This window comes from Microcaecilia unicolor, chromosome 13 (genome assembly GCF_901765095.1).
Source record: "Microcaecilia unicolor chromosome 13, aMicUni1.1, whole genome shotgun sequence".
Taxonomy (NCBI): Eukaryota; Metazoa; Chordata; class Amphibia; order Gymnophiona; family Siphonopidae; genus Microcaecilia; species Microcaecilia unicolor.
In genome coordinates this window covers 62411250-62526344 of record NC_044043.1, presented here as the reverse complement: position 1 = coordinate 62526344, position 115095 = coordinate 62411250, and the positions used below count along the sequence as shown (strand labels likewise).

The 115095-nt window shown below is 45.4% G+C and overlaps 1 protein-coding gene and 1 long non-coding RNA gene across 3 annotated transcripts; one reads left to right on the top strand and one right to left on the bottom strand.

Annotated features, from left to right (window-relative positions):
* Positions 1-25993: 25993 nt before the first annotated feature.
* SLC43A2 (solute carrier family 43 member 2) lies at positions 25994-99857 on the bottom strand. Of its 2 annotated transcripts, none has more exons than XM_030222088.1 (14): positions 99640-99857; positions 95933-96130; positions 92160-92364; positions 91988-92043; positions 91602-91678; positions 84184-84276; positions 83725-83858; positions 76085-76287; positions 75634-75780; positions 44691-44829; positions 43447-43576; positions 43288-43361; positions 36321-36444; positions 25994-29178 (listed from the first exon to the last, which is right to left on the bottom strand). In XM_030222088.1, the coding sequence occupies exons 2-14, from the start codon at positions 96105-96107 to the stop codon at positions 29017-29019; spliced, it is 1719 nt and encodes a 572-aa protein (XP_030077948.1). In that variant the 5' UTR covers positions 96108-96130; positions 99640-99857; the 3' UTR covers positions 25994-29016. The 2 variants fall into 2 exon arrangements, with proteins under 2 accessions (XP_030077948.1, XP_030077949.1); XM_030222089.1 differs by having other exon boundaries at positions 99654-99857.
* LOC115482359 lies at positions 38388-51933 on the top strand. The gene is made up of 3 exons (XR_003944084.1): positions 38388-38399; positions 38715-38728; positions 51857-51933. It is a non-coding gene; the product is annotated as an uncharacterized LOC115482359 (long non-coding RNA).
* Positions 99858-115095: the final 15238 nt, after the last annotated feature.

Genomic DNA, 115095 nt, shown 5'->3' with positions numbered 1-115095 from the left:
GGAATACGGGGTCCCTGACGAGCATTATTCTGGGCACAGAGAGTACATCGGGCAGAGGCAGTGGCAACCAGACTATCCAATCCTTCCAGCACCACTACTCGATTGAGTAGGCGGGCTAGTGCTGTTTTCCCTAAGTGTGATAGGTCATGAGCTTGAGACACTACAGGCCAAGCTAGGTGGCGTGGCACCAGAACTCTGGTATCAGGGAGATGTAACCAGCCATCAGGTCTCCTTACTGCACCTTCTTCTTGAGCCCATTTCTCTTCCACTTGGGTATATATAGGTGTCCATTCTTGCAGTCGGATTTGGAACAGGGGGGTCACAGTACTTGCTGGGGGTCCTCGAGCAGCTTCCTTGGCCACCCGATCAGCATGGCGGTTCCCTCGGGCCACTGGAGTATCTATTCTTTGGTGTCCCCTGCAGTGAATAACAGCTACCTTCTTAGGGGCCCACACAGCCTCTAGCAGCTGAAGTATTTCAGGTCCATACTTAACAGGTTGGCCTGCAGCATTTATGAGTCCCTTTTCCTTATACAAAGCTCCATGAGCATGTAGAGTTGTGAAGGCATATTTGGAATCAGTATAAATGTTGGTTACCAGTCCTGCTGCTAACTCCAGAGCTCGTATGAGGGCCACAAGTTCTGCTTTCTGGGCTGAAGTTCCTTGGGGCAGGGCTCTCGCTTCTATCACCTTGTCCTCTGTCACCACAGCATAGCCTGCCAGTCGCTTGGAGTTCTCCACATAACTGCTTCCATCTGTGAAATAAATTACATCTGGGTCCCTCCACGGACCATCTTTAAGATCTGGTCGACTGGAGTACACTTCATCCATAGTTTGGATACAGTCATGATCTGGTGGTCCCTCAGATGCTGGCAAAAGAGTAGCAGGATTGAATGTAGCCACTGTTTCCAGGTGTATCCGTGGATTCTCACACAAGCTGGCTTGGTACTTAACCATGCGGTTATTTGTAAACCAGTGGTTGCCCTTATACTCCATGAGGGTGAGAACTGCATGGGGGACTTTAACAACCAGTTCTTGCCCCAAGGTCAACTTATCAGCTTCCTGGACCAGTAAGGCTGTTGCTGCAATGGCCCTCATACAGGCTGGCCATCCTTTAGCCACTCCATCCAGCTGTTTAGACAGGTATGCAACAGGCCTCTGCCAGGATCCCATCATCTGGGTCAGCACACCCAGAGCAACCCCCTGTCGCTCGTGGACATACAATGAGAAAGGTTTCTCCACATCAGGAAGGCCTAACGCAGGGGCTTGGAGTAGGGCTTTCTTTATGGCAATGAAGGATTGTTGAGCAGTAGGTCCCCATTCAAATGGTTCCTTTTCACCCCCCTTTGTGGCTTGGTAAAGGGGTTTCGCCATCAATGCAAAATTTGGAATCCAAATTCTGCAGAATCCAGCTGCTCCCAGGAATTCCCTAACTTCTCTTCTGGACTTGGGTTGGGGAATTGCAGCTACCGCTTGCTTCCTACTAGCATCCAGTCTCCGACTTCCCTGGGAAATGCAAAAGCCCAGATACTTCACTTCTGACTGACAAAGTTGGGCCTTTGAGCGTGAGACCTTATAGCCTGCATCCAAGAGTAGCTCCAGCAATTCTCTAGTAGCCTCAAAACACTCTTCCTGGGTCACTGCTGCAATCAGGAGGTCATCTACATACTGGAGTAAAACTCGCCTGGAAGGCTCAGATTTAAAAGTCTTAAGGTCTTGCCCTAGGGCTGTCCCAAAAATGGTGGGGGAATTCTTGAACCCCTGTGGCAGGCGGGTCCATGTATACTGAAGCTTCCTTCCTGTTACTGGGTTTTCCCATTGAAAGGCAAAAAGCAACTGACTGGCTGGGGCCACCCGAATACAAAAGAAGGCATCTTTTAGGTCTAGTGTTGTGAAATGGGTAGCTCCAGAAGGTATCAATCCTAACAGGACATATGGATTAGGCACTACAGGGTGTAATGAAATAGTGGATTTGTTAACCACTCGTAAGTCTTGGACTGGCCGGTAGTCCTCAGTCCCTGGCTTCTGAACTGGCAATAGTGGCGTATTCCATGGAGACTGGCAAGGACGAATAATTCCATGGGATAACAGACGATTCAAATGTGCTTGAATCCCTTCCAGAGCCTTTCTGGGAATTGGGTATTGACGAAGATGGATTGGCCGGGCACTTGGAAGTAAATCTACATGTACAGGAGGAATATTTCGGGCCAACCCTGGGGGATTATCTTCTGCCCATACCCCACTGACCTGAAAGCTGTCTGCCAGGGGTAGGTCAACTTGGCTATGTGACTGATGCAGCCGCCATTCTTCTTCAAGAGGGCAGCAGAAACTCAATATACCCTTAGGGCTGGATATCGGGGGCCGAAAGGAGACTGAAGTCTGGCCATCAGAGTCAAAGGAAATTTGGGCCCTAAGCTTGGACAGCAGGTCTCGGCCTAACAAAGGGATTGGACAGTCTGGCATATACAGGAATTCATGAGTGACTATGTGTGAGCCTAATTGGCATCTACGGGTTGTCAGGAAAGGCCTCCGGTTCTGCACCCCCGTGGCTCCCACCACTCGGACAGTTTTTCCAGACACAGGCGCTAATCGCTCCGTCACAACAGAATGTTCAGCTCCTGTATCAATCATAAATGGAATTGAGCGGCTCCCTATAGTTAGCTTGACCATAGGTTCCTGGGAGCCCAGTTTGTAGGAACCCGGTCTGTCCTATTCGTCCCATTCTGCCATCTCGGCTATCCCGATGATGTCAGATTCAGGAGGCTCATATCTTCCCTCTCGAACTCGGCCTCGGCTTCCTCGATCTCCTGGTCCCCTTCTCAGTCCCTGGCGCCTCTGGGGGCATTCATCTTTCCAGTGCCCTCTTTCCTTACAATAGGCACACTGGTCCCTCTCCAATCTTGGTCTGGGATTCTCCCCCCTTGGCCGGGATTGATTGAAGGAATCTCGGGGCCTGACTGGTGGTCCGGGGTCCCACTTTGGCTTCCCATTAGCTAGAGGTCGACCTCGGTTAAGGGTGGAATTAGTAATGGCTGCCGCTAAAAGGTCGGCCTTCTTCTGCATCTTCCGGTCAGCCTCTCGGCGCACCTCCTGATCTCTATTAATGAAAACCTTGGTTGCGATCTCAATTAGCTGGGTGGTATTCATCCCTGCGAATCCCTCCTGACGCTGCAACTTCTTCCGGATATCTGGCATACTCTGGGCCACCAATGCACTATTCACCATTCTCTGATTTTCTTGGGCTTCAGGGTCAAATGGGGTGTATGTTATGTAGGCTTCAATTAGTCGCTCTAAAAAGGCCCCAGGGGATTCAGTTGCCCCTTGGAGAATTTCAGAGACCTTTGCCAGATTAATGGGCCTCTTTATGCCTTTCCTCATACCTTCCAGCAAGTCCCGGCAATAGCCAGACAACAGTTCATAGTGCTGCCCATCATTTGGATCCCAATCTGGAGCTGCGCGAGGAAACCGAGCTCTAACCCATCCCTCTGGGTCTTGTGTCCCCCCGGGGACACGCTCTCGCGTGATGGCCTCAGCATTTTGCAAAATCTTCCGCCTCTCCTCAGTTGTGAAGAGGGTCAGGAGAAGTTGTTGACAATCAGTCCAGGTTGGGTTATGGGTGGCCATAATGCTAGCCACTAGGTCCACCACTGCCTGAGGCTTTTCAGTATAAGAGGGGTAATGCGTCTTCCAATTCAGGAGATCGGTGGTTGTGAAGGGTACATACTGATAGGCCTGTGCCTGTATAACCTGACCCTGATTATTAGGATCTGGTCGAGTGGTAGTTACCTGACGAAGTGGCAGAACTCTCGAGGAGGTGGGAATGGAACCTGAGGTAGAGCTAGGAGCTACCCTCCTATCATGCTCAAAGGTGATTGCAGCAGGTCTAACCCATTCAGTGGAGGTATGTTGAACCCCTGAGGGATGGGGAGGGGTACTCATAGACTGAGAGGTGGTCACAGGTGAGTCAGTCCATTGAAAGGGATGCCGGGCCCCTGATGAGTGGGTAGGGGTATTAGAGGGAGAGGCTGGGCTGTCAGGAGTTGAGGAGTCAGGGAGTGGAACCCAAAACGGGTCTTCAGAGGTTAACAGGAGAGGATTTGGCACAGAAGGGTAGAGGCCAGGTGAAAAGTCCAACCTAGGATGTGGTGGGGTTCGCACAGAAGAGGAACTATCCGGAGAAGCCTGTACTGGAGAGGCTTGAGCTGGGCGGCGTGGATCTCTGGGGGTAGCACGGAACCCCAACAATGGGCCATAAGGTGGTGGCTCAAGATCTGAGGGGTCATCAGAGAGTATGGGTTTCTCAGACAGGGTAGGGGCGGAAGCCACCGATTGGGTGGTAAGCTTCCTAGGGCTCTTTCCCTCTTCTAGTTTAGATTTTCTAATCTTTCTTTGAACACGGCCTAACATGAATTTTACTGGGGATCCCATATAAGTTTTCAACCAGGAGGGAGGGTCAGTCACAAGGCTGTCCCAGGAATCTATATAAGGGAGTTGTTCAGAATATTCTGGTTCTCCTACAACTATGCTGTAGACCTTCCGGATTACTTCAATATCTAAGCTGCCACTAGGGGGCCACCCCACTCCCATAGATGGCCACTCAACTTCACACAAGGTTCTTAAAGTACTTGAGCTTAAAGTCTGTCCATAGTCATTAATTAAAAAGCCTTTTTTAAAGTTTTTAAGCATACAATCTAGGGGGGTAGCAATTTGTCTAGATGATGTCCCACCCATAATGCTTACAGTTACAACACACAAAGAGGGGGGGAATTTTTGAGAATGCAGTAAGGGGTCTGCACTCTCGAGACACTAGGTAGACAGACAACAATCGCTTCCTTCCGTTGCTGACCAATTGAACTCGCGTTAATTGGAAATGCAGCTATAAGAAGTCCGCACTCATTAACATTCAGGCATCACACATTCATTCAGTACAGAAAATCCCACCCAACAATTTCAGATTTCTCAGATACAGATAAGCTCAAGCGTTTTCGCTTCTAATCTCCTCTAGATTAGAAGGTACTAGGGCCTTCGCTGAGAGTTGATCAGGCTCTCCTTCCTCAATTTGTTTGAGGGGCTGATTTACAATTTTCTAGCTAGAATTACAATACAAAATACAGAATACATACCCGGCGAATGTTCTCCAGTCAGTTGGGTGCTGGGATTAATGCAGGATTCATCCCACCGCTGCCACCAAGAATTGTTGCAGGAATGGATGCATGAATTTGTGATGCTTCAGGAGTCAGACAGCACACACCAGTATGAGAGAAAAATCTTCTTTATTTGCCAGCAAACAAAGCAAGACATCAGTTCTAGCTCTCTTCTCCTCTGTCTCAGCTCTCTGTGTCTTTGTCTCAGCTCTCTTCTTATGCTGTCTTCTCCTTCTTCTGTCTGTTCCTTCTGTCCTTCTCTTTCTTCTGAGCTCCTTCTGACGTAAACTGCTTCTGCTCCTACTTAAATAGGGTCCTAAGCCCTCCTCCTAGCCTAGCCCCCTTTACTCCCAATTGGTTAAGAAATTGATTGGCTACCTTGCCTCAACCAATCATTACTTTTGAAATATCAGTTACATAGGTTCCAGACATCCTAAACTGACCTCTGACCTGGGGCCCCTTAAGCCAGACATTTGGTCTCCAGTCTCTTACATGTTATTATGATTGATTTCTCATATTCCTAGTACTAACTGCTAACTAAACTCTGGCATTCATTAAAGGGGTCAAAAGCCAATCTTACTTAATAGCATACATATCAGGTTATTACTTCCAGGAGGCCAGTCCTACACTTAGCTATAATTAATCAAGGAGAAGAGAGCTGACTAGTTCTGACCTTTTTCACCTATCAGCTTATACATTGAACCAGCCAGAACTATGGCTAAGTCAAACCACATGTTGATCTCCTCAACTGCAGTCTTAAACAGCAGACAAAGAGTAATACAGAATTTAACAGATATTCTACACAGACACAAACCTTATTAATTTACACAGAATCAGTATTTCTTATAAGACATATTCTAAATATCAAAAACTTGTAAATACTAATCTATTGCCTCTCTCTTTAAATAGTATTTTCTATCTAAGCATTTTAAACTACAATTAATCATATGTCTGGCTCATTCCTTTATTCATTCATAATAGTTTACAGCTGTGCCAGCTAGCATTGGCAATTCACAAGGGACAGAGTTTCATTTCTCACTGACCTTTCCTAACCTTAGCTCGGCCAAGCTAGACATTGAAATAATATGAACCATCTGGCATACCTTCACTTTAGTTGCAAAGTAAAAAGTTAGAATTCTAACTTCAAGCTTTTAATATCATTTCTCAGAGTTAACACTTTCTTTGCCCGCTGCCTCAAAAGTACAAGTTTTTATTGTGCCATGTTGGATGTTTACTATTTTTTCTTGTTCTGAATGAAGCTTCAACCAACATGTTTTGGTTTTAATAAAGATGATTAAAACATAAAAAATAAGTTTTGGATGTTACTGAATTCTATTATTCTGTCTCACTGTATTTCCAGTTTTGACACAGTATAAGCAATCACAAGAACAAAATATAAGAAAACCAATGGACTGTATTAGAGGCTTATAGCCCATTTAGTTATGTTTCAACAAATGAGAGATCTGTTTGACAGAAAATAGTTTATTATTTTGACTTATAAACCACTTGTCCCTGAAACATGCTCAAACAACAGAACAATCCAGTTGTGTGCTAAAGGTTAAACTTCTACTAAACGAAGATGTGATTTCATGTGCCCAGTGAAAGGAGAGTTTAATTCTACTTCCATTTAAATTCAATATATTCCATCATTTGTTTATTTATTTTATTGCATTGCATTTGTATCCCACATTTTCCCACCTATTTGCAGGCTCAAATAGTTAATCCTGGATGTCAGGTACAGTTATTATTGTGCAGAGATTAATTAGGGAAGAGGGAAGGAATTTATTAGGTATAGTAGAAGGTGGACTTTCAGAAGTGGATTAGTGAGGTTCTGGGTTTTCATTGTAGGCTTTATTGAAGAAATATGTCTTGAGGGATTTGCGAAAGATAGTTGTTTCGTTGATTGATTTCAGGTCTCTAGGTAGTGCATTCCATAACTTCGTGCTCGTGTAAGAGAAGGTGGTAGCATGCATCAGCTTGTATTTTAGTCCTTTGCAGCTGTGGAAGTGCAGGTTGAGAAATTTGCGAGATGATTTTGTAGCGTTTCTGGGAGGTAGGTCCACGAGGTTTAGCATGTAGATTGGGGCGTCTGCGTGAATGATTTTCTGTACCATCGTGCAGATCTTGAATGCAATACGTTCCTTATAACACCAGGCTTCCCAAGGCAGATTACAACAACTTGGACCGTTCAGGTCTCTATCTGTCGTCATTTACTATGTTACTATCAGGTTCATTTTCAAAAGAGAAGGACGTCCATCTTTTGACATAAATCGGAACATGGAGTCCATCTCCCAGGGACATCCAATCTTGTATAAGCGAAACCCAATTTTGGATGTCTCCAACTCAGTGGTGTTCCTAGGGGGGCTGGCACCTGGGGCAGATCGCCGATGCGCCCCGCCCCCTGGATGCAGCACTCCCCCCCCCAATGCAGTGCAGACCCCCCCCCCCGGCAAAAGGACACCCCCGCCGGGTGCACGCCCAGATTTTGCCATTTTGCAAAAACGTCTAAATTGCAACTTGGACGTTTCTTTTGAAAATGCCCTTCTAAACCTTTTAAATATTACTGGTATATTGATGACAATTCCTTGATACATTATCCTCTCTTGGATTCCGGGGCCCTGTTCTTTCCTGGTTCTCTTCCTATCTCTCCCAACGTACTCTTAGCGTATACTCTGGTGGTTCCTCCTCCACATCTATCCCGCTAACAGTCGGTGTACCCCAAGGATCTGTCCTAGGACCTCTCCTCTTCTCCATCTATACCTCTTCCCTTGGTGCTCTGATCTCATCCCATGGCTTTCAATACCACCTTTACGCTGATGATACCCAGATCTACCTCTCCGCACCGGATATCTCAGCTGAAATCCAGACCAAAGTATCGGCCTGCCTGTCTGACATTGCTGCCTGGATGTCTCGCCGCCACCTGAAACTAAACATGACCAAAACCGAGCTTCTCCTCTTTCCCCCTAAACCTGCCTCTCCTCTCCCCCCGTTCTCTATTTCGGTAGATAACACTCTCATCCTCCCTGTCCCGTCTGTGCGCAACCTTGGAGTCATCTTTGACTCCGCTCTCTCCTTCTCTGCTCATATTCAGCAGATTGCCAAAACCTGTCGTTTCTTTCTCTATAATATTAACAAAATTCGCCTTTTCCTCTCTGAGGACGCTACCAAAACCCTTACCCACACCCTTATCACCTCTCGCCTAGACTACTGCAATTTGCTTCTTGCTGGTCTCCCGCTCAGCCATCTATCTCCTCTTCAATCTGTCCAAAACTCTGCTGCGCGTCTTATATTCCGCCAGAGTCACTATACTCACATTAGCCCTCTCCTCAAGTCGCTTCACTGGCTCCCTATCCGCTTCCGCACATGGTTCAAACTTCTCCTTTTGACCTACAAGTGCATCCACTCCGCAGCTCCTCAGTACCTTTCCGCTCTCATCTCTCCCTACACTCCTCCCCGTGAACTCTGTTCGCTGGGTAAATGTCTCCTGTCATCCCCCTTCTCCCCCACTGCTAACTCCCGGCTCTGTTCCTTCTATCTTGCTGCTCCCTATGCCTGGAATAGACTCCCTGAGCCAGTACGTCAGGCTCAGTCTCTGGCTGTCTTCAAGTCTAGGCTTAAAGCCCACTTCTTTGCTACTGCTTTTGACTCCTAACCATGACTCTCTTACTCAACACCCTCACTTATCACCCCTACCACTGCAATTTCCCCACCCCTAGCTATCTGTTCGTCTGTCCAATTTAGATTGTAAGCTCTGTTGAGCAGGGATTGTCTTTTCATGTTCATTTGTACAGCGCTGCGTAAATCTAGTAGCGCTATAGAAATGTTTAATAGTAGTAATTTAATGATTTGACCTGAGGGAGAAGAGACTTAATGCAGCCCATATTTCAATCAGATTCAAAACTGACTATGATACAGAAAATTTAACTTTCTAAACACCACTGTTTCCATCAACCATGACTATATGCAAACATTAAACCAACTAACAGAAGCAACTACCTCCACAATTTCCAGTTTCCATCCTTCACTTAAGAAAAAATAGTCCAATATTTGTAGTCAAGCTGCACAATATGCTCTGATGCAAGAGAAAGAGATAAACACTTCAAAATCCTCACTGAATTCTTCAATCAGAAGGGCTACAACCCCAAAGTGATTTCCAGGAAGACTCCCTCTTAAAATACTTTAGGAAAACCTACTGTGGTACAAAGAAAATAAAATTTCAGAGAGTCCCCTTTAGCATTTCTGCCTACATTCTACAGATCCTAGACCAAGACAAAAATGTCTTTCTCCTCTCTAGATCTTTCTGCAGCCTTTGACTTACTCACTCACAATCTCCTTCTCTCCAGGCTACTGTCACGAAACGCCTAGCCACCCGCCTGAGTTTTGCACCACGGCCACTTAGAGGGTCTAAAAAGCCATTAAAAAATAAGTTCTGATGCAGTTTGACTGAATGTACAAATGTGAGTGTCTGCGATAGTTGGGTATGAATGTGTGTTTGTTGGTTAAACAAAAGAAAAAAGGCAGGCATCGCAGATGACAAAACAGTGCATTGCTACTGGCTGGTAGAATGCCATAATTGTGCTGCAAGACATTTGTTGCATAAATATGTGTTTCCTGGTTGTTTATATCGCATGCCTACTTGACGATCATGTGTTTGTTTTGTACAGTTTATGTTTGGCTTCTGATACATACAAGTTTGTATTTTATTGGTCTGTGTTACACCTCTGTTTCAATAAAGGTAGTTAAAAAAAAAAAGTTCCTCAGACCCTTTTTGAATTTCTCATAGGTTATCTCTAACTGCAAATATACAAAGAGAGTGTTGGACAGTGAGGGCATGGCAACAAAAAGAGCCAAATTATGAGAAACCTTCAGTCAAGCTCATAAAGGAGAAGGCAAATAGCAGACTAATATTCTGCAATCATTTTGGACAAGCAGAGGATAAAGGAGTACAACGAGCTGCTAGAAACAATGGGATCTCCTGATAGAAAGTCCTGTAGGTCAGGAGCAGTAGTTTAAAATGGATCCAGTAAGCCACAGACAGCCAATCCTCCAAGGTAAGCAGAGAAGAAATGTGATCATATATGTTGGATGTATAGACTAATTTGAACATTTTGAAGATGATACCATAATAGAGGACATTACTAAAGTTGACCAAGAGCATAGAAGCCAACTTTTCAAAATGATTGGGGATGCTCAATTCAGCACACATTCCCATGTCTATAAAAAGAAAAACAAAGTAAGATGGATGATCAACATTTCTGGCCAAGAAGTATTGTTAAATGTAGAGCATAACACATAGTGCATGTACTGGGAGGGCTCAGGGCCAAAATAAAAGCTAGAGAAGCATAAAGTCCTACCAGTCCCTCTTGCTCTCCAACCCCAACTCATCCTACCAGTTTATCCCCCTCTCACACATTCTCCTCCCTCCACCCTCTCTCCAACACTTCCAGTCTTGCCCATACACATACCATCCATATTTACCCCTCCAAGACAATCTATTCCCTATCCAGCCCATCTTCCCAACTTTCTATTCTCCCAGACTTTATTTCCTTCGCATCCCCCTTCTCTTAATCTGTTCTTTCTTTTCCCCATTATGGTGAAATTAGGCCTTACCTGCTAATTTTCTTTCCTCTAGACCCTCCAGACCGGTCAAGACGCTTGGGTTATGCTCGCCTACCAGCAGAGGGAGACTGAGAACACAAACTTGAAACTATGTACTTATAACCTGTGCCTAGCCATCTATAGCCAGTATACACATAGCAAAGCAGAGAATAAAAACACAACTCTGAAACTAGAAACCCCTGTACCTGGAAAACCCAAGGACAAGTACCAACAGTGTGCTGAAAACAGACGAGACGTCACAGCGTCCCGCTCTGTAATGTCTTAGAGTCAAAGAATTCTCTCTGACCACACAAACCTTAAGGAATAGTCCTAGCAGAACACGGCTCAAAATACTGCTATCCATATATACGGCTCAAAATACTGCTATGCAAAGACCCGGCTGAGGAATACTTCTGCGAAAAGAACGGACGGCTGAATACTTCTGCGAAAAGAACGGGCGGGCTCTTGACCGGTCTGGAGGGTCTAGAGGAAAGAAAATTAGCAGGTAAGGCCTAATTTCACCTTCCTCATCAACCCTCCAGACCGGTCAAGACGCTTGGGACGTACCAAAGCAGTATCCCAACTAAGGGCGGGACCCTCGTAAAGCAGAAGACAACACCGCCGCTCCAAACCGAGCATCTTCTTTCGCCTGAACATCAAGTCTGTAATGCTTCACGAAGGAATGGATAGAGGACCACGCCGCAGCCCTGCAAATCTCTTGCGGCGGAATAAAACTACTCTCCGCCCATGAAGCAGCTACTCCCCGCGTAGAATGTGCCTTAAGTAAAGAGGGCACCGGCCGACGCTTCAACAAATAAGCCGAAGCAATAGTCTCCTTCAACCATCTAGCCAGAGTGGCCTTGGAAGCAGCTTCTCCTCTCTTGGGACCTCCAAACAAAACAAACAACCTGTCCGAGGATCGAAAATCTTGTGTTCTGCTCAAATAGGACCGCAACACGCGCCGCACATCCAACTTAGCTAAACGACGCTGCGTGGAATCCCCGGCACGATCACCCAACACTGGCAACGAAATCACCTGATTGACATGAAAGGAAGACACCACCTTAGGAACAAAAGAAGGAACCGTGCGTAAAGTCACTTTCTCTTTGGCAAAGGACAGAAAAGGCTCTCTGCAAGATAAAGCCTGAAGTTCCGAAATCCTACGTGCCGAAGAAACAGCCACCAAAAAGACTGTCTTTAAAGTAAGATCCTTACACGTAATGGAAGGCAAAGGTTCAAACGGAGGCGCCACCAGAGCCTCCAAGACCAGATTTAAATCCCAAGGCGGAACCACCGGACGGCAAGGCGGCCGAAGCAACTTCACTGCCTTCAAGAACCGCCCCACGTCCGGAGAAGCCGCCAAGGATACTCCCCGAACCTTACCTCTAAAACAAGACAAGGCTGCAACCTGCACCTTCAGAGAGGAAAGCGAAAGCCCTCTGTCCAAACCATCCTGAAGAAAATCCAACACCTCAACCGCTGACACGCGCAATGGGGCATAGCCCCGCTCTTGACACCAATTCTCGAAAATGCGCCACACCCGCACATATGCCAAGGAAGTAGACCTCTTACGGGACTGCAACATCGTAGCAATCACCCTGGCCGAGAAACCCTTATGTCTTAAACGGTGCCTTTCAAGAGCCAGGCCGTAAGCAAGAATGGAGAGGGGTCGGCCATCTCGATCGGCCCCTGCACCAATCTCACCCGAGGCCCCAGGGGAATCGGATCCTGCACCAGCAACCGCATCAGATCTCCGTACCACGGACGCCGGGGCCAATTGGGCGCTATCAGGACTACTAATCCCGCGTGACGACCGATCCGCTGAACCACTCGGCCTACCAGCGGCCACGGCGGGAACACGTAGAGCAACTGCTGAGTCGGCCACGGAAGGACCAACGCGTCGATGCCCTCGGCTCGAGAATCTCTTCGACGACTGAAAAACCGAGGGACCTGCGCATTGGCGGACGACGCCATGAGATCCAACACCGGCCGACCCCACTGCACCACTATCCGCTCGAACACGGAGGGGTGGAGAGCCCACTCTCCGGGATCCAACGTGTGCCTGCTTAGATAATCCGCGCTCACGTTGTCCACCCCTGCCACGTGTCCCGCCGAGAGACTCTGCAGATGTGCCTCTGCCCACACCAGCAACTCTGCCGCCTCTAGTGCTAACCCGGGACTCTTCGTTCCTCCCTGTCGATTCACATATGCCACGGCTGTGGCATTGTCGGACAGAACCCTGACAGCCTTGCCGACTAACAGACAGTGAAAGGACCGAAGAGCCAACCGAATTGCACGTGTCTCCAGACGATTGATGGACCAACACGCCTCCTCCACTGTCCAACGTCCCTGGGCCACCTGTCCCAGACAATGCGCTCCCCAGCCTGACAGACTCGCATCCGTGGTCATCACCACCCACTGAGGAGCGGCCAACGGCATGCCCTTCACTAGGTTCGGAGAATGGAGCCACCAGCTGAGACTGCGACGCACAACCTCCGACAGAGCGAGCCTCTCCTCCAGATCCTGAAGCTGAGGGGACCAACGAGACAACAAAGCACCCTGCAGCTGCCTCATATGCGCTCTGGCCCAAGGAACTACCTCTATCGATGCGGCCATCAGACCCAAAACTTGAAGATACTCCCGCGCCGACGGCGCCCTCTGGACTCGGAAAAGACGGATCTGAGCCTGCAGCTTGGACATGCGAGAGGGAGTCAAGAACACCCGACCTCTCTTCGTGTCGAACCGGACTCCCAGATACTCGAGAGACTGCGACGGCACTAGGTGACTCTTGGCCAGATTGACAACCCAGCCCAGAGATTGCAAAAAGGACACCACCCGACCGGTGACCTCCTCGCTCTCCGCCTTTGATTTGGCCCGAATCAACCAGTCGTCTAGGTACGGGTGCACCAAAATGCCCTGCAAGCGAAGAGCTGCTGCCACCACGACCATCACCTTGGAGAAGGTGCGAGGAGCGGTGGCCAGTCCAAAGGGAAGCGCGCAAAACTGAAAATGTCTCCCTAGCACCACAAAGCGAAGAAAACGCTGATGCGCCTCCAGGATGGGAATGTGCAAGTAAGCTTCCGTCAGATCTAGAGAAGTCAGAAATTCCCCTTCCTGAACCGCTACTATGACTGAGCGTAACGTCTCCATCCGAAAGGAAGGAACCTTTAGGGCTGCATTGACCTTCTTGAGATCCAAAATGGGACGAAAAGCGTCCTCTTTTTTGGGTACCACGAAGTATATGGAATAACATCCCTTTCCTCTCTCTGCTGGAGGAACAGGGACTACAGCCCCTAAAGCTATCAGACGTGACAGAGTATCGCGGACCGCTCTCGCCTTGCGCCTTGAATGACAGGGAGACACTAGGAAGAAGTCGGACAGAGGCCTGTCGAATTCCAGCGCGTACCCGTCTCGGATTATCTGCAGCACCCACTGGTCTGACGTGATCTGGACCCACCTCTGGTAAAACAAGCGTAAGCGAGCCCCCACGCGAACCAGAGACTGGGCCCCCAAACCATCATTGAGAAGGACGGGACGCACCGGACGCTCCCAAAGAGGAACCTCGCCCTCCACGACGGCCACCGCGAAAGGACTGAGTTCTCTGAAAGAAACGACCCCTAGTCCCACCAGAATACCTACCCGGCCGATACCGCTTTGCTTCCTGAAAACGACCGCGACCCGCGGAACCTCTAGAAGCCTTAGGGCGAAGTTCTGGAAGCCGAGGGACCTTGGCATCAGTAAGACCTCTTACCAACTTATCCAACTCTTCACCAAACAGCAAAGAGCCTTTAAACGGGAGCGAACACAGCTTGGCCTTGGACGCAGCATCCGCCATCCAGCCTCGCAACCACAGGGCCCGACGGGCTGCCACCGCTAGAGACATGTTCTTCGCCGAGGCCCGCAACAAATCATACAGTGCATCCGCCAAAAAGGAGGAACCCAACTCCAACTTAGCCAGATCTTGAGTCAAAGAGCCTCTGTCCCCTGGCGGGCTATCTAAGAGCCGTTCCGCCCAGCGGAAACAAGCCCGCGCCACTAGCCCTCCACAGACCGACGCCTGTAACGCCAGGGCCGACAAATCAAAACTGCGCTTCAGGAAAGTTTCCAATTTCCTGTCCTGAGGGTCTCGCAACGCAGCCCCTCCGTCCACCGGAATCGCCGTGGCCTTAGTCACTGCCGTAACCACGGCATCCACGGTCGGGGGCTTGAGCAAATCTCTATCTTCCTGCAGCAGGGGATAAAGCTTAGCCATGGCCCGAGCCACTTTACACGGCGCCTCCGGCGCCTGCCACTCCTGAGTAATCATTTCCCTCAGATCCGCATTCATAGGGAAAGAACAAGACACCCGTCTGATCCCCTTAACCAACGGATCCTGCTTTCCGGCCTCTAACGGAGCTGCCGCCGGATCAAATTTGAGGGTCGCAGCTACCTGATCAATAAGATCCGACAATTCATCTCGCTGAAAAATGCGCACCACCGAGGGATCCTCCCCAGGCAGCGCCAGCTCCTTATCATATCCAGCCAACGACCCCTCCTCCTCTTCTAGGAGGCTAAAGTCGCCCTCCGAATCCGGGGGGGAAAAACCTTCAAAATCCTCAGACCACTCTACACGTGGTCTCTTCGCGCCAGCCCCCCCCGTTCCAAGGCTAAGGGGCTCCGCTCGGGACGGCCCTGCCTGCCAAGCCTGATATAAACTCCAAATGAAATCCGGGGGAAAACCACTCCTACCTGAGGCATCACCCCCCGAAGGCGCTGGAAATTGGCTGCCCGGCAGTCCTCCGACTCTCCCAGGCCCGAGTATCGCCGAATCCAAAATGGCGGCGGTTCCCGCCAAAATCGGAACCGCCGCAGGGCCGCTAATCAAAGGCGCCGTAACCTCCGAGACGCTAGCCGCGGGAACCTCCGCCGCCAACACCGGCGGAACGGAGGATTGAGGCTTAGGTTCCCCACAAAACCGGCAAACGCTCCCCACCGCGTCGACGCCCCGACGCGCACATGACCGGCACCTCAGCGGTTTCCCTGACATTAGCGCAAGCCCAGCTGACCGCCAAACAAGAGCCCCGATTGTAAAAGTCAAGAAACTCACCCGAGCAGGAAAGCAGCGCCTTACTCACTGCTGAACAGCTCCGAGGCTCCGGAGTGCAGCTCCAATCGCTCTCACCCGTTTGGGTCTGACTTTTTTTTTTTTTTTTTTTTTTTTTTTAAACTTTACTGCAGCCTTTCATTTGAGCCTTGCTGCTGCTAACACAATTCGGCACTCAAGGCTGCAGTATACAAACTGCAGCCGAGGCACAAAGCTGCCCAAACGGAGAGCCAGACCGGGGGAGGGACCCGGCCACCCGGGTGTGACACCCCAAAGGGGACAATGACGGGCCCCAGCGGACCCGCAACCCCTAGCACACCAAAGTCTTCCAGGCACAGGGGATCCACCAGAAATAGCACAGAAACAAAGGAAAACTCTGAAAATTAACTCAAAAACCTATCCAGATCGGGCAAGCTGCACAGGCTGCCTGTCTACCCTCTGCTGAGACTGAGAAAATACTGGCTATAGATGGCTAGGCACAGGTTATAAGTACATAGTTTCAAGTTTGTGTTCTCAGTCTCCCTCTGCTGGTAGGCGAGCATAACCCAAGCGTCTTGACCGGTCTGGAGGGTTGATGAGGAATATCCTATTTTCCTGTCACTTTTTACTCCCCGTGCATAGTTTTACTTTTGTTTAGAGGGTGTTTAATACCGTCCCATATCTGCTCCACTCCCCCAGCTTAAATGTTTCTGTGTCCTATTTCTGCCTGACTTGCTCTGCCCCCTACTAATTCCTCTCCTCATTAGGTTTCCCCTCATCCCTCCTAAGTTGATGCCCCTCTTCTGCAGGCTAGGCTCACCCATCTGTCATCCCTCCTCATCAGATTCATCTCACTTCTTAATTTACTCCTCCTTCCTGACAGTCACAGAGAATCTCTGTTCCAAGACACCATTCTTGTCTTCCCATCCCCTGCAGCTCTTCTCCTGGAATTCAAAGAGTGCGAGACAGCAGCAGTTCCATGTCTAGAAAGTCTTTGCTAGATGCCCAAGCCTTGTAAACTCAGCAGCAGTAGCTCCACAGCTATACAAAGTGCTTCCTTCCCTGTGCCTGAAAACTCCAGATCATATTCTGAGTGGGCGATCCCTGGACACAAATGTGTGCATTCATATCAACCCATTATGTGCCAGTCCCCCTGCTAAAACTCCAGTGATCACAGATAAGTGGCTGACCTAGGAAGCTGAGATAGGGTTTGCTCTAAGCTAATCAGTGCCCTCTGCAAAAATGGAAATTGAAACCCATTTTGGTGGTGGCAGCTTTGGCACAATGCCCCCCTCCTTTAGTAATAGTAATGACGCCCCCCCTGAAGCAGCTGGTTGTGAATACTGGCAGTCCTGAGAAAAAGGGGATTGTGAAAAAGATTTTGTGTTTTCAAGCTGATGCGCTAACATCAATTTCAAGATCAAATTTAAGAAAATGTGAAAGTAGAAGCAAAAACTTTTGAGGTAATAGCTAGGGTTACCATATGGCTCCAGAAAAAGGAGGACGGATTGAGCCAGCCGGGTTTTACTTCCATTGCTTTCAATGGAAAGCAATTGCGCCGGCCGGGTTTTACTTCCATTGCTTTCAATGGAAAGCAATGGAAGTAAAACCCGGCTGGCTCAATCCGTCCTCCTTTTTCTGGAGCCATATGGTAACCCTAGTAATAGCAGCAGTCAGCATTTTGTAAGAATGCTGACCACCACCCCACAACTACTAAAATTATGCCCAGATATTCAGTGCTGTGCTGGGAACCGACATTAACTATTCAGGTATCTGCACACAGCTAGTACTTTTAACCAGAAAAGTGCCAATATTCAGCCCTTAACCTGTCAAGTTAAACCAGCCAAAAGCAGGACTCCTATTTATACACTCCTATTTGGCCAGTTAACTTAACCACTTAAGGGCTGAATATCAGTATTTATCTGGTTAAGTGCTGACTCCATCCTGACTCCACCCCAGACCACCCACACAATAGCCAGTGTTTAGAAAGGATAGGGCATCAGTTAACTGGGCAAGAGGTTCTCTTACCTGGTTAACCGACTTTGCATATAGACCCTTTTGTGGACTATTTATGATCCTTTGAGCTGATGCTTTTTTTTTAATAATAATTAAAAAAAGGATCTCAATATATAAATCTGGACATTTGAAGTTAGCAATTGGATGGAGTTTCTTGGCCAATGATTTTGACCAATAATTACTACTACTTAACATTTCTAAAGCGCTACTAGGGTTACGCAGCGCTGTACAATTTAACATAGAGGGACGGTCCCTGCTCAAAGAGCTTACAGTCTAAGAGATAAGTGAACGGTCAGTCTGATAGGAGCAGTCTGGATTTACTGAACGGTAAGAGTTAGGTGCCGAATGCAGCATTGAAGAGGTGGGTTTTAAGCAAAGACTTGAAGATGGGCAGGGAGGGGGCTTGGCGTAAGGGCTCAGGAAGGTTGTTCCAAGCATAGGGTGAGGCGAGGCAGAATGAGCGGATCCTGGAGTTAGCGGAGAAGGGTACAGAGAGGAGGGATTTGTCCTGTGAACGGAGGTTATGGGCAGGAACGTAAGGGGAGATGAGGGTAGAAAGGTAGTGAGGGGCAGCAGACTGAGTGCATTTGTAGGTAAGAAGGAGAAGCTTGAATTGAATGCGGTATCTGATTGGAAGCCAATGAAGTGACCTGAGGAGAGGGGTGATATGAATATATCGGTTCTGGCGGAATATGAGACGTGCAGCAGAGTTCTGAACAGATTGAAGGGGAGATAGATGGCTAAGTGGGAGGCCGGTGAGGAGTAAGTTGCAGTAGTCAAGGCGAGAGGTAATGAGAGCGTGGACGAGAGTTCGGGTGGTGTGTTCAGAGAGGAAAGGGCGAATTTTGCTGATGTTAAAGAGGAAGAAGCGGCAGGTCTTGGCTATCTGCTGGATATGCGCAGAGGAGAGGGAGGAGTCAAAGATGACTCCGAGGTTGCGGGCAGATGAGACGGGGAGGATGAGGGTGTTATCAACTGAGATAGAAAGTGGAGGAAGAGGAGACGTGGGTTTTGGTGGAAAGACAATGAGCTCGGTCTTGGACATGTTCAGCTTCAGGTGGCGGTTGGACATCCAGGCAGCAATGTCGGATAAGCAGGCTGATACTTTTGCCTGGGTCTCTGTGGTGATGTCTGGTGTGGAGAGATACAGCTGGGTGTCATCAGCATAGAGATGATACTGTAAACCATGAGATGAGATCAGGGAGCCCAGGGAAGAGGTTTAGATTGAGAAGGGGTCCAAGGACAGATCCCTGGGAAACACCAACAGATAGGGGGATGGGGGTGGAGGAAGATCCATGAGAGTGAACTCTGAAGGTGCGGTGGGAGAGATAGGAGGAGAACCAGGAGAGGACAGAGCCCTGGAACCCAAATGAGGATAGTGTGGCAAGAAGTAAGTCATGATTGACAGTGTCAAAAGCGGCGGATAGATCAAGGAGGATGAGGATGGAGTAGTGGCCTCTGGATTTGGCAAGGAACAGGTCATTACAGACTTTAGAGAGTGCTGTTTCTGTCGAGTGAAGAGGGCGAAAACCGGATTGAAGTGGATTAAGGATGGCATGAGAGGAGAGAAAATCAAGGCAACGGCTGTGAACGGCACGGTCAAGTATTTTGGAGAGGAAGGGTAGGAGGGAGATGGGGCGTTAGTTGGAGGGACAGGTAGGGTCAAGTGATGGTTTTTTGAGGAGAGGTGTGACTACGGCGTGCTTGAAGGTGTCAGGGACAGTTGCAGTGGAGAGAGAGAGGTTGAGGATATGACAGATGGAGGGGGTGACAGTATGAGAGATGATGTTAAGTAAGTTGGTGGGGATGGGATCAGAAGAGCAGGTGGTGCATTTTGAGGAGGAAAGAAGGCGAGCGGTTTCCTCCTCGGTGACGACAGGAAAGGAGAAAAAGGCCTGGGTTGGTTGGTTGAGGGAGAGGGTTGAAGGGTGAAGAAGAGATAGCTTGGTAGTGAACTCAAGGTTGATCTTTTGCACCTTGTCGCGGAAGTAATCAGCCAGTGATTGAGAGAGCGAGGGGGGAAGGTGGGAGCGGAGGGCACTTTGAGGAGGGAGTTAAAGGTGGAGAAGAGACGACGGGGGTTGCAGCTGAGAGAATTGGTCAATTGGGTGTAATAGTCCTGTTTGGTAAGGAATAGGGAGGAGTGGAAGGAGGATAGCATGAATTTGTAGTGAAGGAAGTCTGAATGGGTGCGAGATTTCCTCCAGAGGCGTTCAGCAGATCGGGCGCAGGAGCGAAGGTAATGGATGCAAGGCGTCAGCCAGGGCTGGGGATTAGTACGCTTTGTGGGACGGGAGGTGGATGGTGCGAGGGTGTCCAGAGCAGAGGCCTGTAGCAGATTAAAGGGGGAAGTTATCAACCTGGGTCACTGTTGGCTATTTTAGCACAAGGTCCCTTTGCATAAAAAGGGACCCTGTAATAAAATAACCCATCTTAATGGTAGCTTGTTTTGATAACTTCCCGACTAAGGTGTAGATGATCAGAAGTCCCATGTTGTTCCCAACAGCGCTCTAAAATTAGCACCAGAACTGTGCAGGACATTAATGCTCCTATGATCAGAGCTAATAGCATACAAATTTAGGTGCACTGTTGGCTCTGATCTTAGGTGTACTTCGCAGTGGCGTTCCATGCTTGGCTGACAACCGGAGCGGATCACCGCTGTGCGCACCCCTCCCCCGGTACAGTGCAACACGGCGCCCCCCCCCGGTGTAGACCCCCCCAGCGCAGCGCCTCTCACTCCTCCCCCGACAGTCCACACCTGCCTATCAGCTGAGCTCCGTGCACGGCCCCTCGAATCTGCAGCGCTGCTGACTGTAAAAGAAAACCGTCTCGTCGTTGGCCCTTCACTCACTGTGTCCCGCCCTCAAGGAAATAGGAAGTTACATCAGAGGGCGGGACTCAGTGAGTGAAGGGTCAACGACGAGACGGTTTTCTTCTTTTACAGTCAGCAGCGCTGCAGATTCGAGGTGCCGGGTGCACAGAGCTCAGCTGGTAGGCAGGTGGGGGGGACTGTCGGGGGGGGGGGGGGAGTGAGAGGTGCCAGGGAGGTGCCGTGCCATGCCGGGGGGGGGGGGGGGGTGGATGGAGCACCCCCCCCCCCCCACCCATTGACACCCGAGGCGGACCGCTCCCACTTGGTACGCCACTGTCTATCTGCTGGCTGAGGGGCATAACCTTTGCATTCTGGACTGGTCTGGTTGGACTGAAGGAAAGAACATTGGCAGGTAAGAACAAAATTTTCCTTACTTATCCCTGGGAATGAAAAACAAAAGGATGGATCTACTCTTTACAATCCTGCTTGGTATTTCCTATGACCTGGATAAGCTACAAACCCAGGGTTGGTTCAACCCACCTCTTAAGACTAGACTGTTGCTTAGGGCAGCAACTTCTAGGGCAGGAGGAGGGCAGTAAAGAGCAGCTGCAGTGAAAGCAAAATAATAACCCTGACAGCCACACAAATGCAGAAGAACCATCAACCTGTCCTTTTATGCACAGGGAGAGTGGGAATTTCCAAATGGCCCATTTACTGAGGAAAGTGGATTTTGGAAATTGTCCTCATTAGGTATATACTAAATAAAGTTTAAAATTTAAATGTATGATGTCCAATTATGCATTTTTATTGGATTGTTCTAGGAGACATGGTGGTGAGGTGATTATGACTAGCAAAATCTTAGAGGGGGTGCCTAGGGACCTTGAAGTTAATTGATGGGGGGGGGGGGGGGCACAAGATTTGTTTGGGGCAGCTAATACCCTGCTATTGAAGCAGACATGGGAAGCAACTGCTTGCCCTGGGATTTGTAGTATGGAATGTTGCCATGATTTGGGTTTCTGCCAGGTTCTTGTGACCTGGCTTGGCCACTGTTTGGAAAACAGGATACTGGGCTAGATGGACCATTGGTCTGACCCAGTATGACTACTCTTACGTTCTCAAACCAGAGTTGCACAGCCCAGCAGCAGACGTCAAATCTCTGTTATCGCCACATATATATATATATATATATATACTTTTTTTTTCTTTTTGAGCAATAGAATACTGGTTAACAACTGGAATTTTTATATTTTGTTTCTGAACACCTGAGCTTCACTGAAATTATGTGGATCCCTAATAGAAGGCAAAGGGATGGAGGTCCTTTGGTCCCCTCACTTACTTAGTAGCTAGATAGGCACATGGGTTTTTCTGAAACTTTGTACTGCCTTGTAAGCTCAGGAGAAGTAGGCACAATCTCCATTTGTTATCATCTCTTCAGACCATTGCTAACAAGTTGGTATATGCCCCTCTACCAGCAGAAGGGAAAACTGAGAACTACTAAGTGACTTCAACTTGTAGGCAGGGTTGCCAGGTGGAAAATTTTTTTCCAGCCTAAAGGAGCCCAAAATCCAGCCCAAAACCCGCCCAAACTCAAACCCCGCCCCTGACACCCCCGCCCCCGCCGTCATCACCCCCGCCCCCGCCGTCATCGGCCCCGCCTCCCCCGTCATCGGCCCCGCCTCCCCGTCACTAACCCCGCCTCCCACGTCACTAACCCCGCCTCCCACGTCACTAACCCCGCCCAGAAACGTCATTAACCCCGCCCACCGCGGCCGAAAAAAGCCGGCGAAAAAACCGCAAAAGCCGGCGAAAAAACCGCCCTGAAGCCAAAAAGGAGCCCAAAAAACCGCAACCCGCCGCGGGCAAAAATTTCCCACGGCGGGTCGCGGAAAACCGCCCAATTGGGCGGTAAAACCGCCCACCTGGCAACACTGCTTGTAGGGTACTATACAACCCTGGATCAATCAGTATTTCTGTTGAGAAAGAAGATAATGAATCAGAACCAGACTCCCCTTAGTTCTTGGTCTCCCCCTCTGCTGGTAGGAGGACATATACTCACTCATTGGAAAGGGTGTGGACTGGAGAGACTGAAAGAATGAAAATTAGCAGGTACGAACTAATTTCTCCTTAATGGCGCGGGTATGCACATACACACACAAGCAGCAGCAGCAGGACATTGCTAACATTTAATCATCTCTTTGACCTCATGTGCAACTTTCTTTAAATTAGTCACTTATTTTCTAACTCCTCTTATTCTCTTACCTATCTGTATCTTCTATGTTTCTACATTGTCTATTAAAATGTTCTATTACATATTATGTTTACATTGTAAGTAGTACACTATGCAATACTTTGCATTATTTGAATATTTTGACTGCTGTAATTTTCTATTGCTTATGTGTTTGATTTAATCTTACTATTCACCGCCTTGAGTGAATTCTTTCAAAAAGGCGGTAAATAAATCCTAACAAATAACAAACAAAACTATAACAGGATGCTGGCTTCAATGGAACTTTGTTCTGACTCGGCCTGGCACATTTGATGTTCTTATGTTTGAGCCCCCATCAATGTAATACATTTACATTCATGTTTATAAACATGCTTGGTATTTTTACTTTTTAATCCAAGAACCCTCCACCTAAGTCTTTCTCAAACATCATCATTTTTGCTGCAACCACAGAAAACAAATGAGGTCAAATTCCATTTACTATCAATATATTTTATTTATTTAGCTGAGGACATTTTTTTTTGACCTGACAGATTCCTTTTCTACTTCCAACTTAATCGGAACCAGAGATGGGATCTAGAGTCAAGAGCCTTCATTCACAACTTCCTTTATTTTTTTATTTCTTCCCCAACATACCTTCCAGTGTAACTGATAGGTCATGTGACCTGTATTCAAATCCCAGGCTGGGATTTCTGCTAGGTAGTCAGCCTCTGGCAAACTCAGCCATCCATCCACTTTCAGTCATAGGAAATAAGTACCCTGTCTTAGTTGGGAAGGGGGTGGGGGTGGGGAGGAGGATAACTAGGAAGGCAACGACAAACTAATAGTCTGCCAAGAAACCGTCATGCAAGTAGCACTCCCGTAGGTCATTCATGATTTGGTACTTGCCTACAGGAGACTACTTTACTATGCTTTGTCAGGTAAAATGCAGAAAGAGTCTTGGCCCAGAAACCAAGGCTCCCTCCAAAACTCTGTACTTATGGGTCATGAATCATCAAAGTGTCCCCCATAAGCAGTCATCATACTTCTTCTCTCCCTATCCTCCCCAGCTCTAGCTGACCAGGGAAACAGAAGATCTGATGCTGGGATCAAATTTGGGACCTTCTGCATGGCAGTGCACAGCAGTGCCACCGATACAGCATGGAATATGTCTTGTAACCATTCAGACTAAATCTTATAGAAAAACTTCTTAAAAACAAAATGATCTAAACAATGTAAAAAAACAAAAACAAAAACCAGAAACCATAAATTGGCACATTCTTGAACACTGAATGCCATATACCATATCTAGGCTAGTCATATTAGAACAAACCATGGACCCTGCCACAATGTTCTGTGGTTCAACCCTTTTGGCTAAGTAATTCTTGCAGCTGCTGAGTGAAAGGGAAGGGGATTCTGCTTTGAAGGAGGCCTCTCCTCTGTTAGCCTTCAGTCAGCAAAACAGTGGTGAGGAGGGAAACTGAATATTTCTTACAAAGACCTTGTTCATAAACCAGGCAAATTGCTTTCATTCTATCACACAGAAAGTTATGATGTATTTTTGTTTTTCAAGGAAATGGAATTAATTTAGTAAAGCTCACCTTTTTGTGTAGTATGTCACTTCTAGAGAGGCACAGGGAGGGGTTATAAACAGTTATGCTTTCATGGTTAAGCTGTGCCTCTGGCGTACTGTCCCACTTTCTTAGATAAAATCATGGCAGGGTAGTTAAAACCCAAGAGGAGAAGCAGAGATTGTGCCTGGAGAGTTCTTCTAGAACAGGAGTTCTCAGGACACACCCAGTCAGTCTGGGTTTTCCAGATAGCCAAAATGAATATGCAAGCACTGCCTCTACTGTATGCAAATCTATCTCATGCATATTCATTGTGGGTACCCTGCTAACCTGACTGGGTGGATGTGTCCACAGTATCGGGTTGAAAACCCCTGCTCTAGAACAAGGGCTATTCTGCAGGTGTACCCTCAGGGAGAGAGCCATCTTCACAAGTTACTGTGCCACAGTGGCTAGCTTTGTCTTCCCAGTCTGCATTTAGATGAGAAGAATCAGGGAACTACACTAAACGCCAACATTTGTATAGCGCTACCAGACGCACACAGCGCTGAACGCCTGACACAGAGAGACAGTCCCTGCTCAATAGAGCTTACAATCTAAAAGGGAGCAGGGAAAAAACTGCATATCAATAGTGAAATATAAGACCAAAACTCGTGCTAGGCAAGGAAAGGCAGACTATCAAACTGTATTCCACTTAATTCATCTGCAGAATGCCCCCCCCCCCCCCAAATACTGGTATTATAGTCCTTTACACACATATATTATATGAACATATACACAAATAAATGAGACGTTTCTAGCTAAGCGGTATTCTGTAGCTGTGATACAACATATTTTGTAGGTGGGTGGAGCATAGCAGGGACACAATTACAGCAACACATTATAAAATCTTACAAACTACACCAGGGGCATAGCCAGACAACAGATTTTGGATGGGCCTAGGCAAGAAGTGGGGTAGGCACCAAGTGTTCTCCCCTTCACCCACCACCAAAAAAAAAAATCTCAGCTGGCAGGAAAACACTTCTTTCCACCTTAGCAGTCTGCAGCAGGCACGCACAGGTGCTGGTATCCTGGAGAATAGCATTTTCATTACCATCAGGGGGAAGTCTTCTGCTGGCAGAGCTTGGGATCCCCACCTGCTAGCGCTAAAACGTGTGCTGCTGTTGAGTAGGCCTGAGCCCTAACCAGGCCCACCTGTGGCTACGTCACTGAACTACGCATGGTCTTTTGAAATCTAGACATGTACAGAAAAAGGAGATACAAGCCTCACAAATGCAGCAGCAAAGAAAAAACAGGGAAGTAGCAAAAGCCATTAATTCTTTATTGATGATTCGCAGGGCAGTGTGGTGAGAGGATTCAACACGGCCGTGTTGCAACAGCTCGTACCTGCCTTAGGAGCCTTCTTTGAGTAAAGCTAAAACCTTTATCTTTATTCAAAGAAGGCGTCTGAAGCAGGCACTTGCTGTTGGGAGAACTCGACACAGCCGAGTTTCCACACACTGCCCTGAGAATCTTCAATAAAAAAAAAAAAAAAACTAATGGACTTTAGGAACCCTTGCTCTTTATGCTTCACTGTTTTTTGTTTTTTTTGTAATCTAGACATGAGCATAAGGGTTTGCCTCATAAAAATAGTAAGCATGCATTTGTTACAGAATCCTTGAATAAATGGCCAAAAAAAGCACATGCCTACTTTTCTTCAGGCTTGAAATAGGCACTTTCCTACTGTTTAAAGCATTATCTTCCCTAGGATCTTGAGAATAAAGAGCTTGAACAACTAAGGCCTTCCTGTGTGGCAATGCCGATGAAGCCCACTCAAAGTGAACAGGCTTCGTCAGCATTGCCACCCCAGGGACAGTTAGTGTAAAAGCCACTCGAAGCAGTACAGTGAATCAATGCTCCAAGTTATAATCATCAGTTCCATAACTTGCAGTTCACTCTTTATTATTTTACTTACGATATTAAAAAAAAAAAAAAAACATACCAAGAAATTAATTTGGTTCAAGTTTTGAACATTGCTTCAGCATCAGGAATCTGTGACGCTAAAAAAATTTAAACTTGGTCCAAAGTTGGGCTTCATTTCTTGGCATTGTTTGGTTAAGTATTATTTTTACTTGCAACATTTAAAAAAGAAATATTAAAGGAAATGAACTGCAAACAATGGGCCCAACTATAAATTTGGAGCACAGATTCCCAGCATTACTTACAATGACAGACATTTAGCTGCTATTAAAGCTGTTACAGCTCTATATAGTAGCGCTCTAGAAATGTTAAGTAGTAGTAGTAGTATACTGATCATCTCTTAATATTCATATGTTGCATGTGAATTAAGTAGAATACAGTTTGATAGTCTGTCTGTCTGGCCTACCAAAAGTTTGGATTATATTTCAGTCTAGAATACACGGGCACACAGGGGATGTGTGTATTACTTCAGCACCAAAACAGAACAGTTAGGGCTAAACCATACATCTGCCATTTAACAGAGAAATATGAAAAACAAATTCTAATGAAGGTAATGGTACATACATAAGATGAATACGAGTCATCTGGTGAAACTGGCAGTTGGCTTTTCCAAGTGTTTTGCTATCACTTAGTCCTCTTCTCCTCCCACCACCCTCCAAAATATCGTTAGTACCAGATAGTTGTTGGATCACCCTAATAACAGTGTCACACCCCGGGGGGAAAAGCATAGAGGAAGAAGAAAAGGGAACTTAAAGCACCAACATTTGTATTAAGGGGGTAATTTTATAAAACATTTTCCACATGGGGATTGGGTCTTCTAAAACTGCACGGCCAAATGTGTGTGTGCAGTGCACACATTAAACACATTAACAAGATCTCATGTAGGCATTCCCAGGGACACAGTTCAGGTAGTTGCAGTATACACAGAGAGAGAACATACAAATGTACCCCTTCTTCAAAATGGATTTAAAATTTGTGCACAAATGGAGCTGGTTTTAGAAGCCTCCGTTATAAAAGCACACAGACACCCATGTTGCCTTTATAAAACAGGCTTCAAATAGATGCCTTTCCCCCCCACCCCACCCCCAATATGGACACAGGTGTCCTTTTAGAAAACTACCCCCTAAAAGTCCAGTACTGACTAACTCAACCCAAAAGTAGTCATAAACATTGGTAATGAAAACTGAAAAGTTCCTACTTCTCTCATCCTTCAAGCAATTCAGAATGGAAGAAACAATAAAAGAACATTCAAAGAGCAACAACATACTGTTATCAGAGACCAGGTTCATCCTGGTGATGGAAAACCTCCTCAGTGGAACCATGCAAAGAACAAAAATAAAATATGGATGTTATCACTCTATACCATACTCAGATAAATACTTATTGCTTTAAAATACTACGTTGGATATACTGATTGTACGTTTTGTCATTTCTGAACTTAAAAACAAAACTGGCATGTATGCATTATGACACCAGGGGGCATTATTGCTCCATAATAGATGTAGTCAGTCACTGCCAAAGTCTTACAATGCGAAGCACTTGTCACTACACCAGTGGAAGGCCAACACCATCAGGCCAGACAGTGACGGTTTCTTCTTGCAGGTGACTGTCTCTAGTAGATCTCCGCTTTATACTGTTTAAAGCTGCCAAAACAGTACACTTTAATAACTGTTCAGAACTGAAGCTTAGGAATGACCCAGGGCCGTACCGTAATCTAAACTGCATCAGTGAGTGCAAATAAATTCCCTTTGCCAATGACAGGCTCTTGCAGGATATGAAGCAATCTACAGTATTCTGTAGTCTTTGGCTACAAAAGTTTTATTACAGTCTATAAGCAGATTTGTTTCTTTTTTTTGGATGAAGGCTGGGCTCTCCTCTCATTACTGGAACCATTGGTCTGGCACTGTTCACAAAGATAGCAGCATCAAGGGTGCAGTTAGGATGGAGGGAGGTTCATATCCCGAATCTGTTCCTGCAGATGATGGCATCTGACTCAAGATCATCTGTGCCAGAATTTCTGCTACAAGATTGCTAAAGACAAAGTAAACCGTATCACTGTGCTGACTGTGTCCAATCATGATCTGGACACCAAAGCCCCTGCAGCTGTAGGCACCTACCTCTCAGAGAACAAGTCAAGCAGTAGTAGTAGTGCTGGACCAGACTCTTTCCAGTATAGTTAATTCATTAAAAAAAAAAAAAAAATCAGTTCCTCCTGGGTGCTGGGCGAAGCGTGCATGATGTCGAGCTACTGAAGCAGGAGTCATGATGGCACAGGGTGAGCTCTGCATGGACCGAGTATTTATTTAGACTGCAAGATGAGCCTAGAGAATCAAATTGCTTTTAGCCAACATCCTTTGTGAATTTAACAATTGCTGTTTAATACTACCACATTCTCCGTTGCCCTCCAGATATCCTTGTAGTGTTCTCCAGGCTAAGTGGAAGTGGAGCGACAGATAAAAATACCCCTACTGTCCCAAGGTTCTCCTCCCAATGAACAGAGATGAGAAATACTTAAGAATCCTTCTTAGACAAGAAGGAAAACGACCAATTCTGCACTCTCGATCAAAGAGTGACAGAATAGGGGGTTCTATGGATGAAGTCCAGGATTAGCACCCTTATTGAAAGGAGGTGGAATATGTTAAGAAGCTGAATACTCTACACAAAGGCCTCTTGATTGGGGGAGCCATTGATCTTGAGGAAGAGTTTGGCATCTTCATTCTTCTGCTGTCTCTCGCGTTCCAATCTCTTCTTGTAGAAGATAAGATAGAGTGGAAGGCAGAAACCAAACATGCTAACGCCCAGCAGACCAATGTTCACCTGAAACAGAATCAGACAGATGTAAGTATGATCCTAGAAATATGCAGCAGAAGCACACGTGGCTTTGCACCATACACCTCACACCATAATGGTTCATCCTAGCCCCTTGTCTGAGATTCTGGTTGCTTAGACCAGGTGACATGTACTGTATTTCAACAGATTCCACCCCCCCCCCCCCCACAAATTGATCTATATTTAATTTATTGGATTTTGCTCATACTTTTTTTCAGTAGTAGCTCAAGGTGAGCTACATTCAGTTACAATGAATATTTCCCTGTCCCTGGAGGGCTCACAATAGTGTAGAGACATACCTGTAGCAGACATTCTCCGAGGACAGCAGGCTTATTGTTCTCATGATTGGGTCGTCATCCGCGACAGCCCAGGAAACCGGCAAATCTCTAAAGCAAACAAAAACTTTCTAGAATGCACCGGCACGCGGGCAGAGCGAACCACGCATGTGTGAACGTCTTTCTGCCCGCGGCACGAGCGTGACATCGTCAGTTTAATAAAAAAGCAACTAGAGAATTAGAACAACTCCAAAGGGGAGGTGGGTGGGTTTGTGAGAACAATGAGCCTGCTGTCCTTGGAGAATACCTGCTACAGGTATGTATCTACACTTTCTCCGAGGACAAGCAGGCTGCTTGTTCTCATGATTGGGGTATCCCTAGCACCCAGGCTCACTTAAAACAATGAACATTGGTCAATTGGGCCTCGCAACGCCGAGGACATAGCATAGATTGACCTGAAACCAAAATCAACTAACAGAGTGCAGCCTGGAACAGAACAAAAATGGGTCTAGGGGGGGTGGAATTGGATTCTAAACCCCAAACAGATTCTGCAGCACCGCCTGCCCACACCGACTGTCGCGTCTGGTATCCTGCTGGAGGCAGTAGTGAGATGTGAATGTGTGTACTGATGACCACGTTGGAGCCTTGCAAATCTCTTCAATAGAGGCTGCCTTCAAGTGAGCCACTGGCGCAGCCATGGATCTAACATTATGAGCTGTGACATGGCCCTTTAAAGTCAACCCAGCTTGGGCATAAGTGAAGGAAATGCAATCTGCTAGCCAATTAGAAATTGTGCGTTTTCCGATGGCGACTCCCCTCCTTTTAGGATCGAAAGAAACAAATAATTGGGTGGACTGTCGGTAGGGCTTTGTCCGCTCCATGTAAAAGGCTCTCTTACAGTCCCAAGGTGTGCAACTTGTCTTCACCAGGGCAGGTATGAGGATGGGGAAAAAAAGTAGGCAAGACAATTGACTGGTTCAGATGGAACTCCGACACCACCTTCGGCAAGAACTTAGGGTGAGCGCGGAGGACTACTCTGTTATGATGAAACTTGATATAATATGCATACACTACCAGGGCTTGGAGCTCACTGACTCTACGAGCTGAAGTAACAGCCACCAAGAAAATGACCTTCCAGGTCAAGTACTTCAGATGGCAGGAATTCAGTGGCTCAAAAGGAGCTTTCATCAGCTGGGTGAGAACAACGTTGAGATCCCATAACACTGGTGGAGCTTTGACTGGGGGCTTTGACAAAAGCAAACCTCTCATGAAGCAAACAACTAAAGACTGTCCAGAGATAGGCTTACCCTCTACACGTTGATAAGCACTAATTGCACTAAAATGAACCCTTACGGAATTGGTCTTGAGACCAGACTCTGAGAAGTGTAGAAGGGTCCGTGTACAACAATTAAAAGGATCTAGGGCCTTGCTGTCACACCAGATGGCAAACCTCCTCCATTTGAAAGAGTAACACCTTTTTGTGGAATCTTTCCTGGAAGCAAGCAAGACTCGGGAGACACCCTCTGAAAGACCCAAGGAGGCAACTTCTAAGCTCTCAACATCCAGGCCATGAAAGCCAGAGACTGGAGGTTGGGATGTAAAAGCGACCCCTCGTTCTGGGTGATGAGGGTCGGAAAACACTCCAATCTACAGGGTTCTTCGGAGGACAACTCCAGAAAAAGAGGAAACCAGATCTGACAAGGCCAGAAGGGAGCAACCAGGATCATTTTTCCGCGGTCTTGCTTGAGTTTCAGCAAAGTCTTCCCTACTAGAGGTATGGGAGGATACGCATACAGAAGGCCTGTCCCCCAATGCAGGAGAAAAGCATCTGACGCTAGTCTGTCGTGGGCCTGAAGTCTGGAACAGAATTGAGGGACTTTGTGATTGATCTGAGTGGTAAAAAGATCCACCGAGGGGGTGCCCCACACTCGGAAGATCTTGTAGACAACGCCCATGTTGAGCGACCACTCGTGAGGTTGCATGACCCTGCTCAACCTGTCGGCCAGACTGTTGTTTACACCTGCCAGATATGTGGCTTGGACAAACATGCCGCGACGGCATGCCCAAAGCCACATCTGAATGGCTTCCTGACACAGAGGGCGAGATCCAGTGCTCCCCCTGCTTGAAGGTGTAATACATAGCAACCCGACTGCCTGTCTGAATCAAAATGATGTGGTTGGACAGCCAGTCTCTGAAAGCCTTTAGAGCGTTCCAGATCGCTCACAATTCCAGGAGGTTGATCTGAAGACTTTTCCTGAAAGGATCAAGCTCCTTGACTGTGAAGTCCATCTACATGAGCTCCCCACCCCAGGAGGGATGCATCCGTCATCAGCACTTTTTGTGGCTGAGGAATTTGGAATGGACGTCCCAAGGTCAAATTGGAGCGAATGGTCCACCACTGAAGGGAACTGGAAAAGTTGGTGGAGAGATGGATCACATCCTCTAAATTCCCTGTGGCCGGGCACCACTGGGAAGCCAGAGTCCATTGAGCTGATCTCATATGTAGGCGTGCCATGGGAGTTACATGAACTGTGGAAGCCATGTGTCTTAAGAGCCTCAACAGCTGTCGAGCTGTGATCTATTGAGACGCTCGAGCCATGAACACTAGGGCCAAGAGATGGTCTGCCCTTGCCTGGGGAAGATAAGCTCGAGACGTCCGTGTGTCCAACAGAGCTCCAATGAACTCCAATTTTTGAACCGGGACAAGATGGGACTTAGGATAATTGATCAGAAGCCCAGAAGTTCTAGCACCCGAATAGTCATCCGGGTGCTCTTCAGCAGCCAATCGTCAAAATAATGCTGCGACAACTGCCAGGCACTTTGTGAAAACCCTGGGCGCAGACGCGAGACCAAAGGGCAGTACACAGTACTGAAAGTGCCGAGTTCCCAACCAAAATAGAAGATACTTCCTGTGAGCATCGAGATGTGGATATAGACATCCTTTAAGTCCAGAGAGCATAGCCAATCATTTTCCTGAATCATGGGAAGAAGGGTGCTGAGGGAAACCATCCTGAACTTTTCTCGGACTAGGAATTTGTTCAGGGCTCTTAGGCCTAGGATGGGACGCATCCCCCATTTTCTTTTGCACAAGGAAGTACCTGGAATAGAATCCCAGCCCTTCTTCCCCTGGTGGAACGGGTTCGACCGCATTGGCCTTTAGAAGGGCGGATAGTTCGTCTGCAAGTACCTGCCTGTGCTGGGAGCTGTAAGAATGAGCTCCCGGTGGGCAATTTGGAGGTTTGGATATCACATTGAGGGTGTATCCTAACCGGACTATTTGAAGAACCCATCGGTCGGAGGTTATGAGAGGCCATCTTTGGTGAAAAAATATCAACCTCCCTCCGACCGGCAAGCCGTCTGGCACGGACACTTTTTCTGAGGCTATGCTGCACTGGAACCAGTCAAAAGCCCGTCCCTTGCTTTTGCTGGGAAGCCGCAGGGGCCTTAGGTGAACGCCGTTGTCGGGAACGAGCGCGCTGGGACTGAGCCTGGACAGGCTGCCAAGAAGCAGGAGTGTACCCACGCCTATTATAGGAATAGGGAGCACTCCTCTTCCCTCCAAAAAAACCTCCTAGATGAGGAGGTGGTAGCAGAAGATGCCTGGCGGGAGAGAGAATCCATAGCATCATGGTGCTTCTTGATCTGATCGACCATATCCTCTACGTCTTCACCAAAAAGGTTATCCCCCTGGCAAGGAACATCCGCCAGTCACTGCTGGGTCTTATGATCCAGGTCAGAGACGCGCAGCCATGAGAGTCTGCGCATCACTATACCTTGAGCAGCTACTCTGGATGCCACATCAAAAGTGTCGTAAGTACCCCTGGCCAGGAATTTGACTCACCTTCTGCTGCCTGACCACCTGGTGAAAAGGTTCGGCGAGCTCCGGAGGAAGTGCTTCGACCAAACTGGACAACTGCCTCACCGAGTTCCAAGTGGATGCTCGTGTAGAGCTGGTATGTTTGAATCTTGGCTGCGAGCATAGCGGCCTGATACGTCTTTCTCCCAAAAGAATCTAAGGTCCTAGACTAGACTGGGGGCGCCGAGGCGTAGTCCCTAGTACTCTTGGCTTTTCTGAGAGCAGAATCCACCACCATGGAATTGTGAGGTAGTTCAGACTTCACCATTACCGGCTCTCCATGGACTCTGTACTGGGACTCAGCTTTTCTGGGGACCACTGGATTAGAGAGAGGGAACGACCAGTTTCACATAAGAACATCCCTGAGTGTGTTATGCAAGGGAGCCATTGCAACCTCTGTAGGTGGAGAAGGATAATCCAAGACCTCGAGCATCTTGGCCTTGGGCTCATCCACAACCTCCATAGGCAAGGGAATAGCCTTAGACATTTCCCGAACAAAGGAAGAAAAAGAAAAAAACTCTCAGGCGGAGACATCCTCCTTTCAATTGGCGGAGTAGGATCAGAGGGGACCCCATATGACTTCTTCAGAAAAGAATCTGCGATCTTCCTCCCACGAGTGCTCATCATCGGTAATCGGACAAAAGCTCTTTAAGAGCCGACCAAACCCGAGCCTGTCTTGACGTCGAGGAACGACGACCTCGAGAGAGATGTTGAGAAGTCGACCTCTGCCTGGACTGTGGCGAAGCTTCCTCCGCTGATGTCAAAGGAGAGTTGACCCGGGTGGCAGCCAACGCTGATGCCGCAAGCGGCACCGAGGACGGAGACCTCACCACAGGCGAAGGACCAGATGCCGTTTCAACAGTCGGTGCAGAAGGCGCAAGCACCACTGGCACCAAAGTAGACTGGCGCAGCAATCCCTCCAGAAGCTCTGGAAGAAGGGCCCTGATGCGCTCGTCGAGAGCTTCCACTGGAAAAGGCCGAGGGGCTGGCGCAGGAGTCGGTGGCAGAATCAGACGGGGCTCGAGAGCCAGTACCAGGCTGCCAGAAGACTGACGCATCGGCACCTCCTGTATAGAGGGTGAGCAGTCCTCTCGTCACCAACGCTTCTCAGGTGCCAAATCCCTCGGTTCCCCAGAGCTCTCGGTACCGTGCATGGAAGGAGAACGATGACGGTGCTTCTTAGCTTTCGCTTGACGCCCGTCATCGAGACTCCCCGGTACCGAAGAGGATGTGGAATCCTCATGCCTCCTCGGGGCCGGGTGCGACGAAGGTCGACCCCGGGGGGCCTGCATAGTAGTAGGCCTCGAGACAGGTGGAGACCCACTCGATGCCTCGCTGCTCCCAGCACGATATGGTCATTGGGCAGCCATTACCTGCGCTCTTGAAGTCGATGCTTCCCTCGATGTCGACGCCGCCGACCTTGGTATCGATGTCGAAGGACTGGACTGATCCGCAAAAAGTTTTTCACGTTGAGCCTCCCGAGACACTTGGGTCAATTTTTTCATTAAAGAACACAGCTTACAAGCAGCTGGCAAATGATCGGGCCCAAGGCACTGGAGACACCATGTGTGGGGGTCGGTACCCAAGATGGTTCGGTTGCACCGAGTACAATGCTTGAAGCCGCTGGGTGTCTTCAATGACACAGATGGAAAAATGGCGGCTGCGAAATTAAAGGACGCGATTGTGCCAATTAAAAAGGCACAAAAAAGGAAAATAAAACCCGGCCGAGACGAAGAAAGAAGGAAACTAACTTTAGTGGAAAAAACTAAAGAAATAAAGGGAAAATTTTTTTTTTTTAAATTCTGTGAAAACAGAAAAAACGAAGAAGAAAAATAAGAAAAGAGAAGCGGTAACGCTACGAGAAGTCTCCTGGGCCAAAATGATCACAGCAGAACACTGTGTCACTCCAGACGCGGATGAAAAATAACTGATGATGTCACGCTCGTGCCATGGGCGGGAAGCCATTCGCGCATGCGTGGTTCGCTATGCCCGCACGCCGGTGCATTCTAGAAAGAATTTGTTTGCTTTAGAGATTTGCTGGTCTCCTGGGCCGTTGTGGACGACGACCCAATCGTGAGAACAAGCAGCCTTGCTTGTCCTTGGAGAACTAAGTTTGTACCTGAGGCAATGGAGGGTGAAGTGACTTGCCCAAGATTACAAGGAGCAGGTGTGGGATTTGAACCTGGAATCTCTGGGTGTCAAGCCCGGTGCTGTAACCACTAGGCCACTCCTCCATTCAGAATTCTGGCTTGGTGCTCATCCACATTGATCTGAAAAAATGTTTGCCGGCTTGCCTACACGCCTGTCACTACTCTTAAAAGCCTCCAAGCCAGAGCATTCTCAGAACCCTTTGAGAACTGTAGTTCTTTTCCTTATGCTTCTATTTTGGTATATAAACCGCTTTGACCTATCTGCCAGATAAGGTGGTACCACCTAAGAAATATCCCAAGGGAGAGACTAATTTCACCTATTTTGGGGTTTAAGCACAAAATTTAATCACAGTTTAAACTGAGAGTTCTGGCAGGAGAGTATCCTATGATGTATGGAGCTTTCAAGTGAGCCACTGTTTGGCGGTCTGACTCACTGAAGTTTTGCTGAACCCTCCTTTGAACTCTTACAAAAATTATAAATTATCCAATTAATTGATACTCAATTGTGTTTTGTAGAGATCTCTGCTTACATCTGTTATTTTTGCTTCACCAGACTTTCACGTTTTCTTTTGGGATTTACTTTTTTGGCGATAGATAAGGTGGTATAGCAAGAAACCTTCCTCAAGACCAATAAAGTATTATCATGCTTCAAGCACTCCCCAGCAGAAGCCACAGTAATACTAAAAGCTCTCTTTCCACAGGGCAAGGAATCCTTTTTCAGATAAGAAGTGAACAATTTCAATTTGATACAGGAATCCCTGCCACTAACTGCAGTACACACTGTGCACCCTTCATTAACTGGGGTTTGCTGGGCCAACATGTCCCCCTTTCTGCTCCCTTCTTCCTTACCCAGAAGGCATTTCCCTTGAGAGGTCCCATCATCGCCAAGAACAAGGGTTGCTGCAGCAGAGCGAAGAGGGCACTGACAAGAGACTGTAATCCAGTCAGACTACCAAACTGCGTAGAAGGATATCTGTTTAAGAAAAACAAACAGCTTCAGACAGGGGCACCTGTACCTCCAGCTCTTCCACAAGCACAGTACCAAAATCTGCTTTTCATTCAACAAGTTCTCAACATGAGAAGCTGGGATCAGAACCTTACAGCATGAAAACGTCAATTTCACATGACAACAGTAGGCTGCTAAATCACTTTCCAACCATCCCCTCCTGTTTCAGTGTGTTCCCATGTCCACTGGAAATATGGCAAGAGAAGACTAATTCCCCATCAGGTCAGTATATTTAAACTCCACAGGGAGTGTTTAAAAGGCTGTTGCTGCACTTAGAAAAATACACATTACAGAAACAATACAGGCCAGTTGTGCACATCTTTCAGCAGCATGTAGGTAGGAGGAGGTGAGTACAGAAGGGGCTAAAATGATTTTGATATACACTGTCCTCACTCTTATTTTTATTGTGAGGAGTTGCTCCTGAATCTTGTTGTCAATAAAGATTTAACACAAAAAAAGATGTATATTCAGTGTTGCTATATGTACAGTAGTAGCTATACATATATTGAGAATGGGACTTGATATACCGCCTTTCTGTGGTTTTTGCAACTACATTCACAGTGGTTTACATAGTATATACAGGTACTTGTTTGTATTTGGGGCAATGGAGGGTTAAGTGATTTGCCCAGAGTTACAAGGAGCTGCACTGGGAATCGAATCCAGTTTCTCAGGATCAAAGTGTACTGCACTAACCACTAGGCAATATTCACCCGCTATACATATATAGCTATGCTGTTCAATTTAGGCCAGCTTTATTTCTGACCTAAATTAAACCACATAACTACACAGAGAGCGGCTGAATATCGTCAGTTAGGTGGAACATCTTCACCACCCTAATTCTGCCCCACCACTACCCTTATAGTGCCAGAGTGGTTAGATTTTCACTAACATTATATGTATAGTGCCACTGACAATTCACAAAAAGGGACTTATATGATTAGTGGTAACTACTACTCAGATAAATCTCTTTGAATATTCGGCCCCATATTCTCAAAGACTACAAAAGAAGCCCATTGTGAAGCAAATCTAATGGTCACCAAAACGGCTCAGGTCAGGAAACAGAAACCCAGGTCCCATACTGCTACAGCCATAGGCCCAGCTCCAGTTACTCTTTTACGCTAGAAACAGATGTGAAATGTCTATAGAAAATATGCTACAGGGACCTGACAAAATCAGTGAAACTTCCCAGAGTTCTGGTAAGGCCAGATTAGGCTTGTGATGCATGAAAACGTTTCTGCAGCCTATGAACAGTTAAAAAAAAAACAAAAAAACTGGATGCTCTGCTTTGGCAGTAACTTCAGGTTCTACTTTGAGCTCTACCTAGCCTTAATCTGTGGAGAACCAACAGTCCTAGGCCAAGGGCTAGAATCAGCCATCTAACACTCCAGCAACCCTGGCCTCCTGCTTGGGAGAAGGCAGTCCAAGTGGTGGCAGGCAAGATTTGCTGATGGGACCAATGCTGAAAGAACTGCATCAGATTAGCTCCAAGATGGAGTTCTCCTGCAGGCCTTGGCAGCAACACACATGCCTGACATTATTATTGATCAGTGTAAGGTCTGGAAGAAGTGGCTTTAAGTGTCAAGTGGGGCAACTCCATGAAAGGAGTGGGCCTCATATCGGCTCATATCAAGCAAGTTCATCAGACAAAGAAAGAACTGCATGAGCCAGGGGGCTGGATATCCAATCTCCTGTGCATGATCCTGCTGGGATCCTGAATGCGTCCTAATCCATTTTCTGAAGAGGCCAGTCAGGAGCAGTATTTCACCTATTCACCTTTTTCCCCCATCAGATTATTCTTTCCTGGAAGATCTCTTCCATTCTTGACTGTTGTGAGAATAGGACAATATAGCAAGGATACTTAGAGGGGCATAATCGAAAGGAACGCCCAAGTTTTTCTGAGGACGTCCTCGCAGGACATCCCCGTGAAGGGGTGGGGAAACCCGTATTATCGAAACAAGATGGACGTCCCATCTTTCATTTCAATAATACGGTCGGGGATGCCTAAATCTGGAAATTTAGGTCGACCTTAGAGATGGTCATCCTTAAACTTGGTCGTTTCTGATTTTCGGCGATAATGGAAACTGAGGACGCCCATCTCAGAAACGACCAAATCCAAGCCCTTTGGTAGTGGGAGGAGTCAGCATTCGTAGTGCACTGGTCCCCGACATGCCAGGACACCAACCAGGTACCCTAGGGGGCACTGTAGTGGATTTCACAAATTGCTTCCAGGAGCATAGCTCCCTTACCTTGTGTGCTGAGCCCCCCCCCCCAAAACCCACTTCCCACAACGGTGAAAGGGGGGCACCTAGATGTGGGTACAGTGAGTTTTGGAGGGCTCACATTTACCACCAGAAGTGTAACGGGGTGGGGGGGGGGGGGGTGTGATGGGCCTGGGTCCGCCTGCCTAAAGTGCACTGCACCCACTAAAACTGCTCCAGGGACCTGCATACTGCTGCGATGGACCTGAATATGACATTTGAGGCTGGCAAAAAATATTTTTAAAGAACTTTTTTGAGGGTGGGAGGGGGTTAGTCACCACTGGGGGAGTAAGGGGAGGTCATCCCCGATTCCCTCCGGTGGTCATCTGGTCAGTTCGGGCACCTTTTCGTTGCTTGGTCGCAACAACAACAAAAAAAAAGGACCAAGTAAAGTCATCCAAGTGCTTGTCAAGGACACCCATGTGTTAGGCACGCCCAAGTCCCGCCTTTGCTATGCCTCCAACACCCCCCCAAGAACTCTGGTCGTCCCTGCAATGGAAAGCAGTTGGGGACACCCAAAATCAGCTTTTGATTATGCCGATTTGGGCGACCCAGGGAGAAGGACGCCCATCTTCCGATTTGTGTTGAAAGATGGGTGTCCTTCTCTTTTGAAAATAAGCCTGTTAGTGTCAGGTAATACAAGTGAAGCAAAAAAGAACTGTGTAACAGACTTATGTTAGAGCTTGAAGGAGGTCACTTCTCCTTGATGGATCTAGTTCTTCAGCATTCTTCTTCTACAAGAGATGAAGGTAAAGATACACTCAGCTCTCACAGAGGGCCGAGACTAGCTCTATGACACAGGCACAGAAGCTTCCTTGCTACTTTTCATCTTAAGTAGAGGAGTGTGGTAGCCGTGTTAGTCCACTCTTAAGGTTATCAATAGAAATCAAACAAAATAAAACATGGAAAAGAAAAGAAGAAGATACCTTTTTTATTGGACATAACTTAATACATTTCTTGATTAGCTTTCGAAGGTTGCCCTTCTTCCTCAGAAGAAGGAAGAAGGGCAACCTTCGAAAGCTAATTAAGAAATGTATTAAGTTATGTCCAATAAAAAAAGGTATCATCTTATTTTCTTTTCCATGTTTTAATTTTGTTTGATTTCTATTGCTACTTTTCCAAATTGGATACCCTCCTCTGGGAAGTCTAGTGTGCAAGAGCACTATTTGGAACCTGGGTTCAGTCTTCCCTTTTTCCCATGCCTTGCAGGGTTGCATCTCTTAGATCTTGAGGCAGAAGACCACATAGGCAGCACAATGGAGTGGGCCACAGGGTCTTGGCAATACCAAACTTTTGCCCCACACTGCATTGGCAACCAGGGAAACGTAGGGACAGGGTCAATGTTTGAGTTGTCTGGCCCTCCAAAGCAAAAAAAGGTTCAGTTGCCCTTGGACTTGCTGGGATTCACTAGGAATCCCATGTGTTGCATGCACAACATGGTGACACGTGATCTGCCAATATTTCTGCTTATTATTTATTTGTTACACTTATACCCCCGCGCTTTCCCAATCATAGCAGGTTCAGTGCGGCTTACATAGTGGTAGGTTACAAAGTGTAGTAGAGAAAACGTATATTGTAGTGCATGTGGGATTAACAGGGGATGGGGTATGAGGTAGATGTGGGATATGTAGGGTGAGGATAAGGGCATTAATAGAGGACGAGGTCTAAGATAATATGGGTTGTTGTGTGGGAGGGCCCCTAGGCTAAGTCGGGTCATTTGGGTAAGCTTGTTTGAAAAGGTGAGTTTTCAGTAGTTTCTGGAAGGGTAGATCATAGTTATTATTCAGATAGGGAAACAGGAAGATTCTGTACTAACACTGCCTGTTATGGCACTGAGTCCATGTCCTCCAATGCCCCTGCAATGTTGACATGGGATAAACTAGGTTCATTTTAGGTTTGGTTGAATACTGTGCTATGGATTCACGTTTTGCTATTGGTGCTGTCAACCGGCCTTTGATGGCACTGCCGAGTCTTTTGCCAGAACGTATGCACTGTGTCTAGTAGAGGATCCACTGGTGCAGGTGAAGAACGTGGAGGGCAAGTGGATAAAGGCTGGAGTTCTCCTAGAGACTCCTGAAGCAGGACACCTAACAGTGCCATTTTGAGGTGTATTTAGGAGACAAAGAACTAGGACCCTGATTAGAAGCGAGGAAGACTTTAAGAGTGTGGATGCAACTCTGGCAGATGCTCAGGAACATCTTAGAACACAGGGCACAATCTTTCATCTCATGGGCCTCCCTAGGTATCAGACACACGGGTTGTAGGCACTGGAGTGGGATATGGTGCATCTGCAGCAGGGTCACTTCTTGAACCCAGGGATAGAGTATATATCATTTTTTGTATTTTGGAGGTGCAGAAATACTGGGAAGAAAACAAAAGAAAATGAGATGCAAGAAACGCTGCTGAATGGCAAAAACCAGACCTGTGGCAGAATAGAAGAGAAGCAAACAAACACTCTGTCCAACCAGCATGATTGTAAAAAAGACAAACAGACTGAAGGAAATGAAGGAACAGAGGATTGCACAGGAAGACCGACGTATACTCGGAACACTTTTGTGTTTTTTGGGCTCTGCCATTATTACTGTTGTCCTGAATGACAGTCAGCTGTGTAGATAAGAACACAAGTACATAAGTATTGCCACACTGGGACAGACCAAAGGTCCATCAAGCCCAGAATCCTGTTTCCAACAGCTGCCAATCCAGGTCACAAATACCTGGAAAGATCCTGAAAAAGTTCAATACATTTTACGCTGCTTATTCCAGAAATAAGCAGTGGATTTTCCCCAAGTCAATTTAATAATGGTCTATGGACTTTTCCTTTAGGAAACAGTCCAGACCTTTTTTTAAACCCCACTAAGTTAGCCACCTTTACCACATTATCTGGCAACGAATTCCAGACTTTAATTACACGCTGAGTGAAGAAAAGGTTTCTCTGATTCGTATTAAATTTACTACCTTGTAGCTTCATCACATGCCCCCTAGTCCTAGTATTTTTGCAAAGAGTAAACAAAGCAGTGGTCCCATCCTACTTATTAATGGAGAACATGCAGTGGTGTGCTGGAGCCGGCTCGCACCGGCTCGCAAGAGCCGGTTGTTAAATTTTCTTCCGGCTTGCGAGCCGGTTGTTGAAAATAGCGAGCCGGCTCTGGCTCTCCTCCCTCCCTCCTCCCTTCGGATCCGCCTCACCTCCCGCTTGTTTTTTAAATTCTTGGCTTCCAGCGCCGAGTCGCCGACTGTCCTGAGTCCTCCCTTGCCGATTTGCGCTTTAAAAATGGCCGCCGAGACTTCAGCTGAAGTCTCGGCGGCCATTTTGAAGCGCGAATCGGCAAGGGAGGACTCAGTCGGCGACTCGGCGCTGGAAGCCAAGAATTTAAAAAACAAGCGGGCGCGCGGTGAGGGACCGGATCGGGAGGGCGGGAGGGGAGGGAGGAGAAGAAGAATTTCATAAAACAGCTCGGGAGGGGGTGGCAGGGGGGGAAAAGAGAGTCGCTGCTGGGCATGGGTGGATGGAGGGGGTCGCTGGACATGGGTGCATGCAGGGCAGGGGAGAGGAGGGTCACTGCTGGACATCTGGGTGCATGCAGGGCAGGGCAGAAGAGGGTACACTGCTGGACATGGGTGCATGCAGGGGAGAGAAGGGTCACTGCTGGACATCTGGGTGCATGCAGGGCATGGGAGAGGAGGGTCACTGCTGGACATGGGTGCATGCATGGGAGAGGAGGGTCACTGCTGGACATGGGTGCATGCATGGGAGAGGAGGGGAGAGAGAAGAAATGCTGGACATGGATGGAGGGGAGAGAAAAGTGAGGAAGGAGATGAGATGAGGGAAAAGGAAGAGAGGAGAAAAATTGCACATGGATGGAGGGGAGAGAAAAGTGAGGAAAGAGATGAGATGAGGGAAAAGGAAGAGAGGAGAAAAATTGCACATGGATGAAGAAAATAGGCAGAAGCTGAGGACCAGAAATGAAGAAAGAAATAAATGGAAAGGAAGCCCTGGAAACGGAGTTAAGAGGACAGATAGCAGCAGAATCGGATACTGGGCCAGCATGATCAGAAAAACAGTCACCAGACAACAAAGGTAGAAAAAAATCATTTTATTTTCATTATAGTGTTTGGAATATGTTCACTTTGAGAATCAGGTGCTCAACATTAAAAGTTTATATTTATTTACTTATTTATGGCATTTTATCCCACATTAAACATGAATTAGATTGGAACCTGGGATCATTTAATTTTTTTCCTGGAGAGAGTAATGCATTGCCCCCCTCCCCCGCTATAGCCAGCTCTGCAATTTTGGGGGGGGCGCTGAGGTGGACCGGGGAGAGAGCCTGTTAAAAATTTACCAGCACACCACTGAGAACATGTGCGTATGGCAAGTCCCCTACCCACCTCCCTTCGGGGTCGACAACCTTAATTTTGCTGTAATAAAACAAAACCAAAAATCCTCATTCAGCAAGTCACTGTAATTATAAACAAGACCAGCAAGCGCAGAACCAACAAAAGTCAATCTTCACTCCACCACTCTTAAGCTCTAGATATTTTAAAGACTTACACTGCTGCATATAAACCTCCAACTGCAGAATGGATGAATCCTCGGACAATAGTGTGCAAAATAAACGAAAGGATCTAAAAGGAAAATAAGTCTTGTTAGAAACATTTTGGATTCATTCATGCAAGAACTTTCTATTACATCTGTACCTAATGCCCCTACCTGTAAAGGCAAATTGGGAACCAGACAAGTAACTCCAAACCCAACCAGAAGCACATTTGTAAATGCAAAAGCTCTCGTGGCATTTGTGACCTTCTGAATTTGACGGTCTCGCTTCTTTTTCTTGTTGCCCCTAAATAAATAAAATACAAATAACTGAAACATACTATAAACACTGTATTAAAACAAACAAAAAAAGGGAAATAAGACCAGATCCTCCAGAATAAATTCAGGTCTTTATATAAGACCATAAGTTCCTTGAACACAGCATTGTGTCTCAAACAGTGGTGAGTCTGTGTCACCTGGAAGAATCTAGAAGGTGCTGATGGGGAAATCCATTCCATGTTGCTTGCACCCAGCATTAAGAGGGGGGGGGGGGGGGGGGGCAACTCCCAAGTCTGCCTGGGTAATAATTGTTACTAGACCTGTCCTCCAGAAACTTCTTCTAATTTTTTTCCCTTTAAATTCAGCTGTACTGTTAACCTTTGCCACATCCTCCAATAACAATTCCACAACATGTAGGCACTCCTAGGGGTGTAGTTTGTACATGCGTCATGGTAACCCTGTCCCAGCTCTGTCCATGCACCTTTAGAACACACGTGAATTTCTGTGCCACTGGGGCGGTCATTGTAAAAGCTCACTTTATGAAGGCATACAGGTGATTGTGGTGTCTTTATCGTAGAAATTTCACATAGGTACCCCATTAGGAAATTACCCCTCTCTGACGCTAAAAATTACTCTGCTCAGTCTGGGTAACCTTATGCATACAAGGTTGTACACACAGTGGACATACATTTTTCAGGTAATTTCCCCAATGAGGTAAATGGCTATTTGAAAAACTACCCTCATATTTAGGATTACTTTTCTTTGTTCTTCCATTGTCCACGTTTTAATCTACCATTTAGATGCCCAGTTCGCCAGTTTCACAAGGTCCTTCTGCAAATCCTTGCAATTAATTGTCATCTTCAAATTGAATCTCTTTGCTCATTATGTCATCTTCTAGATCATGAATGAATATATTTAAACACTGGTCCCAGTACAGATCCCTGGGACACATTCACATCTTTCCATAGAGGAAACTAGCCATTTAGTAATAATTTAAAATACAGGACATGAACTTCCAGCTGTTCCAGGACCAGTGGCTCCCAGCCCCGTGCAGCATATTGCAATATACTAGGGTCCCATACTGTCATTAGTAATAGTTTACACTCCATAGCAAGCTCACAGGTTAGTTAAAAGATACATACTTGGCAACTTCTTTCTCCTCCTCTTCATCACTGTTGTCTTCACAATCCTTCAGCTTCCAGTCCATGATATACCCGATCACAGGTGCCGTGAGGAGGCAAAGCAGTTGCAGAACACCAAAAATGGAAGTATAGAGACTGACTGAGGAAACATAAGTCGGATTTCAACTAATTAATGTACAGCTCTCCTAGGACACCAAAGACCTGAAAGAGCAATGATGTGATCTGCTCTGGTTTGATTTCATCAAGTCCTAAACACATGACAGCCTCTCTAACAGGGCCAGCCCAATCACCAGGCAGACTAGGTATCTGCCTAAAGCAGTAGAATTCAGGAGGTGGTGGCAAAATAGCAGCAGAGCAGCTTGAAAATCACTGTTAGCACAAAGGCAGGCCTTTGAGCACATGCATACTCAAGGCCTGCTGTGTCCCGTTCCCCCCCCCTCACCCCCGACATGAAGTTGGAGGGGGAAGGAGGGCGCAAGTCTTGAGTGTGTACAAGTGTTTCCTGTGCTGGCTCAGAGGGAGGTAGCAGGTAGGGTGGCAGTGGCAGGAGAGGAAAAGGGAAAATGGGGAAAGACACTGGACACATTAGGAAGTGGAAAGGAGCAGGGAAGGAGAGATGTGGAATATTTGGGGAAGGGAGGTGCTGGACTATTGGGGGGGAAGGGCTGATGGCTGAATGTTTGCCTAGGATGTCAAATATTCTTACACTGGCCCTGCTTTCTAGTAACCTTCCAACTCACACCCCTTAATTAACCATGCATCCAGCTTTTTTTATATTATTAGGTACAAAACTATGGAATGCGTTACCTAAAACCGTCAGATCAATTCATAACCATCTCAACTATAGGAAGTCACTGAAAACTACACTGTTTAAGAAGGCTTCCTCCTCAGACCCAACTTAATTTACTACTTCTTATGATATAGCAAAATTCATGGACCATTATTGTACTTTTTTTTTTTTTTACTACATCTGTTGCTTTATATTCAAGTTACTTACAGGATTACTATTATATTGTCTATTTGTATTTTTCAACATTGTGTAAGCCACATTTGAGCCTGCAACTAAGTGGGAAAATGTGGGGTATAAATGTGTTAAATAAATAAATGATTATCTCAACCTATAGTACATCACCCTATAGTCCTGCAATCTTCTGGCAAAAAAGAAAAAAAACCCACAAAGTTTGGAAGATGATGCTTTGCCACAATTCCTAACACTGCTGTGTCTCAAAAAAACAAAGTATCTACTGCATGTTGAATTGACACTAATCAAGAATATACTTAAATGAATTTCTTTTAAAAGCTCAACTGAGACAGTGGCTGGAATAAGAACAATTTTTTTTTTTTTTTTAGTTTTTGTGAGTTATGATTTTCTCCATCATGAGCAGAATAATGTGATGACTTAGCTGTAAGTTTAGCTCTCCACAGAAAAGCTTTTGCCAGAAATTGTGCATGGCATACAGCAGTCACTGACCAATCCCATTTTACATCTCAAGGGGCCAGCACAAATACAGTTTATTAAAATTCTGCTATAACACCATAGTAAAACAACTTGGTCATAGCGGTTTACAATTGAAAATAAAAAAATGTTAGTAAGAAAGGAATGTCAAATTTATTTTATTTTCATTTGTACCCCGCACTTTCCCACTCATGGCAGGCTCAATGCGGCCTACATGGGGCAATGGAGGGTTAAGTGACTTGCCCAGAGTCACAAGGAGCTGCCTGTGCCTGAAGTGGGAATCGAACTCAGTTCCTCAGTTCCCCAGGACCAAAGTCCACCACCCTAACCACTAGGCCACTCCTCCACTGTTGCTACTATTTGAGATTCTACATGGAATGTTGCTATTCCACTAGCAACATTCCATGTAGAAGTCGGCCCTTGCAGATCACCAATGTGGCCGCGCAGGCTTCTGCTTCTGTGAGTCTGACGTCCCAGAAACAGAAGCCTGCGCAGCCTTCTACATGGAATGTTGCTAGTGGAATAGCAACATTCCATGTAGAATCTCCAATAGTAGCAACATTCCATGTAGAATCTCCAATAGTATCTATTTTATTTTTGTTACATTTGTACCCTGCGCTTTCCCACTCATGGCAGGCTCAATGCGACTTACATGGGGCAATGGAGGGTTTAAGTGACTTGCCCAGAGTCACAAGGAGCTGCCTGTGCCTGAAGTGGGAATCGAACTCAGTTCCTCAGGACCAAAGTCCACCACCCTAACCACTAGGCCATTGGAAAGTAATCTTATTCACAGAGAAAGGGAAGGGGCTATACTGCATGGATCTGAGGTTTCATTGATCATAGGGTCCAAGGGCAGGGACCACTAAGACAGGTTCAAGTATTCAAACGCCAATACAAAAAAAATGGGGCTTCAACAAGGACTTAAACCAAGGAAAGTAAGTTTCTAATCCAAAATTTAGGAACTATAAAAAAAAAAAAAAAAAAAGGTGGCTGTAGAATGGGTCAACTCATAAGGGGGCCCTCTTAGTGGCCCCTATTTGTATAAAAGCTGATCATACAAGTTGTCTTGTTGGGCAGACTGGATGGACCATACAGGTCTTTTTCTGCCGTCATCTACTATGTTACCTCATGTGTGTGTGAATGTGCTCAGATTCTGTGCTTGTATCTGCATTGCCTGCGTCTGCGCCTGTTTTCTGAATTTGATTGGTGCTGTGTGTATGTTTTGATTTTGTGGGGGCATGGAGCAGATGTGGGGAGGGGGAAGCTTTTGGGGGTGCGATATTTTGTGGTGTGTTGGGGCAGTTACAAAGGCTAGTTTGCGGGGTGGTAGGACAGCTGCAGGGGATAGTTTTTTGGGTGGGGTAGTTGCAGAGGGATAGTTAAGTTTGCAAGGGCAGTTTGGCGGATAGTATAAGAGTTGTGGAAGGGTAGTTTTGGATGTGGGGCACTTTGTGAGATGGGGAGAGCAGAGAACAGAGAGGCAATGTGAACAGAGCAGTTTCCTCAATGCTATGTTTAACTGTATGTAAGTTTCTATGCTACAAAAGCTTGGAATGCCTTCTCCCACAGAAATGCATAGGGCCCTTTTTTTTTTTTTTGTAGTCTTTTCTCTAGATTACTAGGCTAAATTTGGCCCACTTTCAAACCTGTGTCTTTTACTGCTTTTCCCCCACATGCCCTATTTTCATTTCATTCCGTTACATTTTTTGAGAGTTATTTTGCCCTCAGACAGTCATGATATTCTCAACCCCTTTTGTATAATTATTCTTTCTAACTTCTGTTGGGTTGGAAAGAATAAATCGTAAAAAGAAATGACTGGTGTCAGCATAAATACATGTAAGAGGTAGCTTTGGGCCCTAAGTGGGTAATGACAGGCACTGAAAACATCCCTAGCTGCCATGTGCCTGAAGTGATTTTAAGAAGGCAGAACTGGCTTCTGTTCCCTTATCTATCAGGGGGAAACCTTGTACAGGCTTTGTCCTATGTCACTGGGTTCCCATCTTGTGCCTATCACATGAGCTGCTGCTGACTCTGCATTTACAGAATGAATCCCAGACAAAAGGGAAGTGAAAAATATCTGACATTTGCCAGCAGAGTTGTCACAAATTATGTAACTGCAGTACAGTGCGTCAGTACCAGCAGGAAGACCTGGCAATTACTCCCCCAACAGGAGAAAAACAAGCAAGGAGCAGAGGCAACTAGGAAACATGGTATCTGTAGATGCTCTCAGGTTTCCTTGGGTGTCCTGACCTCAAAAGGATAATCTTTGCTCGGCACCGGCTTCCAACAATCTGAAACCACCGTTAGCTGCTGACTCATTTGCAGATGTTTTTGCACTTGCTTTTGGAATACAGCACAGTACGCTAGCTCTAGAGCTATGCAATGGAAACAGGACAAATGCGTCCAATTCTCCAAATCACAATTAGGTCAGTCTTCAATAGGGCACCTACCTTTGAAACGTACATGTGTACTTTTCAGCCCGCATGACCTCAGCTACCTGTGTACACTGTGTTCAAATATCAGCTTGTTAGCTAAAAAAAATTTGCTTATGCAGACAGTCATTTTCGCAAGTTCACAGAGGGATTAGGGGACATGTTAGGCTGAGGCAGGAAACTAAAAGACTATACTTTCAAATTTGTACATTCTGTTTTCCAGGAAAAAAAAAATAATCTCTGCCTAAAAAGTACGTCCAAATGTCCATATAGTTCAAACAAGAGCGATGTTTCACAGCCAAAGTACATGCATACTTTCACTTTGCCACGATTTTCAAGGTCTGTGGGTAAAAAGGAGCCATAAACTATCCTGGGGCAGAGTTTGAAAATTGCTTACTTGAGCTGTATTGAACAATGGTGTAACATTTGTATGTTATTGTGTGAAATATATGATTTCCAACCAAGCCCCTCAAATGCTTCTTTAATGAGGAGTGTGTACTATCAGGGGACTGAAAATTCATTAATGTAAAAGAAGCAAATCTACCTACCTAACTTACTATCCCTCCTGTTCACTAAGCCATGCTAGCGGCTGCCAGTGCGGTAATGCCGAAACAGGGGGGTATATTACACGCACACATGTAAATAAACATGTGGATAAAGGTGAGTTGGTTGATGTACTGTATCTGGATTTTCAGAAAGCTTTTGACAACGTTCCTCACAAAAGACTCCTGAGAAAATTAAAAAGTCCTTCTGTGGATTAGGAATTGGTTATTGGACGGAAAACAGAGGGTAGGGTTAAATGGCCATTTTTCTCAATGGAGGGTGAATAGTGGAGTGCCACAGGGATCTGTACTGTGACCAGTGCTGAGTGGTGTAGAAAGGGTAGAAGTGAATCGATTTTTCACTCTTTCAAGAAGTACAAAGTCCAGGGGGCACTCAATGAAATTACATAGAAATAATTTTAAAACAAATGGGAGGAAATATTTTTTCACTCAAAAGAGTAGTTAAGCTCTGGAACTTGCTGCCTGAGGATGTGGTAACAGCAGTTCGTGTACCTGGATTTTTATAAAAGGTTTGGACAAGTTCCTGGAGGAAAGGTCCATAGCCTGTTATTGAGATGGACATAAGGGAAGCCACTGTTTACCCTGGCATTGGTAGCATGGAATGTTCCTACTAATTGGGTTTCTGCCAGGTACTTGTGACCTGGATTGGCCACTGTTGGAAGCAGGATACTGGGCTATATGGACCATTGGTCTGACTCAGTATGGCTATTCTTATGATCTTATTTAAACACACCCTGACCAAGTCTTTGAAAATTTAATGTGATCAGATCCTGAGTCCACTACAGGAAAGCCAAGAAATATCAGCTGCGTTCTTGAGTTGTTAGTTTCTGGGATTGTTATTATTTATGGTATTTCTTTTATTCTTTGGTTTTATTATTATATATGCACTACTGTTCTCTGCTCTGCATAAGAGCGAACTATAAATAACAAAATCTTATCTAAAATCTTCACTACCCACATCTCAGTTTCAAAGCTACAGAAGCCCAGAAAAACCTCAAAGCTACAGAAATTCTGCAAGGTCAAAGTTCCCTGTTTCATCTTTCTCCAATCTCACCCCTCACTCTTCTTCCCAATCCCAACTCCCCTCTGCCCCAAGCTTTAATTCACCAGGTTCAGATACAATAAGCTTCTGCCCATGTCTGCTGCGCCCTTGTCAAAATAACCTGCTCCTGTAATATTACCCCCATTTGTCTTGCCTTCACAACCTCTAGTCTGTTCTTCCTGCCTATTCATGTTCAAATCACTGTCCCTTCTTAGCTGCTGTCTACTCAATCATTTTCAGTAATCTCACATTCTTCTGCCCTCACATGCACACATCCATGCTCTTTGCTTCCTTCATTGCCCAGGTAACTCTGCTGATACAGCCTGAGATTCAACTTCAGATTTGTGGGTTTTAGTACCAGGTTTGGCAACTGATCACCCATTTATTCAATTGTTAAACTGAATGATTTTTCCCAGTATACTAAAGGAGATGTTCACACCATCCCCCACAACTTTTCAACTTAAACTGGAGAGGTAGTACTGCTTCACAAGGGTCAGAGCAAGGAGGAAGTGGGAAACTATAGATCTTTTTTTACTTTAATATGGAGATATACTGTAAGTACAGCAATGGTAGCTCTAACTGAGAGGCAAAATTGCAAACTTTGGCTTAAAGGATTACAGAACCAGAGATGGGGATTCTAAAAATTTCCCATGGCTTAACCAGGAAAAATGCATGTGCCATGTACTAAATTCTGTACTTTCTTGCAGCCCTCTCTTTTCCCCTCCCCCACCTTTTTCAAACAGCTCTCTCCCCCTCCTTCCTTCTGTTCCCATCCCCAACCAGCTCCCACTTCCTCCTCTGCTCACCAACCCCCCCCCCCCCCCCCCCAAACCAGCCTTTTAATTTTCATCACTTCCCATTAACTGAAGCCCTCTGGCTTTCCTCACCCTCACAGCCCTGGTGTTGTACACTATGCCCTCTTTCTTTTCCCACAGACAGACTCTGCCTTGTTTCAGCCCTGTTCAACCCTATCCACTAACAATGAAAATCCATTCACCTTAGAGTGAAAGAACATCTGACTCCTGATCATAGGCAGCATGGTTATATAAGGGGAAAATTGTGCCAAACCAAATTTTTTCTTTGATCCAGAAGATATGAGGAGTGCAACAGGTCCGGCCTATTTATATTCACAAAAATAAAGGTCAATACACAACCCAACCCATCCTATATAATAATTTTGCACCTCCGTCTGGATGCCTGGGTTCGTAACACACTTCCCATTGGCCCACCCTGGTGATGACATCAGAGGGCGGACCAATGGGAAGTGAGAGGGAAGGGAAGCCAGCACCAGCCAGCCACAGAACATTGGAGGTGAGTACACAATTGCCCCCTCCCTCCCCCCGAGTTCTAGGCCTCCCTCTCCTCCGAGTTCCATGCCCCCCCTACCTCCCTCCCTCCCTCTCCGAGTTACAGGCCCCCCTCCTCCTCCCTCCGAGTTCCATGCCCCCCCTCTGCTCCGAGATCCACGCCCCAGTGCCTCCCTCCCTCTGTCTCCCCTCCGACTGCAAGCACGACCTGTCCTGCGGCAGCCACCCTCCTGCGTGCTGGCTGTAATTTAAAAATTCTTACCTCGGGGTCCAGCGTCCGCAGTGAAGGCACGCGGCGCTTCAGACTGTCTTCCCATCTGTCTCAGCTCTGCCTCTGGTCCCGCCCTTCCGGAAACAGGAAATGAGGGCGGGACCAGAGGCAGAGCTGAGACAGATGGGAAGGCAGTCTGAAGCGCCGCGCGCCTTCACTGCGGACGCTGGACCCCGAGGTAAAAAATTTTAAATTACAACTGGTACACAGGAAGGCGAGGGGCTGCTGGAGGACAGATTGTGCTTGCACTTGGAGGGGAGACAGAGAGAGGGAGGGAGGCATGGAACTCTAAGGGGAGGGGGGCTGGAACTCGGAGGAGAGGGACAGAGGGAGGTAAGGAGGGGGGGGCGTGGAACCTTGGTCAGTTTCATTTCTCTAGGAAACGGGCCTCTTTTACTAGTAAGGTAATATCTTGCCACAGGGGACCCCTCCCACACCTGCCTCTATCTGAAGGTGACACAGCCTAAAGGCAGGCTTTGGGGCCCCCTCCCCAGTTTCTGCCCTAGAACCCTGCATCTAAAAATGGTCCTCTTTCTAGTTAAAAGGTACATGCCAGCTTCCTTAACACACATACTTTCAGTCACATTAAAGAAAACATTTCCATGGGGGAAGAAAACAGTGTATATTCAAACTGCACACATGCTGTTTTGTCTCTGCTGAGACAACCACACAAATAGCAGAAGCAACGTGACTACTTTTTAAAGGTTTGTACTTTGCAGTTGCAAGTTTTCAAAACTGACTGCAAGGTGCGTGGGTTAAAAGTGGCCATGTACATTGCAAACATGAACTATTCAAAATTGCCCCAAAACAGTGAGATAGAAGGGTAGGGGGAGAAGTTAAATGACAGCACAATTGGCAGATACAAATAACCAGACCAGGTGGAACATGTGGTCCTCTCTCTTTGTACACACTCCCCTTACAATTAGATATTTCTCTCATTCTTCCTATGCTCTTAAGTAGAGGAGTGTGGTAGCCGTGTTAGTCCACTCTTAAGGTTATCAATAGAAATCAAACAAAATAAAACATGGAAAAGAAAATAAGATGATACCTTTTTTATTGGACATAATACATTTCTTGATTAGCTTTCAAAGGTTGCCCTTCTTCGTCAGATCGGAAATAAGCAAATGAGGTAGCAGATAGTATATATGAGAGAAACATCAAAGCATTACTTTGACAGTCTGACAGAGTGGGAGGGTGGGGGTATGCATGGGGACATCAAAGCATTTCATTGATATTCTAACAGAATGGGTGTTGGTAGGTGAGAGGAGGGTAATAAACAGAGAAATAAACAGAGATAATAAGAAATAAGCTGTATTTCTCTGTTTATTACCCTCCTCTCTCCTACCAACACCCATTCTGTTAGAATATCAATGAAATGCTTTGATGTCCCCATGCATACCCCCACCCTCCCACTCTGTCAGACAGTCAAAGTAATGCTTTGATGTTTCTCTCATATATACTATCTGCTACCTCATTTGCTTATTTCCGATCTGACGAAGAAGGGCAACCTTTGAAAGCTAATCAAGAAATGTATTAAGTTATGTCCAATAAAAAAGGTATCATCTTATTTTCTTTTCCATGTTTTATTTTGTTTGATTCCCATGCTCTAAATTTTCCTCCCCCCTCCTCGCTCTAGGATTTTCAGAAGGCTGCTCTTGACTCATCAGTTTGATCAAACTCCAGACAGAACAAGCTTAAACTGGATCAGACTACAGATGCATCTCTGCTTCAGTGTGTTTTGCAACTCAGGATATTTTCAAGATGTAAACAGGAGGCCAACTTAATCTGTCTTGTTGACTGGAAACGATGAAATCAGTCCCTATAAATACCAAGTTCTGTTGCAGTCAGACAACACCAGAAAGTAAATTTCTACTCAAGTTCTTCTGTGTCTGTATACGTGATTTACTGTGGCCATTGCAATGTATATAAGATCTGTGTTAATGAATGTGAGAAAAGGAATATGGGTGAGCTGGCCATATTCAAAGTGATTTAACTGGCCAGAAACAGCTCCTGCTTGTTCAGGGCTAACTGGTAATTTTCAACAGCACTTAACCGGTTAGAACCGGGAGCTGTTTATGGCCAGTTAAATCAATGAAAATGGTCTAGTCTGTAAATGTCGTTAGCACCTAAAACAAAACTGGCTATTTTGGGGGCGGAGTCAGCACTTGGCCAGCCATGGTCACTGCATACAAGTCAGTCCTATCTTTATGCAGTGCCCCATGGCCGGTTAAGTGCTGAATATCACACAACCAGCTATGGAAACAATGAAATTCAATGCCGGAGCCTGGACATGGCCCGGCAATGATTTTCCAGGCATAATGCCAGTGACAGTCTGCAAAATGCTGAGCTGAATATCGATTCCTAGGTAAATAATTTCACTTTCCTTGAGACATGTAGCCTCTATGAAGTCACACATATGGGACAGGTATCTACAAAGAATAGGGTTACCATACGTCCGGATTTACCCGGACATGTCCTCTTTTTGAGGACATGTCCGGGCGTCCGGACGGATTTGGCCAGCCTGCCCATTTGTCCGGATTTCTGGACAAACGGGCTGGCTGGCGGGCGCGGGACTCCTCTCCCCCACTCTACTATCCCTGGTGGTCTAGAGGTACCTCTTCGTCTTCGGGGCAGGAAAGAGCCCTCTCTTTCCTGCTCGGAGCGCTGCTGCTAGCTGCCCTGCATACTGTGAGTCCAGCTCTCGGCGTTTCAAAATGGCCACCGAGAGTTGAAGTAGCCTCGCGAGACTTCAACTCTCGGCGGCCATTTTGAAACGCCGAGAGCCGGACTCACAGGATGCAGGGCAGCAGCGCTCCGGGCAGGAAAGAGGGGGCTCTTTCCTGCCCTGAAGAGGTACCTGTAGACCACCAGGGATAGTAGAGTAAGGGGAGGGGACGTAAAAGGGGTGGGGCAAGTGTCCTCTTTTTATGAGGACAAAAAATGGTAACCCTAACAAAGAAGTTGTAAACAAGGCCACTAACAAGCAATAAAAATTCCTAACATTTCAGGAAGATAATGAGGAAAATAAGATTTTGTAACATATCCTCTTCCTGGCCTGTAATTTAAGGTTTTCTGTTTTGTTTTTTGTTACATTTGTACCCTGCGCTTTCCCACTCATGGCAGGCTCAATGCGGCGGGCAATGGAGGGTTAAGTGACTTGCCCAGAGTCACAAGGAGCTGCCTGTGCCGGGAATCGAACTCAGTTCCTCAGGACCAAAGTCCACCACCCTAACCACTAGGCCACTCCTTATCATCCATGCCAGACCAGTTTGGACGAGTGCATTATGTCCCCCTGCCAGCAGATGGAGCCAGAGAAAACCCCCCTTACAGGACGATGGTGCTGCCATCAGTTCCCCAGTATTTCTGTAGTTCCAGCAGATGCTGCAGAGAATTATTTATCACATTTGATATTCTGCCCTTCAGGGAAAAAACCATCAAAGCGGCCTGGTTACACAAGTGAAACTTCCCAGACTGCCTTCAAGGTCAGTGTAGGCTTGTGATGCATAGAAAATTGCTGCTGCCTGAGAATAATTTGAAAACATAATAAAAACATTACAATTCTACTTCAGCAGCAAACCCTTTCGTGTGTGTGTTTCTGCTCCTTAAAATGTATGCATGTGTTTAAGCTATTCTCAATTAGTATATTCAAAACTTGAATCAGTTTTAGAAGTTGGTGAGTGAAGCTTGACGAAGGAAATGTGGGGGTGCCAAGCAGCACCACTGAGGTTCCTTGTATTATTAAATTAAATGTCTCAAATTAATTTTTTGTATATTACCATTGTGGTCTTTAAGTAAAGATTAGTTGTATTTTTGACAACAATTTATATTCCCAGCATTTAATAAGTCATTGTATTTTCTAAACTGTGTATTTTTTTTCCTAGGAAAAAAGGTGCTGGTACCCATACAGAGCCAACCTTAGGGGATGGGGTGACTATCCGTGCCTCTGCCTCTACAGTAGCCACACCCCCACGTGCTCTTGTCACAAGTTATGCAACATATAAAGATGCAACACTGCAAATATTATATCAGTCTCTAGAATACCAAAGCATCTCTTACGGGAAAAACAGGATTTCTGTATTGAAGCGACATATCAGCAGGATACATCACATATCCATGTTCTGTGTATATTACATGGCCTTAAAACACCAATGTTCACCAGAAGTAAAAATCACAAGTTGTTAAATCACAAGAGGATTGTGAAAAATTACAAGAGGACCTTACGAGACTAGGCATACAAATGGCAGATGTTTAATGTGAGCAAGTGTAAAGTGATGCATGTGGGAAAGAGGAACCCAAAATTATAGCGATGTAATGCAAGGTTCCACATTAGGAGTCACCGACCAAGAAAGGGATCTAGGCGTCGTCGTTGATGATACGTTGAAACCCTCTACTTAGTGTGCTGCTGCAGCAGCTAAGAAAGCAAATAGAATGTTAGGTATTATTAGGAAAGGAAAACAAAAATGAGAACGTTATAATGCATTTGTATCGGTCCGTGGTGCGACTGCACCTCGAATAGTGTTCAATTCTGGTTGCTGCATCTCAAAACAAAATATAGTGGAATTAGAAAAGGTACAGAAAAGGGCAACGGAAAATGATAAAGGGGATGGGACGACTTCCCTATGAGAAAAGGCTGAAGCAGCTAGGGCTCTTCAGCTTGGAGAAAAGATGGCAGAGAGGAGACATGATAGAGGTCTATAAAATAATGAGTGGAGTGGAGCAGGATAGATGTAAATCGTTTGTTTACTCTTTCCAAAAATACTAGGGGCATGTGATGAAGCTACAAAGTAGTAAATTTAAAACAAATCAGAGGAAATTTTTCTTCACTCAACATGTAATTAAACTCTGGAAATCATTGCCAGAGAATGTGGTAAAGGCAGATAGCTTAGCGGGGCTTTAAAAAGGTTTGGATGGCTTCCTAAAGGAAAAGTCCATATACCATTATAAAAATGACTTGGGGGAAATCCATTGCTTATATCTGGGATACGCAGCATAAAATGTATTGAACTTTTTGGGGATCTTGCCAGGTATTTATGGCCTGGATTGGCCACTGTTGGAAGCAGGATGCCAAGTTGATGGACCTTTGGTCTGTCCCAGTGTAGCAATACTTATGTGCTTATGGCAATGAGCACTGCTGGGACTGAACTGTTAGAACAAAGCTAATCTATGTTGCAGATCCAAATCATTTAGGGACGGTCCTGTTTTACACTCATTGCATGCAGTGGGAGTAAAACCAGGATTGGTTCAGATTTTTCCTGATGATCTGCAGCTCATAAGCTTTTCATATTCAAACTATAGGAGCTACAGCTAAAAGGGTCACCTAGTCCAAACACATCTAACTAAACCTTCCAAAGGTACAACCTGCATTTGTAGCCTATCAAGCAGACTGGAAAATACCACCTTAAAAACAATGCCCTATACCATTTTAAAAAGTGTGAATCAGAATACCTCTACCTTGAAGGTGACCGCCTTTCAACCTGAAAAGTCACAGGTTCAAAACTGGCTTTTGCATGAATGGAAAAAAAAAACATGCTGGGAGACTAAAGTGAAGTAACTAATTTGATAGGACATTTTTTTTGAAGGCAGGGAAAAAGAAAAAAAAAAAAAAAGGTGTTGGTACTATTATTTAATCAGAGGTCAGATTTTCCTAGCATGGAGGCCCCTGAATGCTGTGCTTCCCTGCAATTGTTCTAACCATTAGGCTACTCCTCTGTAAGATAATGGTTGGGCAGTGCCCTTTTCTCCGTTGTACCCTTTTCTCTTGGTGCCTCAGTGTGGGTATGCAGGTCTGGAGTTTTGACACCTTAGGCACAGTATTACCGAGACCTATTGTGGTGGCTTCTTGCCCAGTCTGGGTAGAGCTTGGGTACATCTCATTTGTCTCAAATGATCTGACATGAACAATATAAAGGGGAAATTTGGACTTGCTTGTTAATTTCCTTTCCTTGAGTCCTGCTAGACAAGTCCAGAATCCACTCATTGAAGCCAAGGCAGTCAAGGATTCTTGGTCTGACAAATTCAGCAAGTTAACAGTGAATACACTGAAGCCCACTGTGAAGGTAGCTGGTACAGGATTCTCATTCCTGGATCAGTGACCATTAAATGAGTTTGACCGCACCTGGTTTAGCTTTAGTGGTGAATTGGAAATCCAAAATATAACAATTCTTTCAGCTGTTTTAACTTTTATATAGGATACTGAAGAGCTGAAGGCAGCACCAGAATAAGGGTAGTGGTCAGCTCTGAATTATTTTTCTCTAGCCCCATCTCCAGGCAGAGGGAACATAACCCATTTTTCTGTAATGGTCTGGCAAACCTCAAGGAAATTAACAGCAAGTTCAAATTTCCCCATGGCAGAGTTTGATACTGGCAGCAACTGTCCTGTAAGACCCACAATTGTACAGTTTAGGTTTACCTCAGGAACATAAAAACTTTTTGAAATACCAGGACAGACTGAAGGTCCATCATGCCCAGTATCCTGTTTCCAACAGTAGCTAATTCAGGTCATAAGTACCTGGCAAGATCCCAGAACAGTAAAACGGATTTTATGCTGCTTATCTTAGAAATAATCAGTGGATTTTCTCAAGTCCATCTTAATAATAGCTTATGGACTTTTTTTTTTATTTTTTTAGGAAAGTAGCACAAACCTTTTTTAAACCCTGCTAAGCTAACTGCTTTTACCACATTCTCTAGCAAGTAATTCCAGAGTAATTACACACTGAGTGAAGAAATATTTTCGTGTTCCCTAGTTCTAGCATTTTTGGAAACAGTAAACAAGCAATTCACGTCTACCCTTTCCACTCAAGTATTTTATAGACCTCTATTATATCCCTTCAGCCATCTCCAAACTGAAGAGCCCTAGCTGCTTTAGCCTTTTCTGATAGGGAAGTTGTCTCATCCCCTTTGTCATTTTTGTTGTTTCTGTACCTTTTCTAAATCCACTATATCTTTTTTTTGAGATGCACCTAATCACTACACCTTTTCTCAGGAAATCTAAACTACCCCAACTTGACATTTCGTCCTTTAGATTGTAAGCTCTTCTGAGCAGGGACTGTCCTTATTTGTTAATTTGTACAGCGCTGCGTAACCCTAGTAGCGCTCTAGAAATGTTAAGCAGTAGTAGTAGTAGTAGGTGCGGTCACAACATGGAGCGATACAAAGGAATTATTACATTTTCATTTTCCTAATAATTCCTAACATTCTATTTGCTTTCTTAGTGCCACTGCATACTGACAGAGGGTTTCAATGTATCATTGATGACCCCTAGATCCTTTTCCTGGTCAGTGACTCCTAATGTGGAACGTTGTATCATGTAGCTATAGTTTGAGTTCCTCTTTCCCACGTGCATCACTTTGCACTTGCTCACATTTAAGTACCTTCTGCCATTTTGATGCCCAGTCTTGTAAGGTCCTCTTGCAATTTAACAACTTTGAATTACTTTGTCATTAGCAAATTTAATTACCTCACTAGTTTCTCCCATCTCTAGAACATTTATAAGCAGCTAGGCCCCAACGCTAACCCTTAATACTAATTCAAAAACTATTAATGGCAATGACTCAGCTTCCTCTTTCACATAAATGAAAAGTGAAAAACTATTCATTATTATACAAGAACTGCACTAAAGTACAGCTCATTATAACATAAATGTGTTATTCTTTTGTTCCAATACTGGTATGTTAAATTTACTTATAATTTACTTTTACAAAGCCATTTTAGACAACCAAGGTGGTGCAAAACCATAAACACACACTAATGTAAGTCATTCAGCATACAAACTGATCAACACAATTTCACTCCAAATCACCCAGAATAAGTCTAAACAGAATTAAACAATTCCAAAGCATTCCTTTCAAATTTCTTTCTTAGAAAAAAAATCAAAGCCAGCTAGGGGATGAGGTAAGTTACAGAAAACTTCTGAAAAGCCAGATAATTGGTCTCCTACCAGATCTCACTTGAAGGTTGTTCCAGTAAGTAGGGACCTTCACTAAGATAGTTCATGCTCTGATATGTGTACCCTCACCAATAGTTTCCAGTGATGGGTTTAAGACCCTTTTTGATAAATGACTTGGCCAAGTAACCTGACCCATTAACATTCTGTATATAAAGGGATAAGAGTTATATACTTTATTCTTGCCGAATATGTAAACCAGTATAAAACCTGAAAGAGGTGTGTAACCTCCTCCCTTCGATTTTTGCAACACAATTGCTGCTGTCAAATTCTGAATCAACTGCAATTTCAGAGTCACTTTACCCAAATAAAAGGTGTTACAGCACCAGCTGTGAAAGGCTTCCTCATCTACAAACAGTACCTTGCTGACAGAGAGCAGAAGGGTGGGGGGTGTCTCCCTTTAAACACTGCTCTTTTGGCAACAGGGGTTGATCTCAGAGTGGTAGCTGTCCTCTCGCCCCTTAAGTAGAATCTCTATTGTTCCCAAACCCTTTCAGTCTAACCCAGCTATGCAATGGGATAAAAGTAGGATTGGATCAGTCAGATTGTTGGTAATCCTATCCCATATGAATCCACTCCACACCCTTCTTGCTTATTCATACAACACTCCTCATCTACTTCCATCTCTGCCAACCTCCTCTATTTCTTCACCATTACTTGTTTATTCCATATTCCTACGGATTATTTTAACTTGTTTTTAGCCAATCTGTAAACTGCTTAGATCAGCGTTTTTCAACTGGTGTGCTGGCATAGGCATCTCTATAGGGTGGCATGTGCCAACCCTTTGCCACCCCAAAATCTCACCAGCAGTCTAGCACCACTTCCTTACCTCCCTTTCCTCCTATGGGTCTAGTTTTCCTACCTCCCTCTGCTCCCGCAGGTCTCCACTCCATACTTGAAGAATTAGCTGGCACAGCCAAAAGTGATTATAGCAGGCGCTCTCTCTGGCCAGACCAGGATACATCCCTCTGTCAACTTCCTGTCGCCATGTGGGAAGGGCGTGGCAAGATGGATGAATGGGAAGTGTGCGTGTGTTGAGGGGGGGGGGGATATACATGGATGGAAGGGGAGGGGGAAAATGTTGCAAATAGCAGGGAAGGGAAATGGGGGGTGCACATGGGATGGAAAGGAGAGGAAAAATGTTGCATGTGGATGGGATGGAGGAGAAGTGAGGGGTGCACATGGATGGAAAGGGAGAGGAGAAAATGCTGCCTGCAGCTCCTTGCGACTCTGGGCAAGTCACTTAACCCTCCATTGCCCCTGGTACAAATAAGTACCTGAATATACTACGTAAATCCCTTTGAATGTAGTTGCAAAAAACCCCCCCCCCCCAAAACACAAAGGCGGTATATCGTCCCATTTCTCTTTCCCATGGAAAGAGGAAAGTGGGGGGAAACACATGTATAGAAGGGAAGGGAGAAGGGAAGTGCACATGGAGTTTACCGATAGGCCGCTCTGTAATTTCATCTTTATCTTTCATAAGGAACTCACACTCCAATATCGCAAACTGTTAAAAATATTAGGTGTCACTACTATTATTAAAACTTGTTTTTTCAAACTTGGGTTTGGATTTTGCTCACACCTTTTTCAGTAGCAGCTCAAGGTGAGTTACATTCAGGCACACTGGATATTTCTCTGTCCCAGGAGAGCTCACAATCTAAGTTTGTACCAGAGGCAATGGAGGGTTAAGTTATATCCAATGCAACATCTTGTTTACAACCTCTGCGGTTAGAATTCTTATTAGTTTGTTAGTTATCTCATTTAGATTATTCTGCGCCTACTCATTAACTCCAGTAAAACTGATCATGTTATAAGGTAGGAGTGGAAATCGAAGCAACAGTGTATTACTTATAAAGTGCTACTACTAACACTTATCACTCTGGACAACCCCTCTAGTATTCTCATTATTTAACGCTATGTGCACCATCCAAATCTCTCTGTTCACTGCAACATAATAGTCTCATTGTACCAACTCACTGGCAATTTTGCCTCGCGACTATTCACTGTAAAATTTTCAGTGTTAATGTACCCTCTCTCTGGAATATGCTTTTTGTATCTACGTTTAGAGTGTTCTCTCTCAATTTGAAGTAGCATTAAAAATATTTCTATTTTCAGATGCATATAACATTTTATATCATGATATGGAATGGTACACAGTAGCTTGGAACCTGCTATTTTTCCCCTTCCTTTTAGTTTATTATTTTTTAATTCCTATCCGCATAATGTTTCTTGCCTTTTTTAACTTTGTTCCACGATTCCTCTGTCCTATTGGTTTTGTAGTTCTTTTCAAACGTCTTTATAAAATTTTAATTTAATTGTAGATGGTTACCTATGTGCGGTATATCAAATTTTAATAAAACCCGGAAACTAAATGCTGCAAATGGATTGCAGGGAAGGGAAGTGGAGAATGCACATAGATGAAGGGAAGGGAAAGGGCAAAATGCAGCACATGGATAGAAGGGGTGGGGGGAACGCACAGCACACTGACAGAGGGAGAAAGCACTGCAGATATATAGAAAGGGAGAGAATAAGGGGAAAATGCTGCACATGGATAGAAGGGGGGGAACACACATGTATAGAAAGGGAGAGAATGAGGGGGAATGCTGCACATGGATGGAAGAAAAGGGAAGAGAGAAATTCGATTTGAGAAATAGCAAAAAGCTGAATGTGAAAGATCAGTGCTAAAGATGATGTAGGGCAGGAAATGAAGAAGAAAGGAGGAGGAGAGGAAAAAAAATAGTAAATAGAGCTAAGCCCACAGACAAAGGGAAGCAGAACCACACACTGGGAACAAGATGATTAGAAAAATAAAATCCCCAAATCTCCAGACAAAAAGGTATGAAAAATTATTTCATTTTGGTTAGTGACTAAATGTAAATTTTGAGAATTCACACCCATCAGCATTATTTTGCACTGTACAGGAGGACATGCATTTCTATCTATTTCTCTGGTGCTGTACGACGTGCAGAATCTGGTATCTCTGCTTTCAGTTTTTGTCTGCACGTTTTTTGCGGTTCTCTATTTTGTATTAGAGTAATGTTCTGCATCTGCAATGGAGGTGAAAAATTCTGCTGACATGTGGTGTCTGTGTAGGAATTGCTAACGGTCCATCTTGTTCCAGTTTCCCAGTAGCAGGTATATTGCTGCTCTAATGTATTTCAGTAGCATAATTAAGTGAAATAGTAAAGATACAGGTATGGGTGGGGATGGAGATTACGTGTGGAGATAGGTGGGGGATGGAATGGATCTTAGCGGGGGACAGGCGGGTATGGGTTAGATTCCAGTGGTGTGCCTTGACAATTTTTGCACCTCGTAAGTGTCCCGTGAGATGAACAAGGTTGAATATCTCTGTACCATTTATTTGATAAATGGTACATCAAATAAAGATGAACCTCAAGTTGAACCTTGAATTATTCCTATTTTTTCCTTTGCAACACTCTACATAGTGGAGAGAATAAATGAATTGCTTTGGTCTTCACAGAGGAAGGTGTGAGAGAGATACTGGTGCCAGAAATGGTATTCAATGCTGACGAGTGAGAAACTGAATCAAATCTCTGTAAACCTGGAAGATGCAATGGGGCAATTTGACAAAAATTGAAGAGTAGCGAATCGCCAGGACTGGAAAGTATACATCCCAGAGTATTGGCAGAATTGAAAAATGAATTTGCAGAACTATTGTTGTTAGTAATATGTAATATATCTTTAAAATCAAACATGGTACCGGAAGATTGGAGAGTGACCAATGCATCTCCGATTTTTAAAAAGGGTTCCAGAAGTGATCTGGGAAATTACAGACCAGTGAGCCTGAAGTCAGTGCCAGGCAAAATGGTAGAGACTATTATAAAGAACAAAATTACAGAGCATAGTCAAAAGCATGGATTAATGAGAAAGTCAACACTGATTTAGTGCAGGAAAATCTTGCCGCACCAATCTACATTTCTTTGAAGGGGTGAACAAACATGTGGATAAAGATGAGCCGGTCAATATTGTTAAATGCCTTTTGAAAATCCAGAAACACAACGTACCTCATGAAAGACTCCAGAGGAAATTGGAAAGTCAAGGGATAGGAGATAGTGTTCTATTGTGGATTAAAAACTGGTTAAAGTAAAACAGAGTAGGGTTAAATGGTCAGTATTCTCAAAGGAGAAGGGTAGATACTGGGGTTCCCCACAGGTCTGTGTTGGGAATGCTGCTTTTTCACATATTTATAAACGATCTAGATATAGGAATAACTAGTGAGGTAATTAAATTTACTGACGACACTAAGTTATTCAAAGTTGTTAAATCGAAAGAGGATTGTGAAACATTGCAAGACAACCTTACGAGACTGGGAGACTGAGCATTCAAATGGCAGATGTTTAACGTGAGCAAGTGCAAAGTGATGCATGTGGGAAAGAGGAACCCGAACTATAGCTACGTGATGCAAGGTTCAGCGTTAGGAGTCACTGTTGACAATACTTTGAAACCCTCTGCTCGATATGCTGGGCCGCAAAGAAAGCAAATCGAATGTTAGGTATTAGGAAAGGAATGGAAAATAAAAACGAGGATGTTATGCCTTTTTATCACTCCATGTTGCGACCGCACCTTGAATACTGTGTGCAATTCTGGTCACCGCATCTCAAAAAAAGATAGAGAGGAATTAGAAAAGGTACAGAGAAGGGCGACAAAAATGATAATGGGGATGGGACAACTTCCTTATAAGAAAGGGCTGAAACGGCTAGGGCTCTTCAGCTTGGAGAAAAAATGGCTGAGAGGAGATATGATAGAGGTATATAAAATAATGAGTGGAGTGGAACGGGGTAGATGTGAATCGCTTGTTTACTCTTTCCAAAAATACTAGGACTAGGGGGCACGCAATAAAGCTACAAAGCAGTAAATTTAAAACTAATCAGAGAAAATATTTCTTCACTCAACATGTAATTAAACTCTGGAATTAGTTGCCAGAGAACGTGGTAAAGCTTAGTGGGGTTTAAAAAAAGGTTTAGATAGCTTCCTAATAGAAAAAGTCCATAAACCAATATTAAAATGGACTTGAGAAAATCCACTGCTTATTTCTAGGATAAGCAGCATAAAATATATTGTACTGCTTGGGATCTTGCCAGGTACTTGTGACCTGGATTGGCCACTGTTGGAAAAAGGATACTGGGCTTGATGGACCTTCGGTCTGCCCCAGTTTGGCAACATTTATGTACATTAGAAAACTTTGCTTAGAGGTCAAAATTAAATGGGTTATTCAACCTTGGTTGCTCTGACATTCAAGCATAGTTACCATTATTCTGGCCCCCAACTCCAGTTTAAACCTGCTAGAAGCAAACATTATCTGGTGCATTTTACTTCTTTAACCTGCCTTCCTATAAACTCACTCTATTGTCTTACAACTGTTTTTGGAGTGAATACTGCACAACCTCACACACCAGATATTTCAAATCTTTTTCATGTTATGTTATTATTAACATCAGGGTGTCTTGATTTTCAAGATACAAAATTTTTAACCCCTCCATAACCAATCTCCATATTGAGAGAAATGAAGGACTCACTTTACAGAACATGCTTATTTTAGGGGGTCAATACTGAACTGGTGGCGGTCAGTGGTTTTTAAGCTGCTCACCGCCACATACACAAATAAGCAGGATGTTCAGTGCAGGGCCATATTTGGTTTTCAGCATGGAATACCCCAGTATCTGCCATCACCAGCCAATATTGAGACCAATGCCCAGTTAGGAGGCATTTCCTGGGGCATGTTTAAATTGGGAGAAAGTACATATTAACAGGATTTTAACTCTACATATATATATACATACACTTCTCCGCCAAAGTCTACTTACAGAAAGCAAAGTTACTCACTTGTAGCAGATGTTTAGAGGACAGCAGGATGGTGTCATCCAATGGAGCCCTGCATGAGAACCACTCTCCAGCAACTTCTCAAAGCCTCTGAAGGTTGCACAATGTACATTCAAACACTTCCCACCTGCTGTCATGACACAGGACCAAGCCAGTCTAAGGGGAGATAGGTGGGGCAGTGTGAATATTCAGCCTAATAATGTCTTTGGAGAACGGCTAAAGATGAGCAACTTCGCTTTCTCCGAGGACTAAACTGATAGGAATCCCTAGCTAGCAGGCTGTCTGAAATAAAAAAGGAAAAGAAAAGGCCTGCAAGAAATAAGGCCTAATGAGGAACAGAAATTTTTTTTTTAAACTTTGTTTCTTTTTTTGTACAGCCTAGAACAAACAAAATGGGGGGGGGGGGGGGGAATTGGATTCTAGACCCTGAATAAAAGGATTGTTTGACCAAACCAGATGTCGCGTCAGGAATCTTGTTCTACACAGAACCGAGTTGTGAATGTTTGGACTGATGACCACATTGCAGCTCTGCAAATCTCCTCTATGGATGCTGATCTGAAGTGGGCTACTAACGCAGCAGTGGCACTAACATTATGAGCCATTACATGACCCTCCCGGAATCAGCCCGGCCTGGGCACAAGTGAAGGAGATACAGTCCGCTAGCCAATTGGATAATGTGTGTTTACGGATGGTAGCCCTCATCCTGCAGGAGTCAAAAAACAAAACAAAAAAAACCCTGGGGTTTAGTCTTTAGTCCACTCCAGATAGAAGCCCACGGTTCTCTTGCAGTCTAGTGTGTGCAGTGTGCTTTCACCTTGATGAGCACGTGGTCTTGGGGAAAAATGTTGGCAGAAAAACGGACTGGTTAAGATAGCACTCTGATGCAACCTTAGGCAGGAACCTGGGATGCATACGCAGAACTACTCTTATGATGAAATTCTGTGTAAAGTAGATCAGCTACTAAAATCTGGAACTCACTAACCCAGCATGCTGAAGTGCCTGCCACCAAAAACAAGACCTTCTAGGTCACGTACTTCAGATGACAGATGTCTAGTGGTTCGAAAGGAGCTTTCATCAGCTGAGTGAGGAGAATGCTGAGATCCTGGGACACTGCTGGGATGTCTGAGTAACAGCATGCTCCTCATGAAGTGAACAACTAAAGACAACAAGAGATGGGCTTACCTCTACATGGTAATAAGCTCCAGTTGCAATGAGGTGACCTTGTATTCAAACAGTTTTTGTGTAGGACAGAAGAAAGGATCTATTGATTTGCCCTCACACCAAACAGAAAACATTCTTCACTTGAAACCATATGACCTTCCAGTGGACTTTCTCCTAGAAGAAAGCAAAACTTGGGAGACACCCTTGAAGACATAAGGAAATCAATCTCTAGCCTCTCAACATCCAAGCTGTGAGGGACAGGGACAAAGTTGGAATGAAAATGGGACCCCTCATTCTGAGGGTTGGAAAGCAATCCAGTTTCCATGAGTCCTTGCAAGCTAGCTCCAGGAGTAGGGGGAACCATATTTGCCTCAGTCAGTATGGGGCAATCAGGATCATGTTTTCGTTATGAGAGATATTAGAGGAGAAATTGAGAAGAAAGGCATCCAAGGCTAGTCGGCTGAGTGATCCCAGCCTAGAGCAGTACTGGAGGACTTTGTGGTTCAGGTGAGGGGCAAAGAAGTTTACAGATAGGGGCGTCTCACTCTTGGAAGATCTCTCAGGCTATGCCTATGTTTAGCAACCACTCGCATGGCTGCATTACCTGACTCAGTCTTGTCTGTCATACAACTGGTCTTCCCTGCTAGAAGAGTGGCTCTGAGAACCACTCCAGAAGAAGTGGGCCAGCGCCACAGTCTGACCGATTCCTGATACAGGAGGTATGAACCTGTACTTTTCTGCTTGCTGACATAATACACTGCAACTTGATTGTTTGACTGAGAAGAATTTGATGCCAGAAGCTTAATCTCTGAAAGCCTTTAGAGCATTCTCCTTAATAAAATCAGTAAAGGAGAGTTCCTCAGGTGGTGACTTTCTCCTTTTGTGTGGAGAGGAGGGGTTTGAAGGAAAACCAATGGATGCCTCCTCTGAGAGGACATCTGGTACCTCCACAGACTTCCAGGAGTGGTCCAAATCAGACACGCAAAAATAATCCTCCTTTGATGTTCCTGATGTCTGTGCCTGCCTTGGTCTGCTGACAAGATGTCAGGCCTTGGATGGGGAGCACTGAGAAATGGGTCATATCCGGTGCCCTGAGGAAGCTTCGTCCCAAGAGGGATTGAACAATGACATCGTCTTGATGTGAATTGGATCTGATGCCCTTTGAGGTGCTGGTGTCAATGAACATGCAACAGGCAAGGCAGGGGTCTTCAGAATGGGCCGGAGCTCAACTGGTTCAAACATTGAAGCACTCAATGCCTCAGCACTGCACCGAGTCAGAAGGCGCCCCATCTCTTCCTGAACAATGGCCCGGATCAGGTCCTCACCATTGGTAAAAGCTGTGGCTCAGCTGGTGTAGTCCCTTCCAAGTCATCAGGGCTGAATCAATGGCCTGGTCCTGGCTCAATGGAGCTGTTGCACTTGCTCCAAGTCCTTGGAGGGTGAGTTGCCCTCATGCAACAGACATTTCTCAGGTTATTAATGACTGATGCCCCGGTGCTCTTGATACCATGCCCTGAGGGGGGCTTATTTCAATGCTTCTTGGCCTCCGCCAAATACACCACATTGGGATCCCTCGGCATCAACGAGGACAAAGTTGAAATCTTCCTTGTTCCTGGGTGAGATCTGATGGTGCCTGATCCCGGTGGCTGCTACAAAACACGATGCCAAGGTAGGTGGAGACCTCCAGGTTGGTGTCCCCAGTGTTCAATGCAACTTTGGGTACCACTGGGACTGATGCCCCCAATGTTGAAGTCAATGGACCGGACTTCTCTGCACCAAAAATACATTTGCACTGTTTTTCTCACAACCTGTAGTACATCTTGACATCCGTAGACAGTTTACAAGAAGGATTATCGTCGGGCCCCAGACACCAGTTATGAGTGTCCATGAGGAACATGGTTGCACCAGGTGCACTTTTTAAAACCACTGGGAGTCTTAGGGAGCATGTTGAGAAAAATACCCAAAGTGAAATCAAATGTCTCGATTTTGGATAAAATGTATCCCAACCAGGACGCTTGAGGCCTAAAGGGGCCTAGTGAGCTTCTGAACAAAAAAAAAAACAAAAAAAAAATACCAAAAATCTGACTGGGATACTTAAGGGAGGAGGTGGTGGTGGCACTGGCCCCATGTAAACATTCCATGAGATTAAAGAAAAGTGAAAAATTAAGGCAAGAAACTGCTGACAAGCAGAGACACTAGCTGAAGGGAAATGCCAACAAATGCAAAACTTCACAGAACCACAGAAAGAAACTGACTTGTCCCACATGATGACGACAGGTGGAAAGGTGTATGTATGTGCAGTGCACCACCCGTTCTCCACAATGCACTGCACTGACTACTAGGCTACTCCAAGGACCTGCTTGCTGCTGGCCATAACATCTGAAGCCGCCATAGAGGCTGGTTAGTACTACTTTTATTCACATACATTTGGGGTGTAGGAGAGTCAGTGACCACTGAGGGAGTAAAGGGGGGTGTCATCCCTGAATCTCTCCAGTGGTCATCTGGTCATTTAGAGCATCTTTTTGTGCTTATTCATTCTAAAAACAAGTCTAGACCAGTATGTTGAAGTTTTCACCCTAGACATTCTCATTTTCCATTATGGCTGTAAGACATCCACGTATTAGGAACCCCCTAAAGCCACCCTAATCCTGCCCCCAACATGCCCTCTTATGATCTGGACGCACTGCAGACATATTGCATACATAAATGAGTGCAAAATAGGTTTCGAAAATACTGATTTGGATGTTTTTAAAATTTCCTTTTTCAAATGAAGGAAAACACTGGAATGAGAGGGCATAGGATGAAGGTGAGAGGAAATAGGCTTAGGAGGAATCTAACGAAATATTCTTTCACGGAAAGGGTGGTGGATGCGTGGAATGGCCTCCGAGGTCATGGAGACGAGGACTGCGTGGGACAGACACGTGGGATCCCTTAGGAAAAGGAGTTAGCGGCTACTGAGGAAGGGCAGACTGGATGGGAAAATTAGGTTCTTACCTTGGTAATTTTCTTTCCTTTAGTCATAGCAGATGAAGCCTTTACGTATGGGTTATGTCCATCAACCAGCAGGGGAGATAGAGAGCACTCAAACTTTCACAGTGCCCTCTTGGCCAGCTAGCTCCACTTCCTCTTCAGTATTTGAAGCTTCCAAAGCAGTATGGCAAACCGCAATGGGAATCACAAGAGCTTTCCTCACAGCGAACGATGGCCCATCACAAGGGCATGAACTCATAAAGGAGGGAATGCACATCCTCCTGGAGGGAATAAACTCATCCTCCTTATTGTATAAGTGGAGGGGAACACACATCCTCCCAACACACTGGAGGGAATGAACTCATCCTCCTATTTATAGAACTGGAGGGGGAACACACGCGCCTCCTGGAGAGAATCAACACATCCTCCAAAAAAAACATGCTGGAGGGAATGAACACATCCTCCTAAACTTAAACTGAACATGAATCCTGAAGATTGTTTTCCAACTTTCTCCCAAGGAAGGAACTTCAGGAAATTAGAACAGAACCTGAAAAACAGATTCACAGCATACAGACAATCATACAGGGAGGGCTCATGGCTTCATCTGCTATGACTAAAGGAAAGAAAATTACCAAGGTAAGAACCTAATTTTCCCTTCCTTGTCATCAAGCAGATGAAGCCATTACGTATGGGATGTAACAAAGCAATCCCTAGATAGGTGGGAACAAGCCACACCACGCGCTAGCACTTGTGCACCAAAACGCGCATCCCTCCTGGCAGCCACATCCAGCCTGTAATGTTGGGCAAAGGAGAGCTTAGAAGCCCATGTTGCTGCACTGCATATCTCTTGAAGAGAGAGTGCTCCAGTTTCAGCCCAAGAGGAAGAAATCGCTCTAGTAGAATGTGCCTTAAAGGCTACAGGCGGAACCCTGCCGGCCAGCAGATAAGCTGAAAAGATAGTTTCTTTGAGCCAGCGGGCAATAGTGGCTTTAGACGCTGAAGACCCTCTGCGAGAACCGGATAGCAAAACAAACAGATAATCAGACGTCCTGAAAGAGTTAGTAACTCGCAGATACTGCAGCAGAGTCCTGCGCACATCCAAAAGGTGCAGCTGCCCAAAATATTCTGGAAACTCTTCCTCTGAAAAAAAGAGGGCAAGAAAATAGGCTGGTTTAAGTGAAAGGCTGAAACCACCTTAGGCATAAAGGAAGGCACGGTCCGAACCGTGACTCCGGACTCTGAAAATTGCAGAAATGGGTCTCTACAGGACAGCGCCTGGAGCTCTGACACCCGTCTCGCCGAGGTAATGGCCACCAGTAAAACGGCCTTCAGTGTCAAGTCTTTCTCCGATGCTCGCCGAAGCGGCTCAAAAGGAGATGCCTGCAGGGTTTTCAAAACTAGCCCCAGGTTCCAAGCTGGACAGGGTGCTCGCACTGGAGGTCGGAGCCGAAGCACCCCTCTAAAAAACCGTGCCACATCTGGGTGAGCAGCCAAAGACACGCCTTCCACCTTACCACGAAGGGAGGCCAACGCTGCCACTTGCACCCGCAGGGAATTATAGGCCAAGCCTTTTTGGACACCTTCCTGCAAAAAGTCCAGAATCGGCGAGACAGGAGCCCGCATTGGAACAATGGCTCTGGAAGCACACCAAGACTCAAACAGGCACCAAATCCTGGCAGAAGCCACGGAAGTGGACCGCTTGCGGGCTCGCAGGAGAGTGGAAATAACCTTTATCCCTCAATTGCGCCCTCTCAATAGCCATGCCATAAGCAGCCGGCATCCTCCATGGCTACCGGTCCCTGAGTCAACAGGTTCGGTACCAGAGGTAACGGCAGAGGAGCCTCCAGGAGCATCTGTCGGAGGTCTGCATACCAAGGTCTCCTTGGCCAATCCGGGGCGATGAGGACCACTTCTCCTGGGTGCAGCCGAATCCGCAAGAGCAGGCGCCCTATCAAGGGCCATGGGGGAAACACATAAAGTAGACCCGGAGACCAGGGTTGAGCCAAGGCATCCAACCCCGCCGAGCGAGGATCTCTCCGTCTGCTGAAGAAGCACGGGACTTTGGTATTGGCACTTGTCGCCATTAGATCCATCACGGGCTTGTCCCATTTGGCACAGATCTGCAGGAATACTTCGTCTGCCAGATTCCATTCTGCTGGATCGATCTGATGCCTGCTCAGATAATCGGCCTGCACATTGCTCTGACCTGCAATATGAGCTGCCGACAGACACTGAAGATGCAGCTCGGCCCAGTGGCAAATCAGTTCGGCCTGCGCGGCTAGTGCTCTGCACCTTGTTCCGCCTTGTCGATTTATATAGGCCACCGTTGTCGTGTTGTCCGACATCACTCTGACAGCCAATCCTTCCAGGGTCACTTGAAAGGCCAGAAGCGCCTGAAACACCGCTTTCAACTCTAGGCGGTTGATAGACCACTCCGACTCCTCGGGTGTCCATAGACCCTGGGCATGCTTCCCCTTGCAGTGTGCGCCCCAGCCCTTCAGGCTGGCATCTGTTACCACTAGGCACCAAACGGGGAGCGTCAGCGGCATTCCTCACCGCAGCATGCTGTCCGAGAGCCACCACTCCATGCTGAGACGGGCCGCAGGGAGCCAAGTCTGCATTGGTAATCCTGAGAAATAGGAGACCATCTCCGGAGTAGGGAATACTGTAGAGGTCTCAGGTGCGCTCTCGCCCAGGGTACCACTTCCATCGTGGCTGTCATCGATCCCAGCAGCTGGACAATGTCCCAAGCTCGCGGGCGGGGCATCCTCAGGAGCAGACGGACCTGATTCTGAAGCTTGCACCGCCTTAGCTCGGGTAGGAACACATAGCCCGAGACTGTGTCGAACCTGGCCCCCAAAAACTCTAGAGATTGTGAAGGGGACAGGTGACTTTTGGCCATATTGACGACCCAGCCTAGAGATTGCAGTACTGAGACCACTCTGGCTGTAGCTTGTAAGCTCTCTGTTGCAGAGTCTGCTCTGATGAGCCAGTCGTCTAGGTACGGGTGAACCCTGATACCTTCTCGCCTGAGAAAAGCAGCTACAACCACCATTACCTTCGAAAAGGTTCGGGGAGCTGTGGCGAGGCCAAAAGGCAAGGCCCTGAACTGGAAATGTTTTCCCAACACCGCAAACCTCAGAAACTTCTGGTGCGGGGGCCAAATCGGTATGTGCAAGTAAGCTTCTTTCAGGTCTAGAGACGTGAGAAACTCTCCTGGCTGAACCGCCGCAATGACGGAGCGCAGGGATTCCATGTGGAAATGCCGCACTCTTAGGGACTTGTTCACTTCTTTTAAGTCCAGAATAGGGCGAAAGGACCCACCTTTTCGCGGCACCACAAAGTAGATGGAGTATCGACCGCAGCCTTGCTCGGCGGGAGGCACCAGGGTCACTGCCCCTAACTGAATCAGACCTTGTAAAGTCTCCTCCACCGCCGCCCGTTTGATGGCAGAACCACATCGGGACTCCACAAACACGTCTCTTACTGGGGCGTTGAATTCTATTCTGTATCCATCTCTGATCAGGTCCAGAACCCACTGATCTGAGGAAATCTTGGCCCACTCCTCGACAAAGAGGGAAAGCCGTCCTCCGATGACAGGCATCGAGGAGAGGGCCGGCGCACCATCATTGAGAGGGTCACCCCTGAACTCCTGGTCTTGAGCCACCGGCTGCGGAACGCTTGTCCGAGCGAAAGGAGTTCCTCTGCTGACCACGGGCACGTGAAGTGAACCCAGCAGAACGCCCCGGGCGGTACCTTCTAGCTTCACGGAAGCGAGGTCTGTACGAGGAGTGGACCGCCTGGCCCTTAGAGGAAGGCCTCTGCCTATCTTCGGGCAAGCGCTGGGGTTTTGGATCACCCAGGCCTTTCACAATTTTCTCTAACTCCTCACCAAATAGGAGAAGTCCTTGAAAAGGCAACTTCACCAACCTTTGCTTAGAGGCCATGTCCGCTGCCCAGTGTTGTAGCCACAGACGGCGAGCCGCCACTGCTACTGCCATTTGTTTAGCCGAAGTTCTGACAAGGTCATAAAGGGCATCAGCCAGAAAGGACAAGGCCACCTCCATCCGCGGAGCCACATCCAAGAAGGGCTCCGCTCCATCTCCGGGCTGAGCCACTGCCTGTTGCAGCCAAGCTAGGCAGGCTCTCACAGCATAACAGCTGCATGCAGATGCCCGAACAGTGAGACCTGCAATTTCAAAGGACCGTTTCAACGCTGTTTCCAGCCTACGGTCTTGAACATCCTTCAGGGCAACACCTCCTTCAACGGAGGGTAGTTCTCTTTGTCACCGCAGTGACTAGGGCATCCACTGTAGGCATTTGAAAACGAGCCATACGTCCCTCACGCAAAGGGTATAACTGCCCCATAGCCCTGGAAACTCTCAAAGGTCCCTCGGGGTCAGCCCACTGAGCCGAAACAAGCTCTAGAATGGAGTCATGCAAAGGGAAGGCCCGAGCAGCTTTCTTGGTACTAGCCATCCTGGGATTACCAGAGGAGGCCATGCCACTGTCAGGATCTTCAATCAAGAGGGCCTGCAGGGTATCTGAAATAAGCGCTAGCAGCTCATCACGGTGGAAAATCCTCACCGCGGAGGAATCATCCAGATCCTGTGGTAAATCCGCACCCGACTCTGGTTCCTCAGACCAAGAACGTCTGTCAGAGTTCTCCGAATCCTCACACCCCGACCACGGGGGGGAAAAAGGTGCACCACAATCTGAAGGGGAATTAACCCTTCTGCGCTTATCTTTAGGCCAAGCATCTGGGAAAAAAGCCTCACTGGGCAGTCCCAGGCCAGAATCCATCGGGGGGGGGGGGGGGGGGGGGGGGGGGGCAATCAGAGGAGCCTCAGGCGACCCTTGAGGAAGGGCTCTTTTCATCATGTATGCTTTATGCAGCAAAAGCACAAAATCCGGGGAGAAAATCTCACCCTGGGCACCCAAATCCTGTCTGGTGCTAGCCACTCCTGAAATAACCTCATCTCGAGGTGCCCCACCCGGCTCAGGTCTCTCCGTGTCCACGGAGGCCGCGCCATGCGGTGTAAGCAAAATGGCGCCCGCTGCCAGCTCAGAGCGGGAAGAAACATCGCTCGCTATGCTCGGGCCGGCTCCTACGCCAATACAGCACGATTTACAGAGCCCTGCTGCTGATTTGCGCTTGCCACAAGTGGAACAACGCTTTACATTGTCCGCAGCCATCGCCGAAAAACGGCGGTAAAATCCAAAATGGCGGTTCGCGCCAAAATCGCCCCGATCGCGGGCCCACCCCGGAGGAGTTGGAAAACACTCTTACCTCAAAGGATCTAGTGTACAACTACGATCCTGCTGAAAATCAGGTCAAAAAACCTCTGTTCCAGCGTCTCTGCGTTTAAAAACGCGACGCGACTTTTTTTTTTTTTTTTAAGCTGTGAGGAAAGCAGAGGTATTGAAGACTCCGGAGGCTCAGATGAGTGGGAAAGGCAGGGGAAGGGCGAACCTATATGCCTGCATCCACTGTTGGTGGGTAAGGACAGGGAAAGCAAGGCAATATGTCCACATCCACAGAGGTATGGGTAAGGCAGGGAAAGGGCTAACCCATGTGCCTTTAAAGTGAAGCTGCTATAGCCTCCAACACCCCGGTTAACAACTGGCAAGCCAGGAACCACCTCCTGGCAGATTTTTCTGGAGCTCGAACAAGCTGCAGCCACCCTGCTAAGGGAGATAGAGAATACTGAAGAGGCAGTGGAGCTAGCTGGCCAAGAGGGCACTGTGAAAGTTTGAGTGCTCTCTATCTCCCCTGCTGGTTGATGGACATAACCCATACGTAATGGCTTCATCTGCTTGATGACAAGGAAGGGCCATTTGGCCCTTATTTGCCGTCATGTTTCTATGTTTTTAGAAGACATTTGTCAAAGTGCTGCTTTATGACACTTTTCGCTTTCAAAAATTAGCCCCTTAGTGTAAAATATATGTCAAACATACCTGTTTCCAAGTCTCCAGGCACCATAAACTCTAGGATGTTGTTCATGGCTCCCATATAGAAGATAAGCCGCAGCTGTGTGACACACATGGTAACGAGGCTCAGAAGCAAAATGGGACTGAAAATACTCTGCATAAAAGAGGGGGAAGCTGTGAAGAAAAAAATCACCACCAGTCATTTCCGCAAGAGCACATATGCCTTCCTATTAAATCATTCTAGTCTCCATATCCATTTTCCTCTTGCTAGGACTACCAACCAGGCTGCAGTGCTTGTGGTAAAATACCAAATCCCCTCAGACCAGCCCCAAGAGCCCACTGAACAGCCATAAGATAGTAACATGTTGTTACCATTGATAGCCTGGATGAATAAAAAATATTTGGTTCACCATGTTCCCTCACTTTCCGCCTTCCTTCCAGACTCCAGTGTTTCAATTAATAGTGAAAGGACAGATACCTGCACTGTCTGCTTGACATTTAACTTCCAGATCTATGGTAGACAGACACAATTTGTTGCCCTCTTGTAGTGCTGCTAACTCTTTGGGGTTCTTCATGGAGCTGCCCACGCTCAGACGGCGCCCCACAGTGGTCACTTGTTTGTAAAATTGCTTCCCTGTGATTTTATGATCAAATCCCAACCAGCTGAACTTAATCTTCACTCTGAAGAGAAGACAAAAAAAATGCAGTAATCGTGGTGAGGTGGATCAGGCAATAGTCATACAGAGGAATTAGATGTAAAAGCAAGGGATGGAAAGTATGCATTATCGGTGGAGGGGGAGTGAACACCCAGTGTGCGCGCCTGAGCAGAATAAGGGAGGGGCATTCGCCATACGGATGGGAAGAGGAGAAGTATGGTGTGACAGAACAGTGTTTTTAAGCATGTAAAATTGCCTTTATTAATTCTGAAATGCATTTCTCTAATTTGGCCCTCAGTTGGTGCATGTTTTTGGATGCCCTCTTAGTTTCACTCAGTGAAGAAATGAATCTACAGTACTGTGAGCAGTATACTTTTAAAATTTGTTGACTGGAGATTGGCCTGGAGTTTAAAATTACCCAGCAGTTGTTGCTGGCTTTTGCTTCAGTTTTTAGCCCGGGAGAAAAAGAGATCTCTATGCTGAGGCTCAATTAATTATATGCCCTGATCTCCCCAGGTACTTTCTAGGAAGTATGCAAATGTTTAGTTGTGTTATAATTGATCCATATTTCAGTTACCTGTTATTGTTTGCTAATTGCACTATTTTGTTCTACTGTTTGATTTTTACGGAGAAATTAGATCTTACCTGCTAATTTGCTTTCCTTTAGTCCCGGACCAGCCCAGAATGTGACTGATGGGTTGTGCATGGCTGGTTTTGAAGATATTGGCAGCCATCAGTCACATTCAGGGCCGATCCAGAGGGATGCAGTGGCGTAGCTACGTGGGGCCGGGGGGGGGGGGGTCTTGGCCCCCCTAGATTTGGCCCTGGACCCCCCCTCCTGCCGCCAGCCCTCCCCCGCCATCGCTGTGGGCTACCTTTGCTGGCAGGGGACCCCAATCCCCGCAAGCCGAGGTCCTCTTCTTCCAGCAAAGGCTTCGTTCTGTTTCTGACGAAACAGAACAAAGCCTTGCACGGGAAGAAGAGGACCTCGGCTGGCGGGGATTGGGGTCCCACGCCAGCAAAGGTAGCCCACGGCGATGGCGGGGGAGGGGAGGGGGTTGTCAAAGTTGTTGTTTGTGGTGGTGGTGGCGGGTCGGCAATGGCCGGAGGGGAGGGGGGGGGGGTTAAAATGTGCCCCCTCACCTCAGGCTCTGGACCCCCCTCCCACCGAAGTCTGGCTACGCCCCTGGAGGGATGCTAAGGAAGAGACAATATTTAGTTTATTGCCTCTCTGTCTGGACTGAAAGAATCCTTGTGGTTTGTGTATTAGGTCTAAGTGCTTTCTGGGAACTGACAGACTACTGGGAGCGTGGTCCCCAGTAACCTAGAAATCATTGGGGATGAGGGGGTCACGTGATGACGTGGAGCTGAGCGGAGGCCCTGAAAACCGGCTCCGACCTCCGCGCTCAAAAACTTGATAAATTCGCCCGCAAAGACCCTGTAGCGAACCCCAAGTAGCAGAACTAGGATTTTAAGAAGCGAGAGCGGTGAAAAGAAAGATCGCCGTACCTTTCTTGGTGGGGCGGCACGTTGGTTATGCCCGCTAAGACTCTGCGGGGCAAAACGAGTGCTCGAGCTGTGCATAGCAAGATGGCGGCGGCTCCGGAGCCGATGGTGACGGGAATGCTACCGTCTGATCTGGCGAGGGATCTGGCACAGATCTCTGCTGTGTTGGAGGAGAAGCTGTCGAAGCTGCAGGCATCTGTGGATCAGATTCAAGAAACACTGGAGCGCTAGGGCACGCGTATTCAGCACGCGGAAGAGCGCATATCGCAGTGTGAAGATGTGGCGGCGAGCACAACAAGCAGAGTAGAAGCGCTGGAACAGCGATGCGAACAACTAATACAGAAGGCAGAGGATCTAGAAAATCGGAGCAGGCGGAACAACTTGAGGATTGTGGGAGTCCCGGAATCAGTGAAAGCAGCGGATCTTCGACAGTTAGTAGAGCACTGGCTTCCCACACAGTTGGGCCTGGAGTTGGAGGGATCTACTCTGCAGGTAGAGAGGGTTCACAGAGTGGGGGCTGTAAGAGCCAATGAAACAAGGCCGCGACAGGTTTTGGCAAGAATCTTAAACTACAAAGAAAAAGAAGCACTTCTGCAGAAGTATAGAAGTAAGCCAAGGCTGGAATATGAGGGGAATAAAATCTTGCTTTTCCAGGACTACTCCGCTTTGGTGTCGGACCAGCGGAAGCAGATGGGGCGCCACTGCAAAAGACTGTATGACAAGGGAGTACGGTTTGCCTTGCTGTACCCAGCAAAAGTCAGGGTCCTTCATGATAATAAATCCCTGTACTTCACCGAGCCTGAGGAATTAGAAGCGTTTGTAGAGAGACTGTAATGAGGAGAGGAATACAAGAACTGGATTTAGGATATTTGTTCCAGCTACAAGGTCTGATGGAGTTGGACGGGGAGAGCATGAGTCTGGACAATGAGGGCTGCGATCCTGCTAACTTGTGGTAGGCGAGGATGTTGCGATGAAGGCCGCAGGGACCTACATTCTCGCGGGAATAGAGTATCTTAATTGCTGGACAGTACTGCAAGCAGTCTCAAAGTGATATGATAAGTTCTTTTTCTGCTGTTTAATGGTTGTCTTTTTTATGTTACTGAAACTACAATGTTGGGAACCTGGGGGAAGTTTGTATAACTGTTTCAATCCAGAGGGAGGTACTTGGGGGGTTGGTGGTGTGAAAGGGGGGGGGGGGGGGGGGGGGGGGGGGGAGTGTGTGAAGGAAATTGTTGTGCACACGGGGGGATGTTTGGTTTGGGGGGGGGGGGGGGGGGGGGGGGCACTGAGGTTAAGGAAGGGAGACGGGAGGAAGGGGAAGAGTTGGGAGTGGGTGGGCGGAGGGTGGGAGAGGGTAGGTAGGATCCTGGATTTGTATAATAATAGGAATTATGGGGAACAAGGGAACAGGAGAGGGGAGAGCATGGCTGGAGATGATGGACAATATTGGCTGGAAGAACGAGAGTACTGGGAGCTGGGCTGGGAGGCTCCCGGGAAATTACAACAGGGTATGACAGTGATTTTTGGTCGCTCCAGATTGGATGCTGGCTAATTTAAAAATAGTAACATTGAATGTTGATGGCGTACATTCCCCTATCAAACGTAAAAAAATTCTGCAGGCATTAAAGAGACAGAAAGCTGACATAGCTCTGCTACAGGAGACACACCTAAGTAAACAAGAACATCTTAAATTAAAGAGGGATTGGGTGGGGGACATTTATTTTGCAGCTTATAATGGAAGGCAGCGCGGTGTTGCCATTTTGATTCGCAAGTCAGTGGCGTTTAGCCTGCATAAAATGTACCAAGATGAAGAGGGAAGATTTGTGATAGTGGCAGGCTCTTTGCAGGGTGCTAAGGTGGGATTCTGCAGTGTGTATGCGCCCAATGTTTATACACACAAATTTTTCACTACAATGATCGCTAAATTAATACCATTTGATGAATACCAGCTAATTGTGGGGGGAGATTTTAACATAACCAGCGATCCCACCATAGATTGCAAGCCCCCAAAGAAGGTGGGGAAAGACCATGATGAGAGAGGGGTGAATTTGGTAATGGGAAAATTGGGGCTAGTGGACGTTTGGCGCTTTCAACATCTGGAGGAGCACGACTACACTTTTTTCTCACATCCACATGGGGTTCAATCGCGCCTTGACTACTTACTGGTGTCCCAGTCGTTAAGCCTGATGACCATTAAAACGGGAATTGGCGAGCCAGATGTCTCTGATCACGCTCCAGTGTGGGCGGATTTGCAGTGGGGGAACGGCGGTCGGCCGGCCAGGTGGAGGATGAATCCGGCAAATGTACCAGAGTAGTGAATTTCAAATTTTTTTACGCCAGAGTTGGTTGGATTATGCAGCGGATAATGAGGGATCATCAGAGAGCCCAAGAATATTTTGGGAGGCTGCAAAGGCAGTTTTGCGGGGTAAGATTATCTCTTACACAGTTGCACAGAGGAGACGACGGGAGGCGCAGTTTAGAGACCTCACGGAAAAATTGAGAGAGGCCCGTAGGAATCTAATTGGGTCCGCTTCCGAGAGTAACAGACAATTGTACATGAAGTGCAAGAAAGAAATACAGGAAGTGTTAGATGCTGGAGCGCTATATAATATTAAACTATATAAATTTAAGTTGCACCGCTGGGGCAACAAAACAGGAAAGCTATTGGCAGCATTGGTGAAGCAACATCGGGGAAAGAAGTTTATTGCAAAGATGAGGGATGGAGGGGGAAAGACAGTCAAAGAGCAAGAGGCGATTCAAAGGGATTTTGCAAATTATTACGCGCCTCTCTATCAGGAGGGTACATTTTCGGAGGATCAGTGTAGGGACTTTCTGGCTGGGGTGGACCTTCCCACTCTGACAGTGGATCAACAGCGAATGCTGAGTGAGCCGTTTCGGGGGGAGGAGGTTCAACAGGCCATTAAGCGGTTGAAGTTGGCTAAAGCGCCAGGCCCACATGGGCTGGGGGTGGAATATTACAAAATTTTGCAAGATTTGCTCATATCTCCTTTCATAGCCATGTGTGATGAAGTAAAGGATACGGGCATTATGGGCCCAGTTTTAAATCATGCTCACATTGTGGTACTCCCGAAGCCGGGGAAAGATGAAGAGCTGGTAGGTTCTTATAGACTGATTTCGTTGTTGAATCAAGATGTCAAACTACTAGCAGCAGTGCTTGCAGAGAGGTTGGGACGTGTAATCCCGTGCCTGGTCCATTCAGACCAGGTGGGATTCGTAAGAGGCAGATTCACGTCGGCTAATATCCTGAAAGTGGGTCGAGCTCTGTATGAGGGGCGGGGGCGAGCAGGAGATGCATTGCTGGCCAGCCTGGATGCCGAGAAAGCCTTTGATAAGGTGGTATGGAAATATCCGTTTTGGATATTGAGGCGTTTCGGCATCCAGGGCGGTTTTCTGGAATGGATTCAGGCTCTGTATAGTAACCCAACTGCTCAAATTATTATCAACGATGCTCTCACTGAGACCTTCCCGTTAAAGGGAGGGACCAGGCAGGGCTGCCCGTTATCCCCACTGCTGTTTATTCTGTCTTTGGAACCGCTGGCAGCCAGAATAAGACAGGACGCTGAGTTGAAAGGCGTAATAGTGGGGGGTGAAGAGTATAGAATAAATTTATATGCAGACGATATGTTGCTGTTGTTGAGCGAGGCGACGCGCACTCTTCCAATAACTATGAATATTATTAAGAGATTTGGGGAGTTCGCGGGCCTCAGCATCAATTTTAGCAAGTCAGAGGAGTTGCCCATCAGCGAACCGTGTGCCAGCACAGCGTTGGGGGATTTCCCCTTAAAATGGGCAGTGGGAGGGATTAAGTATCTAGGAATATATTTGGGGGCAGATCAGTCCTGGGTGTATAAGAGGAATGTGAAAGATAGATTGGAAGAGACGAAAAAGTTGTGTCGTAACTGGATTGATCTGCCTTTGAATTTTTTGGGGCAAATTGCTTTGGTCAAAATGGTGGTGTTGCCCAAGCTTTTATATCCTTTGCAAATGCTCCCCCTTGTGGGTGCGGAAAAGAGAAGAAAATTTGTATCGCAGCGTGGTTAGCACGTTTATATGGCATGCCAAGCGACCTCAGATAGCATTTGGGAAGCTTACTCGTGAGAGACGACAGGGAGGTCTCAGATTACCAGACCTGCGCATATATAAAGTGGCAGCGCTGCTGCGGTGGATTCATGAATTGACATCCGGAGAGGGCTTTTATGCAATGTCGGGTTTTTGGGAGAGCTGGTGTAGGCCAAATGACCCGTTTACTGTCTTAGAATCTTGGGCAGTGCAAGGGGCTAGAAAGATAGTGGAGAACCCATATGTGGCGGCCTTGCAGAGGGCCTGGCGGTGGTGGAGAGGACAGGGTGGAGTGGTTACAGGGGTTAGCCCTTTTATGCCACTAGTGGGGAACCTGGCCTTTCCTGCAGGAGAGGGAGTGTCGGTTTTTCAAACATGGCGAGAGAAGGGATGTAGATTCATAGGCCAATTCAGGAAGGAGGGGGAAGATGCGTTTCCCACTTTTGAAACGGTTAAAAACAAGTTGCAGATTCCGGGTTGTCAATTCTTTGCATATCTACAGGTGCGGGATTATGTTTTGAGTGCAGAACGAAGGAGTCGAGTAGTGACACGTTTTACCACATTAGATCAAATATTTTTAGATGCCGTCCCGCAGTAATGGGCTCGCACGGTGGAGTAAAGTGATCAGGGACAATCTGAAAGGGCAGCATCTTGTCGGGCTGGCGGAACTGTGGAGCCAGGATGTGGTAGAGGAAATTTCAGTGGACCGCTTAGGAGCAGTCTTTGGAAACCTACACACATTAACCCCAAATGCTTCTTTACAAGACATACAGTATAGAATTCTTTACCGAGTCCACATCACTAAAGAGAGGGTTAAGAAAGTAGGGATGTGGGATGATGCAACTTGTAATAAGTGTGGGCAGGGAGTGGGTACATTTGTACACTCATTTATGGAATGTCCCTCTTTGCATGGTCTATGGTCTGGGGCACTGAGTGCCCTTGAGGACATCTTGCAACGTACATTGGAGTGGAGGTATTCAGTCACATTAATGGGGTGTAGGGATTCACTTAAAGAGCAGGGGTTGGGGGCGGCGCAGAGAACATTTATTTTGTTAGCAATGATATTAATCAAAAAATGCATTTTGCAAGTTTGGGTTGCTGCAGAACCTCCACCTTTGGGCACGTGGAAGGCCAGCATAAGTGAAATGGCGAATTGGGTGCTACAAGCATACAAAGGTGCTGTGTCTCTGGGCAAGCGGCAGTACCGAGATATTTGGAGAAGGGCGCTCTCCTTGTTCTCAAAACAGGGTCTTGAAACAGGCAATTCAGGATAAGTGCTGGGATTAGAAGGGAGGGGCAGGGGGAAACAAAAAGTTATGAAGTTCAATTATGCAGTGCTATAGGGTATGGTTTACATGTTTGGATTTTAATGCTGGAGGATACTGTCTGTTCTTTGTAAATACTGAAGTATGGTTTATGGTTGACTTCATATTACAATAAAGAATTTTAAAAAAAAAAAAAAAATCACTGGGGATAAATTAGAGAGCGAAAGACTCGCCCAGAGGTGGTTGTGACCCAGTCAGAGGGAGGAGGGTGCTAGTGTACAGCACAAGAGGCAGATGCAGGCGGACCCGAGCTGACTCTCAAAGTGGCCGCGGGGTCACCCCAGGCAGGTGGCTAGGCAACTCGTGACACATGGCTAATAATCACTAAGTTCTTTGTAGTACAACATTGTGCAGTTTTGAACATGCTTGATTAACTACCTTTCTCCATGAAATGCTGTAGTGTAATAAATACATAAAGGTGAAAGCTGGAAGGTGAGCAAAAGGAGTAAAAAGATTAGATTACTTTCTTGATAAACTGACTTTCAAGTTACTAGTACCTATAAAAGCTAATTCCTTCCTCTGAGGAAAAAAAAAATATAACCATCACATACGTGTAGTCCATGTCCTCAGGTCCTGGGAAGGGTTCCAGTGGCCAATTGAAAAAACAGTTGAAGAAAACTAGCCCTGCACAGGCAGCCCAGACAATCAGGATGGTTATGAAAGGGGCCCCAAAGTCATAGATAACCTGCAAAGCAGCAAAGGGAATAACGGTCAGCCTTGGATATCAGCCTGCCACAACACTGAGGTACAGGCAAGAGAAGTAAGCAGAAGAATGTGCTACGAAGGAGGGAAGGGGAACAGAAGAACGGAAATGAAGATAACATACATACAAGAAAAAGAAGGAAGGAAGAATGAGTTTGCCATAAAAAGGAGGCGAGAAGAGATACATAGAATAAGATGCATCGAGAGTTAATGCATTACGACTGCATGTTAAAGCATACATATGCAGTGTCAGCAATTATAATGTAACAGCAGGAGATATGTATACAATTCAAAGATTCAAACCTCACCTTAATACCAGGAAACGTGACAGCAGAAGAGGCATAAGAGCCAATCATTAGTGCTATAAATGTGGAACGAAGGTCACCAAACATGTTGGGCAGCTGAAAGAGGGGAAAAAGAAAATAGCTAAGGATTTTGCTGTTCTTTCTTACACTCCTCTGGCATTAACATTTACTTCCTTTGTCTTCTCCAACTATGTATTTCTACTGTTCCAAGCTTATGGTATCCTAATACACATTTAACAAAACAAAACAAAAAAAGCTTCTCTATTTAGTAAAGGAACTGATGTAGTATAAAAAACAGAATGTATTATAGATACACTTTACACTTATACAGTGCAATTTTTCTAGCAAAAAAGGTGCCGGTACTCAAATGCCAGGCCACCCTTCAGGGGTGGGGTGATCACTGAGGGACTCACTCCACAATAGCCAGGCCCCCTGCAACCAGTCACAGAACCTATGACAAGGCAGAATTGGTGTCTTGAGCCTGAGCTCTTTCATTAAAACTTGTGGTCCATGGGTCAATTTTAGCAGACACTGGAAAAGGTGCCGGTACTCAGTACCCCCGAGTACCCCCTCAAAAAAAGCCCTGCACTTATAACACAGAAATACTATCTACACATAAGTTGATTTTATATTAGAGGTTTTTTTTTTTTTTTTTTTGGGGGGGGGGGGGGAGAGGTTACAATAGATAAGGTATACAACACACACAAATTTATCTATATGGAGAAACTGTCTTATCCAGTGTTATTTTTCTAGCAAAAGAGATGCCGGTACTCAAATAACTAGGCCACCCTTCAGGAGTGGGGTAATCACTGAGGGACCCACCCCATAATAGCCAGGCCACCTGCAACTAGTCATAGAATCTATGACAAAACAGAATTGGTGTGTAGAGCCTGAGCTCTTTCATTAAAACTTGGAGACTGTGGGTCAATTTTAGCAAACAATGGAAAAGGTGCCGGTACTCAGTACCCCCAAGTACCCCCTCAAAAAAAGCCCTGGTCTTATCTGTTAGTATTCTTTCCTTTAGTCCCACCAGACCAGTCTAGAATCAGGGGGTTGTGCTTGACAGAGAAAAATCTGAAAAGTTAAACTGTCAGAGAAAACTGAACACAGTTTGACCATTAATAAAACAGTGAAAAGAGCAATATTAAAAGTATACTAAAGTGGTAGGATAACTGGAAATATATTAGGGAAAGCCTCTAGACTGGTATGGTGGGATTAAAGGAAATAAAATTAAGACCTAATTTCTCCTTTCTTAGCAACTTCAGTAGACCCAATCCAGAACCTATAGGATGTATCAAAGCAGAAGACTAAATTTATGGATGCTCCCACTGATTCCAGCAGCTGCATCTAGCCCCATGATCGAGGCTCCATGTGGTGCAGAAGCAGTCAAAGGCAGAGTTAAATTGAGTTCAGGGAGTGTTCCAAAAGAAAACTTACTAAAATTTAGAGTGCGTTATATATGGGCTTCTTAACATTTAGCACACTCTAGGAAGGATTGACCATACAATCAAGAGACTGAAAGAAGTGTAGTCTTCAGGCCGCCATATCTTTAAAACATCAAAGAGCACTGGGTCAAAACAACCAGTTGTCCCAAAATGGATGCACTCTGAATTTCTCTCAGCAAATAAAATGTGCTGTCATTAAATGCTTTGTCAGCAATTGCCCAGACCCGAATACCCCCACCCCCCTCAGCTGAAAAAAAAAATGTGACAGCTCAAAACAAGTAGAAAAGCTTCTCGAGTTACAAGGCTGCTAAACAGTCCAGGCTGCATTGTTGCTATTACTGGTTAAGTTTTCAATTTTGAAGCAATAGGAATACATTCTGGTTCTCCAGATGATTCTGGATGGAAGCAGTTTCAACTTTCTATACCGCTTTACCTAACAGGCAAGCCAAGGTGGTGAACAATTCTAAGAAGTAACAACAACAAAATATGAAAAAGGAACTACAATTAAGATAGAGAAATAATCATTCACACAAACCCTACAGAGCTAAAGGGAAAAGGAGAGCTGGTGGAGAATAACCAGTAGGTAAGGGTACAAGGAGAAGGCAGTAAGGACAGTGGAGTCGGCAAAAAAATGTCTAGCTCAGGGCAGAGCACAGGCTTAGCGAAAAATACAATACTTTACTGTAATTTTAACTTCTTAAAAGACCCCTCCATTTTCAACAGAACTAATTATTTACACTCAGTATATATTGCCTTCTTACTCCCATCTCATGCTCACAGTAAACCTTAGCCATAAGCAAACTATATCCTGTTTTATGAATACCTTCCTCATTGATTTGTTTTCACACAAATGTTATTTTTGAAAATCAAATACATACAAAATTGGGGGGGGTGGGGGGGGGGGGGGGGAAGAGTCCTTGTAATCTTGGAGACTTCATTTGCCTGCTCTGCCACCATTCGAAAAGGATGACTGGCATGACTGAAAACCAGAAATGGTGGAAATATCTGTAATGGGCCAGTTTGTACCTTCACCCTTCCTGCAACCTATTTTTTTTTTTGTAATTTATTTAAAAATGTATAACCTGTATAATCTACCATTCTTGCTTAGGCACAAATTGTGCCAAAGGTTTTTGCTCACCTCAAGATCATTAAGACTTGGATTCTTCCAAGATATTCCTAGGATTCCTCTAAGTATTCCTTAGGATTCCAACATCTTTCTTGAACAAGATTTTACTTCCTCAAATTATCCAAGAGGGCTTTGCCTTGGCCCTGATGGATCATGCACACAAGAATTAGAACATTAGTACTGCACTGTCACTTAACAGTTAAGGGCAAGATAAAAAATCTGCTTCCAGAATAATTCCAGCTAGGAATACTACTATTCACTGGAACAGAGACCCTGTTCCCCTGGAATGGTTCTGTCTATGAAAACTGTTGGAACTTAGTCATCATCCCTCAAGGGTTGATTCTCTCCCCACTTCTATTTAATTTGTTTTTGAGTCCCCTAGCAGCCCTAATTCAATCTTTTGGAATTTCAACTTATTTTTATGCAGATGACATTCTCCTTCTCTATCCTACTAATCCATTCTCCCTTTCTATTACTCCTCTACAGACCTGTCTTGCCGTTGCTCATTGGTTACTAAAGCATCAACTTATTCTAAACACTGACAAAACTGTTGCCTGGCTCTACTTCTCCTCCTTCATCCCCTATTACCTGCTAATTTGCTTTCCTTCAGTCCCTCTGGCCCAGATTCTCAGTTTTATCGGAGACTCCACCTATGTCCTGTGTCCCGCCCTCGAGGAAATAGGAAGTTACCTCAGAAGAGGGCGGGACACAGCGAGGAAAGGCCCGATGCCAGCAAGGCGATTTTCTGCTTTCACAGCACACACAGGGCAGACGCGAGGCGCTGCATGGATTTTTTTTTTAAAGGCAGGGTGGTGGCAGGAGGGAAAATGGGTCCATGCCTGGGGCTGGAACTGGGGGCAGAGAGAGAGGGGACAGACCCTGGATGGAAGGGGGGAGCGCGAAAGAGGGCAGACTGGGACAAATGGTGGATGGAAGGGGCAGAGAGAGAGCGAAGACAGATGCTGGATGGAAGGAAGACAGTGAAAAGAAGATAAGGAAAGCAGAAACCAAAAGACAACAAACTATAAATAAAATATATATTTTTATTATTTTGCTTTAGGATATAGTATTGTAGCTGTGTTAATAAATGTTATAAATAGAACATGTAAATAAGGTAATCTTTTTATTGGACTAATTTTAATACATTTTGACTAACATTCGGAGAACAAAACCCCCTTCCTCTGGTCAGGATACTGTAACAGCACTATACTGTATTACTATTATTACAACATTTGTACCCCGCGCTTTCCCACACAATGCAGGCTCAATGCGGCTTACATAGTAATTTGAAATACAAAGGTAATAGAATTTTAATAGAACAGTAGTAAAACAATGTAAAGTTGGGCTTAGTAGTGTATGATAAGTTGAGCTAGATAATATATGACTAGGATAAAAGAGGGTAGAAAGGATAGGATAGTGTAATTTGGAAGAAAGGGTAAGGAGGGATAAAATTAAGGAGAGATGGAAAGAGAAGGATGGGAGGTTGGTATTTAAGTCAGAACAGAATTGGGGGTGGAAGTTGGGTATTGACCTGAGGAAGGAGATTTTGGCCTCTGGAAGCTAAATGTATTATTAGTCCAATAAAATGGTATTTTATTTTCTGTATTTCTTTTATTTCTATTTGTTAATTTGTAAAGTGGTGATTGGTATTTGTTAGTTTTTTCAAAATTACATCTGCTGTCTTTATATTTTGCACAGTACTAGGGGACATTTTCTGTTTCTGTGGTGTTGCATTGTATGCAGAGTCTGGCATCGGGGGTTCAGTTTAATTTTTGTCTAAATAGAAAGTTTATGATTACTTATTCTATAGTCAATTAGGGTGTATCTGTTTGTGAAAAAGACGTGGCTTTTGGTTGGCATTGACTGTGCAGGATCCACGATCTGTACTAATCTGTCTGTTTTCGTTTTACAATAGGTGAATTGATGACTCTGGGCAAGTCACTTAACCCTCCATTGCCCCAGGTACAAATAAGCCACATTGAGCCTGCCATGAGTGGGAAAGCACGGGGTACAAATATAACTAAAATAAAAAAAAAATTTAAAAACGTTCTAGTGCTCACTGTAGTGTTTAAGATGCTTTCCTTTTCCTTGTGTGACTCGTACAAATTACTGCTTATGGTATGGTAGAATTGCTCTATAGGTCCCGAGTGTTTTGTATTCTCGGTATGCCTAGTAATGGATTTGGGGGAGTGGGGGGGGGGTGTGTTAAAAAATGACCGGCCCCGGGTGTCAACTACCCTAGCTACGCCACTGGCCTCAAGAATCACCTCGGTTGTGTAGGTTACTAAGTGAGCCCATGGCTGTAGCCTCAATACTATTCAGGACACTGCTTCTGTCGGCAAAGGAAGGCTGCTGCAATCCAAGCTCCCAGAGGCTAGCCACATGAAAAGATGCCCCCACTACTTGTGGTGTTGGTGGAAGACCTCACATACAACTGCACAACAAAAAGTACATTTGCTCAAGGCTCATCTTGGCTTTAGAGTTAAATGTTAGAAACTGTGGCTGAAGAACAAGAAACCAGGGGAGAGGGCCCAGACTCCCATGCATTATCCTTTTCCACTGAGGCCTATATCCTGAAATATAAGCTGAAAAATTACCTCAGGTACGTGGGCCGGGCCAATAGGAAAAACCAGTTCCTCAGCCTAGTGCTCTCAAAGAAGTGCTGCTGCTGGCCCAAACACTTGGCCTCTACCTTGTGCTTCCTCTGGGCTAGCCAAAGAAAGGAGAATCTTTTCTCACAGTACTGGTGCACACTCCAACCTTTTTTTTTAGCCAACCACTAGTGTAGCCTGGAACAAATGCAGCAGAGCTCATCTGATATCCAATTATTTAAACCCCTTTCAGGGGAAAGAAGAAGACAGCAGTGAACACGGGAGACAAAGGGAGAGAGGAGAGAAGAAATCAGACTACTTCAAATATCACCCCTGTTCCAGATCAAGTTAAAGTTGCTATATCTCCTCTTCTTGAGCTTAAACGTCAAATGAGGTACCGCTCTGCTCAGCTGATGCCCTTTTCTCCAACTAGGTCCAGCTTTACTAACAGTCCAGGAGTTGCATGGTCTGCCCTTCACTGTAGACAAAAAAAATAATAATATCTAACGCTACACAGTACCCTTATTGGGTGAAGCACACAGGACTTCTTTTGTTCTGCCTCCATCCCCTGATTGATGGGCACAATCCACAAGTTCTGGACTGGCCTGGTGAAGATGGCAAGAAAATATGTTATATATACACATATATGTTGTTGTTACATTTGTACCCCACGCTTTCCCACTCATGGCAGGCTCAATGCGGCTTACATGGGGCAATGGAGGGTTAAGTGACTTGCCCAGAGTCACAAGGAGCTGCCTGTGCCGGGAATCGAACTCAGTTCCTCAGGACCAAAGTCCACCACCCTAACCACTAGGCCACTCCTCCACTATATACATAATGGGCCAGCTTTAAAGATTGGGTGAAAGTTAATTGGTCCAAGGCCGGTAACCTTTTATCTGGACTGAGAGCCTCTCTTCTACCTATGAATGTTATTGAAAACATATGTCAAAACAGTTTTTCAGTGCAGAAAGGACAGTCTGAAAGTCTTATTTTCCCAGCAAGAAAAGCAGTGAAGAAAGATGGAAATTAGAAATCCAACAAACTCAAAAATAACAGGTACATATAAAGAAAGTTAGCAGAGATCTGAAAGCAAAAACTACAGCCAAACAGTAAAATAAATAAATAAATAAAAAGAACCCAAAAATCACTTATCAGCTTGTAGTGCAGTTGTCTGCAGCAGGGCACACCACATGTGAGCACTTACGCCAGCCACAGATCTAGGGTTAGTGCTAGCACCCAAGTACTGCAGTTATGTGCATAACTTATAGAATACTGTAAGTTACGCAAGTTTGAGCCCTGCCCATACTCTGCCCCTCTTTGCAATTATGCACTATGTAAGTTATGGGGTATTGACAGAATAGTGCTTAGGTTGAATTTTGGCAGTTATGTGCCTAGAAAAGAAATAAGAGATGAGAAAACTACTACTACTACTACTATTTAGCATTTCTATAGCGCTACAAGGCATACACAGCGCTGCACAAACATAGAAGAAAGACAGTCCCTGCTCAAAGAGCTTACAATCTAATAGACAAATAAAGTAAGCAAATCAAATCAATTAATGTGAACAGGAAGGAAGAGAGGAGGGTAGGTGGAGGCGAGTGGTTACGAGTCAAAAGCAATGTTAAAGAGGTGGGCTTTCAGTCTAGATTTAAAGGTGGCCAAGGATGGGGCAAGACGTAGGGGCTCAGGAAGTTTATTCCAGGCGTAGGGTGCAGCGAGACAGAAGGCGCGAAGTCTGGAGTTGGCAGTAGTGGAGAAGGGAACAGATAAGAAGGATTTATCCATGGAGCGGAGTGCACGGGAAGGGGTGTAGGGAAGGACGAGTTTGGAGAGATACTGGGAAGCAGCAGAGTGAGTACATTTATAGGTTAGTAGAAGAAGTTTGAACAGGATGCGAAAACGGATAGGGAGCCAGTGAAGGGTCTTGAGGAGAGGGGTAGTATGAGTAAAGCGACCCTGGCGGAAGATGAGACGGGCAGCAGAGTTTTGAACCGACTGGAGAGGGGAGAGGTGACTAAGTGGGAGGCCAGCAAGAAGCAGATTGCAGTAGTCTAAACGAGAGGTGACAAGGGTGTGGATGAGGGTTTTGGTAGAGTGCTTGGAAAGAAAGGGGCGGATTTTACGGATGTTGTAAAGAAAGAAACGACAGGTCTTGTAGTATACAAACTGATAAACACTGACAAAAGGAGCAAGAGAAAGGTGAAGGCCTGGGAGCAAAGAAGATGGGTAGCAAGAAAAGGAAGGGCTGTTTTTACTCACCGTTAGTGAAGTGAATGTCATGCACATTCCACCAAAACCGTTCAATGCCAGAGCAATGAAAATCAGCACAGACAGAGCTAGAATGGGAAAGAAAAAAGAATCACAATTGCTATAGAGCAACAGAGAGACCAATACCTCCCCTCCCCTAGAAAATATAAAGTACCAGAAGGGCGCAAATAGCAGTCCTGGTCATTACAATGAAAGAGGCTTTAACACACCCAGTTAATGCAGCATGAAAGAGGACTGCCTGGTCAATATGCTGTTCATTAAAGACATGAAAAACATTTGCCAACCTTGGCAAAGGCAAAAGCGGGAAGCTTCTCCTAAGACCACGTTAATTTGAATGTGTAATGAGTGTATTCGTTAGCAAGCGCAGTGATACTCACAGTCAGGATTACTTGCTCCATGCGCTATCATTAAACAGGACACAGCAAAGCAGGCACTAAAAGAGAATTGGGAGCGTTAGAGAAACACAGTGTGGGCTTCAAGGAAGCCACCTGCACTGCAGGGGCCTTTTCTCCATAGCATGGGTAAGAAGTGATGATGGATGAAACTTACCTGCCAAGCAGCCGTAGCTTACGGGGTCCATATTTATCCATGATGATCCCCAGAGGCAAGGTGATTGCGCTGAGCAGAAAAGAGCCAATGGTAAAAGCCAGGTTCAGCATCTCATCCTGCTGTTTGCAAATGAGCCAGCCGTTTACTTTCTGCATTGTTTCGCCCTGTGTCTCATTACTTGGGCCAGAGCTGTTGGTGGAATTTTCTAAATAGAGGACAAAGACAAAGAAAGATTTTATCAAGGAAGCTCCAGAACCTCTCGCACTCCCTGTCACTGAAACAGGCCCCAGGTTATTTATATCCCACATTTTCCCACTGACCGCAGGCTCAAAGTGGCTTACAAAGTCTGTAGTGCAAGAAGAACAATTACAATTTGAGAATAAGACATAAAATAACAAACATCAAAAGGCAATAGATAATAGCAGGTAATTATTGTCCTTTATACTACTTCTGCCCCTTCTTATACCCATACACACTAACCATGAATCTTAAAGTGGCAGTATCAAACATATAAATGGCAAGTGACCGACTCACCTGCAAATGCGCAGTACAGACTTCCCTCTCTGTCCCGCCCTCGCGTCATGACATCAGAGGGCGGAACAGAGAGGGAAAAAGAGTCGGATGCCACCTGGAAACGAACATCGCGCGAACCAACCTCCACCCTCCCCCCGCCGCTCCCGCCCCCTCCGCATCGGGCCCCCTGCACTGACCTAACAGCGCTTCTCACCTCCATGTGGAAGCGCTGCAGGCAGCAGCAGAGCGATCTGCTGCTGCCTGTAGCGCTTTCACATAGAGGTGAGAGGCACTGTCAGGTCAGTGCAGGGGGCCCGGCACGGAGGAGGGAGGGAGCGGTGGCGAGGAGGGTAGCTGGAGAGAGGGCATGGCTGCTGGACATGGGGTGAGAGCAGGGCAGAGAGGAGGGTTGCTGGACATGGAGGGAGGGGGGAGGCCAAGGGAAAGAGGAGGGTTGCAATACTCGCCCATTTTTACGGGCTTAACGGCTAGTATTACATATTTGGAACTAACATTTTTCTTTTAACACATTTCTAGCAATATCGATGAGACATGTGATTATTATATAGATATGTGAGAATACACTGTAATTTACAAGGTCACATGCCCCCTCTCCCTGCTCCTCTCCGATGAAAGTCTATACACAGGACATGTGCCCTTAAATTAAAAAAAAAAACCAAAAAAAAAAACAGAACACAAAATGACAAAGTTGCAGAAGCACTGCCCACTCAGTCTTTAAACTCCATGTATATTGTTAAAAAAATGTTCCCAATTAATTTTAGTCAATTTTTGTTTTTATATATTGTTTTATTACAAATTATATCATATAAAGTATTGAGATATTAAACACTTTTATTCAGTAAAAGACTCAGTTCCCTTTGGGACTACATTACTATACACTCATTTGTAGCCGAACAGGTTAACAAAATTGTAAGTTTTATGTTAAACTAGACCTGCTGTATACCACCTCGGGTGAATCTGTTCATGAAGGTGGTTAATAAATCCCAATAAATAAATTTATTTTGGAAGCAACAGCTCTCAGCAATCTGAAGATAAGATAGTGGATATTGGCAACTGAATGACCCAGTTTCAAAATAAATCCTGACCATGCACATCAGAACTTACTAGAAAGGCTCTGAATTCTTGTAAGGGAACTGAGCAGGAGCTGCGACAGCTGCATTGATTACTTAAGGCAAAAAACTGGAGTTGTTTAATGATCTGGAAAAGTGTTGGCAAACAGCATTCAATAAGCTACAAAGGCAGCCTTGATATGGTTGGAGCTAAAGGGCACTACCAGTTTTCCTGTATATGAACCAGAGAAGCCGTCCTACAGATTTCCAAAAACTCTGCACAGAACCTCAAGTCTTTTCAACCTGAGAAGCTACCGAGGCTCCAGAAGGGAGCTACATCCTTGACACTTAGTCAAAGATTTACTTGTTGTACAAAGTGCAGCTGTAGGGCTGCTGAGGTGAGCTTTCTTCATCAGATTACTATTAGGAACAAAGGGTGTTTCTTGGAACAAGATATCAGAACTCCCAACATTTTCTGCTGAGTCCCACAAACTTACATATATCTTCAGCAGTATCTGGCAGCAATAAAGGCCAATGTGCACTGAAAGTATCCATGTCCACAGCCTACCCAGCAAGAGCTGCAATCTGAGACAGCATGTACATGGTTTTGCGTTTTACTACAAATCATGTTTACAGCCCTAAATAACTGCTTCCACTGTTAACATCCGAGAAAATCTCAAACAGGACAGTCCCATAGTAACAGTAAATGACGACAGATAGAAACTTATATGGTCCATCCAGTCTGCCCAGCAAGCCATACAAGTCGACCTGTGCAGAATACACTCTTAATACTCTGTTTAAAGTGCTAAGGTTATTCTGAGTTTTGCTTTGGTTTCATCCTCTTTGGAGGAGTGGCCCAGTGGTTAGAGCATGGCCAGTTCAAATCCCACTGCTGCTCCTTGTGATCTTGGGCAAGTCACTTAACCCTCCATTGCCTCAGGTACAAACTTCGATTGCGAGCCCTCCTGGGACAGAGAAATATCCAGAGTACCTGAATGTAACTCACTTTGAGCTACTACTGAAAAAGGTGTGAGCAAAATCTAAATAAAATATATTAGAATCCTCTGTATTTTTTTATACCACACATTTTCGAATGCCATCTATGTTTTTTCCCCACCACCTCTGCAGGGAGAGCATTCTCCACCCTCATCATGAAAAGTTATTTCCTAATGTAACAGGAGACTGCTGCTAGAGGTCACAGTACCCACTTTGAGGCTGCATGAGCAGAAGCAAGTAGGCATCACTCCTGTCCCAAAGACCATTAGATCATCAGGCAATATGAACGTAAGCTAGAGGTGGGGAGGGGAGTCTAACCGATGTATAAAAATACTGAAGGGTGTCCACTGCACTAACCACTAGGAGTAGCCTAGTGGTTAGTGCAGTGGACTTTGATTCTGGGGAACAGAGTTCAATTCCCACTGCAGCTCCTTGTGACTCTGGGCAAGTCACCTAACCCTCCATTGCCCCCGGTACAAATAAGTACCTGAATATACTATGTAAACCGCTTTGAATGTAGTTGCAAAAGCCACAGAAAGGCGGTATATCAAGTCCCATTTCCCTTCGTACCTCAAGAAGTATGTAAAACCACATAATGGTAGTGGGTTGCACAAGGAAGAAGGCAGGAATCCTGTGCACTGCCAGCATCTCTTTCTAGCAGTGGAATATGCAACTCTGTCTCAAAGGACACACACAGGTTTGGTTTTCATGATTATTTCAATAAATACTCATGAGACACTTCTGTGTACCTTAACCTAAATTTGGTTTCTCAGAGCAACCAAAGTATACAAGTTAACCTACCCGGTTTGTGGCCTTCAAGGATGAGCTGCAAAGGACGCTAGGCTCAGGGATTGGGTGGGGGGGCAAGCAGAGATTACAGATGACCACTGCATCACACCCCATGTTTCTAAGCTATAAATCTTGGCCCATGCATTCTAAGCACCCACGTTCCATTAGACCCCCCCCCCCTCCATCCAACCATAACCCACAGGTTCGATTTTTACTGTGGCTCTTGAGTAAGTCACATAACCCTCCCTAGTAAAAAAAAACTAGGGTCAGAGGAAGCACTTGGCTGTACTACAGAAAGGTAGTATATCCAAATGCTTTACCCATTCAAATCCCACTGCCAGCCCCCCCCCCCCCTGTGAAACAAACTTCTGCAAAGCAATGACTCCATTCGGTAATTTCCTTCACCTATATTCTGGTCCTCTGGATAATTGCACAGATAGGAGTAAAATCCCTCCGACTTAAGCATGATGAGAAGAGATCCCCAGCCCAGCAGCACAGCAGAGAAGAGCAGGTTCTCAACAACAGCTGTACAAGCCATCCACCAACGGCGCCGATGCGCCGTGGCAAGCGTAGGAGCCATGTTAAGACAGCTGCCTCTGGAACCTAAGAAGACAGAAAAAAGAAAATTCAGGTAAACACCGCTAGACTGCATACAAAGCGTCAGCTTTGGGATGCACCTGCAGCATCAGCTTTTTTGCGAGTTCCCGGCAACTCGCACACACAATCCAGCTTATTTTTGAAACAGAAAGACGCCCATATTTCGGCCCAAATCGGGAGATGGGCACCTTTCTCCAATGGGCACCCAAATCGGTATAATCGAAAGCCGATTTTGGGCGCCTCCAACTGCAGTCTGTCGCGGGAACGAACAAAGTTGACGGGGGTGTGTCGGAGGCGTGGTGAAGGCAGGACTGGGGCGTGTTTATCGGCTGAGGAGAGATGGGTGCGCTCGGCCGATAATGGAAAAAAGAAGGGCGCCAGAAGCGAGAATTTGGGTCACTTTTTCTGGATCCTTTTTTTTCATGAACAAGTCCCCAAAAAGTGTCCAAACTGCCCAGATGACCACCGGAGGGAATCGGGGATGACCTCCCCTGACTCCCCCAGTGGTCACTAACCCCCTCCCACCAAAATAAAAGAACTTTAAAAACTTTTTTTGCCAGCCTGTATGCCAGCCTCAAATGTCATACCCAGCTCCATCACAGCAGTATGCAGTTCCCTGGAGCAGTTGTTAGTGGGTGCAGTGACTTCAGGCAGGTGGACCCAGTCCCACCCCCCGCCTACCTGTTACACTTGTGCTGGTAAATGGGAGCCCTCCAAACCGCCCCCAAAACCCACTGTACCCACATCTAGGTGCCCCCCTTCAGCCATAAGTGCTATGGTAATGGTGTAGAGTTGAGGTGAGTTTTGGGGGGGGGGGGATTTGGGGGGCTCAGCACCCAAGGTAAGGGAGCTATGGACTTGGGAGGTATTTTAATTTTTTTTTTTTTTACTTTTTAGAAGTGCCCCCTAGGGTGCCCAGTTGGTGTCCTGGCATGTGAGGGGGACCAGTGCAGTACGAATCCTGGCCCCTCCCACGACCAAATGCCTTGGATTTGTTTGTTTTTGAGCTGGGCGCCTTCGGTTTCCATTATCGCTGAAAACCGATACCGCCCAGCTCAAATCCGCCTAAATCCGATGCATTTGCCCAGCACAAACCGTATTATCGAAACAAAAGATGGACGCCCATCTTTTTCGAAAATATGGTCTGTCCCGCCCTTTCGCGTATCCGTCCTCGGAGATGGGTGTTCGCGTTCGATTATGCCCCTCAATGTGTCCCTTCCGGGTTAGCAAGCTCCAAGCCAATAACCAGAGCAGGCAGCCATGCGGGGGCCCTGCCCACTTCGCAATGGTTGGCTGATGGACAGGAAAGCTTCGTTTATCACTGGCTATTGGTTTGGTTGCTAGGATAAAAAGAACACAAACCTAATCAGCGTCACTGGAAGCTGGTTTAAACCAGCCGGCGCAAGAGACTGCAGCAGCGAAAATAGTGCACGTGAGGTTGCGCGAGCTTGAGCTCTGCGTCACTACCTCCTTTACCCCTTAGGATGTCACCGGCCTTTCTGCTGCTCTGGCATTCACAACCGGGGACGGGTTCAAGCAGCTTTCACTTGTGATTCTAAGGAGAAGTGCAGGAGAAAACTGAAATTGCACGGACTCCGGCGTCTGCTGCTACTGGACCAACGAGCCTAGAGACACTACACAGCACCCATTTCAACAGACCACCTGAACCTGTGAGGACCCAGCACCCATGCAGTATCAAAATTCCAACCAGGGAGAACCTGCCACCCATTCTGGCATCCTATCCTTAACATGCATTTTTCAGCACCCCATTCCTATCAGGCAAAATCCACTATCCGTTTCAGCACCCCACCTCAGCTGGAAAGACCAGATACTCATCGTTCCTTCATCCTCCATCACTACAGCCCCTGGAGCTCCCATCACAGCTCCCATTAGGCTGACTTGCCAAGGTACAACAACAACAGAGCCAAGCAATACACTCACTAGTCAAAACCTACTTTTTCAGCAGGGACTTTACCTCATTTTCCAAATAGTCCATGTATCCACATAAATGGCTTTTGGAAATTGCCATTACATGGCACAAAATTCAATAGCCTAGGGCTGCAAATTCAGGAAGGGAGGGGGGCATACAATACCTGCAGCCAAGGTAAAACAATAGAGCCTAACAGCAACGCACTCAAAAAAACTAGTCAGAATCGACTTTTTCGGCAGGGACCTTACCTCATTTTCAACCCATTTATCCACATAAATGGCTTTTGGAAATTGCCATCACATAGCACAAAATTCAATAGCCTAGGGCTGCAAATTCAGGAAGGGAGAGGGGCATACGATACCTGCAGCCAAGGTACAACAATAGAGCCTGACAGCAACGCACAAAAAAAACTAGCCAGAATCTACTTTTTTGGCAGGGACCTTACCTCATTTTCCAACCCATTTATCCACATAAATGGCTTTTGGAAATTGCCATCACATGGCGCAAAATTCAATACTTAAAAATATGCTACCGTTCCGAGATGGGTGGCATTGGGGTGATCATGACTGTTGAATTAAATTATCAAAATCTGGGAGGGGATAGGCTATGGCCTGAAAGTTTAATTGAGCGAGGTGCAAGGCTGAAGTTTGCTTAGAATACCTAATATCCTACCAAAAGTTCTGGCTTCCTTGAACACCATCCTGAGAACCCTTTGCCCCCTCCTATCCATTACAGTCTCTAGAAACTACTCCTCACAACCTCTGGGAGACCTTTCTCCCACCGACCCCCTCCCCATCATTATAGTCCCCCAAGCCTCCTCACACACCCCTCCCCAACACAATAGACCCCAGGGAAACCTCTATCCCACCTCATTATCACAACTTTAGAGGATCCCTCTCTGTCTCCAGGAGCTCTCTTCCCCTCCTCCATCATTACAGTCCCCAAAGCCCCGCTCTCTCACAACATTACAACCCACATTAGACTTCTCTCCCCCCCCCCCCACAATTACTATTTCAAGGAGCCCTCTCTCCCCTTCCCATAATCACTAGATCCCCATCCCCCATCATTATAGTCCACATGAGCCCCGTTCCCCTTCCAACCATCACGAGAAACCCCTCTCCCATAGAATCTACAGGAACCCCCTTCTCCCCTTTCCACCATCACTAAAAACCCTTTTCTCCCATCACCAGAGTCCCCAGGACCCCCCCCCCCCCAAAAAAAAAGAAACACTTCCACTACTACAACCCCCAGAGCTGCCAATTTACCCATTCCAGGAGGGAGACGTTTTGGCCAGTCCTGGTTTTAAACTTACATCCCAAAGCAGTGTAGCATTTGTAGTCCATGATTCTATTCATTGAAATAAGTGCTGCAGGTCCCATAATGCCCCCTGATGAGGTTGACAGAAATCCAGGACTGGCCAATAATCTCCCTCTTGGAATAGATCTTCTCCATTACTATAATCCCCGAGAATCCTATTCCCACCGTCACTTCGGGACCTCCTAGCGCCCCCTCTGCCTCTCATCACTACGATCCCCGGGAGATCCTTTTCCATCCCCATCGCTATGGTCGTCGTGAGCTCTCTTGCCGGTGTGCTCTCACCGGGACGGGTCACTGGTGCCGGTGCACTACGGTCCTGCGGACTCCTCCTGCTCTTACGGATCCCGTCCGGCTCGCTCGGTCCCAGTAGAGCTCTGTTTGTTTCTTTCTCTCTTCCCCTTTTTTATTCCAGCCTTTTATTCTCAACTCCGAGAGATAAACACCGGTGCACTGTCATTGGTCGCTAACTGTATCCAGCCGCTTCTAACCAATCAACGCCAGGTACTTGTGCACGCGCCCGGCGGCTGGGATCCTCGGGATGTTCCCGGATTCGATAAGAAAACCTTTAAAAGTTATTTTATATATATATATTTTACATATATCCTCCGAATTTTTTTTTGTTTTCTCTGTTGATGATATTTAACGCTGGAGATTATTGATTATTCTCCCGGACCCTCCTATTTGCGCACAATCTCGTCCACCTTAAAAGGGGCGAGCTCCCCCCGTGTGTACGTAAATTTGACTGGTTCTTGGTAATGTCACGTCACAGGGGGCGTGACTTAGCAGGAATCGGATCTGTTTTTCTCGAAGTTTAAACAAGGTTTAATGACAGGAGACAGCAGTAAACTTGTTCGGTTTCTACCTTGTTGTGTTTGGTAAGGAGGTTGAATAAAACAGGACACGGGTTGTTCCTATGTAGACTATTATATGGGCTAAAGCCAGTAGGCGGAGCTTGCCTGCAATAGACTGAGCATTTAGTTCACCAAAACAATAGCAATTGACAACGCTAGCAAAAGATTATTAGAAATAACGGACTGGTTATGCGTGGTCCATCTGTATAACATCTGTATAATCCAGTTGGCTACAGATGGCCAAATTTCATTGAGGATATCCTGTTTCCTGATTAATTGTTGTTGGAATCTGCCTTGGGAAGCCTGGTGTTATAAAGATGGAATTAAAAAAAAAACCTCTCCTTTAATTGGGGCACATGGGATCACATCTTCATCTCATCTGTCATGTAGACGTTGACATTTTAGATATACAAATGGATTATTCTATTTTAAGGCATGTTTCAGGGACAAGTTGTTTTATAACTCAAAAGAAAAATACATGTTTTATTTTATTCCGATCTCTTTTGCTTAAACATAACTAAATGGGCTAGAAGCCCCTAATGCAGTCCATAGGTTTTCTTATGTTTTGTTCTTGTCATGACTTATACTGTGCCAAAACAGAAATCTCTTATCTCTATTTGTTCGATAATTGTGACCACTAGCCACCCTAAAAGCTTGTTATGTGGCTGTACAGGAGGAATTGTGATATTGAATAAATAAGTGTATGTTTGTGTCCCTAGTCATGCATCCAAAGGTTATATAAACTTTCAAGATAGCCAGTTGATCGTTTAACAAATTAGTGGAACATAACCACAGAGGCAAGGTATGATTTCATTTTCAAAATGTTAATACTAGGGCCCAGCTAAGGAACAGGTTATTTTGAGTTAGTCCTCACGCGACCAAACTTGTTTTCAATTGTGCCATCACCATCCAGCTGGATAGGCAGTGCCTTAAAAGGTGTAGGATAAAAAAAAATTTTGTTAGGTTTTTTACATTTTATCTCACATCCCAAGCAAACTCAGTTTCAATGTGGCTTACATTTGACAATACAGACAGACAGAATAATGGGAGCAAATAGATGGTTTTGTCTGTAACATTTAATAAAGTTGAGATTAGCATATATACCCAGCTGGGCATTTAAAAGTTTATCCTTTAATGATACCACATGTTCAGAAATCATAGCCATAAGTATAGGCAGTTATTCAAAGATTATTGCGTGCACACACCAGAACAGGCATCCATCACATGCATCAATCACATTGAAAAAGTTAACAACTTCCACAGAGTGCATACAAAATTTAATTTTTATTTCCTTATTTTCATCTTCCAAAATTCCACACAGCAGGTGTACAGACCAGCAGGACCCAAAGCAGTCTAAAACAAGTAAAAATAAACAACACAGTTTATACCTAATTGTTCAACCACCCTTAGGATTGAGCATTGGATTTAATAAGCAAAACTATGTGCATGTAAGGACTAGAAAAATGAATTAAAACAAAGTTTACAGCAAATGCCCTTAATAGGTAATACTAGGTATCAATAATGAAACAGTGATGGAATATTCACACACCAAGCAGCCTCAGCCAACATATTTATTTCCCATTGAACATAATTAACTTTGTATGAACTTGGCTGCTACTAGTGTGCTGAAATGGACAATGTTGGTTCATTTAGACTGCCTCTGGACAGAACTTCTACATGAAGGAAGCCCCTACCTCATTATTCAATACATATTTGTGTAATAGTAGTAGTAATAATAATAATACTAAACTGTAAGTGCATTTTTATAATATACCACTGTTTCCGCGGCTAAATGCCAAATTCTTCATAAACTAACAGACAGGCATGGGAGTAGAGATGTACCCCCCCCCCCCCCCCCCACGGACTGAGATAAAGAGATGTTTATGTCCACCACATTTCCTTTGCAAAGAACGGGAAGAGAGGGGGGGGGAAGGAGGGATTGTTAATAGCACAACATTACGTCACGGAAGGTAGAGAACTATAAGATTCAAGGTTCTCCATGTTTATTTACCTTAACCACTGAAAGTTTCTGAAACTGACTGTATTGTAATATTTTACATGTTTGATTGACGTATAGCACACAAAATAGTTGTTATTCTGGAAGGGATGGGAGGTGGTGAGGGAGGGAGGAGGGGAAATGTTAAAAAGGAGATGAAGAGTTTGTTATTTAGCTTGCACTAACCTTGACTTGTTTTACACTGGATACGTGCTGAGAGTGTTGATTGTATGTTTGGCATTTCATCAATAAAAATTATTGAAACATAATATACCACTGTATTGCACAAAACAAAAAGGAGCAACTTCCCACATGCCATTATTTTCTTTTGATGTAGGCACAGGGAAAAAAAGATGTTAAATGATTCCAGTTTCAACCTAATTACTGTTTTTTTTTAATTGTACTTAGAAATATTGTCTGATTGTTAAGTACCTGATTCTCATAATGTGATGTCTTTTTTGGTGGCCCTTTACTAGGTCAAAACATCTCTGCATGGATACAGGGAGTCCCTATAGCCAGCCCCTCCAAATGACACAATGATTTAAAATGTAGAACAAATTTGTACTCTGACCACCAACACGTCCTCTGTGTATATCCGTATGCTGCACAAGCCAGCATGTTTGAAAATAGAAGTGAGATTAAATACAAATGCTACCAACAGTAAAGAATGACAATGAGGATGCAGCAGCTCATAGGTTTGCATGCTTTTGTTTGAGTGTACTAGATGATGACTGTGGAGTGGGAAATAGCGACAAACCAAATTTGCTTCAATTTTTTTTTATGTGATCATCCTGTCTCCTGCTTTCTTCTTCTTCCTTGGTTTTTGCATGCTTTCTATGTTAGTAGAGGATAGGGGGAGAGTTGTTGAGTTTTCAAGGGGTTTGTGAAGGGGAGGAACCTTAAATGCAAGAGCTATTTTTCAGTTCTCCAGAGCCTGCTTTGTCATTTGCAGTGCTGTATTGTCGATTACGTTGCTTTGCTAGATACCTGTAGAAACCCAGTAGCTAATGTTTAGGATGGACTATATGTGTTGGGTGGTGGAGGGAGATTTACAGCTTTTCTATTTATTTGAAAGCTTCCCAGTTGCACATATGTATTATGAATTAACATTAAAAATCAGTAAAACAGAGTTTAAAACAATTGTGTTTGTTAGAAACAGCACTAATAAACTCTCTGTATTTTTCTACATTTTTCCATAAAATACAGTACTACATCTAAAGATGCAATATATATGAATATTAAAATCTAATTTCATTGGAACACATAGTAGATGATGACGACAGAAAAAGACCTGAATGGTCCATCCAGTCTGCCCAAGAAATGTGCCACTTTTTTGTGTATACCTTACCTTGATTTGTACCTGTCTTTTTCAGGGCACAGACCGTACAAGTCTGCCCAGCACTATCCCCGCCTCCCAACCACCAGCCCCGCCTCCCACTACCGGCTCTGTTATCCAATCTCGGCTAAGCTCCTGAGGATCCATTTCTTCTGAACAGGATTCCTTTATGTTTATCCCACGCATGTGTGAATTCCGTTACCGTTTTCATCTCCACCACCTCCCGTGGGAGGGCATTCCAAGCATCCACCACTCTCTCCGTGGAATCACATCCTCACATAGGGTTCTGTCTACAAAGCTGCGCTATAAGCGCACTAACTTTCTACCGTGCGTTAATGCTAGAGACAACCATAAGAATATATGGGTGTCTCTAGTGTTAGCGAGCACTAAAAAGTTAGAGTGCCTACAGCACGGCTTAGTAAACAGGGCCCATAATTTGTTATGTAGAAGTTTGCATTCTAGATACACAAATGTATTATTCTGTTATTATTAGTAAAAATAATTAAAATACGTTTGGTTTCATTCAGATCTCTCATTTGTTTCAACATAATAAAATGGTCTATAAGCCCTGAATGCAGAACATTGTTTTTCTTATATATGTTTTTTACTAGTAATGACACTAACCATACCAAAACCGAAAACTCTGATTTTTTTCTTTCATAATAAAATAACCTCAATGTGAACACTATGCACTCTGAAAGGTTTGTTTTTAACTGTACATGTGGAATAGTGATATTGCAGAAATAATTTTGTTTTTATGATCCTATTAATGCATGCAAAGGTTATATAATCCTTCCAAGAAAGCTAGTTAAGTTTGTAACTTATTAGTGGAACAGAACCAGGAAGGCTTGCTATGGTGGCATATTTAACATGATAAAACTATAGCTCAGCCAAGGAACAGGATATTGTGAGTTAGTTTTCAGTGGACCAAACTTCCTTTCCTTGTTCCATCACTGTCTGGTTGGATAAGCAGTGCCTGACAAAGTGGAGGATTACGGATTTTTTGTTCCACATGTGTAGCCCAAGCAAACTAATGTTAAAGGTTGATTATCTTTTAAAATACAATGAGACAGAATAATAGAATCCTGTAACATTATGGGATCAAGTAGATGGATGTGTCTGAACATTTTTTAAAAGTTGATATTTTCATATATACCGAAATTGGTATTGAAAAGTCTGTTCTTTAATGAGGGACCATGTTCACAAACCATACCATAATTATTGAGTTACTTAAATATTATCACATGCATATCCCAGAACAGGCTTCTATACATACAATGCAAAAGTAAATATCAACTTCTATAGAGTACATCCAAAATTTAACATGTATTTCCTTCTTTCCATCTCCTAGAATTCTTTTCAGCGGATGTAAAAAAACAATAGGACCCAAATTAGTCTCAAACAAGTAAAGTCATAATCAACATGGAGGCGTATTTTCCAAACCTATGTAACTTTGTAAGTCAAATTGCTTTGAAAATGTGCGCCATAGATTATACCTAATTGCTATCAACCGACTGGGCAAACGCCTTGACGGTACTATGTAAGCCACATTGAGCCTGCAAATAGGTGGGAAAATGTGGGACACAAATGCAACAAATAAATAATTAATTGTTCAACTTTCTTATGGTTTCAAAAAGCTATAACCTGCATTAAATTTTTAAACAAATGCCCATTATATGTAATAATTTTTATCAATAATGAAACAATGTATATCAACATAATAGGCAGGCAAGAGATTTTTTTCTCCTACTGAAAATAATTAACTCTTTATGAACTTTTGTGTCCCACACTGTTCTCCTTCCGTTTACATAAAAATGCATTTTTGACATAAAAAAAATACAACGCAATAGGCACATTTTGTTTTAAAATCAATAAGTAAAGAACTCTAATTTTTGAATCAGTTAAACTTACAAAGTTCCATAGTTTACTATTGGGCTTGTTTTGGCTTGATAAAAGGGTGTCTCAATTTTTATGTCTAAGTGCATTTAAAATACACTTTTATTTTACTAGGATATATTAGCTGCAGATTCATCTTTAAAAAATAATAAATGTAATATGCTGTTCTTCAAAGATCCCCTCTTCCTTCCTTCCTTCCTTTGACCACCTCTTCACCCTAAAACTGTTCATATCCTTTTCCTCATTCTCCAAAAATAACATTCCTTTTATTCTTTACATCCCATATTATGTAGCCTCCCTTTTTATTCAGCTACCATGAAGAGTCCAGTTGTATTATAGGGATTATGAACAGACCACACAGAGTATTTGAATCCCTTTTTTGGTTGGGTTGTTGGTGACCATTGACAAACAAGGTCTACTCATTTTAACTGTCACACCCAGTGTCTTATTCAATCTGAATGTCACCTCCCATTTTGTAAAAGGGATGCAATAGAAAGCATTTTAAATACGTGAACTACAGTGCACTCCATTTAAGTGCACATTGGATAAGCGCATGCTCTGTTTAATTGTATGCCATACTTCGGTCCTGTTTTTGGCGCCATCAATTTCTATGGGGACAAACTTCAGTTTAGCACACCACTGATAAGTGCTAGATTCACTTAAATGCATGGTTTAAGACCGCTGCTCTGCAGGAAAGATTCCGCATAAGCGCGCGCACGGAATATGGAAGCCGATTGGTGCGTGACAACCGAGATTTCAAATTTACCGCCCCTTTAACTGCCACAGGCAGAATAAGCAAAAGAATGTTGTTAGAGTGTACACTGGAGTCATCGTCATCATCGTTGCGCAACTGTAAGACTTTAACACTGGCTGAACGAATAGAAGTTCTTTGAAAAATTAGAAAACAAAGTCAAGCATCTATTGCTAAAGAATATGGTGTCAATCGCAGTCAAATTTCACATATCTTGAAGCAGAAAGACCAGCTTCTGCAAGACTGGCAAAACAATACAAATCCACACCGGAAACAAAAATGGGCGGGAAAAGCTGAGGAGGTAGAAGATGCTCTTCGGTGGTCTTCTCAAGTCAGGAGTAGACAGTTTCCTGTCAGTGGTCCACTGCTTATGGAGAAAGCTAATCAGCTAGCTGAAAGTCTTGGACTAACTGAATTCATAGGCGGTCGGTGGCCCAACTGTTTGGGGAGGCTAAAGGGGGCGGGGTTAGGGGTGGGGCCAGGGGCGGGGTTTACATCCATAATTGTCTCACAACACACAGAAAAAAAATAAGTAAAAATAAAATAATCACAATTAATACCTTTTATTAAATTTAGATATTAGATATGTATCGTGTCAAAGAATAAAGTGTTTGCTCAAAGCATATACTAACCACAATCGCTCAACTGCAAAACACTATGCACAACTTTGTGCAAAAACACACTCATAACCTTACTGTACCATAAATATTACACTGGGCAGACCTAATACACCAATATACCACCATACGGAAAATGCAGACCGTCAACAATATGAAACAAGGGATCATAATACCACAATTCTCATATAGAGCTACAAAACACCCTTTTAGGGTGGATAGTGTTCACAATGAGCTCCTTTTATTAATGACCATATATAGATCCTTCAAGAGGTAGTGTGTCATGATTTAGGCTCTACACCCTTTCTGATGTTTCGGTGCCACCTCAGTAAGGCCACACAATCTCTCCACTGCAAAACACTATACACAAACTTGTGCAAAAACACACTCATAACCTTACCAAACCATAACAGCACTAATTCCAAGGACAGGACGAGCTACAACCATATGTGTGGAAAGGCAGCACTATAATTACACCTGGATCTAAAACACCAGTACACAACCTAGTGAAACAAAAAAAACAAAACAAAAAGGGCTGCAAATACTACACGCTAGCAGAATACTGCATCTTGATCACACATGAAAAACACATGACACAACAGATATGAAGGCAAAATACTGAACTGGAAAGTTACCTCAACAAGCCAGACTCAGCATGCAGCAATACAAGAAAAATTGAAAACTGCATGCAAAATATCACAGATGCATATTTCCAAAAGCTGACATATTCCAATTAATAAATTCTGAATTAAAAAAATGTTTTCTACCTTTGCTGTCTAAGCATTTAGTTTTTCTATTAGCTTTGGTCCCAGTGTCTTCTGTTTTATGCAGTGTCTTCTTTCCATTTGATATTTTTTCTCACCATGTCCACCATCCTCCTGTGTCCTTGTGTGTCCTGTCTACCATCTGTAGCCCTGTCCCTATCCTTTCTCCATTTTCAACATCTGCCCTCAAAGTGTTCCAATCCAGCCCTTAAATTCAGCAATTTCCCCTCCATCCATATCCAGCATTTCTCCTCACTCCACTCCCCTCCATCTATGTGCATGTACTTCCTCTGTCTTCCCTCCATATCCAGCATTTCTCCTCTCTCCCTTCCACTCCATCCGTGTGCATCTTTCCTTTCTTTCCTTCCCTCCATCCTTGTCCAACATTTCTCCTCTCTCTCCTGCCCCCATTCATCCATCCATGGCCAGCAATTCCTCTCCTCTGCCCTTCCCTCCATCCATCCATGTCCAGCAACTCTCCATTCTCCCCTGCCCTCTCCTCCATCCATCTCCAGCACTTCTCCTGTCTCCCCTGCCCTCCCCTCCATCCACCCATGTCCAGCAATTCTCCCTTGCTTCTCCCCCCATTGCAATATCTATCCCTCCCTCTTTCCTTCCCGAATGTAGTGTTTATCCTGCTCCCTCGTTCCCCGAAGCAAGCTGTATTAAGGTTGGTGTGCCGCTACCGGCAGCGATAGGTGTTCAAAATCACATTGGAGGGAGTGAGAGGGATAGGGACTGCACTGCAGGAAGGGAGTGCGAGGGATAAACGGTGCTTCAAGGGCTTGCGGCCGGGGAGGCTTAGCCTCCCCAAGCCTCTTATACCGGGCGCCTATGACTGAATTCAAAGCCACTGTTGGATGGTTGGAAAGATGGAAGGAGAGGAGCAACATAAAATTTAAGAAACAGCATGGTGAAAAACAAGAAGCTGATGACTTTGGTGCTGAAAATTGGGTTGTTTCAGGTCTTCCTACCAACTTGAACGAGTTTGCACCTCGTGACATTTTCAATGCTGACGAAAACGGTCTCTACTGGCGAGCGATTCCTGATAGAACACTTGCACTCAAACAAGCCGAAACTACAGGAGGTAAAACATTGAAGGACCGACTGACTATCCTCCTTTGCTGCAATATGGATGGGAGTGAGAAGTTGGAACCCCTCGTCATTGGAAAGAGCAAACAGCCCTGTTGCTTCAAGAATGTTAAGCGGCTTCCTGTGTCATACGAGGCTAACGCAAATTCATGAATGACTGGGGAAATTTGGAAGCAGTGGCTAAAGAATTTAGACACTAGAATGCGGTCACAAAAGCGTCAGATTTCGTTGCTTTGTGATAATTGTGCTGCACCCAGTGATTATGTCAGGCTGTCTAACGTCAAGGTGGTCTTCCTGCCACCAAACACTACCTCTCTGATCCAACCTATGGATCAGGTCATAATAGCCAATTTCAAACAACATTATCGGGCTCTTGTGCTATGTCGTCTGATGAGCGTTATGGATGACCAGACTGGCAAGGATAAACGTGCTGTTGAACTGGCTCGTAATCTATCACTGTTGGATTCCCTACATATGCAGAAGAAGCCTGGAATCATGTTACACAGGCAACCATTGTGAACTGCTACAAGCGGGCAAGCTTTGTTAGGGATGTGGAGAGGGATGAAACAGATGCTGCTGTTGCAAACGCGTCAGATGAACAGGCTATTGACATCCCAGCCGGTGTTACTGAAGAGGAGTTTCATCACTACGTAGCTGTTGATTATGATCTACAAACAGCTGACAACAGCACTGATGTCCAGATATGCACCTACACGCAGGCACTGGCTGATGATGAAACAGATGATGAAATGAGCAGCGAGGCACATGCTGACGAAATTCAACAACCTCCTGTCACTTTTGCAAGAGCGCTGGAGAGTCTCAACACCGTGCGGGCCTATCTGGAGGCCACTGGATGTCAGTACTATGACAGTTTTTACCGTCTGACAGACGTAGTCTATGGAACTCACAGACACAAGAGTGTACAGAGGACTAGGACTGATTACTTCAAGTAAGCCTAACTTCAGTTAACGGAGACTGTATACTGTACGTATAATAAACAGTACTGTACATATGTTTATCAGATGTCAAGCTTCTTTGGGTCACAGCAGTTAAGTGCATGCTCTGGTTAACTGCATGTATTTCTTTGGTCCCAGACCCTTGCACTTAAAGGATTGCACTGTATATCATACATGAATATTTCAACCGTAAACATGTCTATTCATCTGCCATTTTCAACTCTGGTATAATATATTTTCTTTAAATTTACATATATCCTGTATCATCCTCCCTAAGGGCCACTTTCAACAATCTACATTAAAAGGTTCTTTGCAGATGCGTGCAAGAGTGTATTAGCTGCCAAACCAATTCCCCTTTTACAGCAGCAGGCAAAAAGCTGTAAAAAGGAACTGGCAGTGAGGTTACCAAACACCAGCTGCACATCCATTCCTGTTGAAAACCTTGCCATCACCCTTTAAAGTGGCGTTAATGGCTCTCATGCTGACCAGGCACTAACCTGGCATGACACAGCAATACCCAATTATGGCCGGGTTCGGTGTTAAAAATCACATATTATTTCAGAGCAGTGCAGAAATGGGGTGCACAAGGTGCATCCCTACCACTGATGCCGTCATCACCAACGGATTTTTTAGTTGCAAGTTCATTGCACCTTTGCAATTCTTTTGTAAACGTGCCACAAAAAAGTTTTTCAAACTTTTTATGCTCTTTTAATCTGTTTATCCCAAAACTGTTGTAAAATCTCATTTTCAAATCACTTACACTTGCTAATTTCCATAGCTTACTAGTCAACTTTGTAAATCTAAGTGTTTTGAAAATATGCCTCTATGTCTGCAATACCTGTTTGAAAACGATTACAATTCTGTGTGCCACCCGTTATGTATTCAGTCTGTTTCAGTATTGACTTGCATATGTCAAAGGGTGCATGATCCCTAGAAGACATCATGTGTGTGCTTTTAAATCCTGATTACACAACTCTAAAAATGCACTATACACACATTTGTACCGGCCTAATAATTTGTATGCATCCACATTTCTCTTATAGTCTATGGCAATGTGATGCCATTCCTTGGTTTGATAAATTCAATGTAAATTGCGCATGCTCTTTTTCTTAAGAGTTGTACCAACCTTTCATCATCCTTTTTGTCCTAAAAAGGCTTTTTAGTCTTCATGCATGATATTAACACTACGTTAGTTTGTGATTTTTGCTTGTCAATTATAAATATGTTAGCATGCTTTTTATTCATGCTTATAATTTTTTACACTCCATTACTTTTATTCCTAAATGAGAAATGAAAAATAATAACTTTAGTTGTAAATAGATTTTCAAAAAATATCTTATTTTGAACACAAGGCCTAGTAGTAGTAGTAGTATACAACATATATATATTGCGTTCCCTTCCTTCTGTTTAATGCCATTCTTGAAATGTTTCAAATGTTCAGAAATATATGATCCACTACTTTTCAACATCTTTTTAAGTCCCTTGACTGCTCTTAAACAAGAGGTGGGTATCAGGGCCTGTGTCTCTACAATTCTACCCAACATTCCATTCTCATTCAGACATACTGCCTCTCCAGAAGTTTTTATATATGATTGCAGCCTGGCTTTCTCAACACAAACTAGTGCTGAGGACAAAACTGTGGCCTGCTGGATTACAGGTAGGCTCCCACTACCATATCTCTGGTGACCTCTTTCCGCTATCTTGGTGCCATTCTTAATCCTGCACAATCCTTTCAGAAACAGCATCTCTAATCTTTTGCAAGTGGGGTTTTATGCACTTCGTAAGATTCGATCTCTTCGATCCTCTTTAGAGTTCCAAGCTATTCATACCTTGGTCCATGTTTTTTTTAATCTCATGTATGGACTACTGTAATGTTATATACGCTGGTCTTTCTCAGTCTTAGATTAAACGTATCCAAGCTCTACAAAACACTGCTGCCTGAATTATTTGCCATGCCAAACACTCCGATCATGCCTCCCCCTTATTATTTCAACTGCATTGGCTCTCAATTTATCTAAGGGTTCAGTTTAATATACTCTTGGGCTCATTTTCAAAACAGAAAAACGTCTAAAAAGTGGCATAAAGCCACAGAAAAACGTCCAAATAAGTATTTTCGAAACCTATATTTAGATGTTTTTTTAATGAAGTCCATCAGAAGTGCATCCACATCTCAAGTGGGTGTGTTCAGGCTGGGACTTGGGCGTTCCTAAGACTTAGTTTTAGTCCTGGACGGTTTTGTTTTATTCCATTATGGCTGAAAAACATCTAAGACGTTTTGAGCTAGACCTGTTTTTATAACGAATAAGGCATAACAAATTGCCCTAAATGACCAGATGACCACTGGAGAGAATCAAGGATGACTTCCCTCTACTCCCCCAATGGTCACTAACCCCTCCCACCCCTAAAAAATGTGATTAAAAGCATTACTTGCCAGCCTCAGATGTTATACTCGGGTCCATTAGAATAGCATACAGGCCCTGGAGCAGTCTAGTAGTGGTGCAGTGCACTGCAGACAGGTGGACCCAGACTTCTACCTCCTCCTACCTGTTACACTTGTGGAGGAAACTGTGAGCCCTCCAAAACTCACCAGAAACTCACTGTACCCATATATTCAGTGGTGTGCTGGAGCCGGCTCGCAAGAGCCGCTTGTTAACTTTGCTCGGCTCTTTTGCGAGCCGGTTGTTGAAACCCGTGAGCCGGCTCTCCTCCCTCCCTCTTCCCTCACATCACTGACCTGACGAATTTTTCGGGGCAGGCAGTCTTGCCTGCCCGCTGCAAGTGCTGACTCTTCCCCGCTGGCGCTGCAGGTTCGCGCTTTAAAAATGGCCGCTGAGACTTCCAGAGGCAGCCTCGTGAGACTTCGCCTTTGTAAGTCTCGGCGGCCATTTTGAAGCGCAAACCAGCAGCACCAGCGGGGGAGAGTCAGCACTTGCAGCGGGCAGGCAAGACTGCCTGCCCCGAAGAATTAAAGGAGTCAGATCGGTGACGGGAGGGAGGGAGGAGAATTCTATTAACTCGGGAGGGGTGGCAGGGGAGAGAACTAGGGAGTCGCTGGGCATGGGTGGATCATGGAGGGGAGAGAAGGGTCGTCGCTGGGTATGGGTGGATGGAGGGCAGGGGAGAGGAGGGTCACTGCTGGATTGGGTGGATGGAGGGCAGGGAAAGGAGGGTCACTGGGTATGGGTGCATGCAAGGCAGGGGGAGAGAAGGGTCACTGGGTATATAGGTGCATGCAGGCAGGGGAGAGGAGGGTCACCGGACATGGGTGGATGGAGGGCAGGGGAGAGGAGGGTCACTGGGTATGGGTGCATGCAGGGCAGGGGGAGAGAAGGGTCACTGGACATGGGTGGATGGAGGGCAGGGGAGAGGAGGGTCGCTGGACATGGGTGGATGGAGGGCAGGAGAGACAGAAGAAATGCTGGACATGGATGGAGGGAAGGGAAGAGTGAGGAAGGAGATGAGATGAGGGAAAAGGAAGAGAGGAGACAAAACTGCATATGGATGAAGAAAATAGGCAGAAGTTGAGGACCAGTAATGAAGAAGAAAGGAAAGAAAGAAATGGAAAGGAAGCCCTGGAAACGGAGTTAAGAGGACAGATAGCAGCAGAATCGGATACTGGGCCAGCATGATCAGAAAAACAGTCACCAGACAACAAAGGTAGAAAAAAAATCATTTTATTTTCATTATAGTGTTTGGAATATGTTCACTTTGAGAATCGGGTACTCAACGTTAAAAGTTTATATTTATTTACTTATTTATGGCATTTTATCCCACATTAAACATGAATTAGATTGGAACCTGGGATCATTTAATTTTTTTTTTCTGGAGAGAGTAATGCATTGCCGTCCCCCCCCCCCCCCCCCCCCAGCTATAGCCAGCTCTGCAATTTTGGGGAAGCGCAGAGGTGGATGGGGGGGGGTGCAGAGGTGGACGGGGGGGGGGGGCGCAAGGGTGGATGGGGGGGGGGGGGCGCAGAGGTGGACTGGGGAGAGAGCCTGTTGTTAAAAATTTACCAGCACACCACTGCATATATTGGTGCCCCCTTCACCCGTAAATGCTATGGTAATGGTATACAGTTGGAGGTAGTTGGTTTTGGGTGGGTTTTGAAGGGCTCAGCAGACAAGGTAAGGGAGCAATGGTGAGATGTGTACCTGGCAGCATTTTATTAAGTCCACTGCAGTGCCCCCTAGGGTGCCCTATTGCTTTCCTGGGATGTCAGGGGGACCAGTCTACTAAAAATGCTGGCTCCTCTTACATCCCAATGGCTTGATTTTGTACGTTTTGCACTTGGATGTTTTTTTTCCGAAAATGGCTCAAAAAAACAAAACGCCCAAATCACAAAACCTTGTTCAAAGCAGTATTTTCGCAAAAAAATGTAAGACTTCTTTTTCTGAAAATTACCTTCTTTCCTATTCAGATTTTGGATGTTTTTTGCAAAAAACGTCCAAAATCGGACTTAGACATCACCACAACTTGAAATTGCCTCATTTAGAATCCATAACACAACCCTCCACGATTATCTCAACTCTGTCCTGTTTTATAGACCACCAGGAAACTGGAATGAGTGCCAGATTACCTTCACTGACTTCATTTCAAACACATGTGCGACCAACTCTAATATACTAATACTAGAAGACATCAACCATCATCTAGAAGACCCAAACTCCACTAACACACGAGAATGTAAGGATTTTCTCCATTCATGGGACCTCACATGGCCACAAACGCAACCAACCCATGTCAAAGGGCACACATTGGACCTTATCTCATATAAACTACCATCAGACCAGAACCTTAACATAACAGATACTAAATGGTCAGAAACACCATGGTCCGACCACCACAAACTAAACCTATCAATAAAATGGCGGAAGAAAGGCTCTAACCATATACAACAACCTACAGCACCAAATAGACTCAGAAATTTTCTGGTTACAGATTTACAGTGACGATTGGACTGCACAAACGGATTCAGCACACTATCTCACAGAATGGGATGAAAGATGCAGAAACATACTAGACAAAATAGCGCCCTTAGAAACAAGAACCTCATGCAGGCATAACACCATACCATGGTTTAATGATGAACTGAAAAAATTAAAAACACAAACAAGGAAACTTGAGCAAGCATGGAAAAAAAAATAAAAGACGAACACACAATGCATGGAAACAGATACACAGAAAATACAAATACGCTATAAGACAAACCAAAAGGACAAACTACAAAACTACATTAGGTCGGACTACAAAGATATGAAGAAATTATACGAAATTGTGAACAAACTACTAGACACTACAGCGGTCACTGCAACTAACACAGACATCCCATCTGCTGACAAACTCGCTACTTAATTCAATTAAAAAATTACCAATTTACGAAAAATGTTACCTCAGAACAATACTAACACCGAAAACTTCATCAACAATCTGGACCCAAATCCTGGAGAATACCCAGCCGACCGAAC

What these genes read in the sequence shown, in the direction of transcription:
- SLC43A2 (XM_030222088.1), bottom strand. Translation starts at nt 96,107, where the DNA reads ATGGCTCCTACGCTTGCCACGGCGCATCGGCGCCGTTGGTGGATGGCT. An exon ending in TCCAGAGGACCAGAATATAG is followed by an intron (nt 92,365 to 95,932) that starts GTGAAGGAAATT and finishes TCCTCTATTTAG; the next exon opens with AAAATTCCACCAACAGCTCT. An exon ending in TCACGTTTCCTGGTATTAAG is followed by an intron (nt 83,859 to 84,183) that starts GTGAGGTTTGAA and finishes GCTGCTTTGCAG; the next exon opens with GTTATCTATGACTTTGGGGC.